Below are 125,294 nucleotides of genomic sequence, written 5' to 3' on the forward strand. Positions count from 1 at the left end.
GGCAAAAGAGAGACAGAGAGAGACTAGTGAGAGATGCAGAGGAGAGAGAAGCTTCCACCACTTCCTCCTCCTTCTTTTGTACCTGCAATTTTATAGACCTAAAGATTAAGCTATGATCTAAGCTTGCTACAATCGTTCCTATGTTAAACTGTGTTATGTTACACTTAACTATGTTACTATTTATTATGTTAATCGTATGCTTTTGCTCGCTACTCTCCCACCCTGTAAATCCCCTGTTCATTGAAACATTATCTTCCTAGTTAATCGGTTACCCCTTGTTTCAATGTAAACCGGTACGATAAGATACTAGTCTTGAGTATCGGTATATCAAAAGTATTTTAAATAAATACAAATAAAACAAGAGACTGAGAGGTGAAAGAGAGACAGAGAGAGACTAGTGAGAGATTCAGAGGAGAGAGAAACACATTAACAAGAGGCTGAGAGGTGAAAGAGAGACAGAGAGAGACAAGTGAGAGATTGAGAGGAGACAGAAACAAGTTAACAACTGAGAGGCGAAAGAAAGACAGAGAGAGACTAGTGAGAGATGCAGAGGAGAGAGAAACAGGTTAACAACTGAGAGGCAAAAGAAAGACAGAGAGAGACTAGTGAGAGATTCAGAGGAGAGAGAAGCAAATTAACAAGAGACTGAGGGGTGAAAGAGAGACAGAGACAGACTAGTGAGAGATTCAGAGGAGAGAGAAACACATTAACAAGAGACTGAGAGGTGAAAGAGAGACAGAGACAGACTAGTGAGAGATTCAGAGGAGAGAGAAACACATTAACAAGAGACTGAGGTGAAAGAGAGACAGAGAGAGACTAGTGAGAGATTCAGAGGAAAGAGAAGCAAATTAACAAGAGGCTGAGGGGTGAAAGAGAGACAGAGACAGACTAGTGAGAGATTCAGAGGAGAGAGAAACAAATTAACAAGAGACTGAGGTGAAAGAGAGACAGAGAGGGACTAGTGAGAGATTCAGAGGAGAGAGAAGCAAATTAACAAGAGGCTGAGGGGTGAAAGAGAGACAGAGACAGACTAGTGAGAGATTCAGAGGAGAGAAACAAGTTAACAACTGAGAGGTGAAAGAGAGACAGAGAGAGACTAGTGAGAGATTCAGAGGAGAGAAAAACACATTAACAAGAGGCTGAGAGGTGAAAGAGAGACAGAGAGAGACAAGTGAGAGATTGAGAGGAGACAGAAACAAGTTAACAACTGAGAGGCGAAAGAAAGACAGAGAGAGACTAGTGAGAGATGCAGAGGAGAGAGAAACAGGTTAACAACTGAGAGGCAAAAGAAAGACAGAGAGAGACTAGTGAGAGATTCAGAGGAGAGAGAAGCAAATTAACAAGAGACTGAGGGGTGAAAGAGAGACAGAGACAGACTAGTGAGAGATTCAGAGGAGAGAGAAACACATTAACAAGAGACTGAGAGGTGAAAGAGAGACAGAGACAGACTAGTGAGAGATTCAGAGGAGAGAAACAAGTTAACAACTGAGAGGCGAAAGAGAGACAGAGACAGACTAGTGAGAGATTCAGAGGAGAGAGAAACATGTTAACAACTGAAAGGCGAAAGAGAGACAGAGACAGACATGAGAGATTGAGATGAGAGAGAAACAAATTAACAAGAGGATGAGAGCTGAAAGAGAGACAGAGAGAGACTAGTGAGAGATTGAGAGGAGAGAGAAACAACTGAGAGGAAAAAAAGAAAGACAGAAAGATACTAGTGAGAGATTCAGAAGAGAGATAAACGTTAACAAGAGACTGAGGGGTGAAAGAAAGACAGAGAGACTAGTGAGAAATTCAGAGAAGCAAATTAACAAGAGGCTGATGTTGTGAACCGAGTGGTGGACCCTTGGTTCGACGATGATCGAGTAGACCACCGTCGTTAGGTGAGGCTGATTCTCGGGGTTGCAGATGGAAAGAGTAAAATCTGGACGCAGGCGCCTCCTGCAGGTCGTGTAATCCAGATGCTGGCGCCTCCAGCAGGTCGAGGAGCAAACCCCGCGGATCTCGCGAAGAAGTCCAATCCAGAAGTCGTGAACCAGGGTGATCCGCAGCCAGTCCAGGGGTCAAAAGCCAGAGAGGTCCGCAGCCAATCCAGGGGTCAGAAGCCAGAGAAGTCCGCAGCCAGTCCAGGGGTCAGCAGCCAGAGAAGTCCGCAGCCACGCCAGGAATCAAGGAACCAGAAGGAACGTCAGCCGGACCAGGAAACAGCTCAGGAGGACAAACAGGAACCAGGAACAAAACAAACGCAGGAGCCAAGAAGACAAGGCAAGGACTGGAGGTCCAGACCTTGCTTAAATAGTCCCCAGCCAATAGGGAACCGCAGGAAGGAACCAGCTCATATCCGGTGAGTGTACCTTTAAATCGGGGACCAGAGCCGCCCGCGCGGCCCTAGCTGAAGTCAGGGGGCGGAGCTAAGCCGCGCGGGGAGAGAGACCGCAGCCATCTTGGATTTGCAGCGAATGCTGCCGCTGAGAAGTCCCGCGGATATGCCTAGTGCCGGCGGTCCGACCGGCCCCTAGGGACGGGGGTAAGTGCCGTTCGCGGCTTGCCACGGCTGGGTTTTATAACAGTACCCCCTCCTTTAGGCCTCCCCCTAGAAGGCTTGGGTTTCTCCGGATGGTTGGTGTGAAAATTCTGGAGAAGACCCTTGTCAAGAATATTAGTAGCGGGCTCCCAGGAGTTCTCCTCAGGCCCAAAATCTTCCCATGCCAAGAGATACTCCCAACGACGTCCTCGTCGCCGAACATCAAGAACCTCACGGACTTGATAGGTAGGGTCGTCCTCCAGCTGAACGGGCGAAGAGACAGGAGCCTTCCGAGATGGCCAGTTGAGGAGCAGAGGTTTCAGTAAAGAGACATGGAAAACGTTGTGAATGCGCAGAGAGGTGGGCAGGTGCAGTCGATAAGTGATGGGACCGATCTGCTTGGCCACGGAAAAAGGACCAATATACCGGGGAGCCAATCTCATCGAAGGAACTCGCAAACGAATGTTCCTGGTGCTCAGCCACACCCTGTCGCCCGGATGAAACTGAGGCGCCGGCCTCCGATGCCGGTCAGCAAACTTCTTAGCCAGAAGAGCCGCTTTGCGGAGCATGCGGCGAGTGTGCACCCATAATTGCTGGAACTGAGTGGCAGTAAGCTGAGCCGCCGGCGAGGGTACTGCCAGAGGGAGAGGCACCGGAGGAGTAGGTTGGTAGCCAAACACAACTTGAAACGGGGAGGAGCCGGTTGAGGTACACCGATGGTAGTTATGGGAAAACTCCGCCCAGGGCAGCAAAGCCGCCCAGTCATCCTGCCGAGAATTGACATACGCACGCAGAAACTGCTTGAGAGTACGATTAGTCCGCTCAACTTGGCCATTGGCTTGCGGATGGAAGGCGGTCGTGAAGTCCAAGGAAACCTGAAATTTGGCACAAAGGCTCCGCCAATACCGGGCAGTGAACTGGGAACCTCTATCGGAGGAAATGTGGGACGGCAGTCCATGAAGGCGGAAGATATTGGACATAAACAGTTGAGCCAACCGAGGAGCAGAGGGAAGAGCGGGCAGGGGCGTAAAATGAGCCATTTTAGAGAAGCGGTCAATTACTACCCAAATCACTGTGTGTCCTTCAGAAGCAGGTAAATCAACCACAAAATCGGTAGAGATATGCGTCCAAGGCTTGGATGGTGCCGGCAAGGGTTGTAGCCGTCCCCACGGCCTTCCCACTGGAGTCTTATGTTGGGCACAAACGGGACACGAGTCCACGTATGCCCGAATGTCTTTGTACATCCCCGGCCACCAATAGAAGCGCTGAAGGAGGTCCTGTGTCCTCTTGCGTCCAGGATGTCCAGCGAATTGGGAATCATGTCCCCACTTCAAAACCCTGTTACGGAGTCGGCTGGGAACTACCGTCTTTCCTATCGGAACCGGAACAGTAGGTGCCAGAATGATACGGGCAGGATCAATGACGGTCTGTAACACCTCTTCGCCATCCTCACAGACAAAGGACCGGGATAGTGCATCTGCTTTGATATTCTTACTGGCAGGTCGATACCGGAGTTCAAAATCAAAACGGGAAAAAAATAAAGCCCAGCGGGCGTGCCGTGGGTTAAGTCGCTGGGCTTGTTGTAGGTAAATCAGATTCTTATGATCAGTGAAGATGGTGATTTTATGCTGGGCCCCCTCCAGCCACTGTCGCCATTCTTCCAATGCGAGTTTAATGGCTAATAATTCTTTGTCGCCAATAGCATAGTTGCGCTCCGCGGGAGAGAACTTCTTTGAAAAATAGGAGCAGGGATGAGACGTACCCTTGACAGTGGTCTGACTTAATACTGCTCCTACACCTTCGGTGGATGCATCAACTTCAACTGTAAATGCGCGACTTGGGTCCGGGTGGCGAAGACAGGGCTGTCGTAAAAAGGAGTCCTTAAGGGCCTGAAATGCTTCTTCGGCCGCCGTGGGCCAAGTAGTGATATTAGCCCCTTTACGAGTGAGTGCAGTGAGGGGCGCAGATAACTTGGAAAAGTCCTTAATAAAATGTCGGTAGTAGTTCGCAAAACCAAGAAATCTCTGCAGGGCTTTTAGCCCCTTCGGTTGAGTCCATTCTTGTATACTTTTTAGTTTAGTTGGATCCATTTGAAACCCGTGTTTAGAAATAACGTATCCCAGGAACGGCAAAGACTCTGTTTCGAAAATACATTTCTCCAGTTTAGCGTACAACTGATGGACCCGGAGTCTTTGTAGTACTTGTAGCACGTGTTGACGATGAGTAAGTAAGTCCTTAGAAAAAATCAAAATATCATCAAGATACACCACAACGCAAGTATATAACAGGTCCCTAAAGATTTCGTTAATAAAATTCTGAAAAACTGCAGGTGCGTTAGTTAAACCAAACGGCATTACCAAGTACTCATAATGTCCATCTCTAGTGTTGAACGCAGTCTTCCACTCATCCCCTTCTTGAATACGTACTAAATTGTATGCACCACGCAGATCAAGTTTAGAAAAGATTTGAGCTCCTTGCAGACGATCAAACAATTCAGCAATAAGAGGCAAAGGATAACGATCCTTGATAGTAATAGCATTAAGTCCTCGGTAGTCGATGCAAGGGCGTAATGTCCCATCTTTCTTTTCCACAAAAAAAAAATCCAGCCCCCGCGGGCGACGTGGATCGTCGAATAAATCCTTTTTGCAGATTGTCCCGAATATATTCGGTCATAGCTCGAGTCTCAGTAGCAGATAAAGGGTAGACTCGTCCTCGCGGGGGTATAGCACCTGGAATCAACTTGATAGCGCAGTCAAACGCCCGATGAGGCGGCAAAGCATCAGCCGCCTTCTTAGAGAAAACATCTGCAAATTGGTGGTATGAAGAGGGTAATTCTCCCAAAAGCGAGGTGCAGACATAATTGGAAGCGGAACCGGAGTCCTTGAAACAGGTCCCAGAACATTCGGGACCCCACTGTGTCAGTCGTAAGGAAGTCCAATCAAACTGGGGGTTATGGCGCTGCAGCCAAGGTATGCCCAGTACCACAGGGTGAATGGCTTTGTTGATGACATAGAAAGTAATTTGTTCAGAATGGTCTGGTGCAATAAAACAATTCAGGGGTTCCGTCTGATGCGTGATTCTGCCGGGTAACGGTTCCCCGTGGATGGAAGAAATGATTAGAGGTTGCAGGCAAAGTCGAACTGGAACGTGGAGCTTATCCACCAGTGCTTGTAAAATGAAATTTCCTCCGGCTCCTGAGTCTACTAGTGCCAGCGTGGAGAATTCATGTTCGTTCATATGGAGAGTGATTGGTAAAGTGAGTGGGGGTTGTGGAGAAAACTGACCCAGGGAAACACCCCCCAAAGTCCCTAGGCTTTGAAGTTTCCCGGACGAATAGGGCAGTTAGCTAAACGATGTCCAGAGCCTCCACAGTACAAGCAAAGCCCCGATCTGCGCCGTCTCAAGCGTTCCTCTGTAGACAGCGGGCCTCTTCCGAGCTGCATGGGTTCGTCCCTGGAACCCTCACTGGGATGGGCTCCTTGAGGCGGAGGATTGGGGGTTGGAGAGATCTGAGAAAAAGTAGACCGTCTCCTCCAGTTGCCGCCCTCTCGTGCTCGTTCTTGTAATCTGCGATCGATCCTGGTGGCCAGTTCGATGGTGCCATTTAAGGAGGACGGGAGTTCTCGGGCAGCCAGTTCGTCCTTGATCTTGGCAGTAAGTCCTTCAAGATATATGGTCCGAAGAACTCTCTCTTCCCAGTGGAGTTCATTGGCTAGAGTGCGAAAATCAATGTTGTAATCCGTGAGGGGACGTCCGCCTTGACGGAGGTGTAGTAAATCCGTGGCGGCAGCGGCTTGTTTTCCGGGTTCTTCAAAAGTAGTGCGGAATAGTTCAATAAATTGGAGGTAGTTCTGTAATACCGGGTCAGAACGTTGCCATAACGGAGAGGCCCATGTGAGGGCTTTGCCTTCCAACAGGGATAGAATGTAGGTAATTTTAGTGGCGTCATCTGGAAAGAAGGGTGATTGTAGCCGGAAATGCATAGTACATTGGTCCAAAAATCCCAGGCAGAGACGGGGATCTCCGGCGTATCGTGGTGGTGCTGGAAGTGGAAGGACTGGACGAAGGCTGCTGGACGTTGAAAGTGGAGCAGGAGCAACTGGTGGAGCCATGGTTGATGCACTGGGCTGGCTGGCTACCACCGCATCTAGTCGAGCATTGAGCCGCTCCATGGAGGCGGCCATGGCTTCGAGCATACCCTGTTGCTCCATGATCTTCTGAGCCAGGCCGGGAATGGCCCGCAGAGCAGAGGCCTCCGCCGGGTCCATGGCCTTGTCTTACTGTTGTGAACCGAGTGGTGGACCCTTGGTTCGACGATGATCGAGTAGACCACCGTCGTTAGGTGAGGCTGATTCTCGGGGTTGCAGATGGAAAGAGTAAAATCTGGACGCAGGCGCCTCCTGCAGGTCGTGTAATCCAGATGCTGGCGCCTCCAGCAGGTCGAGGAGCAAACCCCGCGGATCTCGCGAAGAAGTCCAATCCAGAAGTCGTGAACCAGGGTGATCCGCAGCCAGTCCAGGGGTCAAAAGCCAGAGAGGTCCGCAGCCAATCCAGGGGTCAGAAGCCAGAGAAGTCCGCAGCCAGTCCAGGGGTCAGCAGCCAGAGAAGTCCGCAGCCACGCCAGGAATCAAGGAACCAGAAGGAACGTCAGCCGGACCAGGAAACAGCTCAGGAGGACAAACAGGAACCAGGAACAAAACAAACGCAGGAGCCAAGAAGACAAGGCAAGGACTGGAGGTCCAGACCTTGCTTAAATAGTCCCCAGCCAATAGGGAACCGCAGGAAGGAACCAGCTCATATCCGGTGAGTGTACCTTTAAATCGGGGACCAGAGCCGCCCGCGCGGCCCTAGCTGAAGTCAGGGGGCGGAGCTAAGCCGCGCGGGGAGAGAGACCGCAGCCATCTTGGATTTGCAGCGAATGCTGCCGCTGAGAAGTCCCGCGGATATGCCTAGTGCCGGCGGTCCGACCGGCCCCTAGGGACGGGGGTAAGTGCCGTTCGCGGCTTGCCACGGCTGGGTTTTATAACAGCTGAGAGCTGAAAGAGAGACAGAGAGTGACTAGTGAGAGATTCAGAGGAGAGAGAACAACTTAACAAGAGACTGAGAGGTGAAAGAAAGACAGAAAGAGACTAGTGAGAGATTCAGAGGAGAGAGAAACAAATTAACAAGAGGCTGAGAGGTGAAAGAGAGACAGAGAGAGACTAGTGAGAGATTCAAAGGAGAGAGAAACAAATTAACAAGAGGCTGAGAGGTGAAAGGGAGACAGAGAGAGACTAGTGAGAGATTCAGAGGAGCAAAAACATTAACAGGATACTGAGAAGTGAAAGAGAGACAGAGAGAGTAGTGAGAGATTCAGAGGAGAGAGAAACACATTAACAAGAGACTGAGAGGTGAAAGAGAGATAGAGAGAGACTAGTGAGAGATTCAAAGGAGAGAGAAACAAATTAACAAGAAGCTGAGAGGTGAAAGAGAGACAGTGAGTGGTTAGTGAGAAATTCAGAGGAGAGAGAAAGAAGTTAACAGGATACTGAGAGGTGAAAGAGTGAGAGAGAGAGAGAGAGAGAGAAAGAGTGACTAGTGAGAGATTCTGAGTAAAAAGAAACGTTAACAAGAGGATGAGAAGTGAAAGAGAGACAGACTAGGGAGAGATTCAGAGGAGAGAGAAATAACTAACAAGAGGCTGAGAAGTGAAAGAGAGACAGAGTGGTTAGTGAGAAATTCAGAGGAGAGAGAAACAAATTAACAAGAGGCTGATAGGTGAGAGAAACAGATAGAGACTAGTGAGAGATTCAAAGGAGAGAGAAACAAATTATCAAGAGGCTGAGAGATGAAAGAGAGACAGAGAGAGACTAGTGAGAGATTCAAATGAGAAACAAATTAACAAGAGGCTGAGAGGTGAGAGAGACAGATAGAGACTAGTGAGAGATTCAAAGGAGAGAGAAAAAATTAACAAGAGGCTGAGAGGTGAAAGAGAGACAGAGAGAGACTAGTGAGAGTTTCAGAGGAGAGAGAAACAAGTTATCAAGAGACTGAGGGGTGAAAGAGTGATAGAGAGAGACTAGGGAGAGATTCAAAGGAGAGAGAAACAAGTTAACAAGAGACTGAGAGGTGAGAGAGACAGAGAGAGACTAGTGAGAGATTCAAAGGAGAGAGAAACAAATTAACAAGAGGCTGAGAGGTGAGAGACAGAGAGTGGTTAGTGAGAAATTCAGAGGAGAGAGAAAGAAGTTAACAGGATACTGAGAGGTGAAAGAGCGAGAGAGAGAAAGAGTGACTAATGAGAGATTCAGAGGAAAGAGAAACAAGTTAACAAGAGGATGAGAGGGGAAAGAGAGACAGAGAGTGACTAGTACGAGATTCAGAGGAGAGAGAAACAAATTAACAAGAGACTAAGGGGTGAAAGAGAGAGAATGAATGACTAGTGAGAGATTCAGAGGAGAGAGAAACAAGTTAACAAGAGGCTGAGAGGTGAAAGACAGAGAGAAACTAGTGAGAGATTCAAAGGAGAGAGAAACAAATTAACAAGAGACTGAGAGGTGAAAGAGAGACAGAGAGAGACTAGTGAGAGATTCAAAGGAGAGAGAAACAAGTTAACAAGAGGCTGAGAGGTGAAAGACAGAGAGAAACTAGTGAGAGATTCAAAGGAGAGAGAAACAAATTAACAAGAGACTGAGAGGTGAAAGAGAGACAGAGAGAGACTAGTGAGAGATTCAGAGGAGAGAGAAACAAGTTTGTTTTTTTTTAATTTTATTTTTATTGAATTTTCATTATCATACAATGACAACAATATTTAAAGAAAATAAAACAGAATATAACAAAATATACAGATGGATTAATATTTCTCCACTCTGTGATAATAATACAAGAAATTAAATTACATCAGATATAACAGGAGTAATATTACCTCCGACTCTATGTAGGAAAATAAACATGTTTCAAGTTCTAAGAATAAATGGAGAACCATATAAAAGCGGTTCATAAGAAAAACTTAATAGGAATTGGCAGTTTCATCTTAGTACAACAATTTTACTTTTTCTTCCATGCCCTAGCTCCTCATGAAGATATTTAAGAGTGTGAGTCCAGGTATAGACACAGTTGTTGAGGATCCGAAAAGATATATCTATCATTTTGATGTATCAGGACACATCTACAGGGAAATCGCAAGAAAACTTGGCTCCCCGAGAGAGCACCTCATTTTTCATCTGAAGAAATAGCTTCCTTTTTTCTTGTGTCTTTTTAGTAATGTCAGGAAACACTCTCACCTGAGAACCATAAAACAGATGTTGTTGTTTTCTAAAAGATAATCTCAATATATTTTCTTTATTAGAAGCCTGGATAAAGGTCACAAACAGAGTTGCTCTCGCTTCGATTTTAGCCTCATAGGATTTCTCCAGAAAGAGAAACAAGTTAACAAGAGGATGAGATGGGAAAGAGAGACAGAGAGAGACTAGTGAGAGATTCAGAGGAGAAAGAAACAAATTAACAAGAGACTAAGGGGTGAAAGAGAGAGAATGAGTGATGTGAGAGATTCAGAGGAGAGAGAAACAAGTTAACAAGAGGCTGAGAGGTGAAAGACAGAGAGAGACTAGTGAGAGATTCAAAGGAGAGAGAAACAAATTAACAAGAGACTGAGAGGTGAAAGAGAGAGACAGAGAGAGACTAGTGAGAGATTCAAAGGAGCGAGAAACAAATTAACAAGAGACTGTGGGGTGAAAGAGAGACTAGTGAGAGATTCAGAGGAGAGATAAACAAGTTAACAAGAGACTGAGAGGTGAAAGACAGAGAGAGACTAGTGAGTGATTCAGAGGAGAGAGAAACAAGTTATCAAGAGATTGAGGGGTGAAAGAGAGATAGAGAGAGACTAGTGAGAGATTCAGAGGAGAGAGAGACAAGTTAACAGGAAACTGAGAGGTGAAAGAGAGACAGAGGGAGACTAGTGAGAGCTTCAGAGGTGAGAGAAACAAGTTAATGGAGATTCAGGAGAGAAAACTAGGTTAGTGAGAGTCTGAGAGAAGAAAGAGACAGGGAGAGATTTGGGGGAGAGAGAGAGAATGAGAGATGCAGAGGAGAGTGAAAAAGGTTAGTGGGAGAATCAGTGAATAGAGAGAGAGAGAGACTGAGGGACTCAGAGTAGAAAAAGTAACAGTTTAACAAGAGCCTGAGAGGTGACAGAGAGAGAGAGAGAGAGAGAGAGAGAGAGAGAGTGGGGTAATTGAAGCCGTAATGGAGAAAGAGAGAGACAAAGACTTGGGGCTTTTAGTGTTTTAGTAATGTAGTGGGAAAGAGACACTATCAGGCACTGAGAAATAAGAAAAACTTTTAGAAAAGAGCATAAGAATATAAGATGTGCCATTCTGGGTCAGACCAAGGATTATCCATTAACCCCAGTATCCTCTCACCAACACTGGCCAATCCAAGCCACAAGTACCCAACATTTAAATGAATGCTGTGCTACCAATGCCAGCAACTAGGAGTGGCTATTCCCAAAAGATTAATAGCAGTGCCTCCAGGAACTAATCCAAACCTTTTTTAAACCCAGCTTCACTGGCTGCCTTAACCACATAAGGACATGCCATACTGGGTCAGACCAAGGGTCCATCAAGCCCAGCATCCTGTTTCCAACAGTGGCCAATCCAGGCCATAAGAACCTGGCAAGCACCCAAAATTAAATAAGGCTCAAGCTACTATTGCTTATTAATTAGTAGCAGTTTATGGACTTCTCCTCTAGGAATTATCCAAATCTTTTTAAAACACAGCTACACTAACTGCACTAACCACATTCTCTAGCAACAAATTCCAGAGTTTAATTGTGCATTGAGTGCAAAAAGATTTTCTCCAAATTGTTTTATATGTGCTACTCTATCTTCATGGAGTGCCCCTAATCCTTGTATTATATGAAAGAATAAATAATATTTCATATTTACCCGTTCAAGTCCTCTCATAATTTTGTAGACCTGTATCATATCCCCCCTCAGTCGTCTCTTCTCCAAGCTGAAAAGTCCTAACCTCTTTAGTCTTTCCTCATAGGGGAGCTGTTCCATTCCCCTTATCATTTTGGTTGCCCTTCTCTGTACCTTCTCCATTGCAGCTATATCTTTTTTGAGATGCGGCGACCAGAATTGTACACAGTATTCAAGGTGCGGTCTCACCATGGAGCGATACAGAGGCATTATGACATTTTCCGTTTTATTCATCATTCCATTCCTAATAATTCCCTCCATTCTGTTTGCTTTTTTGACTGCCGCAGCACACTGCACCAACGATTTCAATGTGTTATCCACTATGACACCTAGATCTCTTTCTTGGGTAGTAGCACCTAATATGGAACCCAACATTGTGTAAATATAGCATGGGTTATTTTTCCCTATATGCATCACCTTGCACTTATCCACATTAAATTTCATCTGCCATTTGGATGCCCAATTTTCCAGCCTCACAAGGTCTTCCTGCAATTTATCACAATCTGCTTGTGATTTAACTACTCTGAACAATTTTGTATCATCTGCAAATTTGATTACCTCACTCGTCGTATTCCTGTCCAGATCATTTATAAATATATTGAAAAGCATCGGTCAAAGTAAAGATCCCTGAAGCCCTCTGCTGTTTACCTTTTTCCATTGTAAAAATGGACCATTTAATCCTACTCTCTGTTTCCTGTCTGGACATTGTTGCTGTTACAGAAAAATGGTTTAAGGAGTCAGATGACTGGGATTCGGCCATCCCTGGCTATAACTTATTAAGGAAGGACAGAGGGGCCTGGAAAGGGGGAGGGGTAGCACTTTATGTCCTGCAAAGGACACGGGTTGGGTAAGAAGCATTATGGGCTGTTCTAAAAAGAGATGATGAGGCTTCCATTTGCATTGCTGTGGTTATAGGCCTCCCATTCAGAAAGGAGAGCTGGACAGAGATCTGATGAAAGACATTGAAAAGATGGGAAAGAAGGGAGAAGTGGTGCTCACTGGCCAGATGAGGTACCATGGTCGAACATTTGGTAGCTGGGCTTCAATCCAAGAAGTGCAGAGCCACACATCTGGGATGCAGTAATCCAAAAGTTCTGGGTGAGATGGGAGGAGGGGGAAGGCTGATGTGCATGGACCGAGAATGGGATCTTGGGTGATAGTCTCCGGTGATTTGAAGATGGTGAAGCAATGTGACAAGGCGATAGTTAAAGCCAGAAGAATGCTGAGCTGCAGAGAGAGAGGAATATCGAGTAAGAAAAGGGAGGTGATAATCCCCTTGTACAGGGCCTTGGTGAGGCCTCACCTGGAATACTGTGTTCAGTTCTGGAGACCATATCTCAGAAGGGACAGAGACAGGATGGAGGTGGTCCAGAGAAGGGCGACCAGAATGGTGTGGGCTCAGTATAAGAAAACCGATGAGGAGAGACTGAAGGATCTTGTCCTGGAAGAGAGGAGGCGCAGGGTTAATACTTTACAGACCTTCAGATACCTAACAGGTTTTAATGATGTGCAAATGTCAAGCCTTTTCCATTGGAAAGAAATCAGTAGAACTAGGGGTCACATAATGAAACTCCAGGGGGGACGACTCAGAACCAATGTCAGGAAATATTTCTTCACTGAGAGGGTGGTGGATGTCTGGAATGCCCTTCCAGAGGAAGTGGTGAAAACCAAAAGAATTCAAAAGGGCATGGGATAAATACTATGGATCCCTAAAGACTAAAGGATGGAAATCATGAAGAGTGCATAAAGTTACTTGATGGTGCGGCAGTTACTACCCTTAGGGGTAGATTTTAGAAAAGTACGCCCGCACGTACTTTTCTTTGCGCACCAGGTGCAAACAAAAATACGCCGGATTTTATAAGATACGTGCGTAGCCGCGCGTATCTTATAAAATCCGGGGTCGGCGGGCACAAGGGGGTGCACATTTGTGCACCTTGCGCTCGCCGAGCCCTGTGCGCGCTGCCCGTTCCCTCCGAGGCCGCTCCGAAATAGGAGCGGCCTCGGAGAGAACTTTCCTTCGGCCTCCCCCCACCTTCCCCTCCCTTCCCCTACTTAACCCACCCCCCCAGCCCTATCTACACCCCCTACCTTTATCACAAAAGTTACGCCTGCCTCGATTCCCCGGCCCGGGAGTGATTCCCCCGGGCAGGAATCATGCCCCCCCGGAACGCCCCGGACGTCGTGCCGCCCCCCCCCACACACACCCTGACACACACCCCTAGCAAAGCCCCGGGACTTACATGCGTCCCGGGGCTTGCGCGCACCGCCAGGCTATGCAAAATAGGCTCGGCACGCGTGGGGGGGGGGGGGGGGGGTTTAAAGGATTACGCACATAACTTATGCGCATAACCCTTTTAAAATCTACCCCTTAATCAATAACCTTACTTACTTACTTACTTACTTACTTACTTATTTATTTATTTATTTATTTATTTATTTATTTATTTATTTGGGTGTTTTTGTATACCGGGATACGTTGGGAACATCATCTCGGTTCACAGATAACTTAAAAATAGCAACAAGCTTTACAAAGAACAAGGAATAGGGTGAAGGTTAATAATAAAAGTAACAAAGAACCTTGATGCTGTTAATGCAACTCCATCATTGCTCTGTGCTTCAAGCACAGGGGAGAAGAGGAAACGAATTCATCCAGTAACCAACAAGGGCCCTGACTTTTACTGTCTGGGGAAACAAGTATGGGGGTAAGTTGCTGATGCGGTGGTTACTACCTATAACCAATAAGACTGATACTTTGATGCAACTCAAACATTGCTCTCTGCTTCAATAGCAAGGCATAACGGGGAATTAGATTCAATGGCAATCAACGAGGGTCCTGACTTCCACCATCTGGGAAACTGATAAGCATGGGGTAACCTACACAACACAAAGATACTACCATAAGCTTGCTGGGCAGACTGGATAGACAATTTGGTCCTTTTCTGCCATCATTTCTATGTTTCTATATTAGTTTCATCCAAACTCTCCATTTGCTAGTTCCGCCCAAATTATCTTTTCTGTTTCTTAGTTCCCCCCAAACACTCTTTTCTATTTGTTGTTGCACCCAAACTCTCTCTTTTGTTTGCTAGTTCCACTCAGACTCTCTTCCTATGAGTACTCTTGCCAAGCAGTAATGATCCTCCTCCAAGATCTTCTTTAGTGAACATCAAACAGAAGTATTAGTTTAATATTTCTGATTTTTCCTCATCTTTTCCCACCCATTCATCTTTTTTCTCCTTTCGATCTTACAATACAATCTCTAGACTTTCTCCTTTCTCTAAGACTTCTGAAAAATGCTTTGTCACTTCACTTTACCTCTTTAGCGAGCCTTTGTTCTACTTTTTTCTACCCTGATTTTTTTCATTCCTTTCTTCCCACCCTGATTTTTTCCCCTCATCCCAGTTTCACCAGATATTCTTCCCTGTGTTCTTATTTTTGAGAGCCTTTGCACTTTTTGATTTCTGATCATTTTGCTCTATTTTTTCAGTCACCTATTTGGAGAACAATATCAGTTACCTTTTCCTTTTATTAAATTGTTTTACATAATGACTTGAAGCCTTTATTATAGTTCGTTTTCATTTGATCCACTGTTGGTCTACTTCACCCTTCTTCTTCCAGTCTTCTAGTTCCTCAAGGTGTTTCTCCATTTTATCAAAGTCTGCATTTTTTAAATCCAGGATTTTAAGCTTTGTATGGCTTCTCTTCATGTTGGCCATTATATCGAATCATATTGTCTGATGATCAGTGGTGCTCTGGTTGGCATTTACTTGGACAATAGGGATACCAAGTCCAGTATTGCTCCCCATCCCCCTCACATTGGGTTCTATCACCATTTGTTTGAGTAGAGACCCTTGAAAGGCATCACCAATCGCTCTACTTCTTATAACAAGACTGAACTCCTCATGATCTCGCCACACAAGAATACTGCCGACAACACTGCACCAATGATAACAGCAGCCCATCCACATCTACAGCATGTACGCAGCCTTGGAGTCATGATAGATAATCACTTCTCTTTAAAGAAGTTCATCTCGGACACAATCAAAAACGGCTTCTTTAAATTACACACCCTGAAAAGAATTAAACCCCTTCTACATGCTCAAGACTTCCGGACAGTGTTGCAAGCAACAATTTTACCAAAAATTGACTACTGTAACGCAATACTGCTAGGGCTCCCAAAAACCTCAATTCAACCATTACAGATGCTGCAAAATGCTGCTGCTTGCCTAATCACTAATACTCGACGTCACGAACACATCACCCCAGCTCTTATGTACCTACATTGGCTCCCTGTAACTTTCAGAATCACTTTTAAAATACTCTCACTCATCCATAAAGCAATCCACAACCATGAGATGCAATGGTTCTCTGATCAGTTCATATTACGCACCTCTAATAGACCAATAAGAAATATCAACCAAGCAAAACTAACCCCCCATCCCCTCAAACACATCAAACACGTATCTACAAGAGATTAGAGAACGGTCTTTTTCCATTGCTGGTATTAAAATCTGGAACAATATGCCGTTGGACTTGCGTCTCGACTCCTGCCACAAAACCTTCAAACAAAATCTCAAAACATGGCTGTTTGAACAGGCTTTCTATCAATGATCAAGGACTAAAAGTAAAATTCAGATTTATTGTTGTAACTCTCATCTTATCATTGTTATCGTCATGTTCTTCCCACTCCCACTGTTTGTATCACATCAATAATCCATTGGTCCCCATCCCCCTCCTTATCATGTTTTGCAAATTCTTTGAATCAACCTCAACTTGTCTTTTATGTTCCCTCCAACAGATTATTGCTTAAAACACTTCCCGGTTGATTCCATTATGTTAAACTATTTGGTTTATTATAGTTACAGTAATTATTTATTGGTTTATGGAAACTTGATTAATGTATAGCTTAAAGATGCAAATTGTTTACATATTCTTTAAAACGGTTAATTGTAAAATCTGTTATTAATATATTCATGCTGGTTAATTTTGTATAAACTGTTTTATGTAAAGCCTGTTGCTAAAATTAATGTTGTCTGTAAACCGAGGTGATGTATCTTTATACGTACCGCGGTATATAAGAATCTTGAAATAAATAAATAAATAAATAGAGACTGTGGAAGGGATACTTCAATCCACATCCAGCAGCTCAAAATCGCTGAGAAACACATCACACCTTCCTTCCCACTTTTTGAATGTCTTCAGCCAGATCTCTGTCCAGTTGCTTTGGTTTGGCTGGAGGCCTATACACCACGCCGTTGTGAAGCTTTTCTTTATAAGACAGCTCACTGCATTTCCTTCTTTACCCGCATTCCTGCATTTCCATTGTTTGGGTATAATTTTTATTTAAAGAGTCACTCCTCCTTTTCTGTCATCTCTGTCCTTCCTCAAGAAGTTATAGCCCTGTATAGTTGTATCCAAATTCATGGGATTCACAGAAACACGTCTCTGTAATACTGAGAACATTTAAGTCTGTCTCGATCATTAAGGTCTGCAAATGTGGATCTTTGTTGCTCAGACGATGAGAATTTCTGTTCATAACTAATTGTTGTCCCTTGGCTTGATGCTCTTCTCTTCTGCTGCTTTGCTTAAGAGTGGACTACTGTTGATTAATTTTATTTTTTTCTCCACCCACGTCACGTTTTTCCTTTAAAGTGACGTTCTAAACCTATTGCCATCTGGGGCAATAGGTTTTTAAACTAGAGGACTGGGGTGGCCTATCTGCCACCCCAGTCCTCTAGTTTAAATGCCCGATGACATGTGACCTGGGTTTCATACTTAGCATCCTTGTTCCTGACATAGACAGATGAGGCCACCTCTACCATTTGATTTTTTGCTATTCTAGACACAGCCCCGGCCCACAATGTATCAAAACTCTTTACACTGGGTTTTGAGCCACATATTCACTTCACATTGTGTCCATGGTACAGCTTTCAGAACCCTTTTCCTGAATATGTTTGCGGCTATTTTTCTTTACAGTGTGTTGAATTGTTTTGTTTTTCTTTAAGGGTGGCAATTATCTTGGACCAGGCAGGATGATAGAGAATCAGCAACTAGCTCTTCCTACTGTGGTATATGTGAAATACGGGAGGCACACTCGTCACGACTGCCGTTATAAATCAGATCTGAATGACTGGTACAATGGGATAAACAAGCCAACATTTGTCGTCCGTGTGATTGGTGCTGACAGATCCCGCCTGCAATTAGCATCGGACAGGGGAGGCGAGTTCAAAACCTGCCCTAATTTTGGTAAGTGACATTTTTATGGATCTTCATAATGGAAAGTTTATTTCCTTATGTTTCCATGTTTAGTAATACTAAATCCAAGAGTGATTGCTAGGGCTTAGTATCTTCTGGGAGTAACCCGCTATGTGGTTTCAGAGTATGAAGCTCCCTGAAGAGATAGCACATGCATGGAATGGGCTCACGGTGTAGCTGGTGGAGACAAAAGGAATAATCATAATTCAGAAAGCTTAGTAAAGGAGTGAGAGAAGAAGCCCTATGACATTGCACCGGAAGTGAAAATCAGCAAGCTAGAGGACACTAACAGTCCTTATCCACTGCCATGTTCCATGACGGTGAAGGGAACAAGCATGGAAGCTTGCAGTGTTGATTACAACTCACCTTTCAAGATCAGAGACAAACGGAGAGGTGGCAAGGACACAAAGGGAAGATTACGGAAGCAAGACCTAGCAATACTGCAGGCCATAGAGTAGCCAGAGTGCTGCTAGAGGGCAATGGATCTTTAGAAACCAAACAGGCCAGGGCAGGCAGGCTGATGATGTCTGGGTACTGGCCTGTAAAGCCACAGAATCCTAGCAGGCCGGATGTTAGTTATTTTAGTAAATGTTTGTCACACGCTATTCATCCTGTTTGTTTATGTGGATTATTGTTGATTTTTGCTTTATAGCTTGCTTTGATGATGATTTTTGTTTAGAGTTTTATTAAAGTAAGGATATTTATTGTAAGCACTACATTTAAATTATTTGTGCTTGTTTTATGATATATTGGAGGCAGTGCAGGAACCCAGATTTATGTGTTTGTCTTGGGGGAGGGCAGGGGGTGTGTGAGGGGAAAGGTGTGCATGTTATTCAGTTAGCAGAGCTGGAGGTGCAGCTGGGACAGGGAAAGCATTTACATGCACTGCTCAGGAGCAGGATGTGACTACCTGTGCATGTGTGCATGCATGTATAGGGGACACTTGCACATTTTCACAGAGGACTTATAGGCACGTCTGCTTTGAAACCTCAGGCTAAGGTCTGCGGGTGCTTTGAACTTGCAGACGTTAGCCAAATGCAGGCTGCTGAAAATTACCCTCCCTAAGTTTAACTTATTGTTTATAGGCTTTGTGATTGGATGATACTGTCCTATTATATGGCCCAAGCCCTAAATTCTCATCCTATGCTACTAGCAATGTGTCCTTAACTTTGGTTTAAATTGCTCATTTAACCTCTGCTTATGGTTGTATTGGGATTAATGTGTTAGGAAAGAGGATTGCACTGTTTTTGACAATGAGAGATGACCTCTAGGGGTGGGTGATGTGGGTGAATATAAGCCTGGGTCCAGAGTGGGAGTGGGTGATTCCTGGTGATTCTTCAGTGGGATTCGGAAGGAAAACCTGAAGTGGTTCTTCCAGACCAGCAGAGCCATTGGTTACCATGGAAGCTGCTGAGCCAAGAGAGTGCTCCTAGGCACCTTCCCTGAGGCTCCTAGGATGAGGCATGCATGCTAATACGTTATGGGAGGTCCTGTGGTCTTTTGCAAAGAATTCAATGATTGCTGGGAGTACTCATGAGATTATTTGTGGAGAATGGCTAATGCAACTGTGAATTCAGAAGAAGAGATATGGTTCTCGATTTACTGTAATGTGTACATGTGTGTTATCTCTGCTGTGGAATCCTGTGACTCATTTTTGTGATTTTATTGCTTATTGACTGCTGGATTATCAGAAGAATAACAATTGCAATTTCATTTCATTATAAACCGCTTACGCCTAAGTTACTAAGAAGTGAACATAAAACAGACATAATAGCTAGGTATCTGAGCATGACATAGACGATTTGCTCACAACAGAACAAAGCATTAGTATCTCACTACTCATTCAAAGCTTGCTTAAATAGGAATGTCTTTGGAAATCCCTTAAAGGTCTTTGAATAATTTTCTAACCACACCTCCCGAGTCAGCAAATTCCACAGATGAGGCACAGCTACAGAAAATACTCATTCTCTCATAGTTCAAAGATGAGCCTATCTCACAAAAGGAATTTCAAGCAATGCAAGACCTCAGTAGGCTTACATATCTTCCATAATGCATTTATCCATGGGCCGGTTTCCAAAGATGCACCAATGTTAATACCTTACATTCAATTTTCTTGTGAATGGGTAGCCAGTGGAGCTCAACCAAAACAGGAGTTATGTGATCTCTTGTCATACCACCTGCAATTACCCTGGCAGTGTCATTTTCCAGTAAGTGCAGGGCTTTTACTGCTAATATTGATAGAACTAAAATACATGGAATTACAGTAGTCAGTTGTTAGATGAAACAGTACTTGAACAACTGTGTGGGATGTATCAAGCTGCTGTAGTGGCTTCAAATTCTGAGCCAGTCTTAGTTTATAAAAGCCAACCTGAATTACTGCTTTCATTTGCAGACAAAATTCAGCGTTGAGTCCATGATGACCCCTGAACTTTCTGCATGATTCACAACTAGTAATTCTTCACTATCAATCTTTACATGTACGGGTGTAGTGATCAAGATACTATGCTGAATAACAACTATTTCTATCTTTATTTAACATTTATTTATTTAACATATTTCTATACCGGTCTTCATGAATGGGATTCATATCAGGCCGGTTTACATGGAAGTCTTCCAAGGCTAGTTTGTTATGTGCGAGCCAAGATTTTATCGTGGTTAGACAAAGGGAAATTATCAGAGAGGTTTCTTCCCAGACTGGAGCAAGGTAGATAGATATTAAACAGTAATGGAGATGCCAATCCCTGGGTACATCCATTGTCATTGCATGCCAGTCTAAAGTGAATTACTAATCATGCTTTGGATTTTCTATCTCTTAGACAGAGAGGTATATAGATGAGACCTTCAGGGACATAGTAGCCAAGTCCCAACTTCAGAATGGCAGCCCTAGTGCTGCCTTGGAGGAAGAAGGTCTCATGATTGGAGAGCATCAACCGGGTGCAGCAGGAAAGGATCCTGTAGCAAAGACCTGCTCTCCAGGTGATGCATTATCCTTTCGCACCGAGGATATCTCCCCAAGGCCTACTGCCCAGGAGGGAAGGGTTAGGTCGCCGTCATAGTTGGTGATTCGATTATTAGGAATGTAGATAGCTGGGTGGTTGGTGGGCGTGAGGATCGCCTGGTAACATGCCTACCTGATGCGAAGGTGGCGGACCTCACGCGTAACCTAGATAGGATTTTAGACAGTGCTGGGGAGGAGCCGGCTGTCGTGGTACATGTGGGCACCAACAACATAGGAAAATGTGGGAGGGAGGTTCTGGAAGCCAAATTTAGGCTCTTAGGTAGAAAGATTAAATCCAGAACCTCCAGGGTAGCTTTCTCTGAAATGCTCCCTGTTCCACATGCAGGTCCCCAAAGGCAGGCAGAGCTCCGGAGTCTCAATGCGTGGATGAGACGATGATGCAAGGAAGAGGGATTCAGTTTTGTTAGGAACTGGGGAACCTTTTGGGGAAGGGGGAGTCTCTTCCGAAGGGATGGGCTCCACCTTAACCAGGGTGAAACCAGACTGCTGGCGCTAACCTTTAAAAAGGAGACAGAGCAGCTTTTAAACTAGAACAAAGGGGAAAGCCGACAGTCGCTCAGCAGCGCATGGTTCGGAGAGAGGTAACTTCAAAGGATACTAATCATGCATTAGAATTAGGGCATCCCGACAGTGAGGTTCCAATAATAAGAAAAGTAGTCCAAGTGCCTGTAACTAAAAACTCACCTGAGCTAAAAAATTCTAACTTATCCCTATCAATTAAAAAGCAGAATGAAAATACAAACAAAAAACAAACTTTGAAATGTTTGTATGCTAATGCCAGAAGTCTAAGAAATAAGATGGGAGAATTAGAATGTATAGCAGTAAATGATGACATAGACTTAATTGGCATCTCAGAGACATGGTGGAAAGAGGACAACCAATGGGACAGTGCTATACCGGGGTACAAATTATATCGCAATGACAGACAGGAGCACCCGGGAGGAGGTGTGGCGCTTTATGTCTGGGATGGCATATCCAACAGGATAAATATCCTGCATGAGACTAAATGCAAAATTGAATCTTTATGGGTAGAAATCCCTTGTGTGTCGGGGAAGACTATAGTGATAGGAGTATACTACCGGCTACCTGGTCAAGATGATAAGACGAACAGTGAAATGCTCAGAGAAATTAGGGAAGCTAACCAAATTGGTAGTGCAGTAATAATGGGAGACTTCAATTACCCCAATATAGACTGGGTAAATATATCATCTGGACATGCTAGAGAGATAACGTTCCTGGATGGAATAAATGATAGCTTTATGGAGCAATTGGTTCAGGAACCGACGAGTGAGGGAACAATTTTAAATCTAATTCTCAGTGAAGCACAGGACTTGGTGAGAGAGGTAACGGTGGTGGGGCTGCTTGGCAATAGTGATCATAATATGATCAAATTTGAATTAATGACTGGAAGAGGAACAGTGTGCAAATCCACGGCTCTCGTGCTAAAATTTCATAATGGAAACTTTGATAAAATGAGAAAATTTGTTAGAAAAAAACCTGAAAGAGCAGCTACAAAAGTAAAAAGTGTGCAACAGGCATGGTCACAAAATACCATTCTAGAAGCATAGTCCAGATGTATTCCACACATTAAGAAAGGTGGAAAGAAGGCAAAACGATTACCGGCATGGTTAAAAGGGGAGGTGAAAGAAGCTATTTTAGCCAAAAGATCTTCATTCAGAAATTGGAAGAAAGATCCAACAGAAGAAAATAGGATAATGCATAAACATTGGCAAGTTAAATGTAAGAAATTGATAAGACAGGCTAAGAGAGAATTTGAAAAGAAGTTGGCTGTAGAGGCAAAAACTCACAGTAAAAACTTTTAAAAATATATCCAAAGCAGAAAGCCTATGAGGAAGTCAGTTGGACCGTTAGATGATCGAGGGGTTAAAGGGGCACTTAGAGAAGATAAGGCCATCGCGGAAAGATTAAATTTTTTTTCTTCGGTGTTTACTGAAGAGGATATTGGGGAGTTATCCGTACTGGAGAAGTTTTTCATGGGTAATGATTCAGATGGACTGAATCAAATCACCATGAACCTAGAAGATGTGGTAGACCTGGTTGACAAACTGAAGAGTAGCAAAAACTTAGATTGTAAGCCCTCTGGGGATAGAGAAATATCTACAGTACCTGAATGTAAACCGGTGTGATATCTCAATTGAGATGAGTGTCGGTATATAAAAATAATAAATAAATAATAAATAAATCACCTGGACCAGAAGGTATACATCCCAGAGTTCTGAAGGAACTAAAAAATGAAATTTCAGACCTATTAGTCAAAATTTGTAACCTATCATTAAAATCATCCATTGTACCTGAAGACTGGACCCCAAAATTTAAAAAGGGCTCCAGGGGTGATCCGGGAAACTACAGACCAGTTAGCTTGACTTCAGTGCCAGGAAAAATAGTGGAAAGTGTTCTAAACATCAAAATCACAGAACATATGGAAAGACATGGTTTAATGGAACAAAGTCAGCATGGTTTTACCCAAGGCAAGTCTTGCCTCACAAATCTGCTTCACTTTTTTGAAGGAGTTAATAAACATGTGGATAAAGATGAACCAGTAGATGTAGCGTACTTGGATTTTCAGAAACCATTTGACAAAGTTCCTAATGAGAGGCTTTTAGGAAAAGTAAAAAGTTATGGGATAGGTGGCGATGTCCTTTCGTGGATTGCAAACTGGCTAAAAGACAGGAAACAGAGAGTAGGATTAAATGGACAATTTTCTCAGTGGAAGGGAGTGGGCAGTGGAGTGCCTCAGGGATCTGTATTGGGACCCTTACTTTTCAATATATTTATAAATGATCTGGAAAGAAATACGACGAGTGAGAAAATCAAATTTGCAGATGATACAAAATTGTTCAGAGTAGTTAAATCACAAGCAGATTGTGATAAATTGCAGGAAGACCTTGTGAGACTGGAAAATTGGGCATCAAAATGGCAGATGAAATTTAATGTGGATAAGTGCAAGGTGATGCATATAGGGAAAAATAACCCATGCTATAGTTACACAATGTTAGGTTCCATATTAGGTGCTACGAACCCAAGAAAGAGATCTAGGCGTCATAGTGGATAATACATTGAAATCATCGGTTCAGTGTGCTGCGGCAGTCAAAAAAGCAAACAGAATGTTGGAAATTATTAGAAAGGGAATGGTGAATAAAACAGAAAATGTCATAATGCCTCTGTATCGCTCCATGGTGAGACCGCACCTTGAATACTGTGTACAATTCTGATCACCGCATCTCAAAAAAGATATAATTGCGATGGAGAAGGTACAGAGAAGGGCGACCAAAATTATAAGGGGAATGGAACAGCTCCCCTATGAGAAAAGACTAAAGAGGTTAGGACTTTTCAGCTTGGAGAAGAGATGACTGAGGGGGGATATGATAGAGGTGTTTAAAATCATGAGAGGTCTAGAATGGGTAGATGTGAATCGGTTATTTACTCTTTCGGATAATAGAAAGACTAGGGGGCACTCCATGAAGTTAGCATGTGGCTCATTTAAAACTAATCGGAGAAAGTTCTTTTTTACTCAGCGCACAATTAAACTCTGGAATTTGTTGCCAGAGAATATGGTTAGTGCAGTTAGTATAGCAGTGTTTAAACACCTCTATCATATCATTTGGATGCCCAATTTTCCAGTCTCACAAGGTCTTCCTGCAATTTATCACAATCTAATTGTGATTTAACTACTCTGAACAATTTTGTGTAATCTGCAAATTTGATTATCTCACTCGTCGTTTTTCTTTCCAGATCATTTATAAACATATTAAAAAGTAAGGGTCCCAATACAGATCCCTGAGGCACTCCACTGTCCACTCCCTTCCACTGAGAAAATTGTCCATTTAATCCTACTCTCTGTTTCCTGTCTTTTAGCCAGTTTGCAATCCACGAAAGGACATCGCCACCTATCCCATGACTTTTTACTTTTCCTAGAAGCCTCTCATGAGGAACTTTGTCAAACGCCTTTTGAAAATCCAAGTATACTACATCTACCGGTTCACCTTTATCCACATGTTTATTAACTCCTTCAAAAAAGTGAAGCAGATTTGTGAGGCAAGACTTGCCTTGGGTAAAACCATGCTGTCTTTGTTCCATTAAACCATGTTTTTCTATATGTTCTGTGATTTTGATGTTTAGAACACTTTCCATTATTTTTCCTGGCACTGAAGTTAGGCTAACCAGTCTGTAGTTTCCCGGATCGCCCCTGAAGCCCTTTTTAAATGTTGGGGTTACATTTGCTATCCTCCAGTCTTCAGGTACAATGGATGATTTTAATGATAGGTTACAAATTTTTACTAATAGGTCTGAAATTTTATTTTTTAGTTCCTTCAGAACTCTGGGGTGTATACCATCCGGTCCAGGTGATTTACTACTCTTCAGTTTGTCAATCAGGCCAACCACATCTTCTAGGTTCACCGTGATTTGATTCAGTCCATCTGAATCATTACCCATGAAAACCTTCTCCATTACGGATACCTCCCCAACATCTTCTTCAGTAAACACCGAAGCCAAGAAATCATTTAATCTTTCCGCGATGGCCCTATCTTTCTAACCCCTCAATCATCTAACAGTCCAACTGACTGCCTCACAGGCTTTCTGCTTTGGATATATTAAAAAAGGTTTTTACTGTGAGGTTTTGCCTCTACGGCCAACTTCTTTTCAAATTCTCTCTTAGCCTGTCTTATCAATGTTTTACATTTAACTTGCCAACGTTTATGCTTTATCCTATTTTCTTCCATTGGATCTTTCTTCTAATTTTTGAATGAAGATCTTTTGGCTAAAATAGCTTCTTTCACCTCCCCTTTTAACCATGCCGGTAATCGTTTTGCCTTCTTTCCACCTTTCTTAATGTGTGGAATACATCTGGACTGTGCTTCTAGAATGGTATTTTTTAACAATGGCCATGCCTGTTGCACACTTTTTACTTTTGTAGCTGCTTCTTTCAGTTTTTTTCTAACAATTTTTCTCATTTTATCAAAGTTTCCCTTTTGAAAGTTTAGCACGAGAGCCTTGGATTTGCACACTGTTCCTCTTTCAGTCATTAATTCAAATTTGATCATATTATGATCACTATTGCCAAGCGGCCCCTCCACCTTTACCTCTCTCACCAAGTCCTGTGCTCCACTGAGAATTAGATCTAAAATTGTTCCCTCACTCGTCGGTTCCTGAACCAATTGCTCCATAAAGCTATCATTTATTCCATCCAGGAACGTTATCTCTCTAGCATGTCCAGATGATATATTTACCCAGTCAATATTGGGGTAATTGAAGTCTCCCATTACTACTGCACTACCAATTTGGTTAGCTTCCCTAATTTCTCTTAGGATTTCACTGTTCGTCTCATCATCTTGACCAGGTGGATGGTCACTATAGTCTTCCCCGACACACAGGGGATTACTACTCATAAAGATTCAAATTTGCATTTAGTCTCATGCAGGATGTTTATCCTGTTGGACTCTATGCCATCCCGGACATAAAGCGCCACACCTCCTCCCGGGTGCTCCTCTCTGTCATTGCAATATAATTTGTACCCCGGTATAGCACTGTCCCATTGGTTGTCCTCCTTCCACCATGTCTCTGAGATGCCAATTAAGTCTATGTCATCATTCACTGCTATACATTCTAATTCTCCCATCTTACTTCTTAGAGTTCTGGAATTAGCATACAAATAGTTCAAAGTTTGTTTTTTGTTTGTATTTTCATTCTGCTTTTTAATGTGGCCTGATACCTGGGTATGGGGGAGCATGGGACGCTGCAGCTGGCAGTCTCAGGTCCCAGGGTTTGTGATTGAAGTAAAAGAGGTTTATGCAGGATACATCAGTCCTGAGTGAATATAGGGGAATATGGGATGCTGCAGCTGGATGTGTCAGTCTATAGTTGTCATGGTTGCAGCAAGACAGGCTTATGCAGGATACATCAGCCTGGGTGGATATGGTGGAGTATGAGATGCTGCAGGTGGAGGTATCAGGCCACAATGTTCATGGCTGCAGCAAACAGTCTTATGCAGGATACATTAGGCCTCAATGGTGGTGTTTGGAGAAAAGATGGCAGAGGATTTAGTGGAGTCATGCCATTGGTGGTGATTGTGGGGGCCGTCAGTGGAGACATGGCATTGGTGATGTCTACTTCACCTCAACCACTTTTTGGGGCAAATCACAGGGGAATTCGATGGAGTCATGCTTTAGTGGTGATGTTTAGGGAAAAATAGGCAGGGGAAGTCATGTTGGGGACACAGTAGGACTCAGTATTCGTATTGTGGCTCTCAGAATGGTTTCTTGGTCCTATGAGGCAGCAGCAGTGTGGTTGTTGAAATGTGGCTCAGTTGGTGGTGTTGAGGAGACAGCAAGATTCAGTATTTGTGTATTGTGACCCTTAGAATGGCTTCTCAGGCTGGAGAGGCATCAGCAGTGTGTTTGTTGAAGTGCGGCACAACTGGCATTGTTGGAGACACAACAGATCTTAGCATTGATGTCATGTGGCCCTTGGAATGGCTTATTGAGCTGAGGCGGCAGCAGCAGTGTGTTTGTTGAACAGTAGCCCAACTGGTGTCTTGTGATACAGCAGGGCTCAGCATTTATTTATTTATTTATTTAGACATTTTATGAACCCTCGTTCCATAAATAGATCACGACGGTTTACAAAGTGGCATTCATCGTTATAACTCAACAAACGAACAATGACTGATTACAGGGGTGGTATTCATAGACAAGCAATAATATCTGACAAGTGAAATTTTCTAGTACATTTTAATAATTGATCTTGTACTTAACACAAAGAGTATGAAGAATTAAAACAAAATGATAGTTAGAGGGTTGTTTTGAGAAACTTACATTCTCTCGTTTGATTTATTCTTCATGATCCGATTATTCTGTTTTGTCCTTCTTCTCTTTGAGGCTCTTTACATTCTGATGTTTTTAAGTTAATTTATATGCGTTTTTTAATAGCCATGTTTTTTGGCTCACATTTAAATATCTTTCTGTCTGGTAACATATGTGATGTCTCAGGCAGAGAATCCCAGAGCTTTGGACGCACTTTGGAAACAGGCGATCTCTTATTTGCATTAGATGTGTACTCCATGTTGTGGGAATAGTCAGTAGTCCTTTATTTTGAGATCTTACTGTTCTCTGAGGATTGTAAGGTTGTAGTGTCACTCCTAACAAGCCAGTGTCATTGGTATGAATGATGTTGAATATTATCGTTAATAGTAGATTCTGGATGTACTGGTAACCAATGCTGTGACATCAGTGAGGGTGTAATGTGATCATATTTCCTAGATCCTAATAATAGTCTTGCTGCAGCATTCTGTAATAGTTTTATTGGTTTTAAGTGACATGCTGGAAGATCCAGTAGTAAGGAATTACAGTAGCCTATGTTTGAGAAGATTAGAGTTTGCAATACAGTACAGAAGTCCGCAAAGATTAATAATGGGTTCAACCGATGTAGTATTCGCAACTTGGCGTAACCTGTTTTGGTTAACTTACTGACGTGCATTTTCATTGTAAGGTTCTCATCTATCTAAATCCCCTACTTGATTTGAGGGATTAATTTGAAAATTATCCAGGTCTAGAGCAGGTGCTTTAACTATCAGTGAATTTCTACTCAGCCAAATTATTTCAGTCATTTTAGGGATTTAATGTTAGTTTAAGCTGCGAAAGTTCTGGTTGTATTGCTTTCATATAGGTATATAGGTAGGAAGTATCGACGCTGTATTTTCAAATAATCTGGAGAGTGGGATGTAAAAGAACATAAGAACATAAGAACATAAGAAAATGCCATACTGGGTCAGACCAAGGGTCCATCAAGCCCAGCATCCTGTTTCCAACAGTGGCCAATCCACTGTATTTTGTCAGCCTACAAGAAGAAAGTGATTCCTAGATTCGTCAGTAATTTACACAGTGGGAGCATGTAAATATTGAATAGTGTTGCTGAAAGGGCTGAGCCTGTGTCACCCTGGAAAGTGTCAGATATATAGTTGCCCAGTTTGACTTGGAATGTTAAGTTAGATAGAAATGAAGAGAACCATCTGAGAACCCTGCCGTCAATCCTAATGTTACTCATCTGATGGCATAACAGGTTATGATCCACTGTGTCAAAGGTGGTCATTAAGTCAATTAGCACAAGACAATAAGATTCATCTGCGCCAAGTCCTCGAAAAACTGATTGGTGGCCCTTGGAATGGCTTCTCAGGCCGAGGAGACAGCAGTATTGTGTTTGTTGAACTGTAGCCCAACTGGCAGTGTTGGGGACACAGCAGGACTCAGCACTGTTGTCTTGTGGCCCTTGGAATGGCTTCTCAAGCTGAGGAGATAGAAGCAGTGTGTTTGTTGAATTGTAGCCCAATTGGCAGTGTTGGGGACACAGCAGGCAGATGCAGTCAGTCACTGGATGTTGCTGGATGCTGGATGTAACCCTCGGCCCCATTGATGATATTTGAGGCACAGCAGATAGACAGACAGAGCAGCAACAGGACCTTCAAATTCTTTTCATTCATCTTGCAATTCACACGGCAAATCTAGCAACCCAAAGAAGAGCAAATTAATTCTCAGGAACACTAGTTACTCTATCAAGTGTGGTGACAGCCTGGATTGATGAGGGCTTACTATGTACCCCGTCATGGAAAATACTATTTTGGTGGGCAGCAGAGGTTGGCTGAGCCACTCTCACTAGGTCAGGCCAGATGCTGGACCTGTGTCCTTGTCCTCGATGGTCTCTGCCAGATAGCTTATCACTGAGATTTGAGCTGCCATCTCTCTTGTTTCTATATATCGGATGTGAGTCTTTCTTTTCCCCAGCTGCTTTCGCGATCACCTGGGACAGTTTTACTGTGCCGGAGGGAGTGCTAGGTGTTGATGATAGGGTGCTGCTCTGACTTGCACTACTGTCTGACCTGAGCAATGATGCTGTTTCACCCCTCCTCTGCCTCGATTTCTGGTGCTCTAGTTAACAGGCCTCCTCTGTCAGCTTGCTCTTCATATGTGTCAGATTGCTGGCCTTCAGTGCAAGTCACCCTTTCACACATGGATCACATATTGTGGCAAGCATGTATGTGGGGCTTGTGGTCAGAGGTCCTAGTTTCTCTGACACCTGTTTTTCCAAGGATGCCGGACATCTCAGCTCTCATTCCCTCTTCCTGTTGAAAACTCTCCAGCTTTCCTATAGGGAGCACTCGGCTCCTCTGTGGCATCCTTAAATGGCTGTGTGATTTTCACGAGCTGTCTCATGGCTGACCAGGTCACGATACTCTATGGAAGTCTGCACACCTAGCTCTGTTTCCCGAGACAGATCACACAGGGGTGTCTGCTGCACCACCAGCCCCTGTAGGTACAATTCCAGCAGGTGCCCACATCTTGAATGCAACACCTGTGAGGCTCTCTGATTCCTCCTGCCTGTAGGTCCCCTGCTGTCACACTTTGTTGGAAGAGCCCAGCTAGTTTTCTACACTTTTCTAGTAAACCATGCATGCACTCCTGCTCTGGTCCCTGTGAAAAGCATCGCACACCCTGTTATCCCTGTCGGATTCTGTCTTTACCATTGTCAGTAACAAAAGAACCCTGCATTAAGACTTCTAGCTCTCTAATTCAGTGGCCAGCCCACCAACTTTTGTCTCATAGCTGCTAAAATATTGGCAGAGGTTTGGGAACTGTTCACCAGGTGAGTGTGCAGCAAAGCCCACCTGTGTCCTGTTGCTCCAGCCCCCTGTGGAGATAGGTGTGCTGGGCTTGATGGTTTTGGCCTCTGTTGGAAACAGGATGCTGGGCTTGATGGACCCTTGGCCTGACCCAGTGTGGTGTGATCTTATGTTCATACCCCATTCATTTTAAAGCCATTTTGCAAGCTAACCGAGGGCACAATACTATTAATTAGTTGTTTTATTCCATTTTGAACGCTAATTAAAATGGCATATTGCATGTTTCTATCAGATTAAACTGGTGTGATTTGTATTCTATACAGGAATATCGGTATATAAAAGTGAAAAATAAATAAATAAATAAGATTCCTGGTTGCTGCTGCTGTAATGAGGGAGGCAAAGCTTATGCAGCCCCTGGTACATTTACATACTGGATGGGCCATATGGGCTTTTAATGCCACGATCTTTCTATCTTCCTGTGAAAAAATGGTGGCATAATGTGAGGATCTTAGGTTTTATATCAGACAGAAAGTATCCAAGAGATAAGAAGAAGAATGTTTTGTCTTTCACTTGATGTAAACGATGTGAAATGGACTGAACAGATGTCTTTGTTCCTGCAATTTTACTTTTCCTTCTGTTGGTGGATAATATTCTTTAATAATACAGAAATCTAAACGAGTATCTGGAAGTTGGAATTACTGTGAGTGCAATCTTCATTCGGACTATGACAGCTATGAGTGGCTTTTTCCTTCTCTTTTTATGTATATTGATTATATCTGTCTTTTAAGCCTTGAGTTATCATGTCGATATTTATTTATCTATTTATTTATCTATCTATTTATTTAAAGGCTTTTATAGACCAGTATTCATAAGAACATCGTATTGGTTTACAAGAAACTTGAGACAAACAGAAATACAATTAACAGGGAGTAAAAACTGGGAGGGGAGATCAAAACAAAGTCCAAAGGAACATTGCAAGATTAAAATGATAAGTAGGTTGTCAACAAGGAAGATAGAGATTGAATAGGGGCATTTAAACTAGAAAGGGGGTACGAAGTTTGGGAGGCATCTTACAACTATGAGCATGCTGAGGTGAGGTTATACGCTCAGGAATTAACGGTGGGGAGGAAGGGGCAATGGCGGGTAAAGGTTTCGAACAAGGGAAGAGGGAAGGTGCGGGGAGGAGATACTTATTCAGGGAATGCTTTTATAAAGAGACATGTCTTTAGTTTTTTTTTTTAATTTTTGTGAGCATGGCTCTAGACAAAGATCTGATGGCATAGAATTCCAAAGGGTGGGTCCTGCGATGGAGAGCAAGCGGTAGGTTTTTGGAGAGGGGGTGTATAGGGTACATTTGTATGCTTTTCTGGTGGGGCGGTTGGAGGAAAGAAGGCGTAGGGAGTTGCCAAGCCAGTGTTTATTGCAGTTGTGAATGGTTTTGTGTATAATAGAGAGATTTTTGTAGAGGATACGGGAGGATATTGGGAGCCAATGAAGTTCCTTGAGGATAGGGGTAATGTGATCTGATTTGTGGGTGTTGGTAAATATTCTAGCTGCGGCATTTTGCAGGATTTGAAGTGGTTTGGTTGTGGATTCAGGAAGGCCGAGGAGTAAAGAATTACAGTAGTCAATTTTTTATAGGATAGTGGCCTGAAGTACAGTGCGGAAATCACTGTGGTGGAGGAGAGGTTTAAGTTTTTTAAGGATATGAAGTTTGAAATAGGATTCCCTAATAGGTGTGTTGATAAATTTTTTAAAGTTAAAGTGGTTATCGATGATGACACCAAGGCTTCGAACATTTTCCTTGAATGAGGTCGGGGGGGGGGGGGGGGGGGGGGGAAGGAACTGCCGGCAGGCAAAGGCATGGTGTTATTGGGTGGTGAAATGATGAGTTCGGTTTTTGCAGGATTCAATGCAAAATGGAGGTTGTTTAGTAGTTGGTTTATCTCACTGAGGTAGTTCTCCCAGGTCTTGAATGCATTTGAGATTGAGTCTTGAATGGGTATGAGGATTTGCACATTGTCTGCGTAGATGAAGTGCAGTAGACCAAGCCCGGAGAGGAGATGGCAGAGGGGGAGTAGATATTAGAGATGAGCTTCGTTTTTTCTACCAGGTCGTTTTTTCAGTCGGACGCTTCGGGGTAAAGTTCATTTTTCCTCGGTTAGTTTTTTGGAAAAATGAACAAAAACTAAACGGGGAAAAACGAAACGGGTCCAAAAAACGACGCAGGAAAACGAAGCTCAAAAAACCCCACCCCAAGCATTAAAATTAACTATAATACATTACATACAACTCCCTCACCATCCCGATCCTTCCCCAAGACTTACTAACATCCCTGGTGGTCCAGTGGGGTCCCGTGAGCAATTTCTCCCTCCGTGCCATCGCACTGTCTGGCCTGCTTTACATCAAAATGGCGCCGAAAGCCTTTGACCTACTAAGTCACAGGGGCTACCGGTGCCATTGGTCAGCCCCTGTCACATGGTAGGAGCAATGGATGGCTGGCGCCATCTTGTACCTGTCCCCCACAAGACTTGCCAAAATTCCATGGCGGTTCAGCGGGGCTCCGGGAGCGATCTCCTGCACTCGGGCCGTTGGCTGCCAGTAATCAAAATGGCGCCAATAGTCTTTGCCCTTACTATGTCACAGGGGCTATGGGTGCTATTGGTCAGCCCCTGTCACATGGTAGGAGCACAAGATGGCGCCGATAGCCATGTGATGGGGCTGACCAATGGCACCGGTAGCCCCTGTGACATAGTAGGTCAAAGGCTATCGGCGCCATTTTGATGCGAGGCAGGCCCGAAAGCCCGACGGCACAGAGGGAGAAATCCCTCGCGGGACCCCGCTGGACCACCAGGGATGTTAGTAAGTCTTGGGGAAGGATCGGGATGGTGAGGGAGTTGTATGTAATGTATTATAGTTAATTTTAATGATTGGGTGGGGTTTTTTGAGCTTCGTTTTCCTGCGTCGTTTTTTGGGCCCGTTTCGTTACAGAAAATGTAATAATGCCTTTATATCACTCCATGGTGAGACTGCACCTTGAATACTGTGTACAATTCTGGTCGCCGCATCTCAAAAAAGATATAGTTGCGATGGAGAAGGTACAGAGAAGGGCAACCAAAATGATAAAGGAGATGGAACAGCTCCCCTATGAAGAAAGGCTGAAGAGGTTAGGGCTGTTCAGCTCGGAGAAAAGACAGCTGAGGGGGGATATGATAGAGGTCTTTTAGATCATGAGAGGTCTTGAACGAGAGGATGTGACTCGGTTATTTACACTTTCGAATAATAGAAGGACTAGGGGGCATTCCATGAAGTTAGCAAGTAGAACATTTAAGACTAATCGGAGAAAATTCTTTTTCACTCAACGCAAAATAAAGCTCTGGAATTTGTTGCCAGAGGATGTGGTTAGTGCAGTTAGTGTAGCTGGGTTCGAAAAAGGTTTGGATAAGTTCTTGGAGGAGAAGTTCATTAACGGCTATTAATCAAGTTTACTTAGGGAATAGCAACTGCTATGAATTGCATCAGTGGCATGGGATCTTCTTAGTGTTTGGGTAATTGCAAGGCTCTTATGGCCTGCTTTGGTCTCTGTTGGAAACAGGATGCTGGGCTTGACGGACCCTTGGTCTGACCCAGCATGGCAATTTCTTATGTTCTTATGTTCTTACCTAAACTTGAAAAATTTGGCAGAAAAACCCTTCTGACGAATCACTAAGAAGATACAAATCATAGCTGTCTCAGTACTGAACCCTTACGAATAAATAAAAAAAAGACTATTATGCAAAACAAATACATGGAGTAATTTTCAACTCAAAACTTCTATTTGAGAAAGTCAAGAGTCTGATTAAAGATCCTTTCTCATTCCAAACTTCGAATAAGATGTTCATTAAAACCTCATGTAATAACTACACTACAGCTCTATCCAAAAAAATCCAGAGGTTGAACCAACAAACCACCTTTACCTACTCTCCTCATGCTTCAGATGACTTAATTACAAATGATATATGGTCATCCTTCGACACAGTCTCGAAACTAGAATTAAGCAAAATCTTAAACAAACTAAAACCAGCTACTCACGCCCTTGACTTGATTCCTGCCTCCTCAATGAAACAAGTAAACCAAACAATAACCGCCACAATAACACTTATCAACCTTGCCCTTTCTGAAGGACATATGCCCCATAACCTAAAACAGGCAGTTATAAAACCAATATTGAAGAATAAATTAAGTCCCGACGATTAGGATAACTACTGTTTGTTGTGGGAACCCTGAACACGGTCCCCTTTCTGGAGATTGTGTACTCTTGGCCACGATGCAACAGTAGAGGAGCTCAGGAAAGCACCAAGGCAGGCAAGGAGTGTCCAAGCACAGGCTGGAATGCAGGACCCTGGCCTCTGCTGAACCTGATCGCATCAAAGAAACTCAGCAATGCAATATTGGTCTCTGGGGTAGCCCTCCAGCCATTCAGTAGCCCTTTCGGACCTGCCATACGGAACAGCAAATGCGACAGGATGGCAGAGGCTGAAGGGCGAAGACATCAAACGAAGACGAAGACTCAGGATATGGGAGGGTTTCACATGAAGAATCAGGATACTTGAAGAATAAACACGGACTTGAAGGTTGAGATGAAACTCAGGATACTTGAAGAATAAACACAAAGACTTGAAGAACTGAGATGGACTCAGGTTGCTTGAAGAACTGAGACGGACTTAGGTTGCTTGAAGAGAAGGACTCCAAAAGAGTCACAAAGATCCACCATTCTGAATAGGTACTGCCACATCACGCACTCTACACAGCCAATGAGGGCTGGTCGTGGATCATGCTGGTAGGTGCGCCCTACACAGCCAGTCAGGGCAAGGGACAGATCATGCTGATACAGAACAGGTTATGCAGAGTTCATTCATATGGCACTGGCAAGCGAAAAAGAGGATCCAGGGACTCGGAGTACAGAACTCGGCGAGGAGCTCGAGTTGAACTCGGAGTATGGAACCGAAGGTTAAAAGCTCGGAGATGGGACTCGGAGTGAGGAACATAAAAGCTGGGATCTTCTGGAGGCTTACACTGCTGAAGCGGAGGACATCTGGATACTTGAAGATCAGGATATGAAGACATCAGGATAATAGGACATCAGGACTTCAGGAACTCTGAAGGATGAACATCAGGAACATCAGGAGAGAAGAAAGGCACCGGCGGCCTCCAGGCTGCAGGAAGAGAGAGGGAAAAAGGAGGAAAAAAAGAGTTGAGAGGCTGCATAGAAGAATCGCAACACTGTCCAATCTCTAATTTAAACTTCCTTGCGAAAATCGTCGAAAAAGCAGTGGGGTAGATTTTCAAAGAGGTACGTGCGTAAGATACGCTCGTACCCCCCGAAAACCTACCCCAACCCCCCCTGCGCGTATCGAGTGCGTAAATCCCGAGGCTTGCAAAAAGGGGCGGTCGGGAGCATGGCCAGGGGGTGTGGTTTGGGATCGGGGGCATGTCCAGGGGGCGTGTGGGCGGTCCAGGGGCGTGGCCGAGTGCTCCGACACAGCGGCCTGTCTTGGGGCCTGCCACGCTGGCGCGCGTAAGTTACTACTGCCCAGAGGCAGTAGTAACTTTTCCGATAAAGGTAGGGGGGAGGTCTAGATAGGGCCGGGGTGGTGGGTTAGGTTGGGGAAGGGAAAGGAATGTGCAGGAGGGTAGAAAGAAAGTTCCCTCCGAGGTCGCTCCGATTTTGGAGGGGCCTCGGAGGGAACAGGCAGCGCGTGCAGGGCTCGGCACGCGCAAGTTGCACAAATGTGCACCCCCTTGCGCATGCCGACCCCGGATTTTCTAAGATACGCGTGGCTACGTGCGTATCTTATAAAATCTGGTGTACTTTTGTTCGTGCCAGTGGCGCGAACAAAAGTACGCGCGCGCGTATGTTTTTAAAATCGACCTCAGTGCTTTTCCAACTTGAGTCTCATCTTGAAGACAAAAAGATCCTATTCCCTAAACAATTTGGATTCCAGAAGACTTGATTAACAGAAACTCTTCTACAATCCATAACTGACCCTATTCTGCATGACTTTGACTCTAATGAATCATACTGCCTAGTGCTAATTGACTTAACAGCAGCTTTCAACACTGTTGATAACAATATTCTATGCTACCAGTTGAGAAATATTGGGATTGTTGGAAATGTACTCAGATGGTTCTCCTCATTCCTCACAGATAGATCTTTCCAGGTAAAACTTGACAATCATATATCCAATACATTCCAATGCACAACAGGTGTGCCGCAAGGTTCAGTGCTCTCAGCAGCCCTATTCAATATATACATGCTGCCATTGTGCAAATTACTTACAGAACTTTCTTTATGCTGATGATCTGCAATTCTATATCTCCCTAAAAAATTCATTTGAGAAAACAGCATCACTCAGGAGTAGCTGGCTTGTTACGGCGGTTACTACCCCAAACCAAATGTGCCTGATACTTCACTTTCGATGCATATCCAGCGTGGCTCTCTGCTTCAACGGCAGGGGAGAAGAAAAACAACCAATAAGGGCTGGGTAAAACAAATAAGCATGGGTGTAGCTTGCTTATTGCGGCGGCTACTACCCCTAACTAATCAAGCTAGATATTTCACTTGGATGCAGCTCCATCACTGCTCTCTACATTAAAGGTGGGGGTGGAAGGGAAATAGAACCAAAGAGCTAAGAGAAACAGATAAGTATGGGAGAAAAAATGTGTGAAGCTTGCTGGGCAGACTGGATGGGCCATTTGGTCTTCTTCTGCCGTCATTTCTATGTTTCTATGTTTCTATATGTTTAATATATGATCACAATAAAATAAAAACTTGTATAAATGAAACTCTCAATGAACCCGAAAAAACCTGAAGAAAATTTGGTTGAGCCGAAATCCACCTAAATCCATTCCTTCACGTATTGATCTTGGAAATCACCAATTAATTCCCACAACTCAAGTAAGAAATCTTGGAGTTTAAATCTATGAAAATCTAACAGTGAAAGCCCACATTAGCAAACTGATCAAATCTGGATTCTACAAGCCGTGAATCCTAAGCTGACTGAAACCTTTACTATGCACAGAGGACTACAGAACAGTCTTAAAATCTCAAATATTCTCTAACCTTGATTTTTATAATTCCCTATTTCTTGGACTTCCGGCTAGTCACTTAAAACCACTACAACTTCTGCAAAATGCCGCAGCCAGGCTTTTAACCAGATCAAAGAAATACAAACACATTACATCAACTCTGATAGCTTTACATTGGCTCCTGATACAGTTAAGAATATTATACAAAGTTCTAAGAATAATATTCAACAACATTAATCCAAACAACGACGTGATGGGAATAACCTTTAAACCACATATTTCCACATAACCTCTTAGTTCTCAGAATAAAGACCTTCTAGAAATAGCAACCATATGATATTCTCATCTAACTCAAACTAAAGATCGAGCAATTTTAAAAGCTTTGGAACTCAATGCCAGAGAATCTGCCAACAATACCAGACAATAAGAAATTTAAGAAAGATCTGAAAACATAGAAATTTACTGTTGCTTATGGTTTGGCTGATTCAGCCAATTCACCTTGACTCAGATATCTGAAATTTGTCATAAACTGTACCCCCTTTTCTCTCAAACCCCACCCCCCCTCCTTTTATATGGCCGCAATAACATATTATATGACTTCTTATGTGTCTGCCTTAGTTTAGAATGTTTACCTTGTTCATATGTGTGCATGCCTAACTTTGTAACTCATCTTATGTTTGTGAGTGCCAACCTTGAACACCATTGTGAACTAGTGTTTTTTACATGGAATGACGGTATATAAAACACTCAAAAAAATAAATGAATAGAGATAGATGGTGAGATAGATAGACAGATAGCTGGCTAGATAAATAGATAGATCTATAGATAGATGGATAGATATATGGATATATAGATAGATCTATAGATGGATAGAGACAGATAGATCTATAGATGGTTAGAGATATAGAAGGATAGATGGATGGATAGATAGATACATCTATGAAGATTTTTTATACAGAGTCTTCATATTATTTTAAAATGAAACAGCAGGAAGAGGGAGGAGTGATGTTACCCATCCAAGATGGTCACTTAAGAGTTTTAGCTCCTTTGGGTAGCTGCTTCTAACGTATTTCAGCACAAATAATATTGCAAGAATAGCAGTTGAGGTGCAAATCAGGAGGGGAACACTAGGTGGTCAACCACAAGAAGATAATGGACCTTTGAGAGTTCTCTTTTACGGGACAACAGAGACACTTGAACATCCGGTGAGCCACACCTTGCAGGCCAAACTGAGGAAGTAGAGAGCTGTGAGTCTGCCGCAGAGGAGTAAAGCACCCCCTAAGCTGACCAGAACCGTAGCATGCCTATGGCCAATATGGTGCCACTACCACTGTGTTGTAGAGATGTGAATCGTGTCCTCGATCGTCTTAACGATCGATTTCGGCTGGGAGGGGGAGGGAATCGTATTGTTGCCGTTTGGAGGGGTAAATATCGTGAAAAATCGTGAAAAATCGAAAAATCGTAAAATCGCAAAACCGGCACATTAAAACCCCCTAAAACCCACCCCCGACCCTTTAAATTAAATCCCCCACCCTCCCGAACCCCCCCAAATGACTTAAATAACCTGGGGGTCCAGTGGCGGTCCGGAACGGCAGCGGTCCGGAACGGGCTCCTGCTACTGAATCTTGTTGTCTTCAGCCGGCGCCATTTTCCAAAATGGCGCCGAAAAATGGCGGCGGCCATAGACGAACACGATTGGACGGCAGGAGGTCCTTCCGGACCCCCGCTGGACTTTTGGCAAGTCTTGTGGGGGTCAGGAGGCCCCCCCCAAGCTGGCCAAAAGTTCCTGGAGGTCCAGCGGGGGTCAGGGAGAGATTTCCCGCCGCGAATCGTTTTCCATACTGAAAATGGCGCCGGCAGGAGATCGACTGCAGGAGGTCGTTCAGCGAGGGTTCCGGCGCCTCGCTGAACGACCTCCTGCAGTCGATCTCCTGCCGGCGCCATTTTCCGTACTGAAAACGATTCGCGGCGGGAAATCTCTCCCTGACCCCCGCTGGACCTCCAGGAACTTTTGGCCAGCTTGGGGGGGGCCTCCTGACCCCCACAAGACTTGCCAAAAGTCCAGCGGGGGTCCGGAAGGACCTCCTGCCGTCCAATCGTGTTCGTCTATGGCCGCCGCCATTTTTCGGCGCCATTTTGGAAAATGGCGCCGGCTGAAGACAACAAGATTCAGTAGCAGGAGCCCGTTCCGGACCGCTGCCGTTCCGGTCCGCCGCTGGACCCCCAGGTTATTTAAGTCATTTGGGGGGGGGGTTCGGGAGGGTGGGGGATTTAATTTAAAGGGTCGGGGTGGGTTTTAGGGGGTTTTAGTGTGCCGGCTCACGATTCTAACGATTTATAACGATAAATCGTTAGAATCTCTATTGTATTGTGTTCCATAACGGTTTAAGACGATATTAAAATTATCGGACGATAATTTTAATCGTCCTAAAACGATTCACATCCCTACTGTGTTGTGCTGTGGAGAGCAGTGCTGTCAGTATACAACAAAAAAAAGCAGCACGACCCCGCGAAATTGATGGCGTGGTTGGTGCGGCCTTAGTAAGTGGACAAGCAGTGTGGCCCCACTGGCAACCAGCTAATTCTGGCAGGGCCGTGCTGCTCTGCCACTTACTATGGCCGCACTTATCACCCTGTTGATTTTAGTAGGGCCATGCTGCTGAGGAGGAAGAGGAGGAGGAGTGTGCCCTGCCAGAAGTAGTCCAATGTCCCATGGCTGGAAGTTATTCTCTTGGCCATGGGGGCTGAAGAAGGAGACTGCTGCTGCCTGCTAACTCAAGGAGGAAGTGAATGAGAGAGAGCATGTGCTTCTGTGTGGGAGAGGGAGAGACAGCATGTGTGCATGTGTGTGGGAAAGTGAGAGAGCATGTGTGTTTGTGTGTGTGAGAGTGAAAGCATTGTGTTTGTGTATGGGAGAGTGAGAGCATGTGTGCTTGTGTGTGGGAGAGTGAGAGAGAGCATGTGTGTTTGTGTGTGGGAGAGTGAGAACGTGTGCTTGTGTGTGCGACAGTGAGAGCATGTGTGCTTGTGTGTGACACAGTGAGAGTATGTGTGCTTGTGTGTGGGAGAGTGAGAGACAGCATGTGCACGGGAGAGTGAGAAAGCATGTGTGTTTGTGTGTGGGAGAGTGATAGCATGTGTGTTTGTGTGTGGGAGAGTGAGAGCATGTGTGCTTTTGGGTGGGAGAGTGCAAGTATTTGTGCTTATGTGTGGGAGAGTGAGAGACAGCATGTGTGCAAGTGTGTGGGAGAGTGAGAGAGTATGTGTGCTTGTGTGTGGGAGAGTGAAAGAGAGCATGTGTGTTTGTGTGTGGGAGAGTGAGAGCATGTGTGCTTGTGTGTGACACAGTGAGAGTATGTATACTTCTGTGTGGGAGAGCAAGATACAACATGTTTGCAGTGTATGGGAGAGTGAGAGCATGTGTGCTTGTGTGTGGGTGACTGAGAGAGAGCATGTGTGTTTGTGTGTGGGAGAGTGGGAGAGTGAGAGCATGTTTGCTTATGTGTGACACAGTGCGAGTATGTATGCTTATGTGTGGAAGAGTGAGAGAGAGCATGTGTATTTGTGTGTAGAAGAGTAAGAGCATGTGTGCTTGTGTGTGCAATAGTGAGAGTATGTGTGCTTGTGTGTGTGGGAGAGTGAGAGACAGCATGTGTGCATGTGTGCTAGTGTGTGACACAGTGAGAGTCTGTGTGCTTGTGTGTGGGTGAGAGAAAGAGCATGTGTATTTGTGTGTGGGAGAGTGAGAGCATGTGTGCTTGTGTGTGGGAAAGAGAGAGAATGTATGTGGGAGACTGAGAGAGCATTTGTGTTTGCATGTGGGAGTATTAGAGAGAACATGTGTGTATGTATGTGGGGGAGAGAAAGTGTGTGTGTGTGTGTGTATGTGGGGGAGAGAGGGAGCATGTATGTGCCAAATTACCCCAGTTACTCTCTGCCTGCTAATCCATGACAATTTCAGAGCATCTGGAAATCAAAAGTTCCAAGGTATGGATAACGGGGAATTTTTTAAAATCCTTATTTTAATTATTGTGTTGTTTGATATATCTGTTTTGAAATATTTTATTGATGTTTGGAAGATTTTTATATGAGCTTTTAATTATTGAACGTTATTCTATTCATTAATTGTTTTGAATTATTCTTTTTATTGGTATGGTTTTACTAATTTTGTTTATAAGGAATGGCAATGTTTCTGTTTTTCCATTGTTGCAGTGCATACAGAATTTGGCTTGTTGCGGTTTCCAGTTCAGTTTTTGTCTGTACATTTCTATTTAAACTGTAAGGTCTCTTTATTCCTTATTTGAGGGTCTATCAGTGTTTCGCATGTGTGACTGAGGTGAGTTATTCCATTAGTGTGTAGGATCTATGTAGGGATCGATAACAGCTTGGATTGCTCTGCTTTCCTAATAAGGGGTGTATTTTACTATTTTAGGCCGGGTGTAATAATTGCATTATTAACTTTCATAGGTAGGGATGTTGCTTTGAGTGCTGGCAGTTAGTGCTGCTTTTATATAGAAATTCTTATTTATCATGGCTCTCTGAGGGCCAAGCCCATGCCCAAGATACATTACCATAGGCCTAATACCATATAGATTCCAAGTCTCTCTTGCTTTTTTGCAGGGTTTTCTGGCACCTCCGCAATGCATGTAAATAAAATATACGTATTGTAAGTGATATGTTTACCTCAGAAGGCTGTGCTTTGAATGTTATTTTTCATGTAAACTCTGTTATAAATGCATACTTTTTAATTGGGTGTGAGGTGGGTGTGATGGGGTGGGGAGTGCAAGGTTGTAAGGTCGTCCTAGGACACCTAATACCCTTGCACCGGCCGAGGGCATCGCTGTACAAACATCGAGCAGAGTCTCCCAACTCGTGCTGTCGTGTGTTGTGCAACGGGTGAGGCCGCAGTTTTCCTTCTTGGTCAGAGGCGACAAATTGCCTGGCTACAGCTCTGACGCTGACGTTGTTTCCATTAAGGGCAACATTTTGGAAACGATGAGTGAATTGTGCCATGACTTAAGTGACCTAGGCCAAAGAGTGGCTGAGGGCAGCTGGTGAGTGCCTGGATGAGCAGGCCAAGCTGTGAGGCACTTACAAGCTGAGATGGAGAATTCGAAAGGTGCGAATGTGGTCCTAGCTGAAAAGCTGAGGATATTAAATGGATCTCAAAGGTGCAATATAAGGATACACTGGGTGCCAGACGCTGATGAATATGGGGATTGTGTGGCAGTGGTGAAGTCTATCTGAATGGTCATTCTGAAACATGGTGAGTCCAAGAGTGCATCCACAACTATGAAAATTGATCAAGCGCATTGGGCTTTGGGTTCTGCTAATAAAAATAGACCCAGAGACATGATCATTTGTCTACACTGTTTCCATATTAAGGATACAGCGATGCGTAAAGCGAGATCTCTAGGTCCGATCATGTGGAAGGACAACCAGATTGAGTTATTTAAGGGTTTGTCCATTGAGGCTTGAAGCTAGTTACGGAGGCCCTCAGAGGAGGGAATATGAGATATAAGTGGTTATAAGAACATAAGAAAATGCCATACTGGGTCAGATCCTGTCTCCAACAGTGGCCAATCCAGGCCATAAGAACCTGGCAAGTACCCAAAAACTAAGTCTATTTATTTATTTATTTTATTTATTTATAGATTCTTTTATACCGAGGTACGTGTGGTTATACAACTTCGGTTTACAGGGAAACAATAAATTAGCAACAGGCTTTACATATAAAAGTCTATTCCATGTAACCATTGCTAATGGCAGTGGCTATTCTCTAAGTGAACTTAATAGCAGGTAATGGACTTCTCCTTCAAGAACTTATCCAATCCTTTTTTAAACACAGCTATACTAACTGCACTAACCACATCCTCTGGCAACAAATTCCAGAGTTTAATTGTGCGTTGATTGAAAAAGAACTTTCTCCGATTAGTTTTAAATGTGCCCTATGCTAACTTCATGGAGTGCCCCCTAGTCTTTCTACTATCCGAAAGAGTAAATATCCCTTTGGATTACATTTACAATTAGTAGGGACACATAAATAGTCCACAGCCCCAATCCCAGCCAAGAAGAGCGATTTCTAAATGGCTAAGGTTGCGACAGAACTTCAGTGGCGATGTCCATGCCCAGGATGCATGAACATGAAGCCAGAGGGTGGTTTTTTAGGTTCTACTTGACTGTTTGAGTTCTTCGCTACTTTTTAAGGAAGATGTTCTTTATGGTTTCCTGCATAGATTTGTGCTTTATCAAGTTACTATCTTTACATGGTTATTTTATAAAAATATACTGAATATCCAATATGTCATGCCACTCCTGCTTATTGGTTTGCTAATGTGTTGGTGCTGGCACAAATGCTTGTTGGAAAGCATTTGGGGATGGGGTGGTAAAGGGGGAGGAGGGAGGGAAGGATAGAAGAGGGTGGGCGGTTTACAATGGGTTACTGGAGAGAGGAAGGTGGTGAATGGTGTTTGAGAGGGATGGATGGAGGAATGTGTTGGATTTTGTATGGGATAGAGGGAAGGCTATATATAGGTCAAGGGAAAAGAGGAAAGGGGGAATTGGATTCAGACAGCAACCAACAAGGACCCTGTCTTTTATGATCTTGGGAAACAAATGAGCATGGGGGTAACTTGCTGATATGGTTGTTACTATCCTTAACCAATAAGCCTTTATGCTGTTGATGTATGCTTCAATGGCAAGAGGTAACGAGGAATTGGACTCAGACAGCAACCAACAAGGGCTCTGACTTTTACTGTCTGGGAAACCAATAAGTTATGGGGGTGACCTGCATGGCGCAGCAGATACTACCATAAGCTTGCTGGGCAGACTGGCTGAACTCAATTATCAAACTCCATGTACCTCAACGAGAACTAAGGTCAGCAAATAAAGGGTTACTTTCAGTGCCTACTGGTAGATCTGCTCACCTCAGCGAAGTGAAGGACAGGGCTATTTCGATTGCAGGGCCAAAACTCTGGAACAGCCTACCACTGAAACTTGAAATACAGGATAACTTGAAGAAATTCAAGAAAGACCTAAAAACATGGTGCTTTCAGCAAGTATATGGAACCAATGCGAAAGAGGGTAATTGAGAAACTAAAGATTGACAGAGGGATTCTTATTTCTATTTTCTTAACTATATTTATTTTATTTTTAATGAGTAGATTTGAGTTATTTTGTTTTTATTTTTTATTGAATTTTATTGTATTTATTCTGTTTCTAATCGTTGTATAATGATTTTTACTATGTAAACCGTAAAGACAGAATCTTGTGTTCTGCGTAACGGTATATAAAAATTGCATAAATAAATAAATAAATACTCTCTGTTTCCTGTCTTTTAGCCAGTTTGTAATCCACGAAAGGACATCGCCACCTATCCCATGAATTTTTACTTTTCCTAGAAGCCTCTCATGAGGAACTTTGTCAAACGCCTTCTAAAAATCCAAGTACACTACATCCACAGGTTCACCTGTTTATTAAACCTTTCAAAAAACTGAAGCAGATTTGTGAGGCAAGATCTGACTTGGGTAAAGCCATGCTGACATCTCAAGAAAGATATAATTGCAATAGAGAAGGTACAGAGAAGGGCTACCAAAATGATAAGGGGAATGGAACAGCTCCCCTATGAGGAAAGACTAAAGAGGTTAGGACTTTTCAGCTTGGAGAAGAGACAGCTGAGGAGGGATATGATAGAGGTGTTTAAAATCATGAGAGGTCTAGAACGGGTAGATGTGAATCAGTTATTTACTCTTTCGGATAATAGAAAGACTAGGGGGCACTCCATGAAGTTAGCATGTGGCACATTTAAAACTGATCGGAGAAAGTTCTTTTTTACTCAACACACAATTAAACTCTGGAATTTGTTGCCAGAGGATGTGGTTAGTGCAGTTAGTATAGCTGGGTTTACAAAGGGATTGGATACGTTCTTGGAGGAGAAGTCCATTACCTACTTTTAATTAAGTTGACTTAGAAAATAGCCTCTGCTATTACTAGCAATGGTAACATGGAATAGACTTAGTTTTTGGGTACTTGCCAGGTCCATCAAGCCCAGGATGCTGGGCTTGATGGACCCTTGGTCTGACCCAGTATTGCATGTTCTTATGTTCTTATGTCAGAAAGCTCTGTTATAAAGGCTGGTAATTAGCAATCTGTTATATATAGAATAGTTGTGGGTAGATCCTTGGACCAGTGGCAGGTGACCACGCCCTCGGGGGAATCCCGAGAGGGACCAATAGTCAGGCTTGGAGTAGGAGACAGACACACACTAGTTCTTTTATTAGACAATATATTAACCACCAGAGGTGCAGTAGTGAGCTGGAAGCGCCCGGCTGGGCTGTAGTCCCTCAGGTACTGGAACAGCAATCCCAAAGCAGATGAGCTGTAGAAAAACTAAGAGAGTGAGTAGGCAAAGCATGCAGCATTCAGGAACAAGCCCTTGATGGCAACACTCACACTACTGTCTCTTGAGGCAGCCCAGGAGTTAATATGCATTAGGCCATCGAGGAGTGAGTACCCGGATCCAGGGAAACTCACTAATGTAGTAAGCAGCAATGACTTCCTTGCAGAAGTGATATTCAGGAGCAGGTCCGGGACGTGGGCCCTCGAGGAGCGAGTTCCGGTACCGGACTGTGACCTGAAAAGACAAAGAGAGAGTGAGGCCCCCGAGGAGCGGGTACCTCTAGTGAAGTCTGAGGAGGCAGAGTAGCTAGGGTTGCGAGGAGCAAATCCCATCCGCAGTGACCTGGAGGAAGCTAGGTAACCAATCCCTTGCTAACTCATCTTGTTAGCGAAAGCTGAGACCTTAAATATCTGGAGCTGATGACATCATCTCAGGGGCCGCCCCTGAGGTTCGCGCCAACGTCAGTACATCAGTCGGGCCGCGTGCGCACCCTTAGGCATCTGGTGAAGATGGCGGCTTGCAGCGTTGAGCCGGTCCGGGAATGCCAGACGAGGACGGCGGGGAGACACCGCAGCAGCTAGCCTTTCATCAACCCCGAAGGGTGTCGCCAACAAGATAAGGTGGGCAAAGCAGAGATGTCGGACAGTGATGGACACAACACATAAAAACCTTCTCCAAAACGGGAATTTCCCCAACATCTTAAGAACATAAGAACATGCCATACTGTTTCCAACAGTGGCCAATCCAGGCCATAAGAACCTGGCAAGTACCCAAAAACTAAGTCTATTCTATGTTACCATTGCTCTTCACTAAACACCAAAGGAAAGAAATCATTTAATCTTTCTATGATGGCCTTATCTTCTCTAAGTTCCTCTTTAACCCGATTATCTAATGGTCCAACTGACTCCCTCACAGGCTTTCTGCTTTGGATATATTTTTAAAAGTTTTTACTGTGAGTTTTTGCCTTTATGGCCAACTTCTTTTTAAATTCTCTCTTAGCCTGTCTTATCAATGTCTTACAATTAACTTGTATAATCACAAACACAGAAGCAACCTCCTCTCATAATTAATCACTCCAAAACATGCAAAAAAAGAGAGGGACATAGAATATATCCTATTACTACAAAATTGTTACAAAACAAGAGACAATATCATCCGCACAAGCTCCAAAAGTTATAATCTGCTGTCTCTCGCCATGCAATGGGCTGCAGGCAGTTTTCAGCCTTCTGAGCAAATCTCATATAATCATTTATTGTCTCTTGCTTAAACCATTCTAAAGATATTTTTTATTTTAATTAAAGTGCTAGAATATAGTTTATTAATGCATCTACTAATGTGAAATGTGCATAAAGCTAATAACTATGATTAAAATCGAATACTTAGCCCCAATGTTGATCACTCAAGAACCAAATTGGAAATTTCAAACTTTCTCTCAACATGGCACATGTTTCAACTGAAAACAGTCTTCTTTAGGGGAAATCCTTTTTCATGAATAAAGGCAAAATATTCTCAGATCCCGGACAATACTAAACATCTCTCAAAAGATCTTAACATGGTGTCTCAGCGGGAGAAAGTTTGAAATTTCCAATTTGGTTCTGTCAGTATAATTGTCTGCATCCCTCTGGCTATTAGTATTCATATTTGGTGCTTTCAGTGGTTAAACATGGGATATCTCCATATATGATGATAGCAAATCTAAACATCAAAATTTGTGGGAAAGGATTTGGGAGAGGAGTTGGATGAAGAGGACATTTTAGTAGATGGCAAAAAGTTCAATGTTATCTAGGATAGTGGAGAACAGTTACAAAGTTCTCCTCAGTCCTAATAGATTGCGTAAGATCTGTCCAATGCAGTTGGATGGTTGTTCACGATGATGTGGCCAAGTTTTGTCTTTTTACCATATCTGGAAGAAATGCGATATGGTTCAAATGTTTTGGAAAGAAATACACCAATCGATAGTGAAAATACTTTGAATAAAAATCGGATCCTAAATCATTTCTTCTTTCTATATTCCCTACTGATATACCTACAACGAAAGTGCGACTATTGACACAAATTATTTTTGTGGTTAAATATGATCTGGCTGCTTATTGGAAAAAAGAATATACTCCCTCAAGTCTGTCCTTAACTAAGCATCTCTGGAATTTCTTTTATATGGTGAAATTAACTGTTCTTCGTGTTGACCAACTTGATTCATTTCCGAGAGTATGGGATCCCTTCATAATATGGAGAGAGAGTATTCCTTGACTTTCCTTGTTATATTGTGGATTAGATATTGTTCTGTTCCATCTGTTCCCTGCAATGTATTACTTTTAATTCCTGTATTTTCCCTTCTTTGTAGTAGTGATAGCAAGAGATGAGCTAGGATGGGGGATGGGTGGGGTGGATGGGATTGGAGTATTAATGTCTGTACTTCAAGTAGCGGGGAGAAAGTATAAAAAAAATGTTTGAACCCTTTGTCATATTTATTGGTTGTGAGACACTCTGGTTGAATTACATTTCAACATTGTTGTATTGTAGGCTGTCGATGGTTCAGTAAAGATAAAGTTAAAAACAAAATAGCAGGAAACAATACAGAATATGCCCCAAAATTCAAAGATAATGTTATGATGTTGGGGTTGGAGAGTTGAAGCTTGCTGGGCAGACTGGATGGACCATTTTGGTCCTTTTCTGCCATCATTACTACGTTACTATGGTAGAGTAAGTTTTCAGTTCAGTGTGGAAAGAGTTTTTATCGTATGATGTAACTAATTTGCTGGGCAGACTGGATGGACCATTTTGGTCCTTTTCTGCCATCATTACTACATTACTATGTTAGAGTAAGTAGGCTGTTGATGGTTCGGTTAAACTTTGCTTCCACCTTCTTCCTCTTTCCAATTTATCATTTGTCCCGTTTCCCCCTCCCCTGTTTATTGTAATTTCCAACTTTTTCGTTAAAATGTAAACCGATATGATGTGTATTTTAATGTCGGTATATAAAAGCTGTTAACTAACTAACTAACTAACTAAATAAACTAATTTACTAGGCAAACTGGATGGACCATTTTGGTCCTTTTCCACTGTTACTATGTTAGAGTAAGTTTTCAGTTCAGTGTGGAAAGAGATTTTATCGTATGATGTAACTAATTTGCTAGGCAGACTGGATGACCATTTTGGTCCTTTTCCGCCGTTACTATGTTAGAGTAGGTTTTCAGTTCAGTATGGAAAGAGATTTTATCATATGATGTAACTAATTTGCTGGGCAGACTGGATGACCATTTTGGTCCTTTTCCGCCGTTACTATGTTAGAGTAAGTTTTCAGTTCAGTATGGAAAGAGATTTTATCATATGATGTAACTAATTTGCTGGGCAGACTGGATGACCATTTTGGTCCTTTTCCGCCATTACTATGTTAGAGTAAGTTTTCAGTTCAGTATGGAAAGAGATTTTATCATATGATGTAACTAATTTGCTGGGCAGACTGGATGACCATTTTGGTCCTTTTCCGCCATTACTATGTTAGAGTAAGTTTTCAGTTCAGAGTGGGAAGAAATTTTATAGCGTGATGTAACTCATTTGAGAAGGGGAGAGAAAGCGCCATGCTGATCACTTTCATTCTTTCTTGTGTTTTAAAAGGAAAGCTGGAAGAAGACCGGGAAAGAGAAAAAGAGGAGAAAAGGCAGAGAGAGGCGGAAGAGGCAAGGAGACAGCAGGAAGAAGAAAGGAGGCAGCAGGAAGAAGCAAGGAGGATGCATGAGCAGTTAGAAAAAGAGCTGAGGCTTCAGCAGGAAATGGCGCGAGAAGGCCAAGCTATGGAGGAAAACCTTTCCAGGCTGGCAGAACAGATGAAGCAACGGCAGAGAGGTCTCGAGAGGCACCACCAGTACTCAGAGGAGCTGCAGTATCAACGGGAAGGTGATGACGCTGCCATCATGGCAGCCGAGGTACTGTATCCCCTTTGTATATTTGTTACACGTATCTCAAATATGGTTCTATTTTCTTAATTTTACTATAAAGATTGTTGCATGTATTTCAATAATAGTTCTTTAAGTATTTTATTGTAAAGCTTGTTGCTGCATTATGGTTCCTTGTAAACCAAGGTGATGTTCTGAACATGCCGCGGTATATAAAAATCTCTAAATAAATAAAAGTCAGCCTGCGATATTGCAGTAACTGAGATTTCAAGGATTCCCTCCACTGCCTTCAGCTATTTCAGTGTTGATCCAGTAAAAGACGTAGGTTTTCCTGCTACCAGTCTGGCCTAATCCTGTTATTAAGGATCAGAACCAGGTGCATACAAACAAGGACCCCCACACCCCCCAAGAGAAACACTTCCTGTAGAGTAAAAATAACTCAGACCTCTTCGGCGGAAGCAGAAAAGGATTCTTGGGATTCTGGGACAGAAAAGCAAAAAACATTATGCAGTCCATTTTCAGCCACTGTGTGGCTCAGCTAGTGAGCTGGATAAATATACCCGGCTATCTTAAACTTAGCTAGTTATGTCTAACTGGCTAACTTAAGAAGGACAGCCCTACGGCCCAGCCAGAAATAGCCACATACGTTAAGCGACTAACTCCAGATATCAGAGTTAGTTGCTTAAGTTATGCAGCTTACTCCGCCCCGCCTCAGGATGTCCCCTTTAGTCCAGCAAAATTCTATCTGCCTAAACTATTTAAATTGATAACTTTACGTTATCCATCTAAATGGCTTTTAAATATGGACCTCGTCCTCTATATGCACAGTCACATGGGTCTGTACAGGTGATTGTGCGGGGGTGAGTGTATATAATAAGCAGGGAGGATGATGGAGGTGCAGACTCACGAGCTCAGGTTACATTACATCAGGGGCCGCATGCAGGGATCCTGTACTTGGGATTCTGGAATATAAAAGCATTAAACATTAGGGGTGTGCATTCGTTTTGAACGCATATGTAAAACGCAACTTTTTTTTTTTTTAAACTTAAAAAAGTGATGATGCGCAACGCATCGCGATTTTCAACTTATTCAACATAGCTATGTTGAATACGTTGAACCTAAATAAACACTTAAACCCCCACCCTCCTGACCCCCCCAAGACTTACCAAAACTCCCTGGTGGTCCAGAGGGGAGTCAGGAAGCCATCCCTGTATTCCTTTGCGAGGAGCACGTGACGTCGGCGTCATGTCGGAGTGACGCGGACGTCACGTGCTTCTCCGCGCCTCTGCTCCCGGACCCCCGCTGGACCCAACAGGAACTTTTGGCCAGCTTGGGGGGATCAGGAGGGGGTCCGGGAGCGGAGGCGCGAAGAAGCACGTGACGTCCGCGTCACTCTGACGTGACGCCGACGTCACGTGCTCCTCGCAAATGAATACAGGAATGGCTTCCTGACTCCCCGCTGGACCACCAGGAAGTTTTGGTAAGTCTTGGGGGGGGGGGGGGGATTAAGGAGGGTGAGGGGTTTAAATTTTTATTTAGGGAACCGGTGAACGTATAGACAGACCCTCAACTTATGGAATTCTCCATATGTCCATATTGAACGAAATCGACCCTCAACTTCAACTTATCAACTTATCAACGCAAACTTTTTGTCTGCACATCCCTATTAAACATTATATGCACAGTCACATGGGTCTGTACAGGTGATTGTGCGGGGGTGAGTGTATATAATAAGCAGGGAGGATGATGGAGGTGCAGACTCATGAGCTCAGGTTACATTACATCAGGGGTAGCAGCAGGGATCCTGTACTTGGGATTCTGGAATATAAAAGCATTAAACATTGTATGCACAGTCACATGGGTCTGTACAGGTGATTGTGCAGGGGTGACTGTATAATAAGCAGGAGGATGATGGAGATGCAGATTCATGAGCTCAGGTTACATTACATCAGGGGTAGCAGCAGGGATCCTGTACTTGGGATTCTGGAATATAAAAGCATTAAACATTGTATGCACAGTCACATGGGTCTGTACAGGTGATTGTGCAGGGGTGACTGTATAATAAGCAGGAGGATGATGGAGATGCAGATTCATGAGCTCAGGTTACATTACATCAGGGGTAGCAGCAGGGATCCTGTACTTGGGATTCTGGAATATAAAAGCATTAAACATCGTATGCACAGTCACATGGGTCTGTACAGGTGATTCTGTATATAATAAGAAGGGAGGATGCAAGAGAAAACTGGACTGGTGCAGAGTAGGGACAACTCCGTAGAACCCCCAGTTCCTGAAATCTTTCTTTCTTCCTGCTTCTATTTTCTTCCCACAGATCCTCCAACACACGCCCCTAATCCCTGATCCTTCCTCATCTTTCCAGCCCTTCCTCAATCCCAGAACCTCCCTCCCTCTCTGACCCTTCTCTCCTCTTCCTCCATTCTGGATTCCTGATTCTCCTCTTCTTATCACTTCCATCCACAGTTCGCTCTCCTCACTCTCTATCCACCCTCTCCCATCCCCAGTCCTTTCACCACCCCTTTCCTGATCCTCCTCCATCTGCTCTCCCTCTTTCTTTCTCCTCTTCCCAGGATCTTCTCCCTGTGCACTTGAGATCTCTTTTTGTTCACCTAATAAAAACAGAATAAATTATACAGACAAAAGCAAGGCTGGACATTAAATCCCTCCTTTGTTTTGTCAGTAATAGATTACTGTAATGCCCTTTATATATAGGGCTTCTGAAATGTTATTTGTCTTCATTACTGCTTAGTAGCTGGGAGTTCGTTCAGAGAGCATAGTACGCCTATATTTCAGGGACTTCATTGGCTGCCTATTGAGCATAGAATTAAATTTAAAATATTTACTATGATTCTTCAACACACTTTGATCATCCTCTTATATCACAAACACTGATATTTCCAGTTTGGATATAAGACAGCAAAAAGTTTAACAACACTAATTAAGACTGTGGAGAGATCGAGGTTTATTCCGGTGATGCAGGATGACCAGGGAATGAGAAATAGTTCTAATAAACCAATTTTAGATATTTTACATCGTTTTAAGAACGATTAAGAACATATTTAACTAATAGATCATAAATTTCATTTTTTAGTTCCTTCAGTACCCTAGGATGCATACCCATCCGGTCCAGCTGATTTACTACTCTTTAGTTTGTCAATCTGGACTACTACATCTTCCAGGTTCACAGTGATTTGGTTCGGTTCGTCTGACTCATCACCCCTGAAAACCATCTCCGGAACTGGTATCTCCCCAATATCCTCATTAGTAAACACGGAAGCAAAGAATTCATTTAAACTTTCTGCAATGGCCTTATCTTCCCTAAGAGCCCCTTTAACCCCTCACAGGTTTTTTGCTTCGGATATATTTTAAAAAGTTTTTATTAAGAGTTTTTGCCTCTATGGCCAACTTCATTTCAAATTCTCTCTTCGCCTGTCTTATCAATGTTTTACACTTAACTTGGCAATGCTTATGTTTTATCCTATTTTCTTCAGATGGATCCTTCTTCCAATTTTTTAAACAATGTCCAAGCCTGTTGAACACTTTTAACCTTTGCAGCTCCACCTTTCAGTTTTTTTCTAACTATTTTCCTCATTTTATCAAAGTTTCTGTTTTGAAAGTTTAGTGTTAGAGCTGCAGATTTACTTATTTATTTATTTAAAACTTTTTTATACTGACATTCATGAAATAATCATATCATATCGGTTTACATAGAACCGGGGTATGCTAATAATCCAGTTATTAGTCTAAATTTAAAACATAAGAACATAAGAACATGCCATACTGGGTCAGACCAAGGGTCCATCAAGCCCAGCATCCTGTTTCCAACAGTGGCCAATCCAGGCCATAAGAACCTGGCAAGTACCCAAAAACTAAGTCTATTCCATGTAACCATTGCTAATGGCAGTGGCTATTCTCTAAGGGGTAGATTTTAAAAGAAGCGCGATCAGCCTACTTTTGCTTGCGCATCAGACTCAAGCAAAAGTACGCTGGATTTTAGTAGATACGCGCGGAGCCACGCGTATCCACTAAAATCCTGGATCGGCACGCGCAAGGCTATCGATTTTGTATAGCCTGCGCGCGCCGAGCCGCGCTGCCTCCCCCCGTTCCCTCCAAGGCCGCTCCGAAATCGGTCCGGAACCCCCGCTGAACGACCTCCTGCAGTCGATCTCCTGCCGGCGCCATTTTCCGTACGGAAAACGATTCGCGGCAAGAAATCGCTCCCGGAACCCCGCTGGACTCCCAGGACTCCCAGGAACTTTTGGCCAGTTTGGGGGGGCCTCCTGACCCCCACAAGACTTGCCAAAAGTCCAGCGGGGGTCCGGAACGACCTCCTGCGGCGAATCATTTTTGGTCTATGGCTGCCGCCATTTTGCGGCGGCCATTTTGCAAAATGGCGCCGGCTGAAGACAACAGGATTCAATTGAGGGGGCCGTTCCGGACCGCCGCCGTTCTGGACCACCGCTGGATCCCCAGGTAATTTAAAGCATTTGGGGGGGGGTTCGGGAGGGTGGGGGATTTAATTTAAAGGGTCGGGGTGGGTTTTAGGGGGTCGGCTCACGATTTTAACGATTTTCACGATAGTTTACACACCCAAACGGCAACAATACGATTCCCTCCCCCTCCCAGCCGAAATCGATCGTTAAGACGATCGAGGACACGATTCACATCTCTAACGTTTGGTTGTTTTCTGGTTGGGGCTCTTATACAAAGGTGACAGAGCAATGTGGAATTGCTCTTCTGTTATTATTTGAAGTATCGTGTATGGCATTTGAAACTATACACATGTATTTTCTGAATTGTCGCCATCTTTTAATGACATCTGTTGTTCTCTTGCTTGATTATAATAAAAAAGATTTTAAAATCTTGACCTTAGTACACCAAGCAATATATGGAGTTCATAAAATCTGCTGCCTTTATACCTGCTCAGGCGGGCTTTACGCTCAAGGGGACAATGGCTATTGAGTGTCCCTGCTGCTTCCTCTTCAAGGCTGCAACCTGCTGGCGCTCGCTTTTCCCCAAGTGTCTTCTGTCCTCTGGAACAATCTCCCTGGGAATCTGCAGTCACAAGCGATTCTATGTGTTTTAGGAGGTCCTTAAAGGCACACTTATACAGTAAGGCTTTTAGCTGTTACTTTTAGTGTTTTTCTATCCTGTTTTCATGATGGTGCTATTTTATTGGTTTTTATCTTTATGTATTAATGAAGATATTTATCGTTATGCACAGCTGTGTGATTTTTTTTTTTTTGGCAAAATAGTTTTTATTGAGTCAAGAGCAACGATCAGGCCACAAAACAAACAAAACAGTTCCACTCCAGCCTTAGAGGTACAAGGGAAAATACCAAGCATAATCAAACACCTCTCAAAACAACATTTTCCCAGGAATTGTAAACAGTTTACAAACATTAACGTACCGACCGCTGACCCGTGACCCCTATTGTCTTTTCCCTTATTTTTCCCACCACAGACCCCGAATCAGCAATAGCGAAACCCCCCTCCCCCCTGAACAAAGCCCGCCGTGTAGAGCTTACTCTGCTCCCTACATGACTCCTCCCACCTAGCCCCCCTTCCCATCCATCTCCACCCCATACACACAGTTACCCACCCATCCCCACCCCCCCCCCTTCCGACCCAAGGTCCATGGATTAGATTAAGTCCAATCGTTAGAATATCCAGAGGTGAGCAAGTTAGCTTGAGCCCCGCCGGGGAGTCCATGAAAAAAAACTTGCCAACAGTCTTCATATGTCTGGTCCCGCGTGCGGTGCCCCGAAATGCAATCCAAACGCTCCATCTGCAGCTCAAAAGTCATCCTGGCAGACCAGGCCTCATCAGTAGGCTTACCCTGTGGTTCCACCCATACCGAAAGTATAGTCCTGCATGCCAACAACATCGCCAGCCTTGCAAACCTAGCTTTACCAAGTGGGCAGGGATTCACAGCATACAATGGGTGGGTAATCAACGCCCGTCCTTCACAACGGCCGTGCAGTCCAGTGCATTGAAAAATAGTCTGCAGCACCCGGGTCCAGAAGGGAGCAACCGTAGAACAAAGGAGAAGCCTGTGAATCAAGCCCCCCTCCTCCCCCCCACATTTGATACAGAGTGGGGTATCAGTGAGTCCCATCCGGAACCTCTTGACATCGTCGTAATAGGACAAATGCATTATACGATACTGTAGCTCCCTCAGCCCCAGGTCCGGATTGCGAGTATGCAGAGTCCGAAACCCATATTTCAGTTGCTCAGAAGTCACTGGGCTATGTAGAACCGATGTCCACCGGGAAGCCAAGACAGTTAGGTGATCCAGCCTTTTGTAATCCATACACAAGCGTTTCCAGCACTTTATCGAGTTAGTCACACTAATAGCGTCTGATATGGTAGTGGCAAAAAGGGATTCCGCAGCCACGTCGTCCGTGGACCAACGAAAAGTCTGAGTGTAATGACGTGCCTGCAGATACCCAAAATAATGCTTAGGAGACAGTTGGTGTGCTCCAGCCAAAGTTTGGAAGTCCAAGAGCTCATGCGTGCCTGAATCAAACAGGTGATATAGGTATTCCACGCCCCTTGAGGCCCAGAACTGAAAAATGCCACGGCAATCCCGCCCAGGGCGAAAATCCAAATTGCCCAGAAGCAGGGTCAAGAGCGAGGAAAGGCCTTTCAACCCAGACAATTGACGCAACCAACGCCAGGCCTTAATACATGGGGACAGCAGACATCTCGGGTATTGCAACGCTTGCAGTTTCTTCGCATCCACCTGAATGAGGGAAAGAGGCAACCAGGGAGCAGACATACTAGACAGCAACCCCTCTTCGCAATAACAGTACTTCCCCCTAAGCCATTCCCCCACGAACCTCAGCTGGCAAGCAGCGTTGTAAAGTCGAAAATCAGGCACTCCATACCCCCCCGCCTCCCGGGTCTGTTGCAAAACCGTATATTTTATCCGTGCACGTTTTCCCTTCCATAAGAACCGTGACAAACCCCCATGTAACCTCCGCACATCTCGAACCGTCAGCCATCAGGGGAGCATGTGGAGTAGATATAGAAGTTTAGGAACCAATATCATTTTAAGCAGTGTACACCTTCCGAAAAAACTCAGTGGGAGGAGGGTCCATGCCTGCAACTGCATTAAGATGGCATTTATTTTTTCCGCTATATTTAAATCATACAGAAGTCGCAGGTCCCGCGGGACCCACACCCCCAAATAGCGCAGCTTCCCGGGTGCCCACGTAAAGGGGAAAGGGGGTTGCCACCCATCTTGAAGCCCCGGTGTCAGGGCTAAGGCTTCAGATTTGGAGTAATTAATTTTTAACCCCGCAATGTCCCAAAAGTGGTCAAAAATGGTAATAATTACCGGCACACTTTGCCGTGGTCTCCCAACGAACAGCAGTATATCATCGGCAAATAAAGCCGTCTTAACCGAGTGACCACCCACACTGAGCCCCCAGAAACCCCTCTCCTCCCGTAACCGTAGCGCTAGGGGTTCTACTGCTAGAACAAAAAGTAGAGGGGACATTGGACATCCCTGCCGCACCCCACAGTGTAACCCAATAGGCTCGGTGAGGACCCCATTTAGCAAAAGCCGGGCACTAGGCGAACTGTATAAAGCCCGAAGCCAAAATGGGATTCAGCCGTGCCGCGAGCACTGCTGCCAAAATCTTTATGTCAACATTTAACAAAGAAATAGGCCGATACGAGCCCACTTCAGCAAGGTCTTTGCCCTTTTCGGGCAAAACCACAGTAACCGACTGATTCATCCCCGCCGGCAAAACCTGAGTGTTTACCACTTCATTGAAAAATTTAGACAGCGGAGCCAGGAAGTGGAATGTGAGCAGTTTATAATATTCCGCTCCCAGCCCATCTGGTCCCGCGGCCTTCCCCAATTTCAAACCTTGAATTACCGAATATACTTCCTGGTCTATAATGGGTTGGTTTAACAGCCGTTGCTGTGCGGAAGACAGCCGGGGCCACTGTATATGTTGAAAAAACTGAGCGGTGGTTTCAACATTTTGATCTTTTTGTCCATAGAGTTCCTTATAATATTCCCGAAACCTACTCTCAATCTCCTCCTGAGAGGTCACATATTGCCCCCCACGAGCCTTAAGCCTAACAATAATTGTCTTCTGACTACGTGGCCGTATCAAGTGCGCCATCATTTTACTAGGCCTATTCCCTTGTTTATACAGTTGGTATTTATAGTAGCGTAGGGACTTGGAGGCCCTTTGATATAGCTGAGTGTTCAGCGCCTCTCTAACCTGCTCAACCCGAGCTTTACTCACTGGGGACAAGTCATGCATATGCTGCCGCTGGGCACTCTTAAGTTCCGCCGTAAGGCGTAGAATCTCTGCATTCCGTTGTCGGTTAACCTTAGCAGTATAGGCAATAACATGGCCTCTCATGACCGCTTTCCCCGCCTCCCAAAACAATGTGGGGGAGACACCAGGGGTGTCATTAAATCTCGCATACTCTTTCCAGCTAGCTTGTAAATGCTCACGGAACGCAGTATCGTGGTATAGGTCAGGTCGCATGCGCCACGAAAAAGCCCCCGTTGTCTCCCACCGAAAGCCACCTGCAGGTGTATTGGGGCATGGTCTGACACATCAATGGCCCCTATGGTGGCCCCTTCCACCGTCGGGAAAAGCGCGTCAGCTACTAAAAAATAATCTAAACGCGAATAAGATTTTTGTGGGTTGGAGTAAAAAGTATAATCCTGCTCCATGGGGTGTAGTACCCGCCAAACATCTAGCAATTGAAGCTCCTGACATAAAAAGGGGATCCCCTGAGTCCCATCCAGCGTTGCGACCCGTCTAGAGGGATTACAGTCGAGTTGTTTGTCTGCAACAACATTAAAGTCCCCCCCCACAATAAGAGTATAGCCCGACAGAGCACTCAGCAGCTTCACCAGCTGAGAAAAAAAAGCATGAGAGTAGACATTTGGCGCATATATGTTGCAAAACGCGAGCCGTTGTTGGTGAAGAGTACCAGCCACTATCACATATCGCCCCTCCCGGTCATGGTAAGTTTTGGTCATCTGAAAAGCTAACTGCTTGTGCATGAGAATGGCAACGCCTCTCTTTCGTGTGGAATAGGAGGAGGACCAGCATTGCCCCACCCACTCCCTCCTCAACTTCCCATGTTCAGCCTCACTTAAGTGTGTTTCCTGAAGAAATACCACCTGGGACTTGGTTCTCTGAAACATCGTGAGCAATTTTTTTCGCTTAATGGGCGAGTGGATTCCATCTACATTTAAAGAAGATACTTTAACCCGCTCCATGACGGTCAAGGTATATATAGAGCCACATGGCCTCTACCACAGCCTCATTACTCTCGTCCTGAACGGGTCCGGGGCCTCCCAGCCTAAACCCCAAACGCCTCCGCACATACAGAAAAACATCCTGTTCCATGAACTCCAGCCCAAAAGTCCAAAACTGTTTCCCCTCCCCCGTACCCCAATCCCTCCAACCTGCCCGACTCTCCCCCCCCCCCACCCCCACCAACCCCTCATCCAGACCAGCATCCATACAACCCCATACAGTCCACCCAGCCCCAAGAAGCCCGGGACCTCTCGCCCCTCTCGTCCCCCCTCTGGGCGCGCCAAGGTCCCCTTCTCTCCAGCCCCCTCCCCCTTATTCTCCCTCCAACATGCCAAACTGTGTAACCAACATGCATGAAACAGTAACCAGTATCTTGTGCCCCTCACTATACAGACACATAGCTAAACAACCAATCTGAACAGAATAGAACCGTTGTCAAATCGCTGACGGTAATACAGTGCTTCCGCCGCTGAATTCCCCAAGGTCCAGAGACCATGAGGGCCAAACGTCCACGTGTTTCTCGATTCCGCCAGCATTAAGCTCCAGATGTAACCTCAAAAATTGCAAAAGGATTACAAAAAGGTGACTCCAAGATCAAAACAGTAATCATTCTGCAGCTGCCTGTGGCAATGTAGCAAGAAAAGCCGTCGCCTCCGCCTTGGTGTGGAGGAAAAGCACTTTGTTGTCATGCTGCACCCGCAATTTTGCAGGATACAGAAGGGCGAAGCGAATGCCTCGCTTGTGCAATTCTGTACAGGACGGCGTCATCTCTTTTCGAAGCGTCGCTGTAGCGGCCGAAAAATCGTTAAAGAGCAGCACTCGGTGCGTTTGGTATTCTACTGAGGGGGCCTTCCGAAACGCCCGGAGCAGCTGCACCTTGTGCGCCCAGTTGAGAATACGAGCCATCACCGGACGGGGTCTCTCCTGGGGCGCTCGGGGGGGGGGCCAATACGATGAATCCGCTCACAGCGCAGGTGATCCCCTGTGTATTGCAGACCCAAACGCTCCGGCAGCCATGTCTCCACAAAGTGCACTAAATCTTGTTCTGTAAGTGCTTCAGGCAATCCAATGATTTTAAGATTATTTCTGCGACATCTATCCTCCTGGTCTTCTAATTTAGCCAGCAAAGTGGCCTGGGAGGCCTGTAGCTCTGCCACCCTTCTCTCCGCCTCCGCCAATCTGTCCCCTTGGTCTGAAATGGCCTATTCAGCACCCTCCAGCCGTCGGGTCTGCCCCTCCAAGGTCTCCCGGATGCCATCCATAGAAGTTTGAATTTTTAACAGGCTCACCTCCAGCGCCGCCGTCACGCTGCCTGTAATCTGTCGAATGACATCCTCCGAGATGGTAGCTTGGACCTTGGGGCTTTCTGCTGCGGCCGCCATTTTAGCTGTACGGGGATGCAGAGTAGAGGCCGTTCGTTGGCTGCGTTGTCGCATCCCCTGCCCTCACGAGCTCAGATTTGTGGTGCCCCGAGCTCAGGAAAAGAATAGGAGCTCATGGGAGGGAACCAGCACCACCGGCAGGAATCCGTCGCTGGTAAACGCCGCGATCTCGGCGGACCACGTGGTCGGGGCTGTGGCCTGCTTCGCCCGTCTCCCGCTGTAAGGGACGCCCTCACAAAAAAAAACACACTCGCGCCCCAGAGCGCTCCCTCCTGCACCTCCAGATCCTGGCTGCTCCCAGACACAGTTTGGCAAATTTTCGCCGCGTTTGTCTCACATTTAAACGCCGCGATCTCGAAGGACCACGTGATCGGGGCTGCGGCCTGTTTCGCCCGTCTCCGCTGTAAGGTGCGCCCGCGCAAAAAAAAAACAATTCGCGCTCCAGAGCGCTCCCTCAGGCACCCCCAGATCCCGGCTGCTCCTAGACACAGTTTGGCGAATTTTCGCCGCGTTTGCCTCACATTTTTAGCACGTTAAGGGGGAGAGGGCTGCGGAGCTTTTCCTTATTGCCTCGCTCCGGCTGACGTCATCACCGGAAGTCAGCTGTGTGATTTTAAATATGTTGTCATCACCTCAAACAGATTGTTCGGTGAGATAGCAGGCTATACATTTTTACATAAAGAAACAAATAAATACAATTTTTATACTATAATAGAGAAGATGAAAGTGTTTGCCAATGTGCTTCAGAACTTTCTAATTCTTGCTGCATAATCAACTCCAGAGCTTCTGCGGGACACTGTGCAGCTCTGCCTGAGACCTGTTGTCCATCTTCTAGGATGGCAAGACCACCCACAGTGCCTAGGATTAAGAGAAACCTAAATCTATCACTGAAAGGAGAGGGTAAAAGATAGCAAGTGGGAGAGAGAGTAGAAAAGGGGAAAAGAGAGGGAGAGAGGGGGAAAGAAGAAGAGGAAGAGAGGCATGCTGGAATGACCCCCATGCAGGCAATGGTCACAGTTATCTCTTTCCACAACTTCTCCTTTGCTGGCATGGGCCTTTGATGGTTTCTTACCCTAGGCATGGTGAGTTGTGCTGCAGGAGCTACTCTACACACCGGTTCTCAACCCAGTCATTGGGACACACCGAGCCAGTCATGTTTGCAGGATATCCTCAATGAATATGTATGAAATAGATTTGCGTACAATTGAGGTAGTGCCTGCAAATCTCTCTCGCGCATATTCATTGTGGATATCCTGAAAACCTAAAAAACAAAGAGGTAGGCAATCTATATTGGCCGTCAGGTAAACAAAAAGGAATAGATGCCTTAATCTTTTCCAAATATTTATTAGAGTGGAGACGTATTCTTAAAATGCCCAACTCAGGCCGAGTTTGGCAGCTCAACAGCCGCTGCCTCAGGGGCTTGAATAATCAAGAATCTCAGGTGAATTAAAACCTTCAAAGGAAAGTCACTATGAACCCACACTGAAAGATAACTAGTGAAACGCCGTCATGTATTCAGTCCCTACTCGCAGTGACTTTGAACAATCTAGCTGTACTCCTTTACTTCAGGTAACACAAAACAATATTATTCACCTTACTTCAGTTTGGCGCAAACCTTTACTCTTTGGAGGTCTTTGTAATTGGTAGCTCTCTTTCACTCTCTACTTCCTGGGGCCTTATCAAACTCTCTCTGCCCTGCTAACTTAACACCTGGCTAAAGGGAACTCCCCTGGACCAGAATCCCTTGCAGTGTTGATTCTTAAGGACTGGGCCAGCTCCCTATGTGGTCCTTTAAGGTGGTTAGAGAGAGTTTCTTATCGACTTCTTCACATACCCTCCCCTTCAGCTCATCCTTGTCAAGCATCTAGTCATGTCTGGGCTAACTCCTGGCTCAGCCTGAAGAGCACCCCCTTTTGGGCAGACGACTCCAGTTATCCATGAGCTGACCCCATGGGATTGAAAACTGGGGACAATTTTGTCCTAGGATTATTGGATATGGGGAGTTTCATGAAAGATACCCACTTCCATCATGGCCTATCCTGCTGGATTTGTTAACAGGATCTGACTGGTTAGATATTTCTGTTTGTCCCCGTCTATACATGCCAGTGTTTCTTTCCTCTTGTGGTTGATATGCTTCTCCTGAAGCAAGTCCTCACGAATGAGAGTCTTGCCACACCCCGAATTAACCAGCACTTGGGTGGGCACCATCTAATTTGACTTGATTATAAAGTCCTTAAACTTTGCATGAAGAGTGCCCCATTCACGCTCCCAGTCATTATTTTCATTCTGAGGCCCTAGCCCCAACTCAGGTTCTCTTCCATGTTGCTCTGCAACTTTGTGTTTGAGCTCCATACCTTTACACCAGGGATATCCCTCCTCTATGTGTTTCTCCACCAAATAGAACAAACAAGTCTGTGGAGTAGGTCACCCCCTGCACGGCCCCCTCCCTTCCAAGGGCTCCCCCTCATCGGCCCATCAATATGGGCATTGCTCTTCATTATGACCATTCTCCGTGCAAAGGGCACAGAGGGCAGAGGCATTCATCCCCCCATTCCTGGGCTGCTCCAGCCTCTCTACAGTTCCCTTTTTCCTTTGACTTGAGAATCACCCCTGTTTAGCAGACTTGCTTTTTCTCCTATGTATTTCACCTTCTAATGTCAGCTGGGCCATTAGGTTGATGGCCATATTTCCGCTTCCCTCATAGTGACAGGCCCTTGCCAAGAGACTTCTCTGACCACAGTTAAAGCATGTGGAAGGGACTGGGCCCTGGGTTCTAGGCCTGAAAGAAGAAGTAATTACCTCAGACAAACGCTGCTGGGGAGTTTCATTCTCTGTGCTACGCCAGAAGGGTTGCATAGGTTGCCTTTCTAGCCTCCTTAGACTGTGGGGCATTAATTGTGCCTGATGGAAGCCTTCCACCATTTCTAGGGTTCTTTTCAATGTGAGACCTGTGTGACAGCAGACCCAGTACCACATGGGGCAATCAAGCCCATCCAGGAACTGCTCCAGAAGCACCTGTTGGGCTACTTCTAGTACGGTCTTTGCTTCTGGTTGCAACCATTTCCAGCCGGCATATTTTGGGCTGTGAAAGAGATTTTGGGGGCTCTCCCTGAGCTGCAGGGCACCCTGATGGAACTGCTGCTGGTACTTTTCTGAGGTATTCCCAGCTCTCTCCAGTATAGCGGCCTTGACATCTGCATAGGTGGCCCTCTCATTCCAGCTGGCTGCTTGGAAAGCTACATGACTTCTGACCATGAGCAAGTTTGCCAGGTAGGTTGTCCAACTCATTTCAAAGGTTTTAGGAAGACCACTGGCGATGTGAGGCATTGGGGTTGCCTGTGGTATCCTGTTCAGAGCAGGCAGCACAGCCTCCGCTATCTGAAGTAATACTGTGTGCTGCTGCGTCACCTGCTCTTGTAACAGCTACTGCTGGACTGGTTAATTTGTATTTGCAGGGCATTCTCTAATTACTGCTGGCCAGAAGCAAGGACCTAGATCATCTGCTAAATTCTGTTGTTCTTGTGCTGACCCAGTTACTACCTGTCCGGGAACAGGAGAACCTGCTGGCCTATCCAGCCCTTACTCACTCTTTGACCCCCTGACCAGCCAGGTGGGAATAGCCCCCTTGTCCTGTGCACAAAGCAGGGTTGGAACCGAGCTAGGAAAGAAATCCACTGCAGAGCTTTCTTTCTTCTTCTTGTGGCCTGCAGCCTCTGTCTGTTTTTTTAACCTTATTTGCTCTTCCCTTGTAGAAGCCCCTTCTTCTTTCCCAACCTATTTCTTTAGGCAGGTTACACACACACAATCAGCTTTTCACTTTCCTCCGGAGGCTTTGGGTATTCTCTCTTTCCCAGGGGTAAGAAAAAAAAATCCCATGAAGGACACCATATGTGGCAGCTTGAGTGGTGAGTGGCTGGCTGAGAGCCAGAGAAACAACAGAAAGGCTCTGGCTGTGGCTCAAGTGTGATTTATTCACAGTGGGATTAATTTCAAACAATCTGGCTGCACGCCTTCACATAAGAACATAAGAAATTGCATTGCTGGGTCAGAGCAAGGGTCCATCAAGCTCAGCATCCTGTTTCCAACAGTGGCCAAACCAGGCCATAAGAGCCTGGCAAGTACCCAAAAACTAAGAAGAGCCCATGCTACTGATGCAATTAATAGCAGTGGCTATTCCCTAAGTAAACTTGATTAATAGCAGTTAATGGACTTCTCCTTCAAGAACTTATCCAAACCGTTTTTGAACCCAGCTACACTAACTGCTCTAACCACATCCTCTGGCAACAAATTCCAGAGCTTTATTGTGCGTTGAGTGAAAAAGAATTTTCTCCGATTAGTCTTAAATGTGCTACTTGCTAACTTCATGGAATGCCCCCTAGTCCTTCTATTATTCAAAAGTGAAAATAACCAAGTCACATCTACTCGTTCAAGACCTCTCATAATCTTAAAGACCTCTATCATATCCCCCCTCAGCCGTCTCTTCTCCAAGCTGAAAAGTCCTAACCTCTTCAGCCTTTCCTCATAGGGAACCTGTTCCATCCCCTTTATCATTTTGGTAGGCCTTCTCTGTACCTTCTCCATCGCAATTATATCTTTTTTGAGATGCGGCGACCAGAATTGTACACAGTATTCAAGGTGCGGTCTCACCATGGAGCGATACAGAGGCATTATGACATTTTCCCTTCTATTAACCATTCCCTTCCTAATAATTCCCAACATTTTGTTTGCTTTTTTGACTGCTGCAGCACACTGAGCCGACGATTTTAAAGTATTATCCACTATGATGCCTAGATCTTTTTCCTGGGTGGTAGCTCCTAATATGGAACCTAACATCGTGTAACTACAGCAAGGGTTATTTTTCCATTATTGTTGTGTGCAGATAGCACACAACAATATTGCTCACCTTACTTCAGGTATGGTGCAAACCTTTATTCTTGGGGTGTCCTTGTAATCTTTATTTATTTAGACAGTTTATAAACTGTCATTCCATGTATAGATCACAATAGTTTACAAAGTGACATTCATAGGTATAACTCAACAAACAAACAATGATTGGTTACAGGGGTGGTAATCATAGGCAGGCATTAATATCTATCAAGTGAAATTATCTAGTAGTTATTAATAATTGATCTAGTACAAGGTAATGAGTGTTGCAGTCTAGGAAGCTGCAGTCCTGGTGTGGACCCTTGAGCCGAACTACCCTGGGTAGAGTAGCTCGGGAGGCGGAGCCTCAGGCACAGATCTTCACCCGGGAACCGGGAACCCCCCAGGAGGAGCCTGTAGGGTCCCAGAACCTTGGGACTTAGGAGTACAGTCTCAGTCTCTATGGAAAGGCCTGGGTAAAGGTAAATCACAGAGTCCAGAAGCAGGGAGCAGGTAGGCCCAGCGAGAGCGGGGCAGACAGGTAACGGGATTAGAGTCTGTATAGTCTCGTAGGATGTGACCTGCAGAAGGCAGGACCGGAGCCAGTAGCGTGTAGAGGCCCAGACCTGGCAGAGAGTAGAAGGAGACAAACCCCAAGACAGACTGGCAGTCAGTGGAGGCAGTCCTGGGAGCAGGCCGGGGTCAGAGGCTGGCGGCAAGCAGGAGCAGAGTCGGGCACAAGCTGAAGTCAATGGCGGGCTGCAGGCAGAGACGGAGTCGGGTACACGCTGAGGTCAGTGGCAGGCGGCAGGCAGAAGCGGAGTCAGGAACGAGCAGAGGTCAAAGGCAGGCGGCAGGCAGAAGCGGAGTCAGGAACGAGCAGAGGTCAATGGCAGGCGGCAGGCAGAAGCGGAGTCAGGAACGAGCAGAGGTCAACCGGGAAGCAGTACAGCAGAAGTGCAACTAAGAACTACAAGCAGTAGCGACCCTCGTTGCAAGGCAATGAGAAGACCGATGAACGCCGGTTAAATCAGGCTTGGGGCGTGACGTTGTTAACCCAGGCGGGGCCAGACTTCCGGTGAGCGTGCGTCCATAAAGCGCGTCCTTGCGCACATGCGGGGCCGCAGAGAGATGGCCCAGCAATGGCGGACGCCCCAAAGACCCAGCAGAGCCGCGGGAGCGGCGTTCCCGGCATCGGAGGTGAGCCTTGAATACAGCAATTAGGGGGGAAGCGGTGGAGACCGCAACAATGAGTATAGAAAATTAAAATTATGGTCTCCCTCACAAGCATTCAATATATTTATATTATTTATTAAAATAAAAATTAAATAGTGGTAAACTTGTGCTGCTCGCTGCCTTTTGGTGCAACTTCCACATCAACGAGTTCTGGATGGAGAGAAAAGCAAAGCTTCTTCCCTTTAGTCAGCTCCAGCCTTTCCTCTCCCTCTTTTATCTTCTCCAACTCTTTTTCACTTTTTCCTCTTCTGCCTTCTCATCCTTCTCCCTGCCCTGCAATAACTCAATGTGGTAATCTTTCACCAATGTTCAACAAGTAGCTTTGAAGACCAGGACTTTACACCAGGCCAACAGAACTAGCATTTATGGGGCTACTGCACCACTGAGGCTTGGTCAGTCTACATGGGTTTTAAAATTCTACCATTGTAATAGCTAAGCACTAGAAATAAGCGTTAGTGTGGAAAAATTATAAAACAAAAAACCCCAAGAGGTACATGTTATTTGGTTAGTACACATGGCAAGATCGTCCAGTTCCCAGATCGTTCAGTACATCAGCCTTTAATGTTAGTTTGAAAACAATCCTCTAACTCAAGCATGATAATGTTTACATGTAACAGCATGTGACACATAATTTTGTTTTTGCTTGTTTTTCTATTAAGGTTAAAGATATTGAAAAGAAATTTAAAGAGCTCCTAATTGAGAACCAGATCCAGGAAGACCCAAATATGGCATCCTGTGATATTAGAGAACGCATGGAAACCCTTCAGCATCACCTTCTCATACAGTATTATGCCGAGAAGAATTTGCCCCATTGGAGTCTCAGTAGTCTGATCAGAACTTTGACTAATCAGAATCTCTCCTTGAGAGAAACCCTCAGTCTCATCCAGACTATAATCCAACTAAGACTTGAAGAGTTGGATATCGTTAAGTTACTGCCTTCTAGTACAGAAATTGATGATAAATCGAGCTGCATTATCCATATCATCCACATTCTGTACAAAACAAACAAGACCTTAGCAAGGAAACTCTCAAGAACGGTCTTCTCTGAGCTCTCCAGCATGAGCCAGGACTACCTCAGTCAGATATTATTCAACGGAATATGGACCCCCATACAGGCTGTTATCTTTAGTCTTCAGGTTCCTCTAGCCATCAATTCACAGGAAAAAGTAGAGAGAATTCTCCAGAAGGTTCAGACTTACCACATAGATGCCATCTCTGCCACTGCTGCTCTTAAAGAAGGAGATCCCCTGGATTATATTCAAATACATGTGAAGAAAGAAAAAGACAAAAATACACAAACTATTCTGGATGAGATGAGAGGAAATAAATATCCAGAAGAAATCCTGTGTATTCTTGAACCAATTCTTGGGAGGTTGGAAATCCAGATTCCTCAGTACTGGTCTAACATTACGCAGTTAGAGTTTAATGATGAAATGAAGAGGGAAGGTATAGCTATAACTAAGTCCGTGGACTTTACAAATCCAGATCAGGAAAAGCTGACTCAGATTCTTCTTGGTTTATCAATTGCTGTTCAGGATGTTACCACCACTGTAACAAAATCTGGTGAGAAAATAGAAGGCTATTTGCCAAGATTTACTCAGCTGGCATCTCTAGTGACTCTTCTTGTTTCCAAGACTCCAGAAAACAGTGGCTGCCTCTTGGAGATTGCAACTGGGGAAGGAAAATCTACTATTGTGGCTATGCTTGCTCTTATCCATGCCATCCGGGGAAAGAAAGTTGATGTTATAACAAGTAACCCAGTACTTGCACGTCGTGACAAAGAAGACTGGGAGAAACTGTTTAAGATGTTTGATGTGTCTTGTAGTGTAATACCTCCAGCAGGATTGGAAGAATGCACAGATTCACAACAACGAGACAAGGCCATAAGAGAGGCATATAAGGCTGACATTCTGTATGGGACGGTCAGTAACTTCGCTGCTGACATCCTCAGGCAGGAGTTTGAGAAGACGAAAACTCGAGAAGATCGACCATTTGATGTGGCCATTATTGATGAGGTTGACTACATGACCTTAGACAGTGGTGTGCAAGTCACGTACCTCTCACATGCAGCCACTGGGATGAGACATTTAGAACAAGTGCTGGCTGCTATTTGGGCAAAGGTCTGCACATGCCAACAGATAGAAGACGCTGAGACTGGAGAACGTGTTTGGATAACAGGAGCCCAGTATTTTCACAAAGCTGCAGTAACAGCTGTGATGGGGTCTGAGACATCTGAGCATTTCAACCCACAGGACATTCTGATATCTGGGCTGCAGCTCAGGATCTTCACTGAGGAAGATATTGAAAAACTTGCATCTAAAGTAAATGAACCAAGTCAAGAATCACAAGATTCTGAAATTAAGGAAATCATGGATAAACTTGAACCTTCTCAACAGCGAGATCTTTTAACTGTCTTCCAAGCAGTTTTGGAAAACAATGTACTGTTTGAATGCCATGAAGTACAGAATGGTAAAGCTGTGAGATGTGATACAAATGCCACAGTTACCCATGATAACAAGATCCGTATGCTCCTTCTGGAACATGGCCTGGCCTGTTTGATGATAACAGAAGACGAATTGATAACAGCAACAGTTAGTGAAATAGAATCCAAACTTAGATTCTCCGATGTCTATACACCTCCAAAGAGAAATGAGAAAACTGATGAGAACTTCCTTGTCCTGCCAGGATGTATGAAGGAATACACAAGAAACAGACTACCAGTCTTTGTGGGAAATGCTTTGAAAGCCATTTTAATGAAGAATAAACGAGAGTACATGATAGAGTCTGCTATAGATCCAGGGAAAGACAAAACTGTTTCAGAGAATCAAGAATATGATGGAATTATTCCAGTTGACTTCAGAGCTACAGGAATACTTGAGAAGAACAAACGCTGGGGTGATGGTCTACAACAGTTTCTGGAGATGAAACATCAGTTGGCGATCTCACCTTTAACAAATGTAACTAATTTTATGTCTAATTTCCATTTCTTCCAGCGATACACTAAAGGCACTGGAATGTTTGGAGTCTCTGGGACATTAGGAGACGAGGCAGAAAAAGAGTTCCTTAGAAAACATTACAAAACCTCTTGTTTTCCAATCCCAACCCACCGTCACACAAAGAGAGTTGAGTTGCCAGTTCTTCAGGTAGAAGGAGGAAGGGATACTTGGATCAGAGCAATTTGTGACTGTGTCAAGGACAGAACCAGTGAAAAGCAGTGGGTCAAAGGTCAAGCCACATTAGTAGTTTGTGAAGATGTCAAAACAGCTGATGAACTTAAGATGAAATTATTAGAATATGAAGCTGTTCCCAGTTCAGACAGAGTAACAATGTATACAAGAAGTGATAAACACAATGTGGAAAACAGAAAATTTAACTCTGGAGATGTTATTATTGCAACTAATCTCGGTGGAAGAGGGACAAACTTTAAAATCACCAAAGATGTGAATGAGAGTGGTGGTCTGTGTGTGATTCTTGCACATTTCCCTAAAAACATGAGAGTTGAGAAGCAAATATTTGGGCGTACATCTCGGAAAGGAAATCCAGGGATGGTGCAGATGGTATTAAATTATGAAGGCCTAGCACCAAGCTATCAAGATCAACCAGTAGAGATCATGAGACAACTGAGGGAAAATTATGAGAAGAGCTGCATCGCTGACATGGAGAATGACGAGTTGCTGGAGGTCGGTATGCGGGAGGAATTATTTAATTTATTCTGCAATCTTCTTACTGAGCTTGATGAAAATTACTCCAAGGTTGAAAAGCTGGATATTTTCACGTGCTCTGACACAAACCTTCTACGCACTATCTTTGGTTCTTACAAGGTTAAAATGGACTTAAAGCCAGCTTTGAATGCAATAAAGGAGACCTGGGCCCTGTGGCTCACACTCCGTGAGAAAGACATTGATAACCATATGAATTTAGATCAACTAAAGAATGACCTTAGTCAAGTAGTCAAGAAGAAGATAGATGAAGTCCTGAAAGGGAACTCTAGTAACATTTATGACTTCACTAAACTGGCTCTGGATCGTATGTACTTACACAATGTGGATAAAGGTAATGATTATGGAGCATTAAAGTACTGGGAGAAAGCAAAGCACACTGATCCAGTGTATAGTGCTGTCTCACTGTACAATCAGGCATACATTACAGTAAACCTGGGAAGTAATGGCTACATACAGAAAGCAATTGATTTATTGAATGAAACTAAGAGGACAATGGATATTTACATTTCTGAGCAAACAAACACAACAGTAGCTTCTCAATTGTCCTGTATCGCACAGTTTGAGCCTCACCACAAAGAAGAACCAAACTTCACAAAGCAAATGCAAACTCGAAACAGCTTGCTTAAGTCCTGGAATGATTATATTGACAAATCTGTAGCAAAGTTATCAGAACTTCAGAAGAAGAAAGAGGATGCAATCACTAAAGATGTGGCAGTTTTCTCACTGTCTGACAGTCCTGACTATATAACCACAAATGAACTCAACACATTGTATGACATGGGCCTGGCTTTTGTCTTTGAAGTAGAGAAGAAGCCCAAGTTTTGCATTGATGCTCTGATCTGCGCAATCCTTGGGGCTCTGCAGATTCTGGCCGGGATCCTGGTGTGTGCTCTCTCCTTCGGGACAGCCACTCAGTTTGGGATGGGGCTGATTTCCGAGGGCATTTCTGACATGATATCTGGGATAGTTGGTATGGTGACGGGATCCTTTAGTTGGATGGAATGGGCCTGCTCCAAAGCCATCAGCCTTGCGATCTCCTTGGTGACTGCAGGAATTGGTGCGATTAAGAGCATGGTAACGACTGTATACAAAGTCACAAAAAGTTTGGTGACAGGAGCCAAAAGCTTTGCATCTGTGGCAGACGATATCATTCGATCAGGAAAAGCCATATTTACTTCAGTCAAAAGCGGTGTAAAATCAGCGGTCTCTTCAGTCACCAAACAGTCACTGTCCCAGTCAATGAAGACCCTGGCATCGAGCTCGGCAGTAAGGAACAACTTTATACAAGCTGCAAAGTATGCCGGGCAGGAAATCCTCAAAGAAGGGGTGATGACGGTCTTAGAGTTTGGAGCAGAAAAGACAATAGCAGCCACTTTCCAGGCCATGTTTAAGAGCAGCTTGAAGCAGACGGTTTCCTCGGCAATCAGAGAGAATACCACAGTGAGGAAATACCTCATCAAGTTCATCGTCGTTCACTCAGTACCTGCGGGAGTCTTAAACACAAAGAATCCGAGAACATTTACAATTATATCTTCTCATAAACAAAATATGAAATTCATGGTAAAAGGTGTCTGCAAATCAGCTATTTATGATGTCACGAATGATTTTGCCACCCTCAATAAAGTGATGTCTCATCTGCAAACTGTAAAATCAATAGCACTGATAGTGATGAAGGACGCCAAGGTTAAAGGATCTATACTGAAAGCCACTAAGCTTGTTGCAGAACTAGGAAAATATACAGCTGACTTTGCCAAGATGCTGAATGCCATCCCTACTAAAGACATCATTGACAACAGAGTGGTACCACTCATGGTTCAACAAATTGATGCCAGCCTTTCTGCATCTCAGTACAAGGAAGATGCTCGGGGTAGTATTCCTGACGTGCAAAGTCTGCAAGAGGACTTGTTGGTCACTGCTTGTGAGGAATTATCCAGTGGATTCACAGAACTCGTGGCAGGCCGCTTAACAGGACTAATCAGCAAAATTGCCAAAAAAGAGTTTGGACACCATGTCACAAAGACCGTGGGCAATATTGTAGGAAGCCAAAAAACTGAACGATTCTTTGCTGATCAAAAACATGGGCAAGAAATGAAAAAGATAACACCTGGGGAAGGAAAACAGAAGCTAACAGAGTCTCAGCAGAAGAACTTTGACGAATACGTGAAGAAGCTTCAGGAGGAGACACGTCCGGCTACAGAACTGGATCTGCATATTCTTACCAAGAGCAACCTGATGCAGGGAGAGACAATCAGGATCCTCGTGGTGGATGAAAAGGGGAAAAAACTCTCCACTGAGACATATCCTGGAAAAGACAGCTCAGCAGGGACCATCACACTGCAGCTAACCAAAGTGAGAGAGCAAACAGGAAGGTAAGAGCTAGAGACAGCTCAGCAGGGACCATCACACTGCAGCTAACCAAAGTGAGAGAGCAAACAGGAAGGTAAGAGCCAGAGACAGCTCAGCAGGGACCATCACACTGCAGCTAACCAAAGTGAGAGAGCAAACAGGAAGGTAAGAGCTAGAGACAGCTCAGCAGGGACCATCACACTGCAGCTAACCAAAGTGAGAGAGCAAACAGGAAGGTAAGAGCTAGAGACAGCTCAGCAGGGACCATCACACTGCAGCTAACCAAAGTGAGAGAGCAAACAGGAAGGTAAGAGCTAGAGACAGCTCAGCAGGGACCATCACACTGCAGCTAACCAAAGTGAGAGAGCAAACAGGAAGGTAAGAGCTAGAGACAGCTCAGCAGGGACCATCACACTGCAGCTAACCAAAGTGAGAGAGCAAACAGGAAGGTAAGAGCTAGAGACAGCTCAGCAGGGACCATCACACTGCAGCTAACCAAAGTGAGAGAGCAAACAGGAAGGTAAGAGCTAGAGACAGCTCAGCTGGGACCATCACACTGCAGCTAACCAAAGTGAGAGAGCAAACAGGAAGGTAAGAGCTAGAGACAGCTCAGCAGGGACCATCACACTGCAGCTAACCAAAGTGAGAGAGCAAACAGGAAGGTAAGAGCTAGAGACAGCTCAGCAGGGACCATCACACTACAGCTAACCAAAGTGAGAGAGCAAACAGGAAGGTAAGAGCTAGAGACAGCTCAGCAGGGACCATCACACTGCAGCCTACAGGGTAAGAGGGAGTACATGCTGGAGGAGCTGCAAGGCTGCTGTCTTCCTCCTCTTGGGCAGGGAGGGGGCGAATTGGGGTTTGCTGATGGGGAGGGGGGAGTGAATGAAAAGAACAGGGATCACAGGAGGAAGTAAGGGAACAATGGGGGAGAGTGAGTGAAGTGGAGGGAAGTGAAGCAGGGTGAGTCAGGCATTTGGGGGGAGAGCATGAATCAGGCAGGGTAAATTGAGGGGTTTGTGGGGTAGGGGGTAGAGAGTGAAGCAGGGTGAGATGTTTGTGGAGGAAACCAGATGAAGGGACCAGGGTGAGTGAAGGGTTTGAGGGATGAGTGAATTGGGATAAGTAAGGGGTGAGTGGTGTCTGTGGGGAGGGGGAGTGAATGTGTGAATGTAGAGTTTGTGGGGAGAACCAGGGTGAGTGATGGGTTTGAGGGATGAGTGAACTGGGATAAGGTAGGAGTGAGTGGTTTGTGTGGGGAGGGGGAGTGAATGCGTGAATGTAGAGTTTGTGGGGAGAACCAGGGTGAGTGAAGGGATTGAGGGGTGAGTGAACTGGGATAAGGTAGGGGTGAGTGGTTTGTGTGGGGAGGGGGAGTGAATGGGTGAATGTAGAGTTTGTGGGGAGAACCAGGGTGAGTGATGGGTTTGAGGGATGAGTGAACTGGGATAAGGTAGGGGTGAGTGGTTTGTGTGGGGAGGGGGAGTGAATGCGTGAATGCAGAGTTTGTGGGGAGAACCAGGGTGAGTGAAGGGTTTGAGGGATGAGTGAATTGGGGTAAGGTAGGGGTGAGTGGTTTGTGTGGGGAGGGGGAGTGAATGGGTGAATGTAGAGTTTGTGGGGAGAACCAGGGTGAGTGAAGGGTTTGAGGGGTGAGTGAATTGGGATAAGGTAGGGGTGAGTGGTGTGTGTGGGGAGGGGGAGTGAATGTGTGAATGCAGAGTTTGTGGGGAGAACCAGGGTGAGTGAAGGGTTTGAGGGATGAGTGAACTGGGATAAGTTATGGGTGAGTGGTTTGTGAGGGGAGGGGGAGTGAATGGGTGAATGTAGAGTTTGTGGGGAGAACCAGGGTGAGTGAAGGGATTGAGGGGTGAGTGAACTGGGATAAGGTAGGGGTGAGTGGTTTGTGTGGGGAGGGGGAGTGAATGGGTGAATGTAGAGTTTGTGGGGAGAACCAGGGTGAGTGATGGGTTTGAGGGATGAGTGAACTGGGATAAGGTAGGGGTGAGTGGTTTGTGTGGGGAGGGGGAGTGAATGGGTGAATGTAGAGTTTGTGGGGAGAACCAGGGTGAGTGAAGGGTTTGAGGGATGAGTGAACTGGGATAAGGTAGGGGTGAGTGGTTTGTGTGGGGAGGGGGAGTGAATGGGTGAATGTAGAGTTTGTGGGGAGAACCAGGGTGAGTGAAGGGTTTGAGGGGTGAGTGAATTGGGATAAGGTAGGGGTGAGTGGTTTGTGTGGGGAGGGGGGAGTGAATGGGTGAATGTAGAGTTCGTGGGGAGAACCAGGGTGAGTGAAGGGTTTGAGGGGTGAGTGAACTGGGATAAGGTAGGGGTGAGTGGTTTGTGTGGGGAGGGGGAGTGAATGGGTGAATGCAGAGTTTGTGGGGAGAACCAGGGTGGGTGAAGGGTTTGAGGGGTGAGTGAATTGGGATAAGTTAGGGGTGAGTGGTGTGTGTGGGGAGGGGGAGTGAATGTGTGAATGGAGAGTTTGTGGGGAGAACCAGGGTGAGTGAAGGGTTTGAGGGGTGAGTGAATTGGGATAAGGTAGGGGTGAGTGGTTTGTGTGGGGAGGGGGAGTGAATGCGTGAATGCAGAGTTTGTGGGGAGAACCAGGGTGAGTGAAGGGTTTGAGGGGTGAGTGAATTGGGATAAGTTAGGGGTGAGTGGTGTGTGTGGGGAGGGGGAGTGAATGTGTGAATGGAGAGTTTGTGGGGAGAACCAGGGTGAGTGAAGGGTTTGAGGGGTGAGTGAATTGGGATAAGGTAGGGGTGAGTGGTTTGTGTGGGGAGGGGGAGTGAATGGGTGAATGTAGAGTTTGTGGGGAGAACCAGGGTGAGTGAAGGGTTTGAGGGGTGAGTGAATTGGGATAAGGTAGGGGTGAGTGGTTTGTGTGGGGAGGGGAGTGAATGGGTGAATGTAGAGTTTGGGGAGAACCAGGGTGAGTGAAGGGTTTGAGGGATGAGTGAATTGGGATAAGGTAGGGGTGAGTGGTTTGTGTGGGGAGGGGGAGTGAATGCGTGAATGCAGAGTTTGTGAGGAGATCCAGGGTGAGTGAAGGGTTTGAGGGGTGAGGGAAATGGGATAAGGAGGGGTGAGTGGTTTGTGTGGGGAGGGGGAGTGAATGGGTGAATGCAGAGTTTGTGGGGAGAACCAGGGTGAGTGAAGGGTTTGAGGGGTGAGTGAATTGGGATAAGGTAGGGGTGAGTGGTTTCTGTGGGGAGGGGGAGTGAATGGGTGAATGCAGAGTTCGTGGGGAGAACCAGGGTGAGTGAAGGGTTTGAGGGGTGAGTGAATTGGGATAAGGTAGGGGTGAGTGGTTTGTGTGGGGAGGGGGAGTGAATGCGTGAATGCAGAGTTCGTGGGGAGAACCAGGGTGAGTGGGAGGTTTCGGGAGGGGGGGAGGGTTGACCAGGATGAATGAGAGGATGAGATGGGGAGGAAGTGAAAGAGGGAATGAAAAGGGCTTAGAAGATGGGATAAGAGAGAGAGAGGATGGGGTGTGATTTTGGGGGGGGTGTAGAAACCTTCTTTCCTCCTCCATCCCATCCCAATCTTTCCTCCTTCTCTTCCACTCCCATCCCTAATATTCCTTTCCTTCCTGATCCCTCTTCTTCTTTCCTCCCTGGACCCTTCCTCGTCTCTCTTCCCCTCCTGCCTTAGATTCCTCCTTCAATTCCCTCTGCAATATCCTCTCTCCTCTCTCCCCATTCCCAGACAGTAAGAGCCACGTAAATTAACTGGATACAGAAATGTCTGAAAATGGCGGAATTGGTGTAAAGAAAGAATGAATGCATTTATTTATTTATTTTTATTTAAAAACTTTTCTATACCGTCGTTTAGTAAAGCACCGTCACAAGGGTTCACAATGAGGCACGTAAATAAATATTTGGTGAAATTCTTACTAACAATGTGCCAGAATATTTATGGGTAACAAGTATTCATAATCTAAGGTGTATGCTGTGGGATCTGGATCTTGTCCTTTTTAAAGGTTAATAGGAAACCATACAACCATTGCACTATTTACTACAGATCTCTTAAGTTATTCCATTATAATGTTAGGTAAAAATGATATTGTATACTTATAGGTGTGGTATACTGTGACTTTAGCTTGTTCATTTAGACTTCAGAATCTCCATTCTCCTTGTAAAATGCTTTCTTGAAAAGCCATGTTTTCAAACTTTTTTTTAAAGAGTTTTAGATCTCTCTATAATCTTGTTTCCAGTGGCAATGAATTCCATAGTGCTGGTGGCAATGAATTCCGTAGTGCTGGTGGCAATAATTCCATAGTGCTGGTGGCAATGAATTCCATAGTGCTGGTGGCAATAATTCCATAGTGCTGGTGGCAATAATTCCGTAGTGCTGGTGGCAATGAATTCCATAGTGCTGGTGGCAATAATTCCGTAGTGCTGGTGGCAATGAATTCCATAGTGCTGGTGGCAATAATTCCGTAGTGCTGGTGGCAATGAATTCCGTAGTGCTGGTGGCAATAATTCCGTAGTGCTGGTGGCAATGAATTCCGTAGTGCTGGTGGCAATAATTCCGTAGTGCTGGTGGCAATGAATTCCATAGTGCTGGTGGCAATAATTCCGTAGTGCTGGTGGCAATAATTCCATAGTGCTGGTGGCAATGAATTCCATAGTGCTGGTGGCAATGAATTCCGTAGTGCTGGTGGCAATGAATTCCATAGTGCTGGTGGCAATAATTCCGTAGTGCTGGTGGCAATGAATTCCATAGTGCTGGTGGCAATGAATTCCGTAGTGCTGGTGGCAATGAATTCCATAGTGCTGGTCCGGCTAATGATAGGGCTCGTTCTCTGACTTGGGTCAGTTTTGCTGTCTTGATTGATGGGATGGGTAGTAGAGCTTTATTAGCTGATCTGAGATTTCTCTGTGGGAAGTGTAGGCGTAGTGCTGTGTTTAACCAGTCTGTTTTTTCTTCGTTTATCAGTTTGCGAATTGTGCATAGTGTTTTTTTGACCCCCATTATTTAAATGGCAGTTATGCAAAACTGTGCTCATTTGCCACAGGAAGCAGGGTGTCCTGCAGTTTGCATGGAGATGCACTGATTTTGCCAGGGCTTTTTCACTCCCGTTATACTGTGAGGTTTTTTTGGCTCTAAAACCTCTGTTTGCTGGGGGGGTCAAAAAAGCCACACTGGGGTCAACGCAGATTATTACAGTGGCCCCTGAGATAGCTCCAGGAATCATCATTCTGGAAAAAGTCTCTGTTTCTGGTTGTGGTCTTTAACACCACATCTGCATGGAAACTTCACAAAGCAAGCCTCCAGTTTCTAAGCCTTGTGCACATTGATTTATTTAGTTAGTTAAGAGACATTTGGGCCGCCTTTACTTCTGAGTTGCTGTCGCTACATTTGGAAACAAAACCCCTTAAGGTTTCATGTCACAGATAACTTTGCCACTGTCTTCTCGCACGTACACACAGGGCCAGCATTTGGACAGGGCACGCAGGATGGTCACCCGGGCCACAGTGCAGCAAGGGAACTGCCAACCTCGGGTCACCATATAGAAATAAAGACAACTGAAAGCTAATAGTGAAAATCTGTGCAAACATGAAAAATAAAAACGGAAAACAAATATGTGATAAAATATTATCCAATCTCAAGAGGTGAGGCATTGTAGGCAGGTTTAGGAGTGCAGGGATCTGTCTGCCCTAGCAGTGGTCCCCAACCCTGTCCTGGGGGCCCGCCAGCCAGTCGGGTTTTCAGGATATCCAGAATGAATATGCATGAGAGAAAATTTGCATGCACTGCCTCCATGACATGCAAATTTTCTCTCATGCATATTCATTGTGGGTATCCTGAAAACCCGACTGCCTGGTCAGCCCCCAGGACAGGGTTGGGGACCACTGAGCTATAGGACACTGCCAACTGCCCTCCCACCTTACTTACAATCCTAAATCAGGCAAAAGTCAACACATATTCTCCTCAGAAATAGACTTTTATTTATCAGATTTGGAAGGATATATGATTTAGCAAATATCAACAATTCCTGTCTCTAACGCCACTGGCAACGTTAGAGGAGGTGCGGGATGCAGTACGGCCCGGGACAAGACCTCCTTCAGGTCCTAGGCCCGAGAGTTTTCCGGTCGCACTGGGCAGGCGGCTATTCGATGGCCTGCTACGCCACAATAAAAGCAAAGTCCTTCTCTCGCGCGTCGCTGGCGCTCTTGAGGAGACGCTCTCCCATGACCCAACTCCATGGGCTCCTCGGCGGGTGCCCGAAGGGCTTCAGATGCACTCTTGGAAGGAGGTGAGGGCCTTTTCGCTGGCCTGACAACCGGAAGGCGAAACCTCATTCGACAATCCACTCGATTGGCCAGTTCAATCATGCCATTGAGGTCGTCTGGGAGTATTTATTTATTTACATTTTTTTTCTATACCGTCGTTTAGTAATATACCATCACAACGGTTTACATTTCGGCACGAAATAGGTTGGTTAGGTTTCTAAGTTATCCATGGTGTGCCAATATTTTACGGTTACATAGTTCAGTAATATACTCTAAATGAGAGATGGGTTGGGGTTACTATTTATATGATTTTGGGATAATCATATATGTGTATACTGTTTCAATTTAATATTTAATAATGGGTAACAAATAATAAAATTGTCAGTTTTCCGTTTGTTGGTGACTTTCAGCTTTATGTATTGTTAGTCATCGCTCTCATTGTGAAATGCTTTTTTGAAAAGCCAAGTTTTTAGGCCTTTTTTGAAAAGTTTTAAATCTTTCATTAATCTCAGTTCAAGTGGTAATGAGTTCCACAATAATGGCCCTGCCAAAGATAGAGCTCTCTCTCTCACCTGGGTCAATTTTGCTGCTCTGACTGAGGGTATAGTTAGCAGTGCTTTATTGGCCGACCTGAGATTTCTTTGTGGGACATGTAATCATAAAGCAGTGTTTAGCCAGTCGGCGTTTTCGTCATTAATTAATTTATGAATTGTGCAAAGTGTTTTGAATTGTACTCTCTGTTCTATTGGGAGCCAGTGTAAATCCGCAAGTGTTTGGGTGATATGATCTCTTCTGCCTTTTCCAGTAAGTATTCTGGCAGCCGAGTTCTGTAGTATTTGCAGTGGCCTGATTGTGGTGTATGGTAAACCTAGGAAAAGTGTGTTGCAGTAGTCTGTGCTGGCAAATATTAGTGCTTGTAGTACTGTACGAAAGTGTTCCTGTGTTAATAATGGTTTTAGTCTTCTAAGGACCATTAGTTTGGCATAGCCTTCTCTTACTTTTGTTGATATGTGTTGTTTAAGGCTGATTTCGGTGTCCATAATAACTCCTAGGTTTCTAACCTTATCGTTTAACTCCACTAATTTATCATTTTTAAGTTTGATGGGATTTTGAATTCTTACAATGTTTTTTCGTTCAAGGTGTATAAATTCCATTTTTCCTATGTTAATTACTAGTTCCATTTGAGATAATAGTTGTTTTATTATGTCTAGATACATCATTGCAAAGTTCAGTGTTTTCTCAAATGACTCTTCCACTGGTAGAATTAGTTGGATGTCGTCAGCATATATGTAGTGTATGATACCTAGCCCTGCTAGTAGGTGGCAGAGGGGGAGCATGTAAATGTTAAATAGAGTCGCTGAGAGTGCTGAGCCGCTGAGCCGCTGAGAGTTCCTTTGCCGCTAGCTCATTCTGCAGGCGCGAAGCTAGCCCTTCCAAGAAGATTCCGTGTAGGCAATCTTCTTTCCAATTCAGCTCTGCGGCCAGGGTGCGGAACTCCGCCGCGTACTCGGCCACTGTTCGAGTACCCTGTCGTAATCGGAGTAATTCCGAGACCGCAGTGGGCTTGCGATGGGTTCGTCAAAAATCTGCCGGAAGGCAGTCAGAAACTGATTCAAGTTTTCGAAGACAGGGTCCCTTCTCTCCCACAGATGAGAGGCCCAGATCAGAGGCTTCCCGTCAAGCAGGGACATAATGTAGTTGGTTTTGACCAGGTCGCTGGGGAACTGCACAGGCAACAAGGAAAAAGGGAACTTGCACTGGCTGAGGAATCCTCAACACAACTTCACATCTCCGGCGTATTGAGAGGGTGCCGGGAGTTGAGTGGGCATTACTGGCCCCTGGTCGTCCCTGGAGCCCTGGATGGTGTGTGGCTGGGTAGGGCGACCTCCTTGAGCCCCAGGCAGAGATGGCAGTGTAGGGTTCACGGGCCCTAATGCCTCAAGGCGTTGGGTCAGGCCCTGTACCACAGAGACCAGGGCATCGAGGGTCTGTTGTTGATCCTTCAGGCGCTGGGCCATTCCGGGAATGGCCTGGTGGGCAGATACCTCCGCCGGGTCAATGGACTTGGCAATCTGTTATGCTCAGGCTTGTGGACCCTTGGGCCGACGAGAGGATGATATACCTTGCGGAGGATCCATAGGTTCTCTCGTCGGGTGGCGAGGCAGAACAGAAGAGGAGAGCGTCTGACCCTCGGCACTGGAGACGGAGGCGAATGCAGGCAGATGAAGAGACTAGAAGAGGAGCTGTGTCTTCACCCCTGGAAGTCTGTGGTCCCCCCAGGAGGAGCCCGTAGGGACCCAGACCGCTGGGACTTAGGTGGACCCAGAGGAGTTGCAGTATCGGTGCAAGGACTGACTGGAGCTTCGCCCTGGAAGTCCACGGTCCCCCCGGGAGGAGCCCATAGGGACCCGGACCACTGGGACTTAGGCAGGCCCTTGGAGACAGAGTCCAGGAGGGGTCCAATATCGAGTGCCAGAGAGTCGTCGCTTACCAGTCCGAGGTCACACACTGAGGGCTCACCACTTGCCAGTCTGAAGTCACACCAGAGAATCACCGCTTGCCAATCCGAGTCGCACACCAGAGAATCACCGTAAGCCAATCCGGTCAGGAACCGAGAAGACCAAGACGTAACAGGAACAAGGATCTGAAGCTCAAGGAACTCACCGAAGCAAGCAGACTAGACAGCGCTGGGACGTTGCCAAGTCACTGAATGAGCAGAGGAAGCTTCCTTTTATACTTCCCCTGCTCAGGCTGATCAAGGACAGGTGAGGCTTGTTAAAGGGATCAGGTCCCTTTAAATTTGTGAAGGGGGCACGGCCTCACGCCCAAAGATGGTGGCGGCCATCTTGGATTTCCTCTGCGGAGGAATGGCTGCAGGAACGGTGTGGGGGCAGATCAGGGACGGCTCTCCACCCAACGGTCAGGCCGGGGACCAGCGCCGGGGCACCAAGCACCCGGTCAGGGGTTTCCCCTGAAGCTGCCGCGGCGGGTCGCCAGCATGGATGAGGTAGGGCACCGCGGTCGTGGCCTCCCACGGCCGCGGGACACAACAAAAGGTGGTTGGAAAAATAAACAGGAAAAAGAACCACGTTAAAGAAATACAAAGGTCCCAAAAAGAGGAAAATAAGGAAAAACATTTAGTGAAACTCAAGGAGATGAGGAAATAGATCAGGAAAGCAAAAAGTAAAACAGAAGCAAGGACTGCCAAAGAGCTGAGAAAACACGTTTCAGATACATCAGGGAAAGAGGAAGGCCAGAGGAGATATTGTAAAACTGAAAGGGGACAAGGAGCAATGTGTGGAGAGAGATGAAGAAATGGCAGGAATATTAAACAAATACTTCAGTTTGAGGTTCACTTAAAAGACCTTGGATTAGGACCATTGCTGATTAAGTGCATGGATGGGGATGGAGTAGATGTAACTCCATTTACTGAAGAGAGTGTATGGTAAGAGCTGGGGAAACTGAAAGTGGACAAAGCTATGGGGCCTGATGAAGTTCATCCCAGGATACTGAGGGAGCTCAGAGATGTGCTGGGTGGGTCTGCTGAAGGACCTGTTCAATAGACTAGAGATTTGGATCAGGATGAGCAATCGATGTGGTTCACTTGGATTTCAGCAAGGCTTTTGATACAGTCCCATACAGTAGGCTCATGAATAAAGAGAAGCCCAGGTTCCAAGGAGGTGGAATGGATTACAAATTGATTGATAGGTGACAGTGTCCCGCTGTGGAGGGTGTAGGCCCTTGGACTGCTGCTAGGTTGATACAGCCTGGTTCATGGGGGCACATATCAGCCCTAGCAGGCAGCAGCTGATATACCCCAAGGCAGAGAGACTAGATAGGATTCTTCACCAGTACCAGCCACATCCCCTTCAGATTGAGCCTTTAAGCTCTGGTGGACTTCAGGGCTTGGATACTCCAAGGCAGAGGTCAGGGCAGATGAGATCAAAACGGAGTTGGAGTCTAGGCAGAAGTCAGGGCAGATGGAGAGCAAGCAACAGTCCAAAACAGTCTGGGTCAGCAACAGAAGAACAGTCTGAGGAAAGGCTGACTGGAAGGTAAGACAAGATGGAGCAAGACAGGAGAACAAGGCAGGGCAGGGCAGGGTGGAATCAAGGCTGGGCAAGGCAGGTTCAATAGTAATGAAACACCAATGACTAGTGCAGGAAGATCTGTTTCTGCGGCTCTGACTTCCTTATATACCTAGACAGGATATGTCATCATCAAACAGTGCTTGAGGAACTCCCAGTTGTACAGCCTATAAGAGGAGCTCCCGGTTACATGCCCCTTGGATGCTGCAAGGGGCGGGATGCTAAATGGAACCAAATCGGAAGAGAGAACAGTACTAAGTGGAATGGAGGGCCTCAAGGATCAGTTTTGGGATTGGTTCTATCTTTGTGAGTGACATTGCAGAGAGGATCAAAGGAAAGGTTAATCTTTTTGCAAATGCTACTAAGACCTGCAACAGAGTGGACAAACCTGAAGGAGAAGAGAAAATGAAGAGTGATTTAAGAAAACGTGAACAGTTAAAGTTTGGCAGCTTGATTCAATGACAAGAAGTGCAAAGTCATGCATTTTGAGTACAGTAATCCAAAAGAGCTGTATGAGAAGATGGGTGAAATACTATCACTTTGGGGTGATAGTAACTGGAGATATGAAGACGGTGAAGCAATGTGACAAGACGATAGCTAAAGCTAGAAGAATGCTGGGCTGCACAGAAAGAGGAATAACCAGTAAGAAAAAGGAGGTGGTGATGTCCTTGTACAGGTCCTTGGTGAGGCCTCACCTGGAGACGGTATCTCAAAAAGGATAAAGACAGAATGGAAGCGGTGCAGAGAGTGGTGACCAAAATCGTGTGGGGTCTATTTCAGAAGACTTATGAGGAGAGGCTGAAGGATCTGAATATGCAGACCCTAGAAAAGAGGAGGTGCAGGGGAGATGTGATACAGACCTTCAGATACCTGAAAGGTTTTAATGATGCACAATCCTCAAACATTTTCCATTGGAAAGGAAACTGTGGAGTTAGGGGCATGATATGAAACTCCAGGGGGGAAGACTGAGAACCAACATCAGAAAATATTTCCTCACAGAGAGGGGGGTGGATGCCTGGAATGCCCTCCTGGAAAGGTGGTGAAGACGGGAATGTTATTGGAATTCAAAAGGGCATGCGATAAACACTGCAGCTCCCAAGAGGCTAGAAGCTGGTAAAGAAAAAACAACCTCCATTACCTTTAGGTGATACGTAGTAGTGGAGATCCTAAAGGTATCTCTACATGTCTACCTGCTTTAGAGCCACATGTTGAAGCCAGCAGTATGGTACAGCATTTCCTCTCACCATGAACAGGTAATAGCTGTGAGAATCCTACGGTCTTTGCCAGATATGTAAGCCCCTCCCTTACATTCTTGATCTATACACAATAATTCTTGTACTATACCAACTCTATTTCCAACCAGGTCACTGGTCTCCAAATGGACAATAATGTCAACATCAGAATCTCTACTTTTTTCTCTGAGAGTATTAAGAAACTGGTTGCATTCCTGATAGGCATTTAACCTTTCTATTTCCTTCCAAGATTATGCAATTGAAAATAGAGTCATTGAGTAGCAGGAGTTTTCTGTTATGGCGGCTTTTTCTTGGCCACAGAGCCCTTAGGAACATGGTTATAAGTTCTGCTCCTGCTTCTGAGCTATGTCCAGAGACCTCAGAGGTGTGTAGACAAATATCGAAAGAAGGCAAAATAAAGTCTCTAACAAAACTGTCATCTAAATCGGAGACCTCTTGGTATCTTTCAGTGCCACCTCAGTCATCGACAAAGTCCAAGCCCTTATCAAAGGGCAGGAAAACCCCTACAGTGGCAACTTCAGCCTGGTAAAGCCAGATGGGACCCTCATCCCCATAAAGTCTGATGATCCAACCTCCCTCTACAGCACTCTGGCAGCAGCTAAAGGGGCCACGACGGAGGCCGACATAAAGAGCCAGGCGCACGAGCTGAAAAGCAAGGTTTACGACGAGGTAAATACTTTCTAATTATTACACAACTCTTACTGTTCATAGCACTCCTCAAGCTGGTCACAGGCTCTCTCTCCAAACTGCTTACAATCAGCTTGAATACAGACAGGTTCAGTGACGTTCTGTGGTCACATATTAAATGGTGGTGGATAAATTGAAACTCAAGTCTTTAGGATGCAAGCTCTGTGTTCTATGAGGTACAGCATTCTTGTCTAAACATAACCTCGATAGGTTACAGAATTTTAACCACACTCAGAAAATTAGAAACCTAAAGAATTAACAACAGAGAATAAACAAAGAAAAACATCTAAAATTCTCAACACTAGTCATATAAATATAATTAAGAACATTTAAAAACATAAGAAGTGCTATCGTGTGCCAGAGCGATTGTCTATCAAGTTCATTGTCCTGTCTCCAAGAGTGACCTGTCTGGGTCACGAAGAAATACCCAGCAGATCCAAATAAAAAAGTCCATTTCATATTGCTCACAAGTGCTGATCCAAGGTCTATCTGGTTAATAATTGTTAATGAACCTGTGCTCCAGAAACTTGTCCAAACCTTTTTTATACCCAGCTCTGCAATTAACCTTGACAACATCCTCTGGGTACAAAATCCATAGCCTACGATGACTTTAGAATACGAAATCTGCCACTATTTATTTTCGTGATGTATTCCCTAGCCTTGGTAGTCTTTGAAAGGGAAAGTAACCACTCCGTGCTTGCATGCGTAACCCCTGATGGGGCACATAAAATGAGAGAGTTCCTGGAGCACGCGTAACCCCTGATGGGGCACATAAAATGAGAGAGTTCCTGGAGCACGCGTAACCCCTGATGGGGCACATAAAATGAGAGAGTTCCTGGAGCACGCGTAACCCCTGATGGGGCACATAAAATGAGAGAGTTCCTGGAGCACGCGTAACCCCTGATGGGGCACATAAAATGAGAGAGTTCCTGGAGCACGCGTAACCCCTGATGGGGCACATAAAATGAGAGAGTTCCTGGAGCACGCGTAACCCCTGATGGGGCACATAAAATGAGAGAGTTCCTGGAGCACGCGTAACCCCTGATGGGGCACATAAAATGAGAGAGTTCCTGGAGCACGCGTAACCCCTGATGGGGCACATAAAATGAGAGAGTTCCTGGAGCACGCGTAACCCCTGATGGGGCACATAAAATGAGAGAGTTCCTGGAGCATGCGTAACCCCTGATGGGGAACATAAAAAGAGAGAGTTCCTGGAGCATGCATAATAGGGATGTGAATCGTTTTTGAACGATTAAAATTATCGTCAGATAATTTTAAAATCGTTCAAAATCGTTAGAGTGCACGATACAATACAAATGCCCCCTATTTATCATCAGGGGCATTTGTATTGTATCCTTAAATAGGGCGCGAGAAAGCCGGCACACCAAAAAAACCCTAAAACCCACCCCGAACCTTTAAAACAAATCCCCCACCCTCCCGAACCCCCCCCCCCCAAATGTTTTAAATTACCTGGGGTCCAGTGGGGGGGTCCCGACGCAATCTCCCTCTCTCTCTGGCCACGGCTGCGTTGAGAAATGGCGCCGGTGGCCCTTTGCCCTTATCATGTGACAGGGCAAAGGTAGCGCCGGCGCCATTTTGGTTCCTGGCTCCCGACGTCACGCGTGCAGGAGATCGCCCCCGGACCCCCGCTGGACCCCCAGGGACTTTTGGCCAGCTTGGGGGGGGGCCTCCTGACCCCCACAAGACTTGCCAAAAGTCCAGCGGGGGTCTGGGAGCGACCTCCTGCACGCGGGCCGTATTGCCAATCTTCAAAATGGCGCCGGCGCTACCTTTGCCCTCACTATGTCATGCCCGCAAAGAGTCCTCAGGCCGGTAGGCGGATGAAGCTGAATCAGAAGAATGGTCTTCACCCTGGAAGCCCGAATCCCCCCAGGAGGAGCCCTTGAAGATCCGAGCCACTGGGACTTAGGCGGCTGCAGAAGGTTTCACCCTGGAAGCCCGAGGTTCCCTCGGAAGGAGCACGTGGGAACCTGGGCCGCTGGGACTTAGGAGAACGGTCCGAAGTTGAGGCTGGCGGAAGGCAAGAAAGGTCAGGAGCAAGCAGAGAGAGTCGTACCGGAGTGTACCGGAGTGTACCGGAGTCGTACCGGAGTGTACCGGAGAGTCAAGCAGGAAGGATCCAGAACTGGAACTGAAGCCTAGGATCCGGAGCGAGAGCTGGAACTGCGGACAAGGATCCGGAGCGAGAGCTGGAACTGCGGACAAGGATCTGGAGCGAGAGCTGGAGTTGAAGACAAGGTCAAAACACCGGCAAAGTGCATTCAGGAGCACACAGCAACAGGGAAGGCAAGCAATCTTGTTGCAAGGCACCAGATACAGGCAGACGCCAGCTTTAAATATCTGCCGGCGTCTGACATCACAGGAGGGCCAGCCCGCAGTCTGGCGGGAAACGGCCTTTAAATTGCTCCCCCTCGCGCGTGCCTAGGAGGGGAGGAGCCAGGATTGGAGTCTCGGCGGCGTCTCCCTTGTGGAGACGCCGCCGCGCAGACCATGCTGGCCTCGGTGGAAGTCGCCCCGAAGCTGAGCCCTGAAGTGAACCCAGCGTCTGCCAGCCAGGTAAGGTCACGGTTGCAAACGCTGCGACCGGGACCGCAACAGAGCTAGCAAATACTGTAGGCTTAAATATCCAAGCAGCGTGATGTCATATCAGGGGGACGCCCCTGAGGTTCGCGCCAACGTGGAAATAAAGATGAGGACGGCGTGCGAGCGCGCGCCCTAACGTACCTTGGAGGAGCATGGCAAGAAACAGCACCAAAGCCGGTCCAGGGACGCCGGAGAGGACGGCAAACAGACGCCATGGCAGCCAGTAGTCCGAGATGAGCGGGAGGAGCCGCAAATAGTGAGAGGTAAGCAGGGCGAAGCCGTCGAAGGCCAATGGTCGCAACAAATTAGGGATGTGAATCGTTTTAGGACGATTAAAATTATCGTCCGATAATTTTAATATCGTCTTAAACCGTTATGGAACACAATACAATACAGATTCTAACGATTTATCGTTATAAATCGTTAGAATCGTGAGCCGGCACACTAAAACCCCCTAAAACCCACCCCCGACCCTTTAAATTAAATCCCCCACCCTCCCGAACCCCCCCCCCCCCAATAACTTAAATAACCTGCGGGTCCAGCGGCGGTCCGGAACGGCAGCGGTCCGGAACGGGCTCCTGCTCCTGAATCTTGTCGTCTTCAGCCGGCGCCATTTTCCAAAATGGCGCCGAAAAATGGCGGCGGCCATAGACGAAAAAGATTGGACGGCAGGAGGTCCTTCCGGACCCCCGCTGGACTTTTGGCAAGTCTCGTGGGGGTCAGGAGGCCCCCCACAAGCTGGCCAAAAGTTCCTGGAGGTCCAGCGGGGGTCAGGGAGCGATTTCCCGCCGCGAATCGTTTTCGTACGGAAAATGGCGCCGGCAGGAGATCGACTGCAGGAGGTCGTTCAGCGAGGGTTCCGGCGCCTCGCTGAACGACCTCCTGCAGTCGATCTCCTGCCGGCGCCATTTTCCGTACGAAAACGATTCGCGGCAGGGAAATCGCTCCCTGACCCCCGCTGGACCTCCAGGAACTTTTGGCCAGCTTGTGGGGGGCCTCCTGACCCCCACGAGACTTGCCAAAAGTCCAGCGGGGGTCCGGAAGGACCTCCTGCCGTCCAATCTTTTTCGTCTATGGCCGCCGCCATTTTTCGGCGCCATTTTGGAAAATGGCGCCGGCTGAAGACGACAAGATTCAGGAGCAGGAGCCCGTTCCGGACCGCTGCCGTTCCGGACCGCCGCTGGACCCGCAGGTTATTTAAGTTATTCGGGAGGGTGGGGGATTTAATTTAAAGGGTCGGGGGTGGGTTTTAGGGGGTTTTAATGTGCCGGTTTTTCGATTTTTCGATTTTTCGATTTTTAACGATTTTTAACGATTTTTCACGATATTTTACCCCCCAAACGGCAACAATACGATTCCCTCCCCCTCCCAGCCGAAATCGATCGTTAAGACGATCGAGGACACGATTCACATCCCTACAACAAATAGTTTCCCCTCTTGTTGGTTCTTGTACAGCTGCTCCATGAAGAGTCATTTATTTCATCTAGGAACTTTACTTCTCTAAAAAGTCCTGATGTAACATTCACCCAAACAATACTGGGGTAATTGAGATCATCCCTTATTAATGTGCTGCTGATTTTGTTAGTGAGGTGAGGCAGAGTCAGACATTTGAGCAACTTGTAGGTCAAGGTCAGGATCTTGATTCTAGTACAACAGAACGATGGTAGCCAGTGTAGGCTTTTCAGAACTTGGGCGCGGTGGTCAAGCTTATGTGCTCTCGATATCAGACAGCAGCATTTTATAAAAGGGGTAGACAGTGGTTTGGGATGTATGGGATTCCAGAATACAATGCTTGATTGTGGGATGAGTGAAAAAAATACTTCCTACAATGTTTTAAATCTGCTGGTTTGCTAGTTTCATGGAGTATCCCTTAGTCCAAGTGTTGGATAACTGTACCCTATTTACCTGTTCTACCTCACTCATGATTCTATACATCTCAATCATGTTCCCTGTCAGTTGTCTCTTCTCCTAATCTGTTTAGTTTTTCTGCAAGATCCACCTAAAACACCTAGAATTTAGGTAGGGACAAAAGCAACTGACCATATAAAGTCAATCTCACATCAACTGTACTGTTTCCTATTTTAAAGCAGGATAAAATTCAAATCTCTTGGTTTTATCTTTAAGTGCATGAATCAACGGGCCCTGAATATCTCGATCAACTTCTTTTCTCCAATATTCCCACAAGAGAGCTCCAATCCTCACAAATAATCCTTCATTCCTCCCCTTCTCTGGCTTCTGCCAGATTAACTTGAACAAGCCTTAAGGCTTTCAGCTGCTAGGCCTAAATATCTCAAATCATGTTACCTTGCTTATCAGAAAACAGTTATCGCTTGGATGTTTGACCTGCCTTCCCTTAGATTCCTTAGTAGAAACAGGAGGATGAATTTCAAACAACTGTGCACACCCTCATATACACATGTATAGGGGTGCAAATATCTACTCACTCACTCCCAGCCCTCTAGAAACACCTTGAATATGCATGAGTACATAAATCTATCTCATGCATATTCATTAGGATATCCTGAAAACCCAACCAGATAGGAAGCAATGGGACAAGAGACAAGAGTACCAACGTTGACCTCCAGCAGAGCCAGCTGTCAGGACAAGCTAAGTGTGTGCACAACATGCCTTCACAAAAAAATGAACAACAGAGAGTGCACTTTTGATAGCCAACACCTAAAAGAAATAAAATTAAAATCAAGGGAAAAGAAGATAGAACGATGGTGACATAAAACTAGGACAAATACAGGGAAAAGAAAGAAGAAAATAAGACATACAGACACATAAACATCATACTTACCTGGATACTGGGAAGACGCCGGAAATGAGGTTTCAGACCTCAACCACCTGAAACACCCAAGTTTGCACAAAGACTCAGTTCTGAAAAGAGAAAAATTTCAGTAGTGACAGAGTAAACATTTTAATGGTTACAAAATAGATGTTAGAGAAAGAAAGGATTCTTGTGAGTAGCATATCTGGCTTTTGAAGGTATTATAATCTATAAGAAAGTTATTTTTAAAATGTATATACTGCTAATTTCCAAAAAATGGTTGAAGGTGGTTTACAGTAATACACTCATAAAATCATGAGAAAAATGTAAACATTTTAGAAAACATCACATGAACACAATAAAATCAATTAAATGCTTTCGTAAAATAAAACGTCTTCAATGTTTTCCTAAAAAGTTTCAAATCCTTTTCCAATCGCAGCTCTAATGGCAATGCATCCCATGGTAGAAAACGCGCAATTTCAACAGCAGGGCCCACCATTTGGAATTCGCTGCCTCCGGAGCTTCGATAAGAACCATGTCTCCAAACATTCAAGAAACATCTTAAAACATGGCTCTTCAGACAAGCTTTTCAGAGTCTCAAGAATATTCAGACACTGGTCAAAGGTCATAACAGAACATTAGGGAGACCCATGATTGTCCCCTACCTTCTTCAGCATGTTCCCCTTAGCTTGACTTAATGCCACCCGCTCCTTCCCTCTTCCTCCTCTTCCCTCCCTTGTTCTACAGCCCGCTCCTCCTTTTTCTCTCTCCTCACCACCACCCGCTATCCTTTAGGGCCCCCGCTCATGCCCTATTTAATTCTCAGATTCATAGTGATACCCTCTTGATGCCCTATATCATACAACGCCTATCACCACTATTTTGCGATTCTATTTATCTTCGTTATTTGTCGACTTGCGACCTATTAGCTCAGTTTGCTGTTCTATTATACTTGTTACTTATATTTGTTTTATATTGTCATTTATATTTGTTATTTATATTTGCCGTTCTATTTATACCTGTTATCTATACTTGTTATTCGACGATTTGTTTTAATGTAATGCCATAACCGCGATTGTTCTGTTTCAATGGAAACCGATATGATTTGATATTTTTTCAAGAATGTCGGTATATAAAAACTCTAAATAAATAAATAAATAAATAAATGAGGGAAAGCTCTACTGCAGGTTATTTGTAGCCTGGAGGAATCACCAACAAATCATCTGAGTTTGATCTTAGCTGCCTTACGGGAATGTATTTTTTAAATGTATTCACTAGAGACCTTGGATCTCCTAAATTTAACAACTTAAAAACGATGAGTAATACTTCATATTGACTACACCATTTTGCAGGCAACCAATGTAACTGGTACAAAACTGGACTAATATGGATAGTACGTTTGAGACCCTTTAAAATACGCGCTGCTGTATGTTGAATTATTTATTTATTTATTTAACATTTTTCTATACCGAACTTCATGACAAGCTTCATATCAGGCCGGTTTACATCAAACTTAGGGGTTAACTGAACATAACCATTCAACAATTAATTGTACTGCTCTTATACTCGTTTGAAGTAAACCAACAAAAAGACTGTTACAGTAATCTATTTGATTAAACAAGATTGCCTGTAAAACTGATCTAAAAAGACTCTCAGGCAAAAAAATATTTTAGTGCCATCAGCATATTTAGCTTTAAAAAAGCCCTGCTGTAGAGCTGTGGCTGGGGGAACGCCTCGCACCACCCTGCCCAGCCATGACGTCTGCTAGGGCTTGGTTTGAGCAGGGCTAGGATCTCTCTGGCTGCAGTGGGCTCATCATTCCCATTGCTGGATGAAGTCTTCTAGAAGGGTCTGAGATGTGGTTAAGAGTTTTTGGTAGGGTAAGCAGGTTGCGTATATTTTTGCATGTAACTGAGGCCATGTTTCTGGGAGAGGGTTTGAATGCATGATAAAGGTAATCTCAAAGCTAGGAGTTTGTAGTTAGTAATAGGCAGGTGACCTAAGAATTTGGACAGCTTAAGAAAGTAGTCAGGACGACGTTTTGTAGAGCTGAGCAATTGATGTAGATGGAAGACGAGATAGGCCGAATGCTCTTTTTCTGCCATCATGTTTCTCTGTTTCTGTATTTTTTGTGTTACTTCTGAACTAACCCCCTACAAAGCTCAATTAAGTCCAGTCTTCTCCAGATTGCCTTACTGTTCTCTCATGATACAGGTGAACATGAAAAAGCTTTCTATATCTGTACCAATTCTGTAACAGTGAAAAAACTCCTTCCGAACACCAAATTTGGCAATTATCTCAGAATTAATGGGTTAGCACCTTCCTCATCTTATATCCCAATGTATTTATTATCTATAAACTATTGCACCTACTATGTAGCTCTACAGTCAGCCATAACAGACAGTCCCTGCTCCTTGGAGCTTACCATCTAGTTAAGATCCATACATATAATTCCTGAAGTCTATTATAGAAGACATTGTTAAAAGCAACAAGAGTAAGATTCAGAAGAGCTAGGGGTTAAGATTTTTAAAAGCAGCCTCAAAAAAAGGATGTGACTTGAATGTGGTGGAGAGAAGGCAGGATACAGCAGCTGAGGAAGGCTCTTCCAGGCATGCAGTGCAACAAGGTGGAAGCCGGGAATCGAGGAGCTGGCAGTGGGGGAGAAGGGCACAGATGAACAGAAATCACAACGAGGGGACAAGAGGATATAAAATGTTTGCACTCTGTGTGGAAGCCGATGGGGAGCCAGGGATTCAATTCTCATAAGTCATGCAGCCAAATCCATTCTAGTATCCTTAAAACCAGATCTATCTCTAGGTATATCTTGGGTTAGGGCTGATGCTGAATGTGAGTCAGCACCTTCTCTCTCCTTTTCAGATAGCACAGAAAACCAAACACTACCAGGGACTCATTAAGAAGCAGATGGATTATGAGAAGGCGTACAAGACAGCAGGGAAATACACCATGCAGGGGGCAGCCACGACAGAGGAAGCCAGCCAGGGCTCAGGAGGCCAGGCGGGGCCTCGATCCAGGAGACGCCGAGACCTCAGTGACCAGAACATCCCCAGCCCAATTGAAAGTAACGTCCAAGCGTGCCTGGCGAAACTGAGCCCAGAGGAGCTGGACCTGGTGCGTGCACACACCCTGGGCACAGTCAGTAAGGCCTCCAGGTAAGTGACGGGCTGTGAAACAGCAGGGAGTCGTGGTTCGGTGCTACAAAGGGGCATCCTCTGTCACTATTGCAATGGACAATGAACCTATACCTAAGACACGAATTTGCCCCTCAAACATCTATCCAGAAAGACCCAAAGACAAATGTGTCAGAATTTTAACAATTATTATATGTAACTCTTAAATGTTTACAATCCTGACTTATTTTAGGATTATGCCGCAGCAGTATTTCTGTGTTTTATTTTATTATTTGTGTTTATCTGTAATCCGCCAAAAGTGGATGTCCAGTGATTTGGCAGAAGAGAAATCTCTGAATAAAGGAAGAAAGAAAGAAAGATAGAAAAGGAGGTGGAAGGCATTCTCCTGTCCATTCAGATTTTGTTAACTCCAAAAAGAAAGCAAAAACAGAAATTCACCTGCCAGGCCAGGGAAACTCTTCAGAAACCACTAACGGAGGCACAAAAATTCAAACACTCATCACTACCCCCACATTGAGGCTTATTTAAAACAAACCACATAATTCATGACACATACACATCCTTAAGTTACACCAGTTTTTAGAGCAGATATTGAAATCTTCTGCCCCGTGTTCAGCAGCAGCCAAGAAAGCAAACAGAATGTTGGGAATTATTAGAAAGGGAATGGTGAATAAAACGGAAAATGTCATAATGCCTCTGTATCACTCCATGGTGAGACCGCACCTTGAATACTGTGTACAATTCTGGTCGCCACATCTCAAAAAAGATATAATTGCGATGGAGAAGGTACAGAGAAGGGCAATCAAAATGATAAGGGGAATGGAACAGCTCCCCTATGAGGAAAGACTAAAGAGATTAGTGTTGCAGTTTGATGCTGCTGAAGAGATAGTGGACCCTTGGGCCGGCCTACCTAGGGAGGCAGGGTAGGCCGGGGGGCGGAGCCACAAGCTGGAAGGGTTTACCCAGGAACCAGGGACCCCCCGGGAGGAGCCCGTAGGGTCCCGGGTTCTCGGGACTCGGAGCTGGTTACGGAATGTCCAGAGGCTGAGGTGGGCGTAGGCCGGGACCAGTGCAAGCAGAATGAATAGGAAGTCCAAGGTACCCGGAAGGCAGGGGACCGACTGCACAGGACCAGGGCCGGCTGAAGGCAAGGCAGCGGGCGACTGCGGAGTCTGTAGCAACCGGAGTCTGGAGCAGGCTGTAGGCTGAAGCGGAGTCGGAGGCAAACTGGAGTCTGAGGCTGACTGCAGGCTGAAGCGGAGTCAGAAGCAAACCGGAGTCTGAGGCTGGCAGCGAGCTGAAGCGGAGTCAGAAGCAAACCGGAGTCAGAAGCAGGCAACGTGGAAGTCAACTGGAATGCAACTGGCAGCAACTAAGAAGTTGTGAACCTTGTTGCAAGGCGTTGAGAGAGAGTCTGAACACCGGTTATATCGGGACTTGGGCGTGACGTCAGCAGCGCGGGCGGGGCCGGGCTTCCGGGAGCTGGACGCTCAAGAGGGATGCCCTCGCGCGCGAGACCGAAGGGAAGCAGGCCCGTAATGGCGGCCGCCACGTGGAGTGGGAGAAGCCCCCGGGGTCCGGAGCGGGCGGAATGTGGTGATCACTGAAGCGGAGGTAGGTGGGCCTGAGCCCTAACAGAAGGGAAGCAGTCGGGACCGCAACAGTACCCCCCTCTTTACGGCCCCTCTTGAGAGGACCGGGTTTCTCCGGGTGGTCACGGTAGAACTGTTGCAATAGGGATTTGTCCAGGATGTTACGGCTGGGCTCCCAGGTGTTATCCTCGTCGCCGCAACCCTCCCATGCGAAAAGGTATTCCCATCTACGGTTATAGAATTTAACATCCAAGACCTCGCGTACCTGGTAAGTAGGATCATCATCGATGGTGGTAGGCGATGGATCCGGAGGTCTTCGGTGGTAGCGAGAGAGAACTACAGGTTTTGGCAGGGATATGTGGAAAACATTGTGGACTCGAAGAGAGGACGGCAACCTCAACCGATATGAGACTGAGCCCACTCTCTCGGCGATCCGGAATGGCCCACAGAACCTGGGTGCAAATCTTCGGGAGGGAAGGCGGAGACGAATGTTTTTGGTGCTGAGCCAAACCCGATCTCCTGGCTGATAGGTGGGAGCCGGTCGTCGGTGGCGATCAGCCGTCTGGCGGAAGAGGCTGAGCGAATCAGTTTGTTCTGGATCTTCTGCCACAAGGTCTGTAGCTGTTGAGCCGTTAACTGGACGGCTGGAGAGGCACTGGGAGTAGCAATGGGAAGTGGAGGTCTCAGCTGTTTCCTGTATACTAGCTGGAAAGGTGAGAGCCCGGTGGCTGCGTGAGCTTGATTGTTATAGGCAAACTCGGCCCAGGGTAACAGTTCTGACCAGTTGTCTTGCTTCTCATTGGTGAAGGCTTGAAGGTAGGTTTTTAGAGACCGATTCATCCTTTCGGACTGCCCATTACTCTGCGGGTGGAAAGCCGTAGAGAAGCTGAGCTTCACTTTGAAGCATTTACAGAGAGCCTTCCAGTAACGTGCGACAAACTGTGGCCCACGGTCGGAAACTATGTCTTGCGGGAGGCCGTGTAGCCGGAAAATATGCTGGGCGAAGAGGAGAACTAGTTCGGATGCAGAGGGTAACTTAGTCAATGGAACGCACCATCTTGGAGAAACGGTCGACGGTGACCTAGATAACCGTCTGACCGCGAGATGGAGGCGTCCACCATAAAGTCTGTAGCGAGATGGGTCCAGGGCTCTGTGGGAACTGGCAGAGGCTGTAGAAGGCCGCATGGGGGTCTGGGACTGGGCTTTTGACGAGCACAGGTGGGGCAGGAACTTACATAGACGCGAACATCCTGTCGTATGTTGGGCCACCAGTAAAAACGATTAAGGAGTTCCAATGTTCTCTCTCGTCCTGCGTGTCCTCCAGTGAGAGAGTCATGAGCCCAGCGTAATGTCTTTAGGCGATCTCGTCGGGGAACCATGGTCCTATCTTGGGAGAGGACCGTCAGGGCGGACAGGCGAATCTTACTAGGGTCTAGAATGTAATGTGGAGGTTCTGGGTCTTCCTCGGATATGGAGGTCCGTGAGAGAGCATCCGCTCGGAGATTCTTGGACGCCGGCCGGTACTGTAGGACAAAGTCAAAGCAACTAAAGAACATGGCCCAGCGGGCTTGGCGAGGGTTTAACCGTTGGGCCTGGGACAAAAACTCTAAGTTTTTGTGATCCGTATATACGGTAGTTGTGTGTCTTGCGCCCTCGAGCCATTGTCTCCACTCTTCAAATGCGAGCTTGATTGCCAACAGCTCTTTGTCACCGATGGAATAATTTGCCTCGGCGGGAGAGAACTTCCTGGAGAAGTAGGAGCACTGCAATAGTTGTCCGGAATTGGAGTGTTGACTGAGGACCGCCCCGACGGCTATGCTGGAGGCATCGACCTTGACGATGAATGGTTTTGCCGGATCGGGATGACGGAGGCAGGTGTCCATGAGAAATGCCTCTTTCAAGTCATTAAAGGCTGCGACCGCAGCATCAGGCCAATTCTTGGCATCGGCTCCCTTCCGAGTCAGGGCTGTAAGGGGAGCGACCTGATGCGAGTACTGTGGAATAAAATGTCTATAAAAGTTAGCGAAGCCCAGGAATTTCTGAAGGGCCTTGAGACCCCTGGGTTGAGGCCATCTAGTAATGGTGGGTACTTTCTCGGGGTCCATCCGGAAGCCTGTGGAAGAAATGATATACCCTAGGAAGGGCAGGGCCTCAGCTTCAAAAACACATTTTTCAAGCTTGGCGTAGAGGTGATTGTCTTGGAGAGCCTGCAGAACTTGTGTGACGTGGTGGCGGTGAGTATCCAGATCTCTGGAGAAGATGAGCACGTCATCAAGATAGACAATCACATGTGAATGGAGCATGTCGCGTAGGACCTCGTTCATGAGATTCTGGAAGACGGCCAGGGCATTGCAGAGTCCAAAGGGCATTACTAGGTACTCGTAATGCCCGTCCCTGGTATTAAAGGCCATCTTCCACTCATCCCCGGGGCGGATACGGACGAGGTTATAGGCCCCTCGGAGGTCCAGCTTGGTGAAGACGCGTGCTCCCTGAAGGCGATCCAAAAGCTTGGGTATCAAGGGAAGCGGATAACGGTCCCACTTGGTGATGGCATTTAAGCCACGATAGTCTATACATGGATGGAGGGAGCCGTCCTTCTTGGCTACAAAGAAGAAACCGGCTCCAGCGGGAGAGCGAGAGGGGTGAATGAAGCCTTTGGCAAGGTTCTCAGTCACGTACTGAGACATGGCAGCAGTCTCTGGCAAAGACAAAGGATACACCCGGCCACGGGGAGGCGTGGTGCCAAGTAGCAAGTCAATCGGGCAATCAAAAGGCCGGTGTTGTGGAAGAATTTCAGCCATCTCCTTGGAGAAGACGTCGGCGAACTCCCGATATGGCTCGGGCAGCATGAGCGAGGAGCAGAGGTGCAAGGTTTTCAGTGGGCGTGGAAGGCGTAAACAATGTTCAAAACAAAAGGGACTCCATTGGGTTAGTTGAAAGGTATCCCATTGAATAGTGGGTGAGTGCTGTCGTAACCACGGTAATCCAAGGACCAGAGGGTGCACAGCTCATTCCAAAACCAGCAGGGAGATTTCTTCCAAATGGAACAAGCCTGTCTGGAGAGCCAAAGGGGCCGTGGAGCAGGTGATGGTTCCAGGGAGCAGCGTACCCCGGATGGAGGAAATACGCAGCGGAGGAATCTTTCGTTGCGTGGGAAGAGACAGCTGGTTCACCAGATCGGCCACAATGAAATTTCCCTCGGCACCAGAGTCAATGAATGCCCGGATCTGGAGTTCCCCACCGGGGTACTTAAGAGTCACTGGCAAAGTGCATAGAGGAGATGATCCAGTAGAGCCTAGGTGTAGCTCCTCGGTATAACCTAGGCACGGTCGTTTCCCGGACGTTCCTGGCAATTGGCAAGGAAATGCCCCTTGCCTCCGCAGTAGAGACAGAGGCCCTGCAAGCGGCGCCTTCTCCTTTCCTCGGGAGTTAGTGGAGATCTGCCCAATTGCATGGGTTCTCCACTGTTGGCAGAGGCAGGAAGTCCCTTGGGTGCCGGGGTTCTAGTGGCAACTATATATCAACTAACCTTGTTGCCTTGTGTTATACTGCTGCAACCAACTGTTGAACAAGGAAACTGCTCATTCTGAGGATTTTTGTGCGGGTGCCGATCCTGAGGTTGCCTTGAATTCAGACTACCTCCCTGGAGCGGCTCCCGTGTTTTATTCTTTATTTGTTTATTCACGCCAATTTTTAATCAAAATTTTTTGCATTTTTGTCCATTACTCAATTTTCCATCGGTTTACCCGTTTGGCGGCCCGACCCTTTACTTATATCGCTTACAACCACTTATATGCAACTTTTTGCAGCTAGATACGGGTCTGTTCCGCCGGCCCGACACGGTCCATGTTTCGGCGTTTTGCCTGCTTCAGGGGCTGCGGGAACCGGAACGGAATCGAGTTTGCCTATGGACCTAAAAATACCACTATCGTTAAATCTTATAAAAGCCTCATCAATTACTATTTTAAAATATCAGTACCCCATTGTTTGAGCTATCAATATTACTTACTGTTTTACGGTCAACTCATTTACGTGAGACGCGCCTTCACTTCCAAATCCGGCATCTCTCTCTACTCAGCTGTTAATAAGCCCCTTGACGTCATACCGCGGGCCAATCATTCTGTCTCCCTACGATCCTTGATGTTAGCACCCTAGGGTGTTCTACTGCCTGGGGAAGTGACGTCACCTATGAACGAAATTCACTGCATAGAAAACTATCTAGATTGCCTGGTCAGAGACGTGCCGTTATCATTAGATTCTAAAAAGAGTTTTATGGATATTCCCACCGTACATCGATTTTATTCTTTTAGCGGCAAGTGACCGGTCTCTTGTTTATCTATCTGTTATGATGGTTGCTCGCTCTTAATATACTCAGATTCAATGTAATATGTATTCTAATTGTGGCCGGGGATGTAATTACTACCCTGATATAAATATGCTATCTAACTCTGTGTACAATACTTTTAATTGTCAACAAATAAACAAATGAAAAGTAACAATCATAGAGTTTAGAGGCAATAAACAAACAATTAAAAGTATTGTACACAGAGTTAGATAGCATATTTATATCAGGGTAGTAATTACATCCCCGGCCACAATTAGAGTACATATTACATTGAATCTGAGTATATTAAGAGCGAGCAACCATCATAACAGATAGATAAACAAGAGACCGGTCACTTGCCGCTAAAAGAATAAAATCGATGTACGGTGGGAATATCCATAAAACTCTTTTTAGAATCTAATGATAACGGCACGTCTCTGACCAGGCAATCTAGATAGTTTTCTATGCAGTGAATTTCGTTCATAGGTGACGTCACTTCCCCAGGCAGTAGAACACCCTAGGGTGCTAACATCAAGGATCGTAGGGAGACAGAATGATTGGCCCGCGGTATGACGTCAAGGGGCTTATTAACAGCTGAGTAGAGAGAGACGCCGGATTTGGAAGTGAAGGCGCGTCTCACGTAAATGAGTTGACCGTAAAACAGTAAGTAATATTGATAGCTCAAACAATGGGGTACTGATATTTTAAAATAGTAATTGGTGAGGCTTTTATAAGATTTAACGATAGTGGTATTTTTAGGTCCACAGGCAAACTCGATTCCGTTCCGGTTCCCGCAGCCCCTGAAGCAGGCAAAACGCCGAAACATGGACCGTGTCGGGCCGGCGGAACAGACCCGTATCTAGCTGCAAAAAGTTGCATATAAGTGGTTGTAAGCAATATAAGGTAAAGGGTCGGGCCGCCAAACGGGTAAACCGATGGAAAATTGAGTAATGGACAAAAATGCAAAAAATTTTGATTAAAAATTGGCGTGAATAAACAAATAAAGAATAAAACACGGGAGCCGCTCCAGGGAGGTAGTCTGAATTCAAGGCAACCTCAGGATCGGCACCCGCACAAAAATCCTCAGAATGAGCAGTTTCCTTGTTCAACAGTTGGTTGCAGCGGGGTTCTAGTGGCAGCAGATGAGGGTGGTGGAGTTTTACGGTAGGAATGGGTCTCCTTATCCCGCTGCTGAAGGCGGCGATCCACCCTGCCAGCGATGTCAATTAAGTCGTTTAAGTCCTCCGGGAGGTCTCGGCCTGCTAACTCATCCTTGATGCGGCTGGCAAGCCCCTCCAGAAAGATTCCCCTAAGGCAATCATCCCGCCAGCCAACTTCCATGGCCAGTGTACGAAAGTCTATGGTGTAATCGGCCACCGAGCGTGTCCCTTGCCTGAGGTGCAAGAGCTCCGAGGCCGCGGTGGTCTGGCGTGCAGGATCATCAAAAGCGAGGCGAAAGTTGAGGACAAATTCCTGCAGATTCTGTAACAAGGGGTCCTGATGCTCCCACATGGGTGAAGCCCAGTCAAGGGCCTTACCATCCAGTAGCGAGAATATATACGCTACTTTAACTGCTTCTGAGGGAAACTGCGCAGGCAGAAGGGCAAAGCGCACGTAGCATTGATTCAAAAACCCATGACATGTCTTGATATCCCCCGCATACCCGGTTGGCGTGGGTAGTTGGGTCACAGATGCCGGACTGGGTACCGGAGCCGGAGGAGGGGCTGAAGGTGGGTCTGGAGGAGTGGCCTCCAGGCGGGAGACCAGCTGTTCCACGGTAGCAGCAAGTGTGTTGATACAGTGCTGTTGCTGCTGGAGGCGTTGTGCCATGCCCGGGATGGCCTGCAGGCTTGGGGCCTCCGCCGAGTCCATGGCCTTGCAAACTGTTGCAGTTTGATGCTGCTGAAGCGATAGTGGACCCTTGGGCCAGCCTTCCTAGGGAGGCAGGGTAGGCCGGGGGGAGGAGCCACAAGCTGGAAGGGTTTACCCAGGAACCAGGGACCCCCCAGGAGGAGCCCGAAGGGTCCCGGGTCCTCAGGACTCGGAGCTGGTTACGGAATGTCCAGAGGCTGAGGTGGGCGTAGGCCGGGACCAGTGCAAGCAGAATGAATAGGAAGTCCAAGGTACCCAGAAGGCAGGGGACCGGCTGCAAGACCGGGGCCGGCTGAAGGCAAGGCAGCGGGCAACTGCAGTCTATAGCAACCGGAGTCTGGAGCAGGCTGTAGGCTGAAGCGGAGTCGGAGGCAAACTGGAGTCTGAGGCAAACTGGAGTCTGAGGCTGGCTGCAGGCTGAAGCGGAGTCGGAACCAAACCGGAGTCTGAAGCTGGCTGCAGGCTGAAGCGGAGTCGGAAGCAAACCGGAGTCTGAGGCTGGCTGCAGGCTGAAGCGGAATCGGAAGCAAACCTGAGTCAGAGACAGGCAGCGAGCAGAGGCGGAGTCAGAAGCAAACCAGGGTCAGAGGCAGGCAGCGAGCTGAGGCGGAGTCAGAAGCAAACCGGGGTCAGAGGCAGGCAGCGAGCTGAAGCGGAGTCAGAAGCAAACCAGAGTCTGAAGCAGGCAACGTGGAAGTCAACTGGAACGCAACTGGCAGCAACTAAGAAGTTGTGAACCTCGTTGCAAGGCGTTGAGAGCGAGTCTGAATGCTGGTTATATCGGGACTTGGGCGTGACGTCAGCAGCGCGGATGGGGCCGGGCTTCCGGGAGCTGGGCGCTAAAGACGGACGTCCTCGCGCGCGCGCGAGACCGAAGGGAAGCAGGCCCGTAATGGCGGCCGCCACGTGGAGTGAGAGAAGCCCCCGGGGTCTGGAGCGGGCGGAATGCGGTGATCACTGAAGCGGAGGTAGGCGGGCCTGAGCCCTAACAGAAGGGAAGCGGTCGGGACCGCAACAATTAGGACTTTTCAGCTTGGAGAAGAGACGACTGAGGGGGGATATGATAGAGGTGTTTAAAATCATGAGAGGTCTAGAACGGGTAGATGTGAATCGGTTGTTTACTCTTTCGGATAATAGAAAGTCTAGGGGGTACTCCATGAAGTTAGCATGTGGCACATTTATTTATTTATTTAGGATTTTTATATACCGACATTCTTACATTACATGTAAATCATACCGGTTTACATAGAACAAAAACAAGACAGCTGGAGAATAACTCCATAGTCTGATACAGTGAACATTTAAGACTAATTGTAGAAAAGTCTTTCACTGAACGCAAATTAAGCTCTGGAATTTGTTGCCGGAGGATGTGATTAGTGCAGTTAGTATAGCTGTGTTTAAAAAAGGATTGGATAAGTTCTTGGAGGAGAAGTCCATTACCTGCTATTAAGGTCACTTAGAGAATAGCCACTGCCATTAGCAATGGTAACATGGAATAGACTTAGTTTTTGGGTACTTGCCAGGTTTTTATGGCCTGTATTGGTCACTGTTGGAAACAGGATGCTGGGCTTGATGGACCCTTGGTCTGTCCCAGAATGGCATGTTCTTATGTTATCATTTTGCTAATGACCCCTGCATAAAAGGACTGAGGTATTCTTTCCTCTCTCCCCATGCTCCATGAAGCCTGCCAGGCAGTAGTGTTCAGTCTGCAGTGTCTGAGAATTCCATCCCTCCGATGTCTGCCCTGAGACGGGCTGTGGAAAGAGCCCCACAGGAGAAACAGGCAGCACTGGAAGAGAGGCAGAAGAAAGGACTGGTTCTTAATGTGATGTCCGAACATCACTGGACAGCCCTCTCTACAGGATCAGGCACCATCTCCTCCAAGATCAGGTGACAGCCATCACTCACCATTTACTCATCCATTCCTCCACTTCATCCCCTCATTCTCTTATTATTTCTACGCTCCTCCATCTGTTCTTCCCCACTCATCCATTCCCTATCCATGCATTCATTCCTGTATCTACTCCCACATTCTCTATCCAATCGTCCCCCTTTAATCATCTACCAATTCCCCTTTACCCATCCGGTTCTCCACTTCATCCCCTCATTCTCCTATCATTATTTCTACGCTCCTCCATCTGTTCTTCCCCACTCATCCATTCCCCATCCATCCATCTATTCATTTCTACATCTAGTCCCACATTCTCTATCCAATCGTCCCATTTAATCATCTACCAATTCCCCTTTACCCATCCATCCATCCATCCATGCATTCATTTCTACATCTAGTCGCACATTCTCTATCCAATCATCCCATTTAATCATCTACCAATTCCCCTTTACCCATCCATCCATCCATCCATGCATTCATTTCTACATCTAGTCCCACATTCTCTATCTAATCATCCCATTTAATCATCTACCAATTCCCCTTTACCCATCCATCCATGCATTCATTTCTACATCTAGTCCCACATTCTCTATCCAATCGTCTCATTTAATCATCTACCAATTCCTCTTTACACATCCATCCATGCATTCATTTCTACATCTAGTCGCACATTCTCTATCCAATCATCCCATTTAATCATCTACCAATTCCCCTTTACCCATCCATCCATCCATCCATGCATTCATTTCTACATCTAGTCCCACATTCTCTATCCAATCGTCCCATTTAATCATCTACCAATTCCCCTTTACCCATCCGGTTCTCCATTCATCTTTTCATTCTTATTCACTCCTGTTCCATCTACTTTTCATCCACTGACTCTCCATTCCTTTATTCTCTCTTTATCATGTTTCCATTCTCTCACCATCCCAGCATTCCCCATAATTTCCATAAACAAATCTGTTAATTACACTTTTCTTCTATAATATTTTCATTCCATGACATCTGTTCTTTCATGCTTTCACTCCTCATCCACCCATGGATTCATTCCTTTATTTAGTCCCACATTCCTCATCCATTCATCCCTTGTTTCTCTGTTCATTCCCTTTCACTCCTCATCCACCCATGGATTCATTCCTTTATTTAGCCCCACATTCCTCAACCATTCATCCCTCGTTTCTCTGTTCATTCCCTTTCACTCCTCATCCACCCGTGGATTCATTCCTTTATTTACTCCCACATTCCTCATCCATTCATCCCTCGTTTCTCTGTTCTTTCCCTTTCACTCCTCATCCACCCGTGGATTCATTCCTTTATTTAGCCCCACATTCCTCATCCATTCATCCCTCGTTTCTCTGTTCATTCCCTTTCACTCCTCATCCATCAGTGGATTCATTCCTTTATTTAGTCCCACATTCCTCATCCATTCATCCCTCATTTCTATTCATTCCATTTCATTCTTCATCCTTCCTCCACTGAGTCTCCATCCCTTCATTCGCTCTCCATCCCTGCATGCTCCACACATTCATTCCTCATTAATACATCAATTAATTCTCCATCTCATTCACTCCTAATCCAACCAGTTATGTCTTCATTCACCCACTCTCAGTCCCTAAATTCTCTCTATTTTTTCTCTATCATCCATCTATTCAGCCATCCCATGCAGGCATTCATTCACTACCCATCCAACTTTCCCTATTCATTCCACCATCTATCCATCCACTCTGTCATCCATGGCTCTGTCTTTCATACTCCATTCTTATTCATCTACAGCCCAGACATTCTTTCTCCATCCATTCATTCATCATCATCCATTGCTCTATCTGTCCATACTCCATCCCCATTCATCCACAACCCAGACATTCATTCTCCATGCATCTCTTCATTCACTATCATCCATTGCCTCTGTCTTTCATCCCTCTTATTCTCCCCACATCCAATTCCCATTTATCACTTCATGTATGGCAGAGTCTTTAATTGCCCATCCATTATCTTTCTCTTTGCCCATTCGCTTACTCTTCATTCCTTCTTCCATCCACTCATTCATTCATTCACACTGCATTAATCCATTGTCCCTTCACATATTCACACCTTCTCATTCATCCCCTCACTCTGTCCTTCATTCATCTATTCTAAAATCCCTTCCTCATTCATTCACTACCCATCCATCCATGCATTCTCTCTACATTCTTCTATGCCAGGTCCATATATATTTTCATTCCCATTATACTGAATAATTCATCTTTTCTTCCACTTCTTCATTCCGTCATTAGCAAAGTGATTAACCAAGCACCAACTGTAAAACAGCTGCATTAACAATCTATTTGAACTGGATTTCATCATTTCCTTCCAGAACACTTGTCTCTGAAGAACTCATAGGTGGGAACTGGGAGAAAGCCCTGAAACTGTCCCTGATAAGCACTCATCCAAGGGCCTCGGAGAGTCTGAGAGAGGATGCAGGTAATAACACTGACCCACACTCTGATACTCTATAGATGTACACTGCTAGTGTGATATAGTCAAATCATCAGAGAGCCTCAGACAGGATGCAGGTAACACTGTCACACACTCTGATACTCTATAGATGTACACTGCTAGTGTGATATAGTAAAATCATCAGAGAGCCTCAGACAGGATGCAGGTAACACTGTCACACACTCTGATACTCTATAGATGTACACTGCTAGTGTGATATAGTCAAATCCTCAGAGAGCCTCAGACACCTTAACCAGGGTGGAACCAGGCTGCTGATGCTAACCTTTAAAAAGGGGAGCACGCAGCTTTTAAACAAGAACAAAGGGGAAAGTCAACAGTCACTCACCAGTGCATGGTTTGGAGGGAGGAATCTTCTAAAGATACTAATGAAATGGAGAGTTAGGACATCCCAACAGAGAGGTTTCAAGAAAAGCAAAAGTAGTCCATGTGCCTATAAAGAACCACTTGAGCTAAAAGATTCCAAATTATCCCTATCAACTGATAAATATATTGATAATATAAACAAAAACCCTACTTTGAAATGTCTGTATGCCAATGCCAGAAGTTTAAGAAGTAAGATGGGAGAGAGAGAGTGTATATCAGTGAATGATAAGAGACATAATTGGCATCATTATATCGCAATGGTAGGGAGGATAAACTTGGTGGGGATGTGGCGCTTTATTTCCAGGAGAGCATAGAGACTGAAAGGATAAAGCTCATACTAGAAACTAAATGCACAGTAGAATCTTTATAGGTAGAAATCCCATGTGTGTTGGGTAAGAGTATAGTTATAGGAGTATACTACCGTCCACCTGGCAAAAATAATCAGATGGACGATGAAATTCTAAGAGACATTAGGGAAGCTAACAGATTTGGCAGTGCAATAATAATGGGAGATTTCAATTACCCAAATATTGACTGGGTAAATGTAGCATCAGGACTTGCTAGAGACGTAAAGTTCCTGGAGATAATAAAGGACTGCTTCATGGAGCAATTGGTTCACGAACCAACGAGAGAAGGAGCTATTTTAGATCTAATTCTTAGTGGAATGCAGGATTTGGTGACAGAGGTAACAGTGATAGGGATACATAGCAATAGTGATCACATTTGACTTAGTAAGTGAAAGGGGGTAAATAAGTAAATCTACAGTTCTAGAACTAAACTTTCAAAAGGGAAACATCAATAAAAGGAGGAAAATAAAAAAATATTGAAACCTGCAGCTAGAAAGGTTAAGAGTGTACAAGAGGTCTGGACATTTAGGAGGACTGTTTTAGAATCGCATTTAGAACATAATCCATACCTTTAAAAAGGTGGAAGGAAGGCCAAACGACTGCTAGCCTGGTTGTAAGGTCAAGTGAAAGTGACTATTTTAGCCAAAAATATTTCCTTCAAAAATTGGAAGAAGAATTCATCTGAAGAAAATAATAAAAAGTATAAGCACTGGCAAGTTAAATGAAAAACAAGATAAGACAGCTAAGAGAGATTAGAAAAGAAGCTGGCCATAGTTGTAATCTCATAATAAAACCTTTTTTTTTTTAATTCTTTCTTTATTACAGTTTTTAACAATAAAACAAAACAATATAAACAGTATTAAACAGTTTAGACCCCTCCCCCTCCCCATCCTTCCCCCCCCGCCCCCCAAACACACACATACACCATATAGCTGAGGCATAGCAACATTGTCATAGAAATACCAGATCTGACCCATCAGTTTCCCGCTAGGTTTATCACCCAGTCTTTCCCGACTGTTTGTATTTGTATCCAGTAACTGTAAGGATCAAATCCCGTTTAGAGTCTGTGAGTGACCACCAAAACTTACTCCATACCATTGTATATATATCCTGCTTTGCCGTCGGTTGCGATTGCGCCGTCCAAAACTCGTGTTGTAAGAGCGTCACCAGACGTGCATGCCATTGCCCACCCAAGGGCCGATCCTCCGATATCCACTACGACATGATCGTCTGCACCGCTATGATCAGCGCCTTGTCCAAGAAACGCTGGTCACAGTCTGGCAGCTCCTTCAGGTCTCCTTGAGGTAATCGGAAGAGGCAAAGCCTTAAGTCCTTGGGAACCGGAGTGTTGAGTATCTTTTCCAGACTCGACAACACCTCTGTCCAGAAAGCCTCCAACTGAGGATACTCCCACAATCCATGAAGATATGTCCCTACTTCCGTTTTACATTTAAGACAAACTGCGGATTCACAAAGGCGGGCCGCAAATCTCTGAGCTTGGGAGATATGCATACAATGTAGGAGTTTAAACCCCACTTCCTGAAGCAAAACATTTTCCGATATTTTATTACTATTTACCAAAATTTCCTCAATATCCGATATGGCCAAATAAACATTGGCTGTTTGAACCCATTTATTTTGAATTTCCATCTTTGCCTCATTAACAGGTATGTCTCGTAAGGCTTGAGACAAGGTAGAGCAAGAGTGGCCTGACTTTTCCCTGGGCATAAAAATTGCGCGCAAAGGTTCCCACCTCGTTCCCATGGTATACGAACCTACAAGGCTATGAGCATAATGCCGTGCCTGCAAGTACGCAAAGAAATCTTGTGGTCGCACCCCATAAACATGTTTGAAATCTTGAAAAGACCACAAATTCCTGGATCCCGGCTCAAACAATTGATAAACATTTCGTATCCCCTTAGTCTCCCAATGTTTGAAAACAGCCCCCATCATACCACTGGGAAACATGGGATTGCCACATAACGGCATGTAAGGAGTTATAGGATTTTGTAAGCGGAGGATATGCGTACACAGAAATCTTCAGGCCTTCCGCCCTGACATTAATATCATTTGTCCCCGATAAGTGGCCGGGAGGTAAGTGCCCCCAACTTGCATCAGGGATTCCGGCTTATAGGGACTAAGCCATTCTAATAAAAAGGTACGAGGTGTGAATTTTCCCGTGCCATCCAGCCAGTCCTGGACATGGCGCAAAACACAAGCTCAATTATATGCTCTCCAATTCGGGCACGCCAACCCCCCTTGCCTACTGGGGAGCTGAAGTGTCTTTAGGGCTAATCTGGGTTTGCGTCCACCCCACAGGAATGTACGTATAACCCTGTTTATGCCTACAATGTCCGCCTTATTTAACCAGATAGGTAATTGTTGTAAAACATACAGCCATCTAGGCAATTCCAACATTTTTAACAGCGCAATTCTGCCTTTCAAAGACAACGGAAGTGATTTCCACATTTGCAGTTTCTTAGTCATATTGTGTAATAGGGGACGAATATTCATCTCCTGAAGCTTCGTGACATCTCTAGTCAGCAGAATACCCAAATATCGCATAGTATTACCTGCCCACTTCAGTAGAAAATCCCAGGTCCAATTTTGGCGTACCGACATCCCCAGATCCATAGCCTCTGATTTGTCCACATTTATTTTCAACCCTGCAAAGGACCCAAACAGTCTCTGATGGGCTAGTACTCTTTCAAGGGAACCTTGCGGGGAAGTAAGGAACACCAAAACATCATCTGCAAAAGCAGATACTTTAAATTCCTGCCTCCCCCAAATGAACACCTTAATCTGTGGATCAGCTTCTATTTTCCGTAAAAGCGGATCAATTGAGAGGATGTACAATAATGGTAACAGAGGGCATCCTTGTCTGGCACCCCGATATAATCTGAAATCTTCTGAAACCTGACCATTCGCCCGAATAGCAGATTTGGGAGCATGATAGAGCATCCTGATATTGTGAACTCTCTCTCCTTCAAAACCGTATCTCCCCAGGACCGAGAACAGGTAATCCCAGGAAACCCTATCGAAGGCTTTTTCTGAATCAAAGCCCATTAGGATTGCTGGAGTCCCCTGTTTATGGCATTCCTCCATTGCTATAATCAATTTTGTGATATTTGTGCTGATTGCCTGACCTTTGACAAAGCCTACCTGATTATCTGTAATAAGGTCTGGAAAAACACCACTCATCCTGTCCGCCATTATTTTTGCAAATAAGTTGGCTTCAAAATTTAAAAGAGATATCGGTCGATAGGCCGCCGGGGAGGCCAAGTCCTTACCCGGCTTCTCAAGAACAGTGATAAATGCTCTCGTGGTCTCCTCTGGGAACTGCCCATGCCGTTGAGCCTCTCTATAAAAAGAAGCAAGTCTTCAGTGGCCCGGGAAATTAGACATTTATAGTACTCGGCGCTAAAGACGTCCGGGCCTGGGGCTTTGTTCGCCTTACTTGCCATAATAGCGCTCCTTAATTCGTCCAATTGTATAGGCTTATTAAGAGAAGCTAGTTTTTGGGGGTCTATTTTTGGTATGTGCAAATCACGGAAATAGTCCTCCTCTTGAGCTATACCCCCCCCATCTGTCTTCAGAATAGAGCCTCTCATAAAAATCCCGGAACTCTGCACATATCTCCCTCCCAGTCGTTAATGGTGTCCCATCTCCCTTCCTAAGAAGAAGAAAATGCCATACTGGGTCAGACCAAGGGTCCATCAAGCCCAGCATCCTGTTTCCAACAGTGGCCAATCCAGGCCATAAGAACCTGGCAAGTACCCAAAAACTAAGTCTATTCCATGTAACCATTGCTAATGGCAGTGGCTATTCTCTAAGTGAACTTAATAGCAGATAATGGACTTCTCCTCCAAGAATTTATCCAATCCTTTTTTAAACACAGCTATACTAACTGCACTAACCACATTCTCTGGCAACAAATTCCAGAGTTTAATTGTGCGTTGAGTAAAAAAGAACTTTCTCCGATTAGTTTTAAATGTGCCCCATGCTAACTTCATGGAGTGCCCCCTAGTCTTTCTACTATCCGAAAGAGTAAATAACCGATTCACATCTACCCGTTCTAGACCTCTCATGATTTTAAACACCTCTATCATATCCCCCCTCAGTCGTCTCTTCTCCAAACTAAAAAGTCCTAACCTCTTTAGTCTTTCCTCATAGGGGAGTTGTTCCATTCCCCTTATCATTTTGGTAGCCCTTCTCTGTACCTTCTCCATCGCAATTATATCTTTTTTGAGATGCGGCGACCATCCTCAACTTGTCAATCACTGTACTCCCCCTGGCTAAACAAACCATATTTGCAAGAACCCTCCCAGACCTATTACCAAACCTAAAGAGTTTATGAGCACCCCGCTGCAGTCCCCTCTGTGCTCTCTCATGCAGTATCCCATTCAAAATACGCAAAATGTCATGATAATGCATTTGGGCCTGGGGAGATTGCACTTGCGCCATCTGTTGCCTGGCCTGTCTCAACTGTGTTTCCAAACGTACTATAGTACTAGCCATCGCCCTTGATTGTGCTATCATATAGGAGGTAATTTCTCCCCTCATTACTGCCTTGCTGGTTGCCCAGTACAACCACGGATCGTTCTTATGTTCCCTATTATTGTGCGCAAAATCATCCCATTTATTGATTAGAAAGTCCCGGAATTTAGAATCCCCTTGTAAGTGGCCAGGGAATCTCCAAAGCCGATATGGAGTCTCCCCAAGTTCATCTCCAATTTCCACCCAGATAATTGCATGGTCTGAGATTTCTATAGGACCAATTTTAACCTGTCCTATCTGAGGCAATAGTGATGAAGAAACCAGCACATAGTCAATTCTGGATAACGTCGAGTGCGCCTTCAAAACATGAGTATAATCCCTCTCTGTCGGGTTAAGCGTCCGCCAAATATCCAACAATTGTAACTCAGCACAGAGGTATGAAATCCCTTTCCCCATCATATTAGGTGAGTTAGGTACGGGCCGAGAGCGGTCTACACTGGGGTCCCCCACGCAATTAAAATCACCTAATAGAACCAGGGAGCCCCGAGATATGCCCAGTAATTGTCCCACCAGCCCCTGAAAGAAAGAGTGGGTATACACATTCGGCGCATATACATTGCAGATTGTTACCTCCCTGCCAGTCATCTTGCCAACTAGAATTAGAAACCGTCCTTGGGCATCAGATTCCTGTTTCAGTAATTCAAATTTAAGGCTCTTATGGATTAAGAGTACAACTCCGGCCTTACGTCCAATTGCTGGGTTATAAAAGCACTGTCCTACCCATTGCCGTTTCAATTTAAGACTTTCAGCGGATGACAAATGAGTTTCTTGAAGGGCTGCTGTCCCCACTTTTTGTCTTTGTAATGCATTAAGTATCTTTTTCCGCTTAATAGGCGTATTTATTCCACCTACATTCCAGGAGATATATTGTGTATAACCTATCCTGTGGCCAATGCAGTCGTGTACCATTGGAGCCTTTTTTTTTATTTTAAGGGGATCGGTCTCCCAGCCTGGACCTCCCCCCCCTCAAGTCCTAAAGCTACTGTATCTATCCAATCGTTTACCCTAGTATGGTGTATGTCCCCCCTTTGAGTTCCCCCCATCCCTGTACCCCATCCCCCCCACAACTATAAACAGTATAATCAATCCTGCCCACATCGATGGGCTAGAGGTCCGTTTTACGATGCGACCAGGTGCTGGCCCACTGTATACAGAATTAACTACAGAACCCATAGTCATGACAACTTATCTTCATAGTTAGCTACAGAACATGGTTTATGCATTAACAACGTTACAACCCAAGAACCAGCATATTATCAGGTGCAGTCAGTATGTGAACAAAACTGAACATTACGAACTGGTGACTGCCAGAAGGTAGGTCCCCAGGGTCGTGCAAGACCCATACAAGTCCCATAACCTGGCTGAGGACTTCATCCACTTGGTAGTCAGTAACGCATGTGACCCTCGCCAGCCATAGGCATAGCTGACCTGGTACACTCCAGGGCAGATCACACAGCAGCCTCATGTTGTCATACCGGCCAAGGCGCATGTCCTCCCTGGAAACTCAACCTTCTATAAACGGGAGGCATGCCATTATCCAAAATGTCCGAACCGCTTCATAACATGATCCTCCCTCTCAGCCTACAAATCGCTGCTCAGCAATCGGACCACACACTAATCAGCTTGCTGCACATCATCGCGCTATCTGGCAATAGCCGCTGTACTTGTAAATAGCCTTCCTCTCGCAGCAGTTCCAATGTCTGGGAGCTTGTCCCCATGCCTACTTATTGTTTCCAGGGGTTCCCAACCAGGCAGTAGCTTTCTCTGGGGAATCAAAGGTGCTCACCTTGCCATCTCGCCAGATTTTTAATAAAGCCAGATACTGGAGCGCAAATCTGATGTTCTTATTGTATAGGTCATTACAGGTAGCCGAAAACAATCGTCGCTTGGCTGCCACCGCAGCAGAAAAATCTTGAAATATCACTATTTTGTGATCTTTATACTTTAAGTCTCTTTTTTTCTGGTAAGCCGCAAGGATAGTAGCACGTTGCGCCCAATTCATGAAGCATGCTATCACTAGGCGGGGGCGCGTATCAGAGTCTCTCCGGAGGCCCAGCCTGTGAGCCCTTTCTATTGTAAGCCGGCCCTCTAAGGATTCCACACTTAAGGCCCCAGGAAGCCAGGATTCAAGAATAGCTTGTAACTCACCCTCCTGAATCTCCTCCGGCAGGCCCATGAATTTTAAATTATTTCTTCTAGCTCTATTTTCCAAGTCCTCTAGTTTGGCGTCTGTTGTGCTTGCTGCGGTCTCCAATGCAGTAATTTGCGCCACGAGGGCTTGCTGATCTTCCTCCACTGCCGCTATACGGCCCTCTGTAATATCAATCCTGTGACCGATATCAGTGAGCGATTCTTTAAGTGTGGCAAAGTTTTCAGCGATTCCAGTAAAATTGGGCTCCAAAGCTTCTGACAGAAAAGGAATGGTGAATAAAAAGGAAAATGTCATAATGCCTCTGTATCGCTCCATGGTGAGACCGCACCTTGAATACTGTGTACAATTCTGGTCGCCGCATCTCAAAAAAGATATAATTGCGATGGAGAAGGTACAGAGAAGGGCAACCAAAATGATAAGGGGAATGGAACAACTCCCCTATGAGGAAAGACTAAAGAGGTTAGGACTTTTCAGCTTGGAGAAAAGACGGCTGAGGGGGGATATGATAGAGATGTTTAAAATCATGAGAGGTCTAGAACGGATAGATGTGAATCGGTTATTTACTCTTTCGGATAGTAGAAAGACTAGGGGGCACTCCATGAAGTTAGCATGGGGCACATTTAAAACTAATCGGAGAAAGTTCTTTTTTACTCAACGCACAATTAAACTCTGGAATTTGTTGCCAGAGGATGTGGTTAGTGCAGTTAGTGTAGCTGTGTTTAAAAAAGGATTGGATAAGTTCTTGGAGAAGTCCATTACCTGCTATTAAGTTCACTTAGAGAATAGCCACTGCCATTAGCAATGGTAACATGGAATAGACTTAGTGTTTGGGTACTTGCCAGGTTCTTATGGCCTGGATTGGCCACTGTTGGAAACAGGATGCTGGGCTTGATGGACCCTTGGTCTGACCCAGTATGGCATTTTCTTATGTTCTTATGAGAGATCACCGCCTCATCCAGACTCGCCATTTCCTGCTGCTTCCCGCCGTCCAGCATTTTCTGCTCAGCCCCTCCACTTTTGGGTTTTTCTTTTTCTTTGCGGGGCATTTTTGCCGACATTCTGAGCAGTCTACAACTCGAATCGCTGACGTCCCAAGCTGCTCCGCTGCCTTTTAGTACCCCCCGCTATCGATTACGAGTGTTTTGACACCTCAAAAATTTAGCTTTTCGCGGGCCAGCACCCGGAGCTCTGAGAAGCGTGGCTTATCAGGCTATCGCATCACGTGACCTCCTCTTCGCATCACGTGACCTCCTCCATAATAAAACCGTTTAAAAAATATTTCCAAATCAGGGACACTGCGAGGGAGTTGGATGGACCATTAGATTATTGTGGGTAAAAAGGGGCAGTTAGGAAATAATTCATTGCCACAGGATGTGGTTAGGGCAGTTAGTGAAAGTGGGTTTTAAAAAGGTTTGGATAATTCCTAGAGGAAAATCCATAAACTGCTATTAATCAATAAAGTATAGTAACTTGAGATCTATTTCATTTGTGGGTACTTGCCAGGTACTTGTGACTTGGATTGACCACTGTTGAAGACAGAATACTGAGTTTGATGGACCCTTGGTCTGTCCCAGTGTGGCATATCTGATATTCTTCTGTGCTTATGTAGATAAGTACACCAAAAAAAGTCCAGAAGAGTGCAAACGAGATAATATAAGAAATATTGCATACAAAATCTAATACATGTCACATATGAAATGAGAAACCTTGAATTTAATAAGTGGGACCATCATATCATCTCACAGATGCTGAATTTAGTGTAATTTAAAATTCAGTATTTTCGCTGCTAATGGTCATAAATAATCATCGGTTCTTTGGTGACAATTCCTCTAACTCAATAAATTTTTAAATTTTTAAATGCTCATAAAAATAATATACTTCCCCGGAAAAATGCTCAGCAAGCCCAAGCCCATAGGGGTAGTGCTGTCATTTCACCTTCTTTATACACACCTACCAGGTATGACGTCTATTCACGTATGAGGGTGTCAGAGTGGCCAAAAAATTAATTACATCAGAACAGTGCTGCCCTCCTGATTTCTTTGTTTAAAACATGCAGTGTCACTGTTTTCATGTGAAAAATCCACCTCTGCTCTTGTTGTAACAGCTTTTTGATGCGATCTCCAACTCTCTAATGAGGCGGTATAATTTCCAAAATGGTTCACTTAGTCTTCAAATGTATGGTTAAATTGCATAAAATTAGACACTAAGGGAGCTTCCATTTTACAAGTCTTAAGCAGCTCCTATGTTCAACAAGACATGTCCTAATCATACGTCTAGTCATGCCTATATATGCTTCATATTACATGGGCACACAATCAGACATACTACAAAGTTGGATTTGCAGGAAATTCCTGTTGGCAATTATTTGAGTCTGTGTCCAGCTGGAGAAAAAACCATGATCAAATTGAAGTCTCAAGGCACATGAAGTACAATCATGACAAACATCCAAGTTGATGGAAGTTGTTTGAGGTATATAATGACGAGTGCACAACCTGATCTTTAATGTTACAATCAATCACTAGAAAATGCAAATCTGGGGATAGATTGGAATACAGGGTGCACTTTCTGTAAAATAAACCAATATAAATTGTACTCTATACCTATGGGCTTGGACTTGCTGAGCACTTTTCCAGGGAAGTATATTTTTATGAGCATTAAAACATTTCAAAATTTATTGAGCTAAAAGGAAAAGGACCAATGATTATTTACGACTCTTAGCAGTAAAATACTGAATTCTAAATTACATTACATTCAGCATCTGTGGAGTGTTATGATGGTCCAACTTTATTAAATTCAAGGTTTCTCATTTCATACTCCATTGTGAGACTATGTGATACTTATGTAGATAAGGCCATCGTGGAAAGATTAGATTCATTATTTGCTTCGGTGTTTACTAATGAGGATGTTGGGGAGATACCAGTTCCGGAGATGGTTTTCAAGGGTGAAGATTCAGATGAAATTAACTAAATCACGGTGAGCCTGGAAGATGTGGTAGGCCAAATTGACAAACTGAAGAGTAGCAAATTGCCCAGACCAGATGATAATACACCACAGGGTTCTGAAAGAATTCTAAAATTAAATTTCAAATCTGTTACTAGTAATTTGTAACCAGTCATTAAAATCATCCATTGTACCTGAAGACTGGAGGGTGGCCATTGTAACCCCAATGTTTAAAAGGGGCCTCAGAGGTGAAGCAGGAAACTATAGACCAGTAGGGATGTGAATCGTTTTTCAACGATTAAAATTATCGTCCGATAATGTTTATATCGTCTTAAATCGTTATAGAACACGATACAATAGAAATTCTAACGATTTATCGTTAAAAATCGTTAAATCGTGTTAGTGCGCACTAACTCGAGTTAGTGCGCACTAACTCCCCGTTAGTGCGCACTAACTCGATTTAGTGCGCACTAACTGAATATGATACAAATAAACACTTTCCAGGTCACTGAAGGTCAGTTAGGAATGAATATGTGTTCCTATTGGCTGGCTGCCCTCTTATCTATTGATGTTACCAAGATTACCACTGAGGTGATGGTTGGGGGGATGGGAAATGGAACTGGAAACTAACGAACACCAACAGAAAATGAAACAAAGTGTTCACACTTCCCAGGTCAGTAAAGGTCACTTAGGAATGAATATGTATGTATGTATTCCTATTGGCTGGCTGTGCTCTTATCTATTGATGTTACCAAGGCTAACACTGAGGTAATGGTTGGAGGGATGTGAAATGGAAACAGTTGGAAGCTTGACAAAAAAAGTAATGTAATGATCAGCACTCACGTGACTAGAACTTGTTTGTTTATTATTTTTGTTAGCAGGCACCTGAAATGCTAGTGCATGTTGAATTTGCCAATCACTGTGCATTTTAGAAAGGTGGTCCTGGCTGGAACTGTACACAGTTCAAATATATGTAATTGATTGTTGGTAAGTGTATTTTTTAAGTAGCCACACTGGCACAAGTATGTTTACTTTTCCTCCTACTTAACTCACTAGCTCAGCTTTGTAAGAAGGGCTTCTCTGCTTGTGTGTTGTTTTTGTTTGGTGTGAGGAGAGCAGAAACATCAGATCTTTATTCAATCTACTACAGTCATCTCTTACAGTGCCCTATCCCTATTAATACCAGGAGTGTTGTGATCTTCCTGCACACAGTGCCCTAACCCTGATACCAGTCTGAGACAGCTCCCTCCCTGCATTACTAGTGAGAGGCTGGCTTCACATACAGGGGGGAGCTGCCTGACCCTCACTCCTGACTTCCCCCATGTCCCAGCTAGTGAATGGTGTGTGGGTGAGGGGGGGGGGGGGAGGATGGTGAAGTCTGAGACAGCTCCCTCCCTGCATTACTAGTGAGAGGCTGGCTTCACAGACAGGGGGGAGCTGCCTGACCCTCACTCCTGACTTCCCCCATGTCCCAGCTAGTGAATGGTGTGTGGGTGAGGGGGGGGGGGGAGGATGGTGAAGTCTGAGACAGCTCCCTCCCTGCATTACTAGTGAGAGGCTGGCTTCACAGACAGGGGGGAGCTGCCTGACCCTCACTCCTGACTTCCCCCATGTCCCAGCTAGTGAATGGTGTGTGGGTGAGGGGGGGGGGGGGGAGGATGGTGAAGTCTGAGACAGCTCCCTCCCTGCATTACTAGTGAGAGGCTGGCTTCACAGACAGGGGGGGAGCTGCCTGACCCTCACTCCTGACTTCCCCCATGTCCCAGCTAGTGAATGGTGTGTGGGTGAGGGGGGGGGGGAGGATGGTGAAGTCTGAGACAGCTCCCTCCCTGCATTACTAGTGAGAGGCTGGCTTCACAGACAGGGGGGAGCTGCCTGACCCTCACTCCTGACTTCCCCCATGTCCCAGCTAGTGAATGGTGTGTGGGTGAGGGGGGGGGGGAGGATGGTGAAGTCTGAGACAGCTCCCTCCCTGCATTACTAGTGAGAGGCTGGCTTCACAGACAGAGGGGAGCTGTCTGACCCTCACTCCTGACTTCCCCCATGTCCCAGCTAGTGAATGGTGTGTGGGTGAGGGGGGGGGGGGGGAGGAGGATGGTGAAGTCTGAGACAGCTCCCTCCCTGCATTACTAGTGAGAGGCTGGCTTCACAGACAGGGGGGAGCTGCCTGACCCTCACTCCTGACTTCCCCCATGTCCCAGCTAGTGAATGGTGTGTGGGTGAGGGGGGGGGGGGGGAGGATGGTGAAGTTTGAGACAAGCTCCCTCCCTGCATTACTAGTGAGAGGCTGGCTTCACAGACAGGGGGGAGCTGCCTGACCCTCACTCCTGACTTCCCCCATGTCCCAGCTAGTGAATGGTGTGTGGGTGAGGGGGGGGAGGATGGTGAAGTCTGAGACAGCTCCCTCCCTGCATTACTAGTGAGAGGCTGGCTTCACAGACAGGGGGGGAGCTGCCTGACCCTCACTCCTGACTTCCCCCATGTCCCAGCTAGTGAATGGTGTGTGGGTGAGGGGGGGGGGGAGGATGGTGAAGTCTGAGACAGCTCCCTCCCTGCATTACTAGTGAGAGGCTGGCTTCGCAGACAGGGGGGAGCTGCCTGACCCTCACTCCTGACTCCCCCATGTCCCAGCTAGTGAATGGTGTGTGGGGGAGGGGGGGGGGAGGATGGTGAAGTCTGAGACAGCTCCCTCCCTGCATTACTAGTGAGAGGCTGGCTTCACAGACAGGGGGGAGCTGCCTGACCCTCACTCCTGACTTCCCCCATGTCCCAGCTAGTGAATGGTGTGTGGGGTGAGGGGGGGGGAGGATGGTGAAGTCTGAGACAGCTCCCTCCCTGCATTACTAGTGAGAGGCTGGCTTCACAGACAGGGGGGAGCTGCCTGACCCTCACTCCTGACTTCCCCCATGTCCCAGCTAGTGAATGGTGTGTGGGTGGGGGGGGGGGGGGGGAGGATGGTGAAGTCTGAGACAGCTCCCTCCCTGCATTACTAGTGAGAGGCTGGCTTCACAGACAGGGGGGAGCTGCCTGACCCTCACTCCTGACTTCCCCCATGTCCCAGCTAGTGAATGGTGTGTGGGTGAGGGGGGGGGGGGGGAGGATGGTGAAGTCTGAGACAGCTCCCTCCCTGCATTACTAGTGAGAGGCTGGCTTCACAAGACAGGGGGGAGCTGCCTGACCCTCACTCAAGCAGAGAAGCCCTTCTTACAAAGCTGAGCTAGTGAGTTAAGTAGGAGGAAAAGTAAACATACTGGTGCCAGTGTGGCTACTTAAAAAATACACTTACCAACAATCAATTACATATATTTGAACTGTGTACAGTTCCAGCCAGGACCACCTTTCTAAAATGCACAGTGATTGGCAAATTCGACATGCACTAGCATTTCAGGTGCCTGCTAACAAAAATAATAAACAAAGAAGTTCTAGTCACGTGAGTGCTGATCATCACATGTCAAGCTTCCAACTGTTTCCATTTCACATCCCCCCAACCATTACCTCAGTGGTAACCTTGGTAACATCAATAGATAAGAGCACAGCCAGCCAATAGGAATACATATTCATTCCTAAGTGACCTTTACTGACCTGGGAAGTGTGAACACTTTGTTTCATTTTCTGTTGGTGTTCATGAGTTTCCAGTTCCATTTCCCATCCCCCCAACCATCACCTCAGTGGAAACCTTGGTAACATCAATAGATAAGAGGGCTGCCAGCCAATAGGAACACATATTCATTCCTAACTGACCTTCAGTGACCTGGAAAGTGTCTATTTGTATCATTTTCAGTTAGTGCGCACTAACTCGAGTTAGTGCGCACTAATCGGAAAAAACGATTTTTAACGATTTTTCAATGAAATAATCGTGCCAAACACGATTTTCTTCTCCTGCCACACGATTTCTATCGTTAAGACGATATGGAAAACGATTCACATCCCTATAGACCAGTAAGCCTGACTTCAGTGCCAGGAAAAATAGTGGAAACTATTCTAAAGAACAAAATCACAGAAAATGTATTTATTTCTCAATTTTTCTATATATAGTGAACTATTCAAGGTGGTTTACAATATATAGATAGATATGGTTTATTGGGACACAGTCAGCATGGATGTACCCAAGGGAAATGTTGCATCACCCAGATCAGTCCAGACAAGTGGGTTTTGCATCCCTACCTGAAGATGGAGGCAGAGACCAAAACTTTGAGCAATATTATATAGCTGAGAGTGCCACCTGCAGTCCCCTCAGTATTTCTCTGTCTCCAGCAGATGGAGAGTGTAAATCAGCAGTTTGATAAAAAAAAAATAAAGAATTTGGCGTTAGCAGAAGGCCTGAGATTGGACTGAGGCTCCCTGAGGTGTTAGGTATCTTTGAGGACCATCCCTCAGGTGGAGCTGGGAGACCCCTGTCTTGACTGTAGCCCGCTGCTTCCGGAGGCCCTGAAAGCCAGGGGACTGGCTCCCTCATTGCCTCCGAGATATCCTCCATCAAGCCATCATCCTCGGACAGGGAAGTATTCCTGTTTGTTATTTTGAGTTTATATTAAGTTAAAAAAAAAATAGAGAGGAAGATTAGGTGAATCCAGGAGCTTCAGTCTCGGCTCAGCGGCGGAGGTATGTTCGGTGGTGGGAGCTATCAGTGCCACCAAGAGGGAGTGAGTTAGGACCCTGCCCTTTTTCCTGCCACCGGGAGATCCTGTGTTTGGAGGAGGTTTGCCGCATGCACTTCAGACTGGTGTGGCCACGCGGCTCAGCATGCAGACCACGTGTGCAGCCTGTTCTTGTTGGTCGGTGCACGCAGGCTATTTTTTCCCCTTAGCGCTGACGTTTGTGCCGAGTGGGGAATGGTGCCGAAATTGCACATGGCAGTGTACAGAGCTGGCGGCCTCTGGTCTGGGAGGCTCAATGCATGTGCCCTCTGTACAGGCTGTGTGCAGGCACAACTATTGATAAAAGAGCCCCCCAGGTCATTGGGGGCCATGGCTGCAGGCCCAGGGGGATCGAATTTGGTAGCCAGGCCTGCAGATGATCGAGGTCAAAGGCCCGTGTCCTCCAGGGAGTCCAGGGATACCCCTCCTCCTTTTTCGCCTGTGGATCAGGCTGCTGCAGAGGATCCAGATAAGGGAGGGGAGTCTGAGGAAAATCTCCACGGTCAGGGTGCTGAGGATCTAGAGGAGTTTTCTTCGGCATTTGTCCTGCTCCTGCATAAGGGCCCTTCTAATGGGAAAGGGAACATGGGGGAAGCATCTCAGAGACAGACAACCATGTTGCTCTGCTAAGAGACTGAAGGTTGTGTCTTCAGGAGGCTCTGGGATTCTTTTGAGACGTCTGGGTCTCAATCACGCAGGAACCGAGAGCAATCCCAGGGATTTGGACAACTAATGACCCACAGTAGGATCCTGCAAGTCCTCATGGAGCGGACCCAGATGTAGACGCAGATGTGGACCTGCATGCAATCCTGATGTGAATAAGGATGACCCTGATATGGATGAGATGCCCGAGACAGAGGGAATGACCCCCGGGGTAGTCTGCCTTTGAAGAAGGAGGAGTTGCATGCCCTCATTCCCCAGGTTTTAGAGGAGCTAGGGGTTAAGGTTGCTCTGGAGGAGTCAGATAATGAAGAGGTGAATCTCTGGATGGTCTGTGTGGTCCCTTTAGTGCCTTCCCACTGCCTAAGAAAATGCGAAAGCTTGTAAACCGAGAATGGGACTTCCCAGAGGTGGTCTTGAAAGTCAGTAGGGCAATGGTAAAGCTCTACCTGAGGATGGAAGAGAACCTGAATCTCTTAAGGGTTCCAAAAGTGGATGCATCTGTGTCTGCTATTACCGAAAAGACAACAATTCCAGTGGTGGGTTCAGCCACTCTAAAGGATGTTCAGGGCCGTAAATTGGCGATTCAGTTAAAACGGATGTTTGAAGTTTCTGCCTTAAGCCTGAAGGTGGTGATTTGTGGCAGTATGATGCAGAGGGCCTGTTTGTGCTGGGTTCAGAAAGCTCAGGAGCAGGCCTCAGCTGGGGAGTTCAGCGCTATGCAGTCTGCGTGGCTGGAAGCTGGAGTGGCTTATGTGGCAGATACACTGTATGACTTGGTGCATACTTTGGCCAGGAGCATGGTGTTGGCGGTGGCAGTGCACAGACAATATGGTTGCACAATTGGTTGGATGATGTGGTTCAAGTCTCAGTTGTGTAATCGCCCCTTTAAAGGGAAGCTCTTGTTTGGGGAGGATTTGGATCAGTTGATGAAGACTTTAGGAATAAGTTGCCTGAAGATAAGAGGAACGACAAGAAGGTTTTTCCCTCCCCGGTCCCATTTTCAGGATATGTGATGGTTTCGTTTAGGAAAGAGTTCTTTAGGTTCAGGGCCAAAGCAGTCTTTGGGTAGACAGCAGCCCCTTCGTCAGGGGACCGGAGGAGGAAAGTCAGCAAAATGAAGCCAAGTTGTCTTGATTTTATCAGGAATGGGCCAAGATTACCACAGATCATTGGGTTCTGGAAGTGGTAAGAGATGGCTATGCATTAGAATTTGCATGCCCTGTCAAGAACGCTTTTCTAGAGTCTCACTGCTCATCTCGAAGCAAACAGGAATCAATAGAGGGGACTCTACAGAGATAACAAAGTTAGAAGCCATAGTTCCAGTTCTGTTGTCCGAGCAGGGACAGGGTAGGTACTCCATTATTTTGTGATTTTCAAAAAGGAGAGCACCTTCCAGCCCAGTTTAGATTTCCAAAAGGTGAATGTAACTTTACGGGTTCCACATTTTTGAATGGAGATGTTGCACACAGTTATAGCAGCTGTCTGCAGAGCAGAGTTCTTGGTATTGATGGACCTGATGGAGGCCTACCTCCATATTCTCATTCAAAGAGACCATCATAGGTTTCTATGGTTCATGGTGCTGGGTCAGCATTTTAAGTTCCTGGATCTTCCCTTCGGATAGGCCATTGCATCATGAACCTTCACAAAAATGATGGTCATGGTGGCGGCAGTCTTGAGGTGAGAGGGGATTTTGGTTCATCTATATCTGGACGATTGGCTCATTCAAGCAAATACGGAGGAGAAGTGCAGTCGATCCATTCAGTGAGTGAATAACAGATTGAGTTCTCTGGGTTGGGTGCTTTATGCAGCAAAGAGTTATCTGGTGCTGATCCAGTCACTGGAGCATCTGAGAGTGTGATTCAACATCCAGAAAGGTAGGGTCCTGCCCACAGACAGAGTGTCGAAGTGACAGGTGCAGGTGACATGCCTACTCTATCTGCCAGTGCAAAATGTCAGGATTATTTGCAGGTCCTGGGCTTCATGGTTTTCCATGTTGGATTTGGTTCTGTGGGCCTTTGCTCACATGTGACCTTTGCAGAATGCACTTTTTGTCCAGATGGAATCCATTGTCAGAGGAATATCTCCTACCTTTACCTCTTCTAGAGAATCCAGGTCCAGTCTCTCATGGTGGCTCTCCCACCACAACTTGGAGAAGGGAGTGGATCTGGAGGCCCCAGATTGGGTAGCAGTGACCACAGATGCCAGCCTCAAGGGTTTTGGAGTGTGTGTCAGGGATGGTCTGCCCAAGGTCTTTGGTCAACAGCGGAGGTGGCCTGGCCCATCAATCTCCTGGAGACAAGGGCAGTTTGCACAGCCCTGGAGGCATTTATACCATGGGTTAAGGGGCGTATAGTGAGAATCTTCTTGGACAATGCAATGACGGTGGCGTACATCAATCATCAAGGGGGGATGAAGAGTCACAGGGTGGCTCTGGAGGTTCAGCATATAGTTGTTTGGGCGGATCACCACCTTGAGCAGCATCTCAAGTTGTGGGAGTGGGCAATGTTCAAGCGGACTCAAGTTGTGGGAGTGGGCAATGTTCAAGCGGACTTCCTCAGCAGACAGCAGCTAGACCTGGGGGATTAGGAGTTATCCCCAGAGGCCTGGGATTGTGTGTGTGCCAGACGGGGCATTCCTCAGTTGTATCTCATGGCAACGAGGGCCAACTTGAAGGTGGCAAGATTTTTCAGTTGCAGAAAAGAAGCAGGGTGGAGGGGCAGGAGGCTCTAGTGTTGTGTTCCATGGCTGCGGACGGCCGTGGCCATGGCCCCCTTCCTGAACCCGATGGCGGGCCACTGCGGCAGCGTCAGGGAAAGCTGCAGGAAGTCTGGTGCCCGTCTTTCCGTGCATCGGCGCGGGTCTCCAGGGAGGCTCTTTATGTCAGAAACAACATCCAAGCAACTGAGCTACAAGGAAGCTCAGTTGCTTGGAAGAAGCTCTATGGGTCGACCTAAAAAAAGATGACGGAGCGTCCATTTATATTGGAGTGGTTTACAGGCCTCCAAACCAAAAGGAAGAGCTGGACAGAGATCTGGTTGAAGACATCCATAAGATAGGTAAGAAGGGAGAAGTGGTGATCGTGGGTGACTTTAATATGCCAGATGTAGACTGGAAAAAATCCCAATCTGCAGAAACTAAAAATAGTAGAGCGATAGTGGATGCCATGCAAGTATCAAGCTAGATATTTCACTTGGATGCAGCTCCATCACTGCTCTCTACATTAATGGTGGGGTGGAAGGGGAATAGAACAAAGAGCTAAGAGAACAGATAAGTATGAGAGAAAAAAATGTGTGAAGCTTGCTGGGCAGACTGGCTGGGCCATTCGGTCTTCTTCTGCCATCATTTCTATGTTTCTATGTTTCTTGAATATACTGAAGACTCTGTTGCATAGAAGCCATTACAGATATCTACAATTGTGAGTGTATCATCTTCTACTGGTTATGTATCCAGCATACCCTGTCTACTCACTACCAATAGTCTCTCTCTACAGCTCAAGCAACCCAGAGACCGCAATTCCAGTATCAAAGGGACTTCGGCCCTGCCGGGCACATCAGCTCACTACTGCCACCTCTGGTGGTTCTACTTCCTGTCTAATAAAGAACTATCTGTGTTTGTCTCCATACTCCAGCCAAGCCAGTGGTCCCTCTCAGGATATCCTTCTGGGGGCACTGTCATCTGCCATCGGCCCTGGAGCAGGTGAGGCCGGGTCTCCTCACCTGCTCCAGGGCACCTCCTATATCAGTAACTTTAACTAGAAGAGTCAGAGAATCCCAGGCGCTTGTTCACTCCCCACCATACATGCAGTTCCTCCACAACATGGTGGTCCTCCATTCTCACTCAATATTTCTTCCAAAGGTATTCTTTGCTTTTCATAGCAATCAATTGATAGCTTATCTACCTTTTCTGCAAGCCCTTATGCACATGAAGGGAAAAACACCCTTCATACCTTGGACTGTAAATGAGTACTGCTATTACAAAAAACAAACTCAGCCACATCTCCAGTCTTCTCAGCTCTTTGTATCATACAGTTCTAACAGACTAGGTGTGCCAGTT

At 45.6% G+C, this 125,294-nt stretch overlaps 1 protein-coding gene across 1 annotated transcript; it reads left to right on the plus strand.

Annotated features, from left to right (window-relative positions):
• The first annotated feature begins 49,580 nt into the window (after positions 1-49,580).
• On the plus strand, positions 49,581-121,208 carry LOC115073646. The gene is made up of 7 exons (XM_029572248.1): positions 49,581-49,775; positions 67,203-72,634; positions 84,647-84,866; positions 93,136-93,428; positions 102,879-103,085; positions 105,440-105,546; positions 120,856-121,208. Exons 1-7 carry the CDS (start codon positions 49,581-49,583, stop codon positions 121,206-121,208), a joined length of 6,807 nt encoding a protein of 2,268 aa, XP_029428108.1.
• The last annotated feature ends 4,086 nt before the right edge of the window (positions 121,209-125,294 follow it).

This window comes from Rhinatrema bivittatum, chromosome 1, assembly GCF_901001135.1.
Source record: "Rhinatrema bivittatum chromosome 1, aRhiBiv1.1, whole genome shotgun sequence".
Classification (NCBI taxonomy): Eukaryota; Metazoa; Chordata; class Amphibia; order Gymnophiona; family Rhinatrematidae; genus Rhinatrema; species Rhinatrema bivittatum.

What these genes read in the sequence shown, in the direction of transcription:
- LOC115073646 (XM_029572248.1), top strand. Translation starts at nt 49,581, where the DNA reads ATGCATGAGCAGTTAGAAAAAGAGCTGAGGCTTCAGCAGGAAATGGCG. An exon ending in CTGCCATCATGGCAGCCGAG is followed by an intron (nt 49,776 to 67,202) that starts GTACTGTATCCC and finishes TTTTCTATTAAG; the next exon opens with GTTAAAGATATTGAAAAGAA. An exon ending in ACAGTCAGTAAGGCCTCCAG is followed by an intron (nt 93,429 to 102,878) that starts GTAAGTGACGGG and finishes TGCTCCATGAAG; the next exon opens with CCTGCCAGGCAGTAGTGTTC.